Source organism: Petromyzon marinus, chromosome 17 (assembly GCF_048934315.1).
Source record: "Petromyzon marinus isolate PM22_M1 ecotype Great Lakes invasive population chromosome 17, UKy_Petmar_22M1.pri1.0, whole genome shotgun sequence".
Lineage (NCBI taxonomy): Eukaryota > Metazoa > Chordata > Hyperoartia > Petromyzontiformes > Petromyzontidae > Petromyzon > Petromyzon marinus.
Window position 1 is genome coordinate 14,784,000 of NC_133683.1, and position 110,955 is coordinate 14,894,954.

Here is a 110,955-nt window from a genome sequence, read left to right on the forward strand (position 1 = left end):
CTCGCTTGGGTCGGAGATGAAGGTCGTGATGCCCTCTGGGGTGGCTGGAGGGAAGACATGAAGGGGACGCGGTGAACCAAGGAGGGGCAGCTCACCGGAGAAGAAAGAGGCTGGAATGGCTGTGGATTTTGAGGCGAGTTGGGTGGCAGGTTGCGCAATGGTAACACTTGTGCCTCGTAGCAAAAACAAAACCTCGGTTTGATTACCGACTCAGGCGCCTTTCTGTGTGGCGTCTAAACATCGGTATTTCCATGCTCTGCGTGACTTTTCATTGAGCTCTCCGGTTTTATGCCACAGCAGAAAAGCACGCAGCCTAACCGGTATTGGTCATAACATCCCAATGCTGAAATATTCCCTACAAATTATTCAATTTGAATCAGGCAGCAGCAGCAACATCACCCCTCTGCTGCGAAAACTATTGGCAGGATCGTCTTGAATAATACGTTTGAGACTCGCCGAGGTCTCCTGGGTAAACGAGCATAGTTGAGAAGAATTAATAATCATTAATAAAATGTTTTATAATTCAATTGGTCCCGCTTGCCAACTGACGGTGGAGTGGTGGGTGCAGCAGGTTCAAGCGTCGTTACGGGGTTTAACACGGAGACCCTGACCTGGTGTCCAAGTCCCTCGGCGTTTATTCGAGGTTTCGTGGATCCGCGTACGGGCACGGGTCTCGTCAAGTGGAAAAACGCGGCCACGCAGCCGCGGCTAGGCAGATCGGAGACCCGGTGTTTGATATTCACTTGAAAAAAATGTCGCTCCGACCTCGCACGGCTACGGGAAGAGCACTCCGTGTTGTTTCGCAATGCTGGACTGCGTCTGGAGCGACCGTCCACAGAGACTTTAAATTATTTCCACTTTTGTTCGGTCGCTGTTGTGTGCGCGATGCTGTTTCGGTAGGTGGCGCACAGCTGTCACCAAGCACTGAACAGCACTGCCCCGGATAGCAACAAATGTAGAGAATAGAGTGACATTTCGGGCAATGGCCCTTCTTCATGGCAACATACATCGAGTATGTCGAGGGAATGCCTTGCTGGCACGGGCGGGGCGCAACAGATGCGCGGTCCCTTCTTCTTCTTCTGTCTGTCTGTCTGAGCTGGAATCACCAAATCCTCCTCCTCCTCCTCCTCGCCTCCCTCCCTCCCTCTACCTCCAACCCCTGCGCGCCTTCCCCTCGCACCGCCGTCGACCTAAAGCCCCCGCCCACTTCAATCGGCTGAAAAGATCTGCCCGCGGTTGCTAGGCAGCTTCGTGGGAGCTGTATTAGTCAAAGAAAACAAAAGCCCGGGTAGCCGTGTGGGAGGAGCGGGAGGAGGAGGAGGGGGTGGCGAGGTGATGTCCGCGTGAGTGCCGCGCGTCGCTGCTGCTGCGGCGGCGGCGGACGGAGGAGAGTGGAAGGGAGGGTTTTTTTTTTGTTTCGGGGTCGGCTGCTCGCGAGAGAGGGTGGAGAGAGGAGGAGGAGGAGGCAGCGTCGAGTTTTTTGCGCGGGAAGACGGAAACGGCAGAAGCATCATCATCATCAACAGCAGCAGCGGCGGCATCAGCCGTGCTCCCGTTCTCGCGTCGCCGATCGCGCGTGCCTGTGTGCGCGCACGCACGCACGCGTTGGCACACACACAGCGCAGCACACCACACGTGTGTGTGCCCGGGCTGCCATCTGTCTACGTTAATCCGCTGCCGGGGCTGCGGCGAGCGAGAGGGCGGGCGGGAGGGGAGCGAGCGAGCGATGCTGTCGGGGATGGTGGTGGCGCGGCGCTCGGCATCGCCACATCCCGCCGCGAGCGGGGGGCCTCTCGCGGCGCCGTGGCCGAGCCGGACTCGCGGCGCTGCCCGCGGCGTCGCGGGACAAGGAGGCCGCTAGATGAGAGGCGCCGCCAGAGCGCGAGGAGGAGGAGGACGAGGAGGAGGAGAGCCGCATCCCGAGCACATCCGAGCAGGCATGGCCGCGCGTTCGCCGCGGGGACTGTCGGCGCTGGGGGTGGGAGAGATGTCGTGCGTGGCGGAGGAGGCCGAGCTGGAGATGCTGTACGAGGAGGAGGAGGAAGAAGAGGAATACGAGGATTTGCGTTGTTTTAGCCGATACTGCGAATCACCGGTAAGACGCCGCCGATCCGCACGCCGCTGCACAGATGCCTTTTTTTTTGCACGCAAACGCTGTGGCTGTCTGCGGTCCGAGAGAATCCACGATTCGTGCGTAAATAAATAAAGAAACAATTCTCATGGTAAGGCAGAGGTGACATTTGAATGAATCGGGCCGAGCGAGGCCGCGTGTGTGGGCGGCCGTGAGCAGCAGGGGGTGGAGTGGTGGGGGGGGTGCATTGGGTGGGGCGGTGCGTGGCGACGGGAGGGTGGTGATGGTGCTGCTCTCCCGGGCCCTGCTGCCAGCGAGACAGGGCACGCGATGCACCCCGGGCACTTTACCTGCACGGGAGGAGGAGGAGAGGTGCTGCACTGCAGAGGACGACAACAACAACAACCCTCCCCTCTCCCCCCGACTGACCACGCTGAACCACGGAGCGCGTGCTCGTGAGCAACGCCGCCAACGACTTTGGATTTGGAATACATCCGCTGCGTCATTCACTCGTCGTGAATAATAATAATAATACTCGTTTTGGCGAGAAACATTTCGGACGTTGCTGTCGTGCAAGGGGCTCTCGCTGCGTTATCGCGTTCCTCGCTCCTAGAATTCGTTTTGGGAATGCAAAATTAAAGGGAGAAAATCCGTTATGTAATGCAGTGTCCTACCCGATCAGCGTTAATGTCATGCTTGTTAATCATTGCAAATAGGGTGTTTAATGAGTGCTGAAGGCGACTGACTGTGAGTGGCTAAGCTATTGCTGCATTGCAAAGCGGGGCCCAGAGCCTACAGCACTGTGAAGTTATTGTCAGGGGGTTGGTTGGTCAGTACCAGCTGGGGTGAACATTTGTACCAGCAGTGTCCACCATCAGCAGTGTCCACCACGGGCTGTATCGTAATGTGCAGTCTGTTCTATCGAGACACTTTCTATGTATCCTCAGATTGCATCGATGTGTCATAGAAATTATCTTCCAAAACAAAATACTCAATCAAACATGCTACAGTCGTCCCCTCTGACTTTACAATATTTTTTCCATCACAAAAGCTACCACCGTGATCTTGCGCTCATATCTACGTGCGATCTAGAGATACAAGTTACAACAAGGTGTTCGCAATTGCCACCCAGGGTGCTAGCCATAAGAACATGTTTGGGCCAACGTCTCAAGCACCACAAATGGCAGTGAGAGAGCGTGGCACCGTAACCTCGCTGGGTCACCCTCGTCACTGCCAGTGTGAGCGGCAGTGCGCAGAGGAACGGCGTGAGCGCGGCTTTGCCTCTCTTGCCACCTCTGCGCCGGAGGAAAAAAAAAATCGATGGACGCTGCGGCGCGGTGCCACACGCCTCGTGGAGTTCGCATGTTGTGTGGTCTTCTTTTTTTTTATTACCGAATCAGTGGGGAGGCGGTGGCGGTGGAGTTCGGGGTTGGAGATTCGCGATTGATGGCGACGCCTTCACGGCGACGATTCGATTGACCGATTGCCAAGACGGTGGACCACACTCGTACCGCGCCCGTCGCCAGCGTGTTCTGCACAGCTCCCATGATGCATCGTGCTCCATCGATTCCTGCGCGCGAAACCGATCGGTCCCCGACGCGTATTGATCACGTATTGATCACGTATCGATCACGCCGGGCAGTTGCCGGAGTTGGGACAATGCGTGGCAGCGGCCGCTGCGCTCGCGACGCCCACTCAGATGGAGGGGCCGCCCCTCCCCCTCGCGATGCAAAACCGAGCGTCGGACGTCGACGACGTTTCGTCTCACGAAGCTCGCCGTGCTCGTCCAGCGGGAGCCCCTGCCTTGACCGGACCCCTCCCCGCGCCCTACACGACCCCCCCCCCCCATTCGTTCCCCTGGCGTCGCCGAGCCGAACGCACGACCGCCGTGTCCCGGCGGTCACTTCGCGAGCGAGCTGAGCCGCGTTGGTTGAACGCGGCGAGGTGACAAGCGTGGCACACGGGGGGGGGGGCGGTGGTGACGCGCGGGCGAGACGCGGGCCCCGTGGGGGGGGGGGCAAGGAGGGGGGCGGCAAGGAGGGGGGGCAAGGAGGGGGGGGGGGTCTCTCGGCCGCACGCCACCAGCAGCAGCTCCTTGCTGGTGCCCTGAATTAAAAAGTAAATTCAGATTTTAGTACCAAGGCCTCGAGGCGTGCTCAGTCTGGTGTGAGAAAAAAATCCAAGCGCAACCCCCCCCCCTCACCCCCCCCCCACACAAAAATTATCCTGTCTGTTAGTGCGAGAGTTGTGGCGTTGGTGCTGCATGGCTCTTCAATGTTGTTGTGTTGTGCTGCGGTCAGCAGCGTCTATGGGGGGGGGGGGGTGTGGGTGGCCCCGGGGCAAACCCCACTGTGGGCACACTCCGACGCCTTCAAACTAAACCGGAAGTATTTCATCTGATACCGTGACGCCAAAGCCCCCCCCCCCCAAAATAAAAACCCAAAACGCGGGGCACGGGGCGGTCGCACCGATTCGCCGTTACCCTAGCGACGGCTCTGGCTGCGGTGTGTCGTTCGCTCCGCGCATTGTTCCGAAGAGTTCCCGGAGAAGCTCCCCGGCGCGTGGAGAGAAGCAGTCGGGCGCAGTGCCGAGGGTCTCGTCGCTACGCGCCAGGGGAGGTGGGGGGGTCTGCGAGGAGCAGCTGCGCTCTCCCACAGCGGGAACTTGAGCGGCGTCGTTTTGAGTGCCGCCCCCATGCGGGTCCTCGGGTAGAGGCACGGCGCGGGAGAGTGTACGTCAACAGAATGCATTCAACAAAAATCGTTTTTGCGTGGGTTTTAAACGCCACGTTCCGCCGCGCACCGGCGCAGTAGCCCGTGAAGATGTCTCGCTGCTTCACAGGAACGTGCCTTGAGGTCGCGGTCAAGCGCAACGGCGTTCGGGGGCATTCTCGTGACGTCCGCGCGCGCGCGTTTGAATCCAAGTCGCGCGCTGCTGCTGCTGCTCTGAGCGTCATTCTCTCTATCTCTCTCTCACATTAATGACGCTCCCAGCTGGTGGAGGGACAGAGCGAGGACTCGCAGCCTCTGCGCTCAGCTGCACGGCGAGAGCTCTTTTACATGGCAATAAGCAATCCTGATTTGAAGCTTTCGTGACTGCACGAACCCACACCCTCTGGTTCTTTCGGTAAAGTCACGTAGTAGGTAGAAGATGTAATAGATCACGTGACGTTTCCATCGCAACTGCAAGCAATCGTCATCAGGTGAGACAAACACAGCAGGAGAACTGCTGAGGCAGGAGAAAGAGCTGCTGCACCAAGAGGTTTAATCGGCTTGAGGTGGGCTCAACCCAAGGGTAATTGGGCGGAGCTAGAGATGAAATTTGCATGAAATAACCAACTCACCCGGAAAGCGCCCGATCTCGCCAGATCTCGCCAGATCTCAGAAGCTAAGCAGCAGCGTTGGGTGTGGATCCCGCTTGAATGGGTGACGGTGCTGGTTGTCATCGGGGGAATGCTTTGATGTTGACTGCCGGCCGGATTGGCCCTTGAAAAAAAGCTTCTTATCTCACTGGGATTTACTCGGAGATGAACTTTTGATTCTTCCGAAACTTCTGACTGCGGGGCAACGGGTTTGGTAGCTGAGGGGAGTGCAGTGTTATACGGTACTTCTAAGCTTCCGAGTCTACGCCTCGCACCTTCACCACCAACGCGCACTGCCCAGCGTTGGGTGAATCACGGCCAAACAACGTCGGTGACCCGCGCGGCACGGGGAGGCCCTCGTCCAGTAGCGGGTGGCACGCGTCCGTTCCTCTTAGCGTCGCCCGCTCGGCGCCGGCATCGACCCTCAGCCCGTCCCCCACGCGCTCCGTCGCATTTGGCACCGACGCCCGGGCGGCCCAAAATCAATACGCTCGTGGCGATGGAGGCGACGCGGTGGCGCGTATTGTCACACTCGCCCTACTGATCGATCCGGTGGTTCCCGAAATGTTGGACGCAAGCGGCTCGTCAGTGCCTCTGTCGAGCAGCGGAGCTTAATCGGGCAGTTCGAGCGCTCGTCAAAGGTAACGAGGCGGCCAGCGTGGGACCGCTTTGGTAGGCACCCGTACATTTACCTAACCTGGGAATATTCTGCAGGCGTCGCCCGGACATCAATTCCAGGCACCCCGCGATTGCGTGTACGTCTGTCGGGTGGTGGCGCACTGGTTAGCGCGCGAGCTTCATTGCTGGCCACGGCCAACATCAGTGGCGAGCGACATCTGACAAGGGCCTGGTTCCTCCGTTCACCGGCGCACACTGATCCTGGTCAGCGTGATGATGCATTGCCGATCAACCCCGCGTGACCACCACGGCAATGGGGAAGCATCCTTCCAGCAGCAGATTGACAAAGGGCTGCAATACACCGCAGCCACGATGATCCACCTCTCACCGATAATAAGTATCCCTCCGTGCAGCTCGCAAACTGCCCTCGGCCGTGGCCATGGCAGTGGGAGGGCGGGATTGGCCTCGTGGCAGCCGCCGCTGCCAGGCGAGGGCTGCGTCTCTTCACAGTCTCCGCCGCAAATTAAACCTCTCCCGATGGCAGGGGGCCAGTGGAGTCGTTGTGTGGGGGGGGGAGCACCTTAACAGTGATACCCCACGAAGGAGAGTGAACTTGGGGGGGGGGGGCACATGGACATCTGATGGTGCAGTCCACCCCGACCCACGCCCCCCGCCCCGCCCACAGGAAGCGACGCTGCCCAGATGTTGCCAAGTGCCCGTGTCAAGAGCGCTCATTACTGATAATTGAAAGAGCGATGGCACCAGACGTCAATTTTCATCTCACGCCGTGAGACGGCCGGGGGCGGGGAGGTGGTCCCGGAACGCAGCCGCCCAGCAGAGTGAGGAGCGCAATCAGAATATTTATTTAGACTGGAGGAATCTGATGAGCTATAAAGCTCTTTTTCACAGATGTCCAGTAGGGGTGCGTGAGAACGTTACAGCAACAATCCGAAAACACGATAGGAGTGCAAAGTACAGGAAAGGTGAACAAATCACTTAAAAAATGTATATAAATAAAACTAAACCATTTAAAATATATATAGATAGAGTCCGCCAAGGTGTTTACGTGATTGTTCAGAAGCGACCTGGCCACGTGGCAGAGTTGGACCTCGCTGTGCTTCATCGTCGATGCAGCAGCAAGGCAACTTCGCCTTGCCGTGGCTACGGGAGAGACGCAGCAGCCCCAGCAGCAGCCCCAGCCAAGCCGCCGGTTGGCCAGGCGAGCCGAGCCACTGGGCCGGGTCGATAACATTCGCGACGGGGCTTTCGGGGGGTTCATTGAAATTCACGTCTGGGATTGTCAACGGGCCAGGCGGTGAATATTGGCGAGGCGCTGTCACGAGTCGACGTCCTCCTCGAGAGGTTCCGGTTGTACAACAAAGAGGCTTTCGCAAACGCCACGTCACGTAGCCCAGTTCACCCGTGTGTCTTGGCCGTTCATTTCAACGATAACGCATCAAGTGTGGTGGCTTCAAAATACCTTCTTCGTGGCATTTGTGTGCTTCGAGTCTCCGCGTGCGTGTTTGTTATGCAGTTTTAAGCTGATTGACATGCGGAAGTCACTCTGAATAACAGAGGCAATGTTTTTAGAATGTAAAACATCTTCGTGCGCAGTGTTGACAAGCTCCAGTTGTCATTAAACAAAGGCGGAGCCAGGATTTTCAGGTAGGGGGAGCAACCCCTCCAGCAATGGAAAATGATTGAGTTGTTAGTAAGTAAGGACTTGTCCCTTGCTTTTCATTCGACGCGTGTGCGGCGATGGTGCAGCCATCGATCGAGGGTCGAATTCGAACCGCGTTGTGTGATCGGCATCGCGCTCGCTGAAGGTGAATGCCTTCAGGGAAGTCGTGTACTGTATACGCAACTGCACACAATTCTGCAAGTCACTTATAACTGCATTGCCGTTACTTATTGCCAATTATGGACTCAGACTATTGTCCTATCATCCCACATAGAGTCCCTGGCACGTAATAATATGCTACACAGTGGCAGTGGGGGTAGCAAAATGCCGATGTATTACTAATAAACCCCAATGATCCGATCGGAATTATGGATTTAGATCGGATCATTGGGGGGGGGGGGGGGGGGAGGGGCACGTGCAATAGTTTGTTACGCCGGAGAATCCCTTGAGATGGAACGGTCGTAGGGATAGAAGTCCACGGCGTCAAGTGATGCGTTCGTGGTAACGGTGCTGGTCCCAGTCCGGCTAAACTCGCAGCGGCCCCAAACCTTTTTGGCACCGGGGACCGGTTTCGTGGAAGACAATTTGTTTCACGGACCGGGGCGGCGGGGGGGTCATCATTGGGTCTTTCCCCCTTTTTCAAAGAAGTTCTCCAGCCACGTTTGTTTTTTTACTCATTTTGGTTGAGGTTAGTTTGTGGGCTTTATACCAAAACTGTGACAGAGACAAGTGCGGAAAAGAGGCGCGGACGGAAGTGGTAAATAATAAAATAATGGGGGCGGGCCACGCGCGGACTCACCGCTCTCACCTTCTGCTGCTGTGCGGCCCGGTTCCTAACAGGCCACGGGCCGGTGGCCCGGGGGTTGGGGACCCCTGGGCTGAAGTGCGAGTTGCGGGCAGCCGGGATTTGACTGCCAACCCACACGGCGGCTCCCCCCCACTGCACGATGAGCTTGGTGGTTGGGCGAGGGTTAGGGGGTGGGGGGCGAGCCAGGGCCTTACTCACTCACTGCGGTCACTCGCTCGTTGGCGTCCAGCCACCTCCGTATCCCTCTTCTATCGCTACTGCTGTTGCTGCTGCCATGGTCACTGCTGGCAGAGCGGCCTCGCTCTGCGGTCCCTGGCGTCTGCGACACCGCAGCTCCTCGGGTTTATTGGCCACGCTGGAGAGAGGGGGGGGGGTCTCCGCGTAGCTGCGCTCGCTGGGAGCACCGCGTGAGGATGAAGATCCACAACCACCCCACCCACCCGAGCCCTCCCCAGGTCCCTCGCTTGTTGGGTCCCAGACGACAGAGACACGTTGGGAACTTGCCTTCCCGACGAACACTCTCTCACGCTCTCTCACACCCGCACTCTCTCCAGGAATGAATCGCACTGTTTAACGAGCCCAGTGTGGATATAGAGAGGATTGCGTATTCACGATTAATGATACAGTGCATAAGTGGGATAATGTTATTCATTAGCCCACGTCAAGTATAAAAAAAATGTGAATACATTCATTTGTAATAGGTATTCTTTGGGTCTTTCGGTAAAGCCACGTAGATAGAAAAAATAATTTAAAAAAATATCACGACGTTTCGATCGCAACACAAGCAATCGTCATCGGGTGAATATCCAGTTTAAATGTGGCTGGTTGTTGCTGTGAGGTCATGGCCACTGTTTAATGAAACTGGGTCAGGTGACACACACTGACTCTTGACATTCTGGATCTTTTCTCGATGATGCTTCATGCAGTTTCAAACAAAGCGTCACGGTATTCGCTCCTTTTGTTCGTGAGGATTATTCTTTAGCTTGCCGGTGGGGATCTGAAACAATGATCACTAAAGGCTTGTACAGTACACCGGGTGGCTATTCATTTGTTTGGCTGTGTAGGGTGGGTGGAAGGTTGACGACACAGATTTGTCAATGATGGATCAGTCATCTGTGGCTGTGAGATATCCGCCTGGGGTCCTTATGGAAGATAGTGCTAATGCTGATAGCCGTGGTGATTCAGTAAAAAAAATACCTTTATATATACCTTTAAAAATAACTTTATATGTTTTACAAAAAAATACGAGACATTTTTTTGTCATAACATGAATTTAAAAACAAGTTTGTGCCTGTTTCAAAGCTTTAGGCGGTGTGGTCACCCGCGGCTGAACGCGATGCCCCGTTGCGGAGCGATGCTCGTGAACAACGACCGCACAACAACAAACACGGCTTTGGCAGCAATTTGGTAAAAACCCAGCCCTCGCCCCTGAGCCGTCGTGTGGCTCGGGTCACGTGGAGCATGAGATGAGCAGCCCTGACACGCACCGTCGGGGCACATCGGCTTGCGTGGCCGCCTTCGCCGACCCGCTCTGACCGGCGCGGCGAAGCACGGTCGGGTAACGCGTGCCAACGGAGAGCGTCTCACGAGCGATAGTGAACGGCCGCGGGTGATAATAATGAAAGCGTCGGTCGCTGTGCCTGCCAGGTGGATCAGTACCACCGGCACTCGCTCTCGCCCGTGCCGGAGGAGTCCGGCGAGGAGGAGGAGGAGCCGTGCGGCGTCTCCGCGGGGTCCGCCAGCTCGCGCTCGTCCTCGTGCGAGGGCCTCTCGCCGGGGGCCCTTCCCAGGGACGGCTCTCCCAAGCGGGTGAGATGGCGGCGCGTACTTCGGGAGGGGAAGTGGGGGAAGACGGCGGGGGGGGGGGAGTGGTGAAACAAAACCACAAAAATCCCCACCGTCGGCGCTGATTGGGAGCGTTCACGCCGGTGGGCAGATGGAAACGCACGCCGTGCCGGTCATCGTAGACACGTGGCAGATCTCGTAAAATCGTGATTATAATCCCCCGTGAGCCCTGGGGGCCCGCCACACCTACGGTGAACCACAGAGAGGGGGTGGGAGCAGGACGCTGGGCACGCGTCCGCACTGCGGGGTTGGCGCGGCTCGGTTCGCCTCCACCCCCCACCCCGACGTCGTGACGGATCAAAGGAGTGGCACCGCGCTGTCACTAACTAGGGCAACGCCACGCTCCCCGTGCCGGCCGGCTCGGCTCGGCACCGAGCGGCCCCGTGTACGGAGAGACGCTGCGCCATCGGCACAACCGGCAACCATCCACGCCGCCGCCCTGTCGGAGAGAGATTCGCACGCGGGGTGTCTCTTAGTCGCTCGATGTGAACGTGCCGGTGGGTGTCCAGAGATGGGCACCCAGGGCACGTGGTGGTGTCTGAGAGCGTTGACGTGAGCCGACGTGCGCTCACCCCCCCCTGCCCCCCCCCCCCCGTGCCCCTGCGCTCGTGCAAGGCGGCGACGGCGGCTGCTGCGGCTGCTGTGGTGACTGCGGTGGCGCAGTCCGCGTGCGAGCAGGAGCTGCTCCGGGCCGCGGCGGTCAAACTGCGCACGCTCGCCACGCCGCGGCTGCCCGGCACGCGGAGGCGCGAGGAGGAGGGCGAGGGAGAGGAGGGTCCCGAGGACGCCGAGGAGGTCGAGGAGGTGCAAGACGAGAAGAGGCCACTCAGCTCCTGGGAGACGCTCGAGTACCTTGTACGTGCTCAGGTGATGGGCGGCGGTGGGCGGATAAAACACAGCGGGTTGGCACGGTAGGGGGCACGGTGTGGTGCGTCAGTCAACCCATGGCACCTGGGTCTGTCCCGTGACAAGACACTTCACGTGGCCTCAAAGCGCACCTAGTCCGGCACAAGCACCGTGGTGACGTCACCATAGGCGGTTGTTGTTGGGGGTGGTGGCCACAGCGCCGGCCTTCATAGAGGTGTTGCTCGCTAACAGCACTTGCCCCAACAGTCTGTTGAGGCTTCACGGGGGTCTTTGTCTTTGGGGGGGGGGGTGGTGGGAAGGTGCTGGTGTGGAAGGGGCGGGTGCGGCACACGCCTCCCCAGGGCTCCCGCAGCTCCGCCAGGGCCAGCGCCGCCACACAGCGCGCTTGCTTGCGAACACATCCAGCTCGCAAGTTGAGCAGCGGCCGAGCCTGGCTAGCGCCTGGATGAGTAACCACCGCGGGCGTCACGTCAGCACAGGCGGCTACGAGCCCACGCGGTGGGCAACAGAGGGCAGCACGGCAAATTTCCGTTTGTTTTACCAACCCGCACCGATCAGCGTGGGGCAGCACTCATCCAGCAGTGGAGCGACTGGCGGGCTGTACACATGCAGGTGGTCATGTTTATGATGATATGTTCCGATGCACCCGCAACTCACCGATTTAAGTCTGAATTGAAGGCATAATTTTCAAGAGCGTTTTGAATGTAACTGATGACGTGAACGAGAGAGAGAGAGAGAGATGGCTCACGCACAGTTTAGAGTTTCTCTTGCGTTTATTCTCAATCGTCCGTGTGCATTGTCTACGATGCATGGAGCGCCGTCATTGGTGTGCTGGCACTTTCCCAACCGAGTGGACATCTCAGATGCCCCTTGGCTCTGATGCATCGAGACGTTCCACACCGCAGGCTTAGCGGTGCGAGCGATCACTTCGGCACGCGCCGCGTGCGCGTGGAGCCGGTGGCACGGTGACCAGCACCGTGCGATTCTCGGCGACAGGACCGACCGCTCCAGGACCGGGCCGGCGTTGCGTGGCAACAACGGAGGAGGAGCAGTGACGACGAGGAATACAAGGAGGACGAGGAGGAGGACGAGGACGAGGAGGAGGGCCTCGCGCGGTCACAGCCGAGCCGGGAGGACGGCGTGGCCTCGACGCTCGGCTCCGACGAGCCGTGGAGGCGCAAGCGGAGCCGGCGGGACGAGAGCGAGCACCGGGCGGGCACGAGTGGCCGCGAGCGCGAGGAGGACACGGTGCGGGAGGCAACCGCCTCCGCCCGGCACCGCGCGTCCAACGGGCAGCAGCCCCGGCAGCGGCGCCGGCGGCTGAGGAACGGCTCGGCCCCGGAGGCGCCGGCAGCGAGCGGAGAGCCGGACGATCGCTACGAGGAGGAGGAGGAGGAGGAGGCGGCGGCGACGACGGCGTGGTCGCGCGCGGCAGAAGGCGGCGGCGGCGCCGCGCAGGAGGGCGGCTGGGCGCTGCGGGTGGCGCTGACCGAGGCGGAGCGAGTGCAGAGCTGGCTCATGCAGGCGCACGCCTCCCTGGGGCGCTGCGGCGCCGCGCGGTGGGGCCGCACGCGCGACGTGGCCAGCCAGCTCGTCGACTGCCAGGTGAACGGAATGCTCGGAGGGTGTAACGGATGATACTGGACGCCTGTGAAAAAGTGCTTTAGAGCTCATCGGATTCCTTCAGCAGACAGTAGAATAATACATCTTGACTTAAAGCTTTCGTGACTGCAGGAATTCATGTTCTTGGGTCTTTCGGTAAAGTCACGTGGATAGGTTCAAAGAAAATAACAAAAATAACAAAAACTACGACATTTCGATCGCAACACAAGCGGTCGTCTCTTTTTTTCTTCCTGAGGACGCCCGCTTGTGTTGCGATCGAAACGTCGTAGTTTCTTGTTCGTTATTTTTTGTTATTTTATTTGAACCTATCTGCGAGACTTTACCAAAAGACCCAAGAATATAGTAGAATAATATTCTGATGCTGGGAGGGTGCAAGGCATGCTGAGAGATACGACGGGCTCTGATCTAGGTGCTGTTGTGCCCCTCTCTGGAGTCGCCGTTTGATGTCGTCAAGTAGCAGGAGAGGAGTTTATCTTCGCGGCGGGCCTCTGTCTAGAGAGGCCATGTTATGCATTGAAATTCTACGCAGAGAAGCGCAAATTAGTGGCGCTGTAGGAGGAGACCCATAAAAATGGAGCATGGTGTCTCTGAGGAGAGGGGAAATTGCCTTTCTGTAGAAAGTCCCGTCAATAATTATTCCTCCGATGAAGTGTGGCATGCTCACCGGGTTGCTGGAGGCCGGTGTGTATATTGCGCTCCTCCTGCTCCCGGAGTTTGCGAGTCGCACGCGAACACCATCTGTGTCGTAATCAAGCCAGGCGTATTCAAGAGTCGTGTTGCTTGAGTTGTCAGGGTGAGGCGGGCACGTCCCGCTGATCTCTGTCCCCATGAAGAGCGATTCACAGACAAAGCAAGCGGTGCGACGCGGAGACAGATAATTATGTGTAGAGGTCTGATTTGTGAGCGTCTATAGACAATGACAATTGTAACTGCACTCGCTGTGGGCGGGTAATTGGGCCGGGCGCATACGTGACGGTTGGATATGTCACTTTGGACCAGCAACTAATGTACTAATAATAATCATCATAATGATTTAAAAGACGATTTATGTGGAGTCCAGACGCTGCTAGTTTATCTCGTTCCACCTCCCGCCACGACAGCTCCGCTCCCGGCCATGGGCAGACTCCCGAGGACAACGATAGCAGCCCAGCTTCCTCCAACCATTATCTCGTCGACATTGCTGGCAGAGATCCTCTTGTTGTACTGGAGCGGCTGTCCCATTGTCAGTGGGCTCTGCTCCTCACCGTCACCGCTCGGCCGCCGCTTTCCCCCCGCTCCCGTCCGCGTACGGTGGCCCTGCTCTCATTGGCCCCGGCACCGGCGTCCTCATCGGCCATGATCTACCCGCTGCTGGACGGAGGCCGTTGCCATCTCTCACGGGGTCACCGCGATACAACGTTCCGTCTCTGCTCCTCCCGCCCACAAGCTGATTTCGCCGCTCCGTCTCCGCGGCGGGTCGCGTTCTCTCCACCGGCTGCCCGCGTTCTCTCCGCCGGCTGCCGCTGGTCTCGACCGCCGGCCATCGTCCCTTCCGCGGTCAACACGACGTCCGCAGCTTGCGTTGTGTTCGCTCGCCAACCTCCTGCCGTTTCTCAGTGTAATTCCAAGCGTGCGCATCTCCGTGCGCCTCTCCGTGCGCCGTTCATATTTTTTGCTCCGTCCCCCTTATCGGTGTCTCCGTACCACCGATCCGTGCACCACAGCGGGTAGGCGACACGCCCCCTCCCCCCGCAGGCACCGAGAGGTGACTCAGCGGTGGCGAAGCGAGCCGCGCGATCGTCGCTTCGACGCTTCCTTCTGACCGCAGACCTTGCGCGTCCACATTGCACTCACTACGACGCTGCCACCAAGCGCTCGGGCCGCCTGGCCCAGATTGCTGCGTCTCTCTCGATCGTTTTTCCGTCTCCGCGGAGTCGCGTCGCGAGCGCCAGACATTGCCGCTTTGCTGGCGGAGCCCTCGAGTTGGCTTGTAAAGGGCGAGCTTCGAGCGTCTCTCTCTCCGATTCCCGTCACACAACGCCCTCGGATTGCGGAGACGATGGTGGAGATTGCGTCTGCGTCTCCAAGGGCCCCCGCTATCGTCAACAAGCGCGTGCGCGCACGTGCTCAGCCGCGTCGTCCACATTCCTCCCGCTGCCTCCGAGTCCGAGTATACAGTGCGCAATGTGAGCATCGCATACTGTACCTTTATACAGCTCGTATATGTTGTAATGTAGTCATTTACACGTGGCTGGAAGAGAAACCAATGGAATCCTGTTTTTAACCGTAAGAAGAGACAACGGTGGCGTGCTCTTTTGGACCATATTTCTCTTTTAAAAAATTAAACGTCAAAGGGCCCCTGTCTTGGTAGTGAGAACGTGGCTGTTCATCCAATTTTTATGAAAAATATTTCAATTACCAACACCAGGGAAACTCACCCATGCGTTGTGTTTCTGCCTCCCTCTCATCTCACTCTACTCCCCTCCACTCTCCTACCTCTCCCCTCTTACTTGGCTCATCTACACTCAACTCTCCTCCTTCTCACCTCTCATCTCACTGTCCACCCCTCCTCAACGCTCCCTCTTATCTCTCCCCTCTCACATCTTCACCCCCATGCTACACAAGTTAGAAATGAGTCCACGCCACGACCAAATACACCCAGGGCACCCTTCCCTCATCACTCCGGATCATCTACAGACTTACTCTGCCTTTACTCGAATCATTGATTTGAATCAAAACGTGAATTGCAAATGTGGAAATTGTGCCATCTGGGCACTCACGACCATGCACAGCCCTTGTATCAATCCACTGCTGGATGAGGGCTTCCCCGCACCGTGCGGGTCCTGGGGGTTATTGGACCATACTTCGTCACGCTGGGTGGTGCGGGTTGGTGAAGGCGTCGAGCACAGACGTGGGAGCGTAGAAGTGCAGGACAGCAATGGACTTTGCTGCACTGCCCTTAGTGTTGCCATCATGCCCGGGTGTCTGTGTGTCGGGTGGCAGCAGCAATTGGTGAGTATCGTGATCTTGTGCCGGCGTTGTGTTGGACTTGAGTACAGGAGGCGCCTCGGTTGACTGAGAAATACGTCCGGGTTTGATCTATGGTGGAAAAAATGGCAAGCCGAACCTTCTCCAATGCAGCCACGCAGTAACATATAGCACCTGTTTTGCGCATTGTGGTCACTCAACCAGGGCTGAGCCCTGTTTAACCCGGTTACCCTTGCACACGGGGGGGTAGGTTCCATCTCAAGGGATTATCTCAGAAAACGATGTTTTTCTAAATGAAATAAATAAAAATAGCTTCCGAGGTGTGACGAGCCCGGGCTCGTCCCGGGGTGATTCGGTCGACGGTTCCGCTCGTGCGGCACTCCCCTTGAGCGCGCCGCCGCCGTTGGCCGTGCCACTGGCCGTGTCGCGCGCAGAGCCTGCTGACGGAGATCGAGCGCAAGGTGTCGGTGCTCGGCGCCCTCATCACGCGGAGCGACGCGCTGCTGGAGGAGGTGCGGGCCCGGGCGGGTTCGCGGACCCCTATCCTCGCCGGCGCCGCGGGCGGGGACGGGAACTCGGCGTGCCTCGACTCCACGGCGGCGACGGAGGCGGGAGAATGGGCCGCCCCCAACGACGGCCAACCGATGGACACTGGGTGCGGCCGCGAGCCGGACGGCGACGACGGCGACGACGCCGCCGGGAAGGAGCTCGCGTCCGACGGGCCGGAGAGCGACGTCCGCCCCGCCGAGTCGCCGGGCCGCTGCTGCGAGAGCGAACAGGCTACCGTGCAGCACGCGGCGGCGCAGCACGTGGACGCGCAGCGCCTGCGGAGGAGGGCGCACGCCGAGGAGATCTCCGCTCGGCTGCGCACGCTCAAGGGCAGCTTGCTGGGGCTGCAGAAGGTGCTGCTCGACCGGCAGACCATCCTGCAGGTGAGCCCGGAGCGCAGTCGTTCATCGGCCACCTCCATCCAGTTGGCTGAACGGCGTCGTTATTGGGTGACGAACTGCGCGAGTCAATTCTGAGAGTCCACGCGGGCGCTTTTGTATTTATTTTTGGGGGTTTTTCGCGTAAAGATTTTCTTCGCCTGGGTGCACTCGCGGTTAGAGAATAATTTCAGAATCGGGGAACCACCGCGCAATATGCGCCCTAAGACGTCCTGTACGTTACGGGCTCATTACAAATGCAATTTTTTTTTTTTGGTCGCGAGTTAAAATTCTGGTCGGGGCTCAACTTAGCCCCTTCATCACTGCGGAGTGGATAAAATCGGCACTACCACGGAACGGGAAGTCGTCGGCGGTTGTTACGGACCGACCCGCTCCCGCCATGGCGATGTGGACTCACCACCACAGGCTCGTGGGCTGTAAATCGCCGATGAGTACCTGGGCTCTGACTCGACGTTGTTCGGTGAGGACGTGCGTGGCGTTGCGTCTCGCAGGGACGGTTAACGCGGCAGGAGGCGGAGGGAGAGGAGAGGGCGTCTCACGTAAACACACCGCGCGCTCTTTTTGTGCTCTCGAACGCGGCCTTCGCGGCAGTGCCGCGCTGCCGCTTGCCTTGCTCGCATCGCTCTCTCTCGCCGCGCGTTTGTTGCTAACCCCTAATTACCGCACAAACAAATCTCCGGGTCACAATAAACAACGCTGTTCAAATTGCGCGGTTACTGAAAGCGCCTTGAGCACATTGCGAGAGAATAAAAAGAGATAATCGCTAACCCCCCCCCCCCCCCCCGGTCGGTGGGTTGTCGCTGCTCTGCGGATCGTGGCGGTGACATGGGCAGAGCGGTAACGCGTTCACTGCTTGACTCGAGCCCACGGGCGCCCCCGGCTTATTTACCGCGGGTGTGTTCGCCGTGTAAAAAAAACCACGACGTGCCGTCTGGTTCACGGTGAACTTCAAGGATTCCGTGACGCCGATCGAAGAAGAGGAGAGGCCACGTGTGCCCAGGTCATGGTTCAAATTTTCCGAATGTGAATAATTACTCGCACGGTGCTCGACTGGGAAAAACGAAGCGATCATCGCCCCTGTCTGCAAATTCTTGACTCTTTCCTGGTAAAAAAAAAAAATGTAAACAACAACAATCAATAACAATAATAGCATTAATCAATAATAACATAAAACAATAACGGCGGCTGACGTCCACCCGGGGTTAGATTTGTTGGGGGTGAAAAGTCGCGCTGCCTTCACCATTCGGCGGGTACCCGGAGCGTTCGCTCGCCAGCTGCCGGGGACGGTGCCACGCTCCGACCTGAGCACCTACGCAGAAGGACCCTTGGAACTCCCCCTCCCCCCCCGCCCGCCCGCCCGCCCGCTGGAGAAACGTCAATCCCGCTCCGCTTAGCCGAGCGGGATTTGGTTCCGGCGCTTTGGCGTCGGCGCGCCACCGAGATGCGGCTCGCGTACGGCACGAGCCGGCACGTCGCCATCGATGTCTCACGGACGTGACGCTGACTGTGCAGATGCGAGCGACGGACCGTCTTGCCGCGAACATTCAGCACGAGAGACGCTTCACGAACATCCCCTTTCGGCGCTGTCTTAATTCAGCCTCACTATCATCAGCCATGGCCAATGCACTGCCGGATGAAAGCCTCCCTAAGCCATCGCTCGCGGTTCTGCGATGTAACGTCGTACATTCAGAAACACATTTTTGTACACTGTCATTTATAAATATCCAGATTGTATGGTGGACAGCGGTGGTCTAGCGCTGAAAGCACTTTACTATGAACCCGACCTCCCTAAGTTCGATTCCCGGCCAGGGCTAACGTCTTGGCACTCCCCCCTCCTTCACCAACCCGCGCCGCACGGCATGCTGAATAGTGTGGTCATCCAGCCCCCTGGATTGCCCGGGAACTTGTTGCTGTCTTGCTAAACGACAGACAGTAGAGACTAAAAACAAACGCCGGTCGGGTTACACATCCTGTTGGCCTCCCTGGCGCGTCGTGATCGCCGCACCTGCGCACCCCACCCTGCCCGTGTGTCGCCGCCGCTATTGTTCGCCCGCGGCGTACGAGCCGCAATGCTTTCCTGCTGCCGCTGTTGTGGCGTTACCACCACCACCACCACTCGCTTGCACTGCCCTTCCTACTCCACCGCCCCCCCCCCCACCACCACCACCAACCACCACGGCGTGTGCCGGTGTGGTCACAGACGGTGCCAAAAAGCTCGCCCAGTACAGTGTCACCGCGTGAAACGTGGTGACCCTCTTCCAAGTTGGCGTCGTGGTGGCGAGATGTTGACTACCTCGCCTGGTACGCAGGAGGTCCTGGTTTAGATCCCGACCCTGACGCCTGCTGTATATTGGGAGTTTCCATGTCTCTATCCCCGTGGTTGCATGGATTTTTTTTTATCCGGGTATTCCGGGTTTTTCCTCCACATTTAGAATCAACGTGCGTTTAGATTATTTGGCTGCTATAAATTTCCACACGATAAGCCACTTCGTTGAGCCATCCTTTGTGGCCAGATCACTTCTGGAAAAGAGTTACATAGCTCATTGGGCCTTACCTAGTAAAATAAAAAAGAATAGTTTCAAATAGTTTCATAAAACGAATAGTTTCAAAAAGTTCCATAGTTTAAAGTTTGTTCTGCCGGCTCCGTGTCACCGACACAGGAGCATGTTAGGATTCAGTCCCCGAGAACTTTCTCTTACAGCTTGGGCGATCGCGCAATTTCTATCCGAAATCACGGGCGAAATGAAAAGAGCGCCCTATTGATGCGCGCGGGCGCACGTTATTACGGTGATTGACTCCAGTTTTAGACACGGCGAGCTGTTTGTGAGACGGAGTCGATGGTTTGGCAGACGCACGCGGAACTTAAATTCACCATCCCAGCATGGATGAAAAAGTCACAGATGAGTGCGTCGCACAACGTGGTGGTTGGCAAGCGAGCGTGCCTCCCGTACCGGGGAAGGTGGACGATCGATTGATGTACTTTGTCAAAGTAAAATGCCGCTAGGATACAATAATAAAGGGTTATTATGGATAGGCGAAGTGGTTGTGCCTTAAGCTGACAACACACATTATTTCATGTTTGTAATTTATCTAAATGGGATGCACATTGCTGCTTTTGCACAGGGTGTTGGATAACGGCGCGAACCAAACTGTTGAGGCAACCCAGAACCGAACGGAATAAAAACGCGGGCGAAACGGTAAACACGAGACGAGTATTGATTTTGAATCAAATTGTGGCCCAGAATTGCGATAATCGATCGGCTCTCTGGGGCAGTGAATCGATGGAACCGCTCCGCCCGGAGACCGCCGCACGGCACACAGAGGGCTCCTCGCCCACCGAGCGAACGCCGCTAACGATCTCACTCGCTGTCAGAAGCTACCGATTCATCGTTAGGACGTGTTAAATGGTTTTAGGTTTGATGCGTTGGGTTTGTTTTAATGACCCTTACTCACACATTAACTGTTTTTGTAAGTGCTTGGAGTGTATTTTCCAGCGCATGTTGCTGCGGTCGTATCTTCACGTTCGAAGAATCAATGTTTTTGCGGGTTCACGACCGGTGCATTGACCCCATGAATCTAACGGTCTGAGTTAGATACCCAGCCAAAGCTAACTTCAGTGGTGAGTGACGTCTGAGCTATTCAACCAACCCGCAACGTCCGGCAGGGTGCAGTATGGCACAAATACGCCTTGACTGGCCAGTGAGGGTGGTGCACTCCAAGATTGCTGTGCGCCGCCGTGTGCCCCGCTGGTACCGTGCACACGAGACTCTGCCCAGACGCAGTGGGCACGGCTTTGTCTTCTCGGGAGAAAGAGGCAGAGGAGCACTATTGGGGCCGGGCTTCAACGGGTGGCAGGGAGTCGACAGCACGGATGTCTGGGGGAAGGGTAGTTCAAAACCAGGGGTTGGCAGCAAAAATAATAAGAGGAGCCATTTTTTTCAAATTCGGTAAAAAAAAAAAAAAGCTCGTTGATTCAAGAGCCGCAAAGAATGTGAATATGAGGTGGTGGTGGTCCTTAATAAATAACATCACGAAGCGGTCCTTAAAGAGCCGCATGCGGCTCCGGAACTGCAGGTTGCCGACCCCTGTTCTAGACTAACGGCGCAGCACAGCAGAATGATCGTGTGCGCCCCCCCCATCCAATCTTGACCTGGTCCCAGGAGGACCTCGTGCTGGAGGAGTACAGCGAGCGCGTGGAGAGGCTGCCCACGGGCTCGCTGCTGTCCGGCGGGGTTTCCCTCGCGGCCGCCGCCGCCCCTGGTGCCGCCGCCGCCTCCGCCACCGTCGACCACAACTGCAACCGCCAGCCGCAGGTGCCCACTCGCGCCTTCGCCCGTCGGGAACCGGTGAACGCGCCGTGCAGTGCAGTTCAGACTCAAAAGTGTCTGCAGCGAGAGTGACCCTGCTCAACGAGTTGGCGAAGGAACCGGTCTTCCCATCCCGGCGCGATTCACCCACAGCCGAATTGCTCTCGCCGTGTATCTCTGCGACGCGTTTTCGGGTCGTGCCGTCCGGTGCGATGTCCGACGTTTCGCGCCCACGTGCCCGGAGCATCTTTGCTGACAAAGCTCCCGGCACGTGCGCCTCCACAGACGCTCCGTGGCCTCCTGGAGGAGCTGAAGCTTCTCCTGGACGAGGCGGTCTCCGAGCACGAGGCCCTGTCAGCCAGGCTCCGTCAGGCGAGCGGCACGGCCCGGTCGGAGGGCCTGGGGGAGGGCCACCGACAGCCCCCGTGGGGCCTCCTGGAGCAGGAGCAGCAGAGCAAGATGAGGGTGCTGGCCGACCTCCTGCACTGCCGCGACATCTCGGGCTCGGTGAGGGGCGGCTCGTTGGCTTGACTTCCCGGGTTGTCTATTTCAGTGGAAAACACCGGTGTACGTGAGGACATTTGCGTTATTATTTTTGTTATCAAGGACTTGAAATACCAAAGCAAGCCTGTGTTGTGCTTTATTAGGCCCTGTGGTTTTCATTTTTAATCGGGGACTTGAGGTGATAATTCCAGTCCCAGTGAGACTCAAGCGAGTTTGTTTGCATCGTGTACAATAGTTCGTATGGAACACCTGGTGTGATTGAGTAAATATCAACAGTGGGAAGACAAAGGTGGCCGGGTCTGGTTACACCACTACCTCGGGGCATCACGCGCACGATTCGCCGCACGTTGCCGTTACGTGTCGGGTGTACAAGTCATCGCTTGTAGCAGCTGACGTTTGCCAGTGGGCTGATGTTTCAGGCAATTACCCTACTTTAAGCGGCCTCCATGAGTGACACGGCATGGGGAAGTTTTGATCCAGCGGTGGAATGACAATGGGCTGTACACTGTTATTGTTGTTGTTATTATTCTATTATTGCACATGATGGCAGCAGCAAAATGTGCAGGAGCTAAATTCCAGTGTCGAGGTCTGCTCGCCACGATGAGCAGCCTTCAGGAGAGAGTTAATTCCTCTATGGAAGCAGCGCAGACTGCTCCTTCACCAGAGGTGTACCGTACTACGGTACCGTATGGTAAACCCACTGTGGTCTCTTCTTCTTCAACGGATGTGTACCGTACTATGGTACCGTATGGTAAACCCACTGTGGTCTTTGCTTCTTCAAGGGAGGTGTACCGTTCTACCGTACCGTATGGTAAACCCACTGTGGTCTTTGCTTCTTCAAGGGAGGTGTCCCGTACTACGGTACCGTATGGTAAACCCACTGTGGTCTCTGCTCCTTCAAGGGAGGTGTACCGTACTATGGTACCGTATGGTAAACCCACTGTGGTCTTTGCTTCTTCAAGGGAGGTGTCCCGTACTACGGTACCGTATGGTAAACCCACTGTGGTCTCTTCTCCTTCAACGGAGGTGTACCGTACTACCGTACCGTATGGTGAATCCACTGTGGTCTCTGCTCCTTCAAGGGAGGTGTACCGTACTATGGTACCGTATGGTAAACCCACTGTGGTCTGCGCTCTTTCACCAGAGGAGCAGGAGCCCGTATTGCTGGGAGCGTGTGCCTTGGCTGGCGAGAGCAGGCCATATTGATCCGATGTCACCGCTGTGTGGCGGCCTACGTGAGCAGCACCGTAACGACGCCCTCCCTCCCGCCAGCCGACATCGCTGAGCGGCGCGGCACGTAATTATTCGAGTAAAATATATATAAGTGGTCCTTGGCGCCGTGTAATTTGACATTAAAGGCCGCGGGTGAGATTACATAACGGAGTTGGGGGGGGGGGTGCGGATGGCGATTAATTTGGCGCTGATAGGACTGGCGAAGGTGCGTGTGGTGGTAATGCGTGTGCCGAATAGGGAGTTGGTTGGAGCTGACAGGAGAGTGATTAGGATGCTAATTGGATCAAGCAGCAGGACATGTCAGTGGGATAGACTCGCTAATGACGAGATTAGTCGGCCGTTGTGTGCAGGGGTTTAGTGCCTGCCCTTTAACGAACCCCACCGCCAGTCACCGACTGACGGACCGCCACGCGCTACGCTTCTGGAGTTTGCATTTCTAACATTTTTAAGTAACGTGAATCTCCGTTCCACGTGGGAGACTTCACTTGAAACAACGGTCACGCCTTCTTCTGCTGAAACCTCATCACGCCACGCCGAAAGTGACGGGAATGTGCACCTTAGGAATGAGAGAATTTCCACCCCTGTCACCCAACTTAGACGATAACAACCGAAGTCCAGCAGAGTGGCTGGACACGCGCACACATCTTGTCCGAGCACAGTTCTGATCTAGGCAATGCGGGCTTACGTTTCACTGGTGGCGGCAGGCCAAAGGTAACCATGGAGACGAGCATGCCGTGCTGGTGCAGCTGGCCGTGCTCCCCGAGGGCCGTGCTCGTTGCACAGCTGCTGCTGCTGCTGCTCTTGCTCGTCGGAGGAAGGAGACTGACATTTCTCTAACCGACTGTGCGGAGAGGGACGCGCGTGCTGGGAATTCCACTGAGGGTTGAGGGATGAGGAGCGCACGGTCGCTCGTGCTGGAACGGATGATGGCTGATGGGCAGGACTGGCGATTGAATGGCAGCCAAGGGAGAGAATCCACTTTGGAGGATGACCACAATGGAGATGAGAAACGTCTGTGTGCGTGTGTGGAGCAGCGGTGCGATGCTTAGTGCACCGGGGTACGGGGCCAGCAATTTGAGTTCAGTCGTCAGCAGTGGCTCGCGTCGGTGCCATTAGTGGCGATCGCTATCTGAATCCCAGGCCTTCCCTGAGCTGAATGAAATAGCTGGCTCGGTGTGCAAGCATCAGCACTGGGGAGACAAGAGAGGCTGGACTTGGCATTGGTCGCGCCGCTCACTCGTGCAACCGCGCTGGCCTTAATAGGCGCTCGCGAACAGCACCTGCCCCGACAGTCCATACGGCCACGTCGCGATTGTGGCATCGGCGGGGCCGCGAGCGAGGGGCGGCGAGGCCTTCGTCCAGCAGCGCACGACGGCCGTGACGGCCGATGAAGACGAGTACCGATTTTACACCCCCCCCCCCCCCGCAGGTGCCGCTCGCCTCGATGTCGCCGCTGGAGGAGGCGTGGGGGCCGGGTCGGCCTCCGCCGGCTCACCGCGCGGCGGCGGTGGCGCCGCGGGCGGCAGCGAGGCTCGGACGCTCGGCCGGGGGGGGCGCCGGCGACGGAGAGGTGAAGCGTGGCGGCCCCTCGCGATCGCGCCCTCACCCGCTATTCACCCCTCCCACTCATCCTTGATCGGCACGCAACCATTTGCCTTCTCTCACTCCCCCACTAAAAGTTCGATGAATTGTCACCATTGGCTTCCAGCAGCCCCGTTGGGTGGAAGGGGTGACGGGGGGGGGGGACTGGAAGGGGCTGACCCCCCCCCCACCCCCCCCGCTGAATTCCTGTCATAAATTCCCGCACCTCCGATTAGCACGGTTGGCTACGTACTGTGCGGAATAAGTTCAACGTGCACACAGACGTCCAACAACATTAGCTGCTGCTGCTGCTGATTCTCATCCCAGGTGCAGAACGGTGTTGAGCACCATGGGGAGGGGACGGTGGAGGAAGAGGTGGAGGAAGACGGTGACGAGGAGCGGGGGGAGGAGGAGGAGGAGGAGGGGGGGGAGAGGCCACGTGACCCCGAGTGGAAGCGCTTCTCCGTGCTGCGGGCAGCGTCGCGCCGACTCGACGCCGTGGAGGAGGCACTCCTCCTGCCCTGGGCGGACGGCGACGAGGAGCGGGAGGCGCGGCTGGAGGAAGAGGAGGTGACGATTCCGCGAGGGGCACAGTTGTTGTACGGTTTACGCACCGGAGTGAAATTGGACAACGACGATGATGATGATGATGATCCTCATGATGACAGCACTAATTATGATGATGATGATGATGACAGTAATGATGATGATTATAATGATGATGTAGAGGTTGGTTATATTTATTGTAGTGATTATGACAAGGTTGATGATGATGATGATCATAAAACAATGTTGTTGGTAACATTGAAGATACGATTTTTGATGATGATGATAATGATGATGAAAAGATTGACGGTGATTCGAAGGTTCACGTTGCTGATGCACGGTTGATGATTGCGGCGATGATGATGATCATGCAGACGACGAAACAGAGAACGGCCGTAGTAATAATAACGATAGCAACGTTGCTCGCGACGAGCGGCCTAACAACGGCAAGCGTGCTACCGAGCCGCACGGCGGCGGTCCTCGCCTCACCCCGACCTCCGCCCCCGTGTGCGCCGGCCCTCGGCCACGGCAGGAGCTGTGCGTCCACCTGGCGGAGTTGGACCGCGAGTTGCGCCACCGCTCGTGGGAGGACGATGCGGCGAGCGAGCCGGGCCCGGGCGACGCTACCGCCACCGCCGCCGCTGCCACGCGGAGGGGCGTGCAGCTGCGGCTGGGCGCCCTGGAGGCCGCCTTGCGGGCCAGCTGCTCGGCCCTCAGGGACGGGATATCCAGAGTCGCCGAGCACCAGGTGCCAAGGCCACTTCGTCATCATTACCGTGATCATCATCATCACCATCGTCGTCATCATTTCATCACCGTCATCATCATCATTGCCATCATCATCACCGTCGTCATCATCATCATCACAGTCATCACCATCATCATTCCAATTTTTTAACAGCAGCTACTGATTAGCACGGTTGGCTACATGTACATACAGTGGGAAAGAAGGTCAACATACATACAGCAGCAGCAGCTGATCGACGTGACCCCGAGATCTCACGCGGGTCACGACGCGCACTCTGACGTGGCTGGGATGACGACTCCAACCTCGCAATTGGCGAGGAGCACCTCGCGGACTCCTCCAGTGAAACCGGCGCGAGCCTCCTTCTCGACACGTCAACAGGCGCACTCGCCGTGCACGGACAAAGGGGAAGCCACTGGGATGGAAGTGACTCACTCGGAGCCCAGCAGAGACCGGGGTTCCTCTCTGGATGAAGGCATTTGTTCGCAATGGACAGATAGCCCCTGTGATGTTGCTTGCGATCAACGACTCGCCTTTGCTGGCATGACAAACACACCGGTAGATGGCAGGTTTTCACAGCAGGTTTCACTATTATATTTTTTGAAGGGCTGATGATGATGATGATGATACGGTGACAGTGCGGAGCGTGTCTCCGTGCGGTGACGGTGTGGTGCGTTTATCCGTGTCTGCGCTGCAGAGGGAGGTGGCGGCGCTGCAGAACGCCGTGTCGAGCGAGCGGCGCTCCTTTCAGCGCAAGCTCCAGCACTGCGCTGACCACAGCCCCACTCAGCAACTGGAGGCATGCGGCTGCACCACAGCGGCGCACGCTGAAGGCGGCGATGCGCGAGGGCGCTCCCTTTCCTTCTCTCTCCATATTTATCCCGAGTGTGCGTTTGGCGTCACGTCGCTATAGAGAAGCCATTCAAAACGTTCACAGGAGTGCCGTGAGGCCACGTGATGCGTGCAAGGTGCACTGACAGGCGATCATGGGACCCAGGTGTTACGGGCTAACTGACCGACATGACTGGCAGATGCGCCATCTGTGTTCCCCGCTGCACCTACTTGCTGTATTTTAGCCGACCGATGCTCCGCTCGTTGTTGTGAGCATTGCTCCTCCGCCCTCCATTGTTGCTGGAGGGCGACTGCCTCCGACTGCCCAGTGGCGTCCTTCACAAGCCTCTTCCAAAGACAAAGATCCCCCACGTAGCCTTTTGGGGGCAAGTGCTGCGGAGCCTCCTGTACACGCGCGCCGTGTGCCAGACGGCGCAACCACCGTGTGGCACTGACACGGTCCCACGTGCCTCTCCGCCAGGTGCTCAGAGAGGTGGCGCGGTCCCTGGACAGCCTGAGAAGCCAAGCGGCGCCGCTCCGGCAGCGCCAGCTCGAAGCTAAGCCCACGTCTCCCGCGGGCACCGACCTGGCGCGCATCGAGGTTGGTGCTCGGGAGGCCCCCAGTCCTGGTTTCCCCACCATCGTCCTCTTGTCATCCTATTGAGGGAGGTAGCTGCCCTGGGGAGTCTCTAAATCTTCCCACTGTGTCTCCCTTTTTCTCCATCTCCCTTTCTCACAGCGCACACTGCCTTATAGCCTCATGGGACACTGTGTTTCCCTGTCTCCCCGTCACTCCTTCTCACAGTCCTATGGGACACCGTGTCTCCTTGTGTCTCCGTCTCACGGTCCCATGGGACACCGTCTTTCCTTGTCTCTCCGTCTCACAGTCCCATGGGACACCGTGTCTCCTTGTCTCTCCGTCTCACAGTCCCATGGGACACCGTCTCTCCTTGTCTCTCCGTCTCACAGTTCCATGGGACACCGTGTCTCCTTGTGTCTCCGTCTCACAGTCCCATGGGACACCGTGTCTCCTTGTCTCTCCGTATCACAGTCCCATGGGACACCGCGTCTCCTTGTCTCTCCGTCTCACAGTTCCATGGGACACCGCGTCTCCTTGTCTCTCCTTCTCACAGTCCCATGGGATACCGTGTCTCCTTGTCTCTCCATCTCACAGTCCCATGGGACACCGTGTCTCCTTGTCTCTCCGTCTCACAGTCCCATGGGACACCGTGTCTCCTTGTCTCTCTGTCTCACAGTCCCATGGGACACCGCGTCTCCTTGTCTCTCCGTCTCACAGTCCCATGGGACACCGTGTCTCCTTGTCTCTCCGTTTCACAGTCCCATGGGACACCGCGTCTCCTTGTCTCTCCATCTCATAGTCCCATGGGACACCGTGTCTCCTTGTCCCGCAGCACATGCTCGAGACGCTGGAGGAGGACGTTCACGGGCGGCGGCACGCCCTGACGCGCGCTTGCGCCGCCGACCGGCGCTACGAGCAGGAGCTGCGGGCGCTGCTGATGCTCGCGCGTCTCGCGGACGAGCGGCTCCTCTCCGCTCCCCGGCTGCTGCTCGCCGCCGCAGACCTCGAGCAAGCGGAGCAGCAGTGTCTGGCCCTGCAGGTGCGTTGCCTTTGTTTGGAGCCAACGCATTTCTGGGAGGCTCAACGAGGACGCGTGATGAGATGGGCATGAGACTCGGAAAATGTAAATCGGAATAAGATTATTATTTTCGCAAATGCTGTGGGACGCTGGGTAAAGCTTTACTGGAACCCGGGCTGCCCCAGCCAAACCATGACGTCTGGTATCGGTAGATATATATACTGTATATATACAGTGCATATATACTGTATATACGTGTAGTGTTGACGTGAAGTGGCGTGGTGAGCGCACGTGACGCAGCTGCTCCTCCGTGAGGGTCGGTAACGTGGCGTCGCCACCTCCGCGCAGGAGTTCTTCCGCCGGCTGGAGGAGCGGCGCTTCGCGGTGGAGGAGTGGGCGCGCCGGGCGTCGGGGCGCCGCGATGCCGCGTGGACGCGGCTGCAGGCGCGCCTCGACGAGCAGCAGGAGAGCCTCCGGGCCGGGGTCGCCGATCAGCGCTGGATCATCCAGGTGCGGGAACCTCTCGTTACGACCGCATTTGTATTTCCCTCGATCCAGCACAACGGCTCACCATTCGCCCTGTGTCCCCGCTGCCCCGCTGGCCCTCGTCAGGCGTGGCAGCAGCTGGAGCGGGAGCACGAGGATCTGAGCCGGCAGCTGGAGCACGCCGAGGGCTCCATGGTGGCCCGCGGGGTGGTGGAGGAGTCGGAGGAGTGGCTGTCAGACCGCATCGCCGCTCTCCTGGTGAGCATTGGAAAGATGCGGCAACGACGGTACTCAAAAGCCACTTGCTGTCCTGCCATCTTACGCTCACTTTTGCGCAGCCCGGCGAGTTTGTGGGTCTCACGGATCGCTGTGCGGTCCGTGAGACCACCACGCCCGGCTCGTTCCCTTCCCAGCGTAAATTCCCTCGCGCATCTCTCCTCCTCCTCGCTCGGTCATCGCCCCCCGCGCAGAGACTGCGGTCGCACCTGGACGAGCACCTACCCCGGGTCTCCCAGCTGCTGGCGGACGGCAAGCGGCTGCACGGCCTCCTGATGGCGCGGCTCAGCTCGGCCGACGAGGCCGCGCGGGCCGGGCGCGACGACGGCGAGGGCCCGCGGGTGACGACGAGCGGCGCGGGCGGGGATCCTGCCGAGCCGACCCTCCGGATTTCCGGCGAAGGCGAAAGGTCGCCGGCCGCCCCTGTGTCGGACGGCGGCGCCGAGGGGCGCTCGGCGCCACAAGGCGAGCTGGGAGACGGGGCCCCGCGCCCGACGGCTCTCGCGCTGGGCCTCGCTGCCGGGCCGGGCCTGACATGCCACCTCGAGGGCTTCGGCCAGCGCTGGGCGGACTGCGGCGGCCGCCTGGGCGCGGAGCTGCGTCGGCTCCAGGCCCTGCTGGCGCACCTGGCGCGGTACGACGATCGCGAGTCCGCGCCGCGCTCGCCGTAAGGCCGCGGCGGCATCTGGGAGGGGACGACCGACACGACGCCGTTGTTAACGCGCCGCTTCCGCTCGTTTGTCCTCACCCGCCGACCTCCGTTCGCCCCGAAGGTTCCGCCGCGAGTGCACGGAGCTGCTGCTGTGGCTCGCCGAGTCGCGGGGCCGGCTGGACTACTGGAGCAACCAGGCGGACACGGTGGCTCACGAGCCGTCCACGGCCCAGGAGCTCTTCCATCGGTTCATGGTGAGGACGCGGGTCAGGTGACCCCGCGAGGGTTCGGGCTGTTGGAGTCCAGTTTGTGTGATCGGGTGAGAACTCGAGAGACCAGGATGGAGGAGTCTCATTTGCAAGATTGACGTGGGTCACTCAAGATTGCTGAAAAGCCAGCTCGCTGAGCAGAGTGAAGGGAATGAGACCCAAAGTGTTTTGGCCAAGGCAAGAGGTAATTCGGCTTGGCAACAGGCGCTGAACCACAGGCCCACAGGCCAACAACGCAAAAACAGCCAGCGATCGAGGGCTCTCATGTCGCCCCATGGCAGATAAGCTGCCATTAGGGGGTCTCCAAGGCTATTAAAAAAATACTTCTGAGACGTTTATTACATTGCGATCTTGTTTGTCCGTCCAAGGATGGATGTACAGTAAAACCTTGGATTGCGAGTAACTTGGTCTTCGAGTGTTTTGCAAGACGAGCAGAATTTTTAAATTAATAATAATTTGATAAACGAGCGAGGTCTTGCAATACAAGTAGCGTACGTGTATAGGCTTTGTCTGCCGAGCGTCACGTGATCACAACTGATATACGAGTGCTTTGATGTACGAGTGCTTTGGATTACAATCACGTTTCCGGAACGAATTATGCTCGCAATCCAAGGTTTTACTATATATTGCAGTAAATATGAAATATGAAATAGAAAAATTGTTCAGCTCATGAATATTAATGAGGGAGGGGTTGCCCCATGTCGAGTGACGTCACGTGCGGGACACACACACATTCTTGGCTTATTATAGTAGTAATGAGTGCAATATAAATGCTGTTGTTGGAATTGTTGTTGTGAATGGAGCAAGGTTACAGGGATTTGGGTGACGAGGGTTTGTTTACCGAGAGGTGGGAGGGAGGGGCTGCTGCCTCGCCACCACGTGTCCCGGTTGAGCCTCCCTGAAATTCGGTCGCTGTACCCGTGCGCGTGCGTGTGTGTGCGCGTGCGTGTGTGTGCGTGTGTGTGCGTGCGTGCGTGCGTGCGAGTGTGTGTGTGTGCGTGCGTGTGCGTGCGTGCATGTCGTGCGGCGCTACTGCCCGTCCCGCCAGGCGTTTGTGCACGAGGCCAACGTGAAGGTGTCCCTCAAGGCGGCGGTGGTGGCGGGCGGCACCCGACTGCTGCAGCTGCAGCAGGGCGAGGCGACGGCGCCGAGGACGCAGTTGGCGCAGCTGGAGACGGCGTGGGCCGAGCTGACGGCGCGCGTGCCGCTCGTGCAGGAGCGCCTGCACCAGGTGGCCGGCGCCCGCGTCCCCCCGCACGCGGCAGTCGCGCCCCCTCACCGCGTCGTTACCGGCGGTGCCGCCGCCGCCGTCATTGTTGTGCCCAGTGACGGCAGCGGCAGTGGTAGCCACGTCTGAGTCATCGTCGTCGTTGTCTTCGGCAACAGCATCTTAAGTTTCACGAAGAATCCGTTGCCGTGCTGCTGTCTTCAGGCCACCTCGCAGCCAGCCCCCAACCCTATGGCACACGCCCGCATTGGCAAGCGGCCCTCCACGCAAGCACCGACCACGCTGGCAGTGTCAAGTCCGCATCTTGTATCGGGGTGGGATAACTGGATTCCTCCACCCAGGAACTAACGAAGCCAAGGAAATCCCCCCCCCCCATGAAATCGCGCCGTAACAGCAACGGTAGCAGTGGCTGCACCATCGTCCATATAGAAGGGAGACCGAGCCTCCAGCAGGGAAGGGGGAAGGGGGAGGCTCGGCCCCCCTTGACGCTCCGGGGCTGACGCGAGCCGTGCGTGTCTCCGCAGGCGTTGGTGGCGTGCCGCCCGTCGTGCCAAGCCATGGCGGAGCTCCTGGACTGGGTGGACGAGGTGGAGCGGAGGCTCGCGAGCGACGGAGACAAACTCTCCGGCCTGGTCGGCGCGGCGCCGCTCAGGGTTCTGCTCGACGAGTACAAGGTACCGACCGCCGTCGAGCCGCGCGTCGTCCGGCACGGAGTCCCGGCCGTTCCGCACCGCGTGCCCGGCAGCCTGGGTCCCCGCGTGCGGAGCGTGCTGGGAGCTCGTAGTTCACCTGAACGAATTGCCGTCCTCGCAGACACGTGTGTCGGCAATCTCGTTCCGCCGTCGCTCATCCGACAAGCGCAGGGCGTTGCGAAGTTCTCTTCTGCATGAAGTGACAACGAGAGTAGGACGCGAGCACACGCCGGAGAGCAGAGCACGAAGAAGTCCTAACGCGAGCCCGCACGAGGCCGTCCGTGACGGGTGCCTGTGAACGCACGCGTGCATACCAGACGGTGCCTGATGGGTCCACTTCCTCATCTAATTACTTTTATTTCTTGCTGTGATTGCCAGCGTGAAAAAGGCCTCCAGCCTACCCACCTGACAACCCCCTCCAGATGCCTCCATCATCCCCTCCGTGAGCCCACGTCAGCGCGGACCTTGAAGTTAATCCGGCGGCACAAATCCCAGGCACAGACCGCTTCGTCAGATGAAGCCCTCTCACTCGGCCGTCGCGGTTCTGCATATTTTTCATCAGCGTCGCTTCAAATCCCATTACGCCTCTGAGACGAGAAGCGAGTGCACGTGTGCGTGAGCGAGCGAGCGTACAGCAGCCGTTGAGCACTGATAGCCGAGCGCTCGCGCTGCCAGCGGCAGAGCTGTGCCTGCGCGATCGCTGCTTCTGGCAGCGCCGCTGGTATGGTTCGATACAATAGTTTCATCCTCGTCATCAGACATGGTCAGTCCACTGCTGGATGGAAGTCTCCCTAAGTAGACGCCACATCCCAAGCCGACGCCACATCTCAATAATCCGCCCAGCGCAAGCTGCACACGGAGAGCTGATTTCATCGCTGAATGATCATCCTCGCAGCCACATTCGCCACCAACAATCCCATTCTGTTCTTCCTCGTCTTGTCAATCACACGGCCGGTTTTCAATAGAGATATAAACAAAATTGTAAAGATAAAATGCCCTTTTTTTTCTTACGTGTTCTCTGCAATTCCCTTGTTTGAGCCATTCTGAGAAACCTGTCGCCTCTGCTACGTGAGGGTTATGAATGGATCTGCAGCACATGACACGACCAGGATTACAGTTGGGGTAGAGGCCGACGTTTTGTGGAACCCACCAGACAACGAATCCGGGAGTCTGTTGCGCACGATTAAAGCGAGCTCTCTCTAGGAGAGAATGAGTTCATAATAAAGGTTCTTGGGTTGCGTCGTAACCTTGCACCACCTGACACAGCCAGTAAGGTTCAGTGATGACGTCGTCATCCTGCTATATTTAAGACCGGAAGCAGGTGGATTGCTTCACTATTCTGGCAAATCGCCCGACGATGCTGGATGTAATTACCAGCGAAATGTCACGGTACTGAAATTGTAAATGTTGTGGATTTACTTTCCAACACACCGGTGGGCTGAAGTAATTACTAATTGGTGTGTTGATTACTTATGCAACATAACCCAAAAACCTTTATTATGAATAATATTTGTCGTGAAAGCATACATGTTAAACTGAGAATGAGTTGATGATGGTCTCAACCCAGGCACCAATTATTGTGCGAAACATTCATCACACTAAATGTGGTTATTACCTCATTTGGCAACGTTCCAGCTCTGAGAATGAAATAAGACTTCACGTCAACGCGTGGTGAACATCGCTGTCGCAGGACGCATGCAGAAGTGCAGTGCCTCTTGAAGGGATCTCGGAAGTAGTTCTGCAATATACACTTCAGAAGGCCGTTCTCTCACATGGCTTGATGAGTGGCTCCACAAGAAATTGATACTTCTACTATGGGGGGAAAAAAAAACACAAAAATAAAGAATACGGAATCACTTGTGACAGGATCAAGCACTGCAAGGATTTCTCTGCGGACCTCCTGTTCCCACCCACGGCCACTTGTGGCCTGTGAGAGCCCGAGGGAGGCTCAATCGGCCACGTCTCGTGGCGTGACTCCTGGACCATCTGCTCAGTGCTAGCCGCTGTGCGTGACCAAGCGCAGGTGTTTGGGGAGTGGGAGTGCAGTGGTTAGTGCATCGCGCTACGAACCAAGCGAACCGAGTTTAATCCCCGCTCAATAACAGTGGCGATATTTCTGGGCCTCCCCTAGGGTGACTCAGCCTTGAATGAGTACCTCGTCCAGTGTGTAAACATCAGCACTGGGGAGACAAAGGTGACCGGGCGTGCCGTTGGCCGCCCACCCCCTTGTGCGCCGTGCCGACTTTAATAGGTGCTCGCTAACAGCACTCGCCCCAACGGTCTGCTCGTGCACCTTGTGCGTGACGACGCAGGGCTTGACGCTGGACACGCAGGCGCGCCAGCCGCTTGTGGACAGCGTGAGCCAGGCGCTGCTGCAGCAGCAGCAGGACGCAGCGCACGTGCAGGCGCGGCGGCGTGAGAAGCTGCAGCTGGCCGAGAGCGTGGGCGTGCTGGACCGGCGCTGGCAGGCGCTGCTCGGCCGCCTGGCCGCCACGGTGGGTGACGCCGACAGGGCGCGTGCGTTGACGGCGGCGGTGGTGGTGGTGGTGGTATTGGGTCAGTGGCCCAGAAGTCCCATTGACGAACGGGCCTCGGGTGTCAGTTTACGCGCACGTGGTCACACGCGTTCAAATGGTTTTGTGTACGGCGGGAAGTCGACCGGCAGCGTTCCTCTGCTCGTGTGGAGGTCGCTGAGCGAGCCGGTGGACGACTTCAGGAGGAGTGGCCCGAGCGAACATCTGAAACGCTGCCAGGGAATGATCGATGGTCCGTAGTTTTGAGATGTGCATGTTTGTATGTATGCACGTTGACCTTCTTTTTGCACCGTATGTGGACTCAAATGGACATGTATAGGCTTCCATAGACACCCATCGACTCGCACAGAGACTCGCAGGCGAACGATCGACGGGGGCGGCGTCGTGACGACGGTTCGTCGCTCGGAGCGCGTCGAGGGTCGTGCGTGACCGTCTGCGCCGTGTGCCGGCGCAGGCGGAGAAGCTGGAGACGCGGCTGGAGGCCTGGACGGAGTGGGAGGCGCTGGCGCGCTCCGTGCGCGACTGGCTGGAGGCGCAGGCCGTGGGGCGACTGGCGGCGCTGCGGCAGTGCCGGGGTGGCGGAGCCACGGCGGCTCTCGCGCTCGCCGCGTGCTCGGTGAGGCCGCCGCGTGCCGCTCGAGCCGCCGTCTTGGTCGACCATGGCCCCGTTGGAGAACACAACGAGGCTCCGTTAGCTTAACGGATAACAGGGACAGCTGGTCGTAGTTAATAATAACGGCAGTTAAAAACTATTGGCGGCTATGAGAGGACAGTCGCGAAACAAAAAATCAGTTGTGAACGAGGTTTGTTTTGAATGTGCATCATTGGACATGATTGTTTAATATTAAATTGTAATATTATGAGAATAGGTTTTCCCCTTTTTTCTGGCAATAAAACAGGTGTTAAGATGGCAAAGGAGGTCCCAGGTTGTAATATTATGTTATTCACTCATTACAGCTCATCACATCGAAGTTTAAACTGACAGTGAAATTTTGATTTAAAGCTTTCGTGACTGCAGTAATTCATATTCTTAGTTTTTTCGGTAAAGTCACGTTGAAGAGAAACAACAAAATAACAAAATATATATAAAACAATAAAACATTCTCACGACGTTTCGACCATAACTCAAACGGTCATCATCAGGTGTGTCGGTTTGCATAAATTTATGCTGAAAACGGCATATTTATTTATTTATATATATAAAAATAACGTTTGCGTCACGCGCAACGATTGGCTGTTTGCCAGGACTAGTCCATCTATTTTTTGAAAAGAGGAGGGGGGAGACGAAATTTGTTTTTATGTATGCTGTCTGAAAGGCACTGTAAGCGTGAACAATCAATCAAGAACTGAAATGATTTATCAAATCTTTCCAATGATTGCTAAGATAGAATCCATCTTCTCGGTTGAAATTGTCTCTGTGTTTGTATATGTGGATAGCCTCATGAACGAATCTCTCATGGAAGCCAGATGGCTTACAAAGAACCTCCGTCTTGGAAAAGTCAATGGCATGTGAGCCTACTGAATTAGAACAATGATCTGCTACGGCCGAGGTGTTGGTCCTACCGTGTTTAAGGTCTGCTTTATGTTCACGAATGCGGTCCGAGATATGGCGTTTGGTTTCTCCAATGTAACTACTACCACAGAGGCAACTTAGTTTGTAGACACCAGGGTATTGTATGTCCGGAATCACATCTTTTACAGACGGAACCAGATCACGGATTTTATGTAATGTGTTGAAACGGACCTGGATCTTGTGTTTATTCAAGATTTTGGAGATCTTTTTTGTGATCCCAGCAATGTAGGGTAAAGTGATGGTTTTGAAAGGCTCCTCAAGAGGGTTCTTCTTCATGGTTTGAGTGATAGCTTTGCGGATTGTATAGTCGGAGTAACCATTAGCCCTAAGAGCTTGGTGTACGTGCTTGAGTTCACTGCTTATGTGTTCCTGGTCGGATATGCATTGGGCTCTATGATACAGAGTCTTGATGAGAGAATTCTTCTGTGATGGATGGTGGTGGGAATCCGGTTTCAGATAAGCATCCGTATGGGTAGCTTTCCTGTAGACAGAGTGGCTCATTGAACCATCAGGTCTCTTTTTAATTAGGACATCCAAAAAAGGTATCTTGCCATCTATTTCGACTTCCATGGTAAATCTGATGGCTGGGTGTATGGAATTGATGTGGTCGAAGAATTGGTCTAGAGCAGGCCGGCCATGTGGCCAGATGACAAAAGTGTCATCCACGTACCTCTTCCATAAGGTTGGGCGCAGAGTGGCAGTCTGGATGGCGTCAGTCTCAAATTTCTCCATGAAAATGTTAGCTATAACTGGAGAAAGGGGGGAGCCCATTGGGGTGCCCTCAGTTTGTTTGTAGAAAGTTCCATTCCAAGTGAAGTATGTATTGGTTAAACAGTGTCTCACCAGGGGGGGTACCTCAGTGTTTAGTCCTTGATGAACCAAGTCTTCAATGATTGCAATGGTGTCAGGTACAGGAACCTTGGTGAATAAGGAAACTACATCAAAACTGACAAGCAGGTCGTCTGGGGACAGGGAAATACCCTTGATTGTTGATACCAGGTGAGTAGAATTTTGTACCGCAGAGGTGGTATTTCCAGTGAAAGGACGCAGGATTTCAGACAAAAAACGAGCTAGTTTGTAGGTGGGGGAGCTGATAGTAGAGACTATGGGACGAAGAGGTGTATCAACTTTATGTATTTTTGGTAAGCCGTATAATCTTGGTGGCCTGGCAGCAGAAGGTTTCAACGAAAACTGTTTAGATTGATCAATTAATGCGGTTGAATCAGAAATTATTTTGTTGATATAATTGCCCAAGTAGACGTTGCTCTCAGGGGCCTGGGTCACATCGCTGCAGACGTAGCAAGATCTGAAATCGCTGCAACCCTCAAAAACGCTAAGATGCCAGCTAGCAACCTCAGCAAAGATGAGCGTTTTGAATTATATAAATTAAAAAAGAGGAATGATATTGTAGTTCTCTCAGCTGACAAAGGCAATGCTACTGTTATCATGGATAAAATAGAATACAACAACAAAATTAAAGAATTACTCGACGATGGTAGTTATACAAAAATAAAAAGAGATCCCACCAACAGCCTCGTCACACAAACCAACAAAATAATTTCTGATTCAACCGCATTAATTGATCAATCTAAACAGTTTTCGTTGAAACCTTCTGCTGCCAGGCCACCAAGATTATACGGCTTACCAAAAATACATAAAGTTGATACACCTCTTCGTCCCATAGTCTCTACTATCAGCTCCCCCACCTACAAACTAGCTCGTTTTTTGTCTGAAATCCTGCGTCCTTTCACTGGAAAGACCACCTCTGCGGTACAAAATTCTACTCACCTGGTATCAACAATCAAGGGTATTTCCCTGTCCCCAGACGACCTGCTTGTCAGTTTTGATGTAGTTTCCTTATTCACCAAGGTTCCTGTACCTGACACCATTGCAATCATTGAAGACTTGGTTCATCAAGGACTAAACACTGAGGTACCCCCCCTGGTGAGACACTGTTTAACCAATACATACTTCACTTGGAATGGAACTTTCTACAAACAAACTGAGGGCACCCCAATGGGCTCCCCCCTTTCTCCAGTTATAGCTAACATTTTCATGGAGAAATTTGAGACTGACGCCATCCAGACTGCCACTCTGCGCCCAACCTTATGGAAGAGGTACGTGGATGACACTTTTGTCATCTGGCCACATGGCCGGCCTGCTCTAGACCAATTCTTCGACCACATCAATTCCATACACCCAGCCATCAGATTTACCATGGAAGTCGAAATAGATGGCAAGATACCTTTTTTGGATGTCCTAATTAAAAAGAGACCTGATGGTTCAATGAGCCACTCTGTCTACAGGAAAGCTACCCATACGGATGCTTATCTGAAACCGGATTCCCACCACCATCCATCACAGAAGAATTCTCTCATCAAGACTCTGTATCATAGAGCCCAATGCATATCCGACCAGGAACACATAAGCAGTGAACTCAAGCACGTACACCAAGCTCTTAGGGCTAATGGTTACTCCGACTATACAATCCGCAAAGCTATCACTCAAACCATGAAGAAGAACCCTCTTGAGGAGCCTTTCAAAACCATCACTTTACCCTACATTGCTGGGATCACAAAAAAGATCTCCAAAATCTTGAATAAACACAAGATCCAGGTCCGTTTCAACACATTACATAAAATCCGTGATCTGGTTCCGTCTGTAAAAGATGTGATTCCGGACATACAATACCCTGGTGTCTACAAACTAAGTTGCCTCTGTGGTAGTAGTTACATTGGAGAAACCAAACGCCATATCTCGGACCGCATTCGTGAACATAAAGCAGACCTTAAACACGGTAGGACCAACACCTCGGCCGTAGCAGATCATTGTTCTAATTTAGTAGGCTCACATGCCATTGACTTTTCCAAGACGGAGGTTCTTTGTAAGCCATCTGGCTTCCATGAGAGATTCGTTCATGAGGCTATCCACATATACAAACACAGAGACAATTTCAACCGAGAAGATGGATTCTATCTTAGCAATCATTGGAAAGATTTGATAAATCATTTCAGTTCTTGATTGATTGTTCACGCTTACAGTGGCTTTCAGACAGCATACATAAAAACAAATTTCGTCTCCCCCCTCCTCTTTTCAAAAAATAGATGGACTAGTCCTGGCAAACAGCCAATCGTTGCGCGTGACGCAAACGTTATTTTTATATAAATAAATAAATAAATATGCCGTTTTCAAAATAAATTTATGCAAACCGACACACCTGATGATGACCGTTTGAGTTATGGTCGAAACGTCGTGAGAATTTTTTATTGTTTTATATATATTTTGTTATTTTGTTGTTTCTCTTCAACGTGACTTTACCGAAAAAACTAAGAATATGACACTGAAATGTCTGGGGAAAGCACCACAGCCGGTTGTTAAATGAGTAACACTGTAATCACACAGCCACGTGCAGATGCAATAACACTCCCAGAAGGCCATTTAACTCATGGGATGAGTAAAATATACTTTTTACTTTTGCTGCCAATATCAGCGCAGATCCGCCCACGGTGAGCGGTAAGACGTGTCGTGCTGCGCTCGTCAGGAATTGCAGGACAAGCTGAAGGCGCAAGTGGAAGAGGTCGACAAGCTGGAGGTGTGTGGCGGCTCCGTGGTGCCGGCCGACGGGACGTCCCCCGGGGGTCTCGTCTCAGAGACTCTGCGCGAGCTGCGGGCGTCGTGCAGCCACGTGCAGCAGGAGGTGCGTTGCCACCACCGCCAGCTGCTGCTGCTGCTGCGCTAACACGCACCACAAGAATAGCCAGCGCTAACAGTCACCGAGGGCAGTTGCCGTAGAGGCAGCTCGACGGCGTTCATGATGATGCAAGAGAGGACCGAGACCATCGCTACCAGCAGCAGCAGCGGCGGCAGCAGCCATGATCAATTCACTGCTGGAGGGAAGCCTCTCCAAGCTGTCGACTGTCATGGTCTCGTAGCGTAACGATCCTCCTAGCTTCCGCACACCGGGTGCTTGCGTGACTCCACCTGCCACGCCATCGTGAGTCTCGACTGCTGTTGTCCCCTTCGACAACGAGGCCTTTCCGTGCCAACTCGCGCTTCTTAACACTCAACACACAACAGATTATTTCAAAGCCTCTGCATGTCTCCCATCAATCGCAGAGCACTTAGTACGCCATTTAACACTCCCCTGACACACGTTGCCCAACGTGGCCTGTCTTGATTCACAACGCCCGATCGCACCTGTCCGAGTAAATAAATAATGGGGTCAGTGGAAACCAGTGGGGTATCTATAAGCGGATCGCCCTGTGTTTGTCCACCAGCTGTCGCGGGTCGTGGAGCAGCAGCGGGAGCTCGTGGAGGCGTGGGGGAGCCGGGACGCGGCACACGAGGCCGTGAACCGGGCCTTGTGGGAGGCCTGGCATGGCCTCAGCAGGGCCAGTGTCCTCACGGGGTCTGCTCAGGCTGCCCAACGGCAGACGAGCATCCTACAGGTGCGTGTGCGGCACGACGGCTTGTATGTATGTTTGTTCAACTTCTTTAACACCGTACGTAGCCAACCGTGCTAATCGGAGGTGCGGGGGAAGGACAACAAACTAAAGTTTGGCTTCCGGCCACCAAATGAAAGGCTGTCCGGGCGAGTTGTCGGAATGTAACCATTCACCCACCTCTCCATCCACTCCCCCCCCCCCACCACCGTCTTCCGTTCTGTCCCATGATTTGTTGAATCGTCACGATTCAGGGTTTACAGCTGTATTGATAAATAATTGTCCATGCTGTCTCATTTGTACAGTCTGCCTTGGGCACATTCCGCATGATGTGGTCGTGATTCATAAATAAACTCGACTTCGGTGACCCCGTGACCCCCATGACCTGCGCTTGAGCTCAGCGAGGCCTCTTCGCTCGTCCTTGGCAGCGTTTGCAGGGAGAGGGCGAGCGCAGGGCGGAGCTGCTGCTGGAGCTGGTGGGGGCGACGGGGCGGCTCTGCTCCGCGTGTCACCCGGTGCTGCACGCGCGCCTCTCACGGGGCCTGGACGATGCGAGGAGGAGGTAAGCGGCGTTCGCTCACGCTTGCGCTCGCGCGTTTAAAAGCGCCGTTCTTGAGTAGCCGCTCGTAGATCGGTCAGCGGGCCGCAGCCACGCAGAGCTCCGAGGACTTAACGGCGAACCGCACGGTGGTATGACGGCCAATCGGTGAGTGAGCACCTGTGGTGGTGGTGGTGTGGTTGGTGAGACGAGGTGCAATCTGGGTAAATCGGTCATAGTACAACGGAATAATCCTACTGCAGCTATTGGGGCGGAAGGGTGGTGCAGGTGGTGGCACCCGTACCTCACAGCCTAAGACTGTTTTTTTTTATTCCCAACTTGAGCGCCTGTCTCTGCAGAGTTTGTAAGTTCTCCCCCTGTTCTGCATGGGTTTCCTCTGGGTTCTCCAGTTTCCTCCCATAGCTAAAAACAACGCACACACAATGTAGCCAGTATTGGCCAAAAAAACATATCCCGATGCTGAAACATAACCTGCACATCACTCACTTGGGATCCAACACGGCAGCCACATCACCCCCTGTGGCAAAACACTTGTTAGGACCCTTCTGACACTGAGGCTTTGTTAGGTAAAAACCACGAGTATAGTTGTTGTTGTGGGAAGATATTAACTACCTCGTCTGGTATGGAGGAGGTTGTGGGTTTGATCCCGACCCTGACGCCTGTTGTATATTTGGAGGTTTTTTTTCCCTCCACATTTAGAAACATGCGTTTCGTATATATGTGCAATAATTGGCTCCGACACGGTACGTAACTTCAAGGTAATTTTTAAATCTTCGGCACAGCCACCTCTCTCTCCGCGGATGTCGACCCACTCTCGTGGCTGCGCTGCCCCGCGCCACGTGGCGCTGACCCCGCTCGCTAACGCACCGCTGGCTGGCGGCGCGCTATGGCGCGACTGGAGGTGGAGCTGCCACGTGGCAGGTGGAGATGGCGGGGAGCTCCTCTTCGATCTTCATACACCGACCCCTAACGTTGTTGTACCCCCTGCTTATATTCACTCCTCGGAGGCTAAGCCCCGCCTCTGGCCACGCCCCTCCTGGAACCCTCGAGAACGTTCCAGAGGCTTCCCTGCGAGATCCGCCTATTCACCTTTCCCCCAGACAGAATCCCGACTATAGATAATACGTGGACTGTATCAATCTGTAAATGTAACCCCCACAATAATGCAGCAGATGGCGCTCTCTTATTACATACGAGCTTTACTACCCTGCTTCGCCCGGGACTTGGATTCACCACGCCCGGCCGCCTTTGTCTATCCCGCGGTGGCGATGTTCACACACCACACCAGTTACTCGTTTGAGGCTGAGTCGACCCAGGGGAGGCCCAGGACCGGTTCAATTAATCGTCACCGGTGGTGGTCGTGAGCGGGAATCGAATTGGGTCGCCGGGTTCGTAGCGCAGCGCGCTAACCGCTACACTACCGCTCCCCCCACACACACACACGCGCGCGTCCATAAGTACACATACACGCGCTTGCCGCAGACACACACAACTTTCAGGGTGCGCACGGCAGTAAACCACTGAAATAATAAAGCAATGCTGCGCGAAAAACATCTTAGACCAGCAAAACATTTGTATTTCACTTTACCCATGATCAATAGGCACACTCCGTTACGCTTCCGCATACGGGTGACATGACAGATGTGACGTCACAGCTCACTTGCCGTGCAAAATATATGCATTCTTGCGCCCCCCCCCCCCCCCAAAAAAAAAGTATATAACAAAAGTCTATTTTTATAATTTTTGCATGGTGTACAGTCTGGAAAGTACCCACATGGCAAATTTAAAGTTTGTTGCATGTCGGGAAGTACGCTAAACATTTTGAACAGACACACATATTCACAACTTTGCCTTTTATATATATAGATGTATTTTTAACTTATATCACACCATACGTAGCCAATCGTTTTAATCGGAGGTGCAGTTCTTTAGGATTTGGCTGTTATACATTTCCACATGATGAGCCACTTCCTTGAGCTACCATTTGTGATAGCCAGGTCGCTTCTGAAAAAGAGCTACGTAGCTCATTGGGCCTCACCTGGTAATGTAAAAATAGTTTCGTTTTAAAACTCCGCTGTCTCTCCACGCGGTGCGCAGCCTGGAAGAGCTGGAACAGGCCCTCACAGAGGGCCGCGCCCGGGCCGCCGAGCTGCGGGAGCTTTGGGCGGTGCTGGGAGTGTCAAGAGCGGCGGCCCTCGGCTCGCTGTCACGCCTGGAGGAGGAGGCCGCCACGTTGGGGGTGACCGTCTCCCCCTGGGACCTGCCGCTGGAGGAGGCCCACAGCTGGCTCTCCAAGTGCCAGGTGACACCGACAACGCAAACGCTCCACCGACTGCAACCACCAACAACAACAAAACACACGGAGCACGGCGCTGGACAGAGCACCACAACCTCCGGGACAACCCCCCACAAGCAATCCGCACATTCGACTCAACCATCACCGCATTAAAAACTCAACAACTCATCTCTTGCACTTGCACAAATCGACAATTAACTCACAGCAACAATTTGCTTTATTTTTATTCCATTTCTACTATAGATAGATTGTAAATAAATTTCAGTTTTTCTCATGGTTTAGAATATTTCTAATTTCATGTTGAGTTTGAGTGTTAATGCGATGATGGCGCTTTTAGTGGCAGATTTGTACAAGAAGGGCACCACTTGTGTAAACAAAACTAGACATGACTTGACTCGACTGGCAACAAAGTGCTTCGTTTCCGCCGGAACGGTCGGGAACGGTCCGAAACGCGGTTTCGGGAAAGCCAGGTTGGCTGGCGAACCTCCAACGGGTGGTGTACATTTCTGTCTCCGTTGCTGGGCCCCGCTAGGAGATGGAGGCCGGCGCCGACGCTGCAGAGAGCTCGCTGGCGGCCCTCTCGGCCCGTGCGGACGAGCTGAGCCAGCGCGCGGGCCCCACGGCCGCGGCCCACGCCCGGCTGGAGGGGGGGGCCCTCGCCCACCGGCTGGGCCGTGTGCGGCGCTCGCTGCGCTCCAGCCGGCTCGCACTGCAGGTACCGGCGTGGCTTCATTATCATCGAAATCGATACTCTGTTTCAGGAGGGTCCTGCTGAGTTTTCGCAGTAGGGGGTGATGTTGCCGCTGCTGTGTGTGATCCAAATTGAGTAATTTGCAGGTGATTTTTTAGCATTGGGATGTTTTGGTCAATACTACCGATGGGAGGAAACCAGAGAACCCAGAGGAAACCCATACAGAAGAAGCGGGGGAGAAAGTTCAAGCTCCGCACGGAGTTAGGAATCTAACCCAGGGGCTTCCTGCTGCGAGGTACAGTGTCACCACCGCGCCACACTGCTGCCCTTACACAGCGCCTAAAGGCGATCGTAGGCAGAGAAGAAAGACGAGCTTCGAGCCCGCCCGTTAGGCCACTGGTGCCGCCGGCGTGGCGACGCTGGTCTGTCCCACGTGGGGGTTCGGCCCCAAACCTTGTGTCTCTCCTGCAGCATGGCAGCAGCGTCCACCGGGGCCTTGTGGATGGCCTGCGGGCGCTGGGGGCCGTGGTGGAGGAGGCCGAGGCGGTGCTGGGGAGCGAGCGACACGACGCCCATCCTCCCGGGGAGCCTGGAGGAGCGCATGGCCGCGCAGCGGAGATTAAGGTGCCAACGCAGGGTCCGGCATCCACGTGTTCCACACGTGTTCGCAAATCGCTCGCGAGCCACGCACGCGTATGCAAATATAGGCCAAATGCGTATACACAAGCGAGCTCCCGACATCTACCCACCGGTGGACTGCCGTAGGGTTCGGATCTCTCGCGTGTTGTGGATGCATGCTCAAGATCTCCTGGAATGCGCCCGATCTCGGCAGATCTCGAAAGCTGAGCAGGGTTGAGCCTAGATAGTGCGTGGATGAGCGGCAACCACCATGCATAAAAAGGTACGATAGGCTGTTGCGTTTGCCACGTTGCGGTCAGCAGAGGGCACTGCGGCAAAAATCTATCTACATCCACACGCGCTAACCAAATAACTCCCACGACCTCGCACGGTGCGGGGAGGCCCTCATCCGGCGGGCCGTACGTGGACTCTCTCACAGGCAGTATTGTGCTGTCACATTAAACGGTTCCAAGTGGCTCCCTGAGGTTCGGTAGCGGCAATAACCGCGACAGCCGTGACCTTGACCGCTCGGTGCCGCCCCCTGCACCCCCCGATGATTCCGCTTCAGCTGCAGCTGCTGAGTCTGGCGGCGGCGGTGCCGGCGCTGGAGGCGGCGCGAGCCGACGGGCGCCAGCTCCTGCTGGACGGCAGCGATGCGCAGCACCTGCGAGCGCTGTCCGCGCGCTGGCACCGCGCAGTCTCGCAAGCTGCACTCACATCAAGGTTTGTTTGTTTGTGTGTGTGTGTATGTCTGGTTGGCTGTGTGGGGAGCGGTAGTGTAGCAGTTAGCGCGCCGCCCTACGAACCCGGGGACCCGAGTTCGATTCCAACACCAGTGACGATTTCCTGAATCGGCCCTGGGTCTCCCCTAGGGCGACTCGGTCTCAAATGAGTACCTGGTGCGTTGTGTTAACATCGGGGAGGCAAAGGCGGCCGGGCGTGGTGCTGGCCACACACCCCCTCGTGTGCACTGCTGACCTAATTAGGTGCTCGCTAACAGCACTTGCCCCAACAGTCTGTTAAAGCTATAGGTGGGATCTTTGTCTTCGGTGGTTATCGCACTGCGCTGTGAAAGGGAAGATCTGAAATGAATTCCCAGCCATAATTACTAGCAGCGCTTCGTGTCTCGGTGAGTCGTTCAGTATCTACAGTATGAGTAGTTTTCCCCAATGTCGAACACAGAGACATCAGCGCTTGTCCATCACAAAAGAAACAAACGAGGATCATTTCACGACGTTCGGTTCCGGGATGCGTCTTCGGGGTCGCGTCACCGCACGCTGTTCGGCGTGACGCGCGAAGTTTTTCACGCGTTGCTTTGCCCCGATGGCATCCGCCTGCATCATCATCATCATCACCATCTCTGCGCCCCCCCCCCCCCCCCCGATTCTGCAGCCAGCAACAGGGTCAGTGGCTGCAGCGACGGAGCTTCGTGAAGAAGTGCCGGTGCTGGAAGAGGCTCCTCCTGGAGATGGAGCAGAGCCTGGACGTGGAGGAGGCTCCCGGCCTGGAGGACGGCCGCCACGCCAAGGAGAACGGGCAGGCCGCTCGCGTGGACCTCGCCACGACCGGCGAGCGCTCGTCCCCGCTCGACCGCCACGGGGAGCGTCCCGACGCCGGCGGCGCGACGGCGCTCGGGGAGCGCTACGACAATCTGCTGGAGCGGCGGAGGACCGTGGAGGTGCGAGGATGCGTAGATTTTCTTTTGACGTGAAAGCCTTTGGCAGGAGGTTTGCGGCGGTGGTGGCGGTGGCGGTGGTGGTGACCGTGGCTGAGACTTCATCAGGATGCGATTGTGTCCTGAGGGCGGATTCTGAAATCATTCATCCAGCAGTGGATTCTATTCTATTCTTGCGCGTGATGGCAAGATGTTCAGGAGCGAAACGCCAATGTCGAGGTCTGTTAGCCACAAGGGGTTTCAGCGAGAGGTATTTTAATTTTGGTCTTTCTCCGTTGAAGGAGCACAGACTACAGTGGTTCACAATGTGGCCCAAAGTTCGGGTTGCTTGGCCACAATCACACGGTGGCTTGTGTTGAATGTATCTATATGGGTTTGTGTGTATCTCTGTGTGTTTCTACGTCTCTGGGGGATTTCTATGGGTTTACTGTATGGCCCATACTTTGGGTTGCATAGCCACAATTGCACTGCTGCGGCCTGTGTCTTAAATGTTCAATTCATGAAGGAGATGTGTATACCAGAACATCCACAGGCTTCATGAAGGCCTGTTGATGTTCTGATGCGGTTGATGGTTCCACCAGTGTCTTCGAGGCATTTCGAAGCCAGGAGGTGCGTTAAATGTCTGGCTTTGGAATGAGGCGTTTATTCTGGACATCCCCGTTGATCCACTCTGTTGGCTAGCAGCATCCTTCCGGATCTGGGTGAGATTCCAGGATGGTATCAACAGCAGCAGCAGAAGCAATCCTAAGAAGGGGGGATCGGGCTTTGAGTTGGCGGCGCGGTCGTTAATTCTAACAGTCGATTGATACTGGGCGACGGTGGTGGTGGTGATGGTTGTTCTTCAGTGTCTCCTGGTGAAGGTGCTGAGCCAGCAGGCGCTTGTGCAGGAGGTCATGCGGGAGGGCCGGGAGCTGCTCGAGAGTGGGCGAGCAGCGGACCGGTACGCTGGGCAAGGAGAACACGCAGGGACGACCCGACACTCGTGCACACGTGGCAACTCTGCGCATCTACGATAAAAATCGAGTACATTTAGTGCTTTGCACAAATCATCTTAATGTGCTTGGCAATACAGTATAAAAAAATATGTTAACTTATTATTATTAAAACCATTGAGACTACAGCCAATGGCAGCGTAGGGGGCAGCACTTTCCAACCCTCCCTGCCGCGTGAGAGAAATGTTCGTCACGTGACAGCCAAACCGATATTTTATTTCTCAGACAAATGGAGCGCAGCACCGCCGTTAATGCTCACACGTGTGCCGCATCTCACCACGTAGCTCGGCGCTCGGGCCCAAGCTGGCGCTGCTGGCTGTGGTGTGGCGCGGCGCGGTGCGGCGCACGCGGCACGCGAGGGAGGAGCTGGCGCGCCGCGCCGCGTCGTGGCGCCGCTACCTTGAGGCGGGCGCTGCCGCGCGTGACGCTCTGCACCGGCTGGAGGCCGAGGTGACGGAGCTGGAGCGGGGCAGCGCCGGCCTCTCCCATCCGCGGGTGGCCCTGCTCCTGGAGGACACGGAGGTACGGCCCGCCCAGAGCTGCGAGGTGGAACGGGAGGCGGCCCGCAGCCGCCGCTTAACCGCACTTGTTCCTGTGGCCCGTGCCTGTGCACGTACGTACGTGTACACGTCGGTACGTGTACACGTGCAGCCTTTTCAGTAGGCACGTGGCGGGTGGCCGCAGTCATCGGAAGAGGTATACATACCAGATGTGGTGTGCCGGATACGTAAATACAACCCTCCCTAGAGCTACACGTGGAACACACACAGGCCTCTTGTCAGCCCCTTGCTGGTCGAGAGGCTGGGATGTTATTTGAACATACTTCACCACACTGATCACTGTGGGTTGTTGAAATCAGGGGGGAATGCACCAAATCTCATCAGATCTCGGAAGCTTAAGCAGGTGTGAGCCTAGAAAGTGCTAGCGTGGGCGACCACTGGGCATAGCACAGGCGTCGTTGGCTGTCGCGGGCAACATAGAGAAACGCACCAAGATAGATTATTGTACAATACTATGCTGCCACGTCCATGTTCCCCACCTTCAAAAATGCGCACTCACCAACGTGGTGAAATAAGGATAAATAAACTCCCATAATCCACAGGCCCTCATCCAGAAATGGATTGACAAAACATTGACTCTATGACCAGCAGCTTAATTTCAGCCGTGCCCGACCTGGCCTACCAGCGACCCGGGAAATATATCCGCACGCGGCATGCCGCGTCCAGTATACCTCTCGCGACGGCTGTGGCTACTCGGGTCACGTGCCACCTATTTCAGCCTTTCCAGCAGCGATCCGCAGAGATATTCGGTGATAAATCAAACCCCGGGGTCTTGGCACTGGAGGTGAAATCCCCGACCCATGAACGATTCCCTCTGCACCCCGCCCCATCCACCACCGTACCGCGTGCCGTGCGTGCCGCAGGCCGTGACGCGCGCCACGCAGCGCACGCTGGGCGGCCGAGCGACGGCACTGGAGGCCGCTGCCGCGGCCGCGGCGCTACAGCTGGAGCCGGCGGCGCGAGGCCGCCTGCACCACGAGGTTGTTGCCGCACACGAACGGTGGAAGCAGGCCGGGCTTCGTCTGCACATCCTTCATCAGCGGCTCACGTGCAGCTTGCAGGTGCCGTGTGTGACGGGGGGGGGGGGAGAGGCCAGGGAGCGCAGAGCAATGAGAGGTGTCTGCAGCGATCCTATCGAGTTCGGAGACACCGCGTGGATTATGTAACGCTTTCCATCGTGCAGTCAGGAAATACCACGTTTATGTTTTTTTGCAAATACTTTCCCCAGTTAGGTCTGCCAAGTATTTGGGCGACCCTTTGATAAATCCCACTTGCTCTGGTGGTGCTGATATCTCCTGGCCACATCACAGCTCAATTGAGATTTTTTTTGCAGGTAATTTTTTTAATGTCGACCATAACACGGGCACACAGTGGCCTACTCTGGCGATTTACATCGCAGGATCTGTGAAAGGTTGATACAGCCGCAGTGTTAGCCAGGGTGGCCTGCCGGACTCGAACCACGAACTTTCCCAAGAAGCAGCGAAAGCACCACCACGTGACCATGTTACGCAACCCTAACCCCACAAAAAAATATATCGTGATTGAATCACAGGAAATGTCCGGTAAAACCCCGCACTTGTTTTAAACGGGAGCATTTTAAGTGGGATTACTTTTGACACGATCTGAAATTTACGTTAAAGGGAGTTTCATCATTTTCATTCCCAATTATGATTATCACACATTCAACAAAATCGTACTCAACTGTGTGTTCCTATATCAATGGCAATGCCAGACCTTTGACTGTCCAGGAGAGCGTCACTCTACAGGCTCTGCAGGGTATTCCTGCAACCGCACGTCTGTTGTTGTGGTCGTGGCGTCCGTCCACGTACTTCCCCCGTGGTAAACGGAGGGCCTCTGAAGATGCGCGAGGACGCGTGGCCAATTCTAAAAAAACCTCGCTTTCATGCCAAGCTGGCTGAATGAATAATTCAGCCGGATTGCTCGTCTTGTACATTTAATTAAAATCGCGGCTCGCTTTGAACGCAAACGAGCGGCAAAACGCGTGTGCCTGTTTACTCTCGCCAGAGCGCTCATCGCACGCAGTGGCCTCCCCGCAGAATCAATTAATCGCGCGTAATTGCTGCGATGCGTCTGCTGGGCGGCGGTCCGGGTGCTCCGTTAATTGAATCGTCGGCTTCTTAATGTGGCCAAGAGTTTTTTGCCTCGCACGTATTGCCGCGGCGGCGGCGGGGCTCCTCTGCAACTCGGCGTTGGCTGCTGTGGTTGCGGATGCTGCCACAATGCGATGGCGCGACGCCGTGGCTCGGCACGCTGAGCTCGCGATCCAAGCGGTCGCCGGTTCCATCTCCCGGCGCGGCAGTTTAAACAATGGTGCAAGTTTCTTGAAGGCCCACCCCCTCCCCCCCCCCCCCCTGCCTCTATCGTGCATGTGCGCGCGCGTTTGTTTGCGTGCGTGCACGTACGTGTGCGTTCGCTAAAGGTTACTTGCTCGGACGGTCTATTAAGGCTATACGGGGGATCTTTGTGTGCGTGTGTATGAATGCGTGGCCGAGCAGGAGAGGGAGGGCTGGGAGTGCGTGCTGGAGGGCTCTTTGGAGAAGCAGGCCCTGCTGCAGGAGAGGCTCTTCCTGCTGCTGCTGCCATCACAGGAACCGCAGCTGCAGGAGCAGCAGCTGCAGTGCAGGGTGCGCGTGGAGACGAGACGAACACCGCCACCACACCAATCATAACATGATGATTGCCGACTCGGCACAATGAATGCCGACTCAGCACGATGAATGCCAAGTCGACATTCATCGTAATGGCGAGACTGGCGGATCGCCAGTGAACGAACGGTGTTCATTATCTTAAAAAAAAAAAATTACTTGGTAGTAGGGTTTTAATTTGCTTGGTAGTAGCTGTATATGGGATTTGGTCTTTATATATTATTAATGTACAGCATTATGGGATGCTATTAGCATGAATGACGCTATATTTAAATGAAGTTATTATTATCTTTCAATGTTTGTGCCCGTGTCATCACGTGCTTGCGATGTATTAATCAACAGCAGAGTGAAATATTTCAGTTTAACACGTCGGCTTTCGCGACCAACACTATCCGTAATAAATATTTTTTTGGGTTAGATCTCGTAAATATAAATGCGTCGTTAAACCCGCCACACACCCGACACGGCCAATTAGCAAGGTTGAAAATTACTCTCTTGAAACATTTCAAGAGAGTAAAAGATTTTCCTGCACCGCGAGCGCCTTTTGCCGGCCTGCCGTTGAATGTGTCGCGCGGTGGCCAACGGAGACGTGACGCTGCGCCGTGTGCCCAGGAGCTGGAGCAGCTGGTGGGCGAGTGCACCGAGGAGCTGGAGGGGTTGGAGGGGCCGGAGGGGCCGTGCTCTTCCCTGGAGCTGCCGGCGTCGGACGAGGACCGCGCGCTGACGGAGGCCCGCGTGGCCGGCGTGCGCTGGCAGTGGGCCGACCTGCAGGACCAGGTGAGGGGCCACACCCCCGCGGCAGGCGGCAGGAAAGAGCGTTCCGGCGTTCTGAATCCGTCGGGTTTTCGGGGTCGCGCCGCATGACGTTTGGCGTCGTGTCCAACGTTGTGTTCCACATCCTGGGAGCTTCCTATTCGGTTGAAGAGGAAGTTCCTGGCCGGCCAAGCAAATGCCTAGTGCTCCAAGCAGCTCAAGGAAGTGCATTAGCTCAAATTCGAATTATACTATAAACATAATCAGCCAATCTAAACTTCTAATTAGTCCCTTTCATCCCTATCATATCTGCATTTATTTTCTCTCATCTCACTAAATCTTTGTCTACAATTCTCTTGTAACACTACACCTCTATCTCTCGTCTACATCTGTTCTGTCATCTTGCGCAGAGTTTTTTGCCGATGGCATCCAGCCAGGTGGCTCAAAGGTAGAGCACGGAAATCCTATTTAGGGGTTGACTCGCCCCATCATCCCGCGTCAACGTCAGTATGTCGAACTTATTTCGCACCGTACATGACCAACCGTGCTAATCGGAGGTGCGGGGGAAGAACAACAAAGATTTAACGAGTACCACTTTGTGGGAAATTCATCATCGGTTTTCTTACAAATAGACTCGCCCCTGCCGCAGGGACGGGACATTTCCACCACTGGGTCATCTTTGTAAATAGGAAATGAATCCTCGTTTGAGAAAAAAATTACTTCGAGTGCCCCCGAGGGGTGACCACCAGTGCCACGCACGCGCTCGTGACAACTCTGCGCGCGTGTATGCCCGCGGGGGCGTGCAGGTGAGCCGGCTGTCGCGCTGCGCGTCGGAGCGGCACGAGGAGTGGGAGACGTTCGTGAGGCGCGACTCGCGGCTCTGCGAGTGGCTCGTGCGCCTGGAGCAGGCGGTGTCGCGTGGAGGCGAGGGCAGCCTGGAGGAGATGCTGGGCTGGCTCGAGAAGGTGAGGCCCCCGGACGTGGGCCTCCCTACGCCCTGCGGGTCTGGCCAGGAGGGCTCATTTTGACCACACTTCACCACGCTGGTCAGCGTGAGTTTGTGCCGGCGGGGATATAGATTAACGGTGCAACGATGGATGTTGCTGCTGTGCACAGCATACGGCCCCACAGCCTGTAACACCCGTTGTACATGGTGGTCGTCCGTAGAAACACTCTCCAGGCTCAACGCAGCCTAGCTTTAGATATTTGATGAGATCGGTCCCATTCCCGGTCGTTTGCTCATCGGCTTCACCCTCCAGGGGAACCTGTCCCCTCCTGAGGGCCCTATCCACTTATCTCGAGCAGGAAACACATCAGCATTCAGCCAGGTCACTTGCGTCACTGCAAGGGCCTATTGCAGACATTGTATTTGTCTTGGGAAGTATTGAATTAGCAGTGCTGAAGCCGACACGTAGCTATCAGGGGACAAATGCATTTGCGCTTTTCGAAAAGTCGTTTTTGATCCCGCTAATAGCCACACAATGCAATACTTAAGTCTCGTTCGTATCGAATCGTCTTTATGAGGGTTATCGTGCCCCCTCCCTCTTGTTACAGGCAGAGAGCTAATACCTTCAACCTGAGATGGAAATCATCAATAATGGAAAAAAACAATATCAAGCAATATCCTTGGGGATGTTTGGACAATTTTAATTACATTTAAAAGTTATAGAGTGGAACACAGACAGACAGACGGACAGATTTAATGCGTCGGCACTTTCACCCTTAACATGGAAGCGTTAAACGTGACAATCTGCAGAATCTGCAGAGCCGTGATCTGCTGGTGCTGATGCTGCTGCTGCTGCCGCCGTGCGTTTTGCCGTGCGCTCCGCGCCAGGAGTGCAAGGACGAGGTGGAGGCGGCGGGCGACTGCTGGGCCCGGCTGCAGGCGTTCGGCAACCAGCTGGTGGCGGCGTGCGGAGCGACGCGCGCCGCCGAGATCAGCGACAGGCTCGGACGCACGGAGGACCGCTGGAACCACCTGCACTACTTCTGGGCCACCAGGTGAGACGGGCAAGCGAGCGCGCGCGACAGTTGCCACCTGCCCTGGCTTTTCCCAGGACAGGTGGCAACTGTCGTGGGGGAATATTTCGTGAGTCTTCCCGGATCGTTCACATCCGTCACAGCCGGTCCTGGCTCTTGTCGGGACTCGGCGATGCCCTCCTGTGGTCGGGGCCGGTATTTCACGCTTTGTGGGCAGGATGTTTGGTCTCTGGGGCGTCTCTGCTACCATCTTGTGGCAGCTTCTGAAAAAGGGAAAACAGACAAAGAGCGGCGTTATGCCCCCTCCCGTTCATTCGGAAATTGTTTTTTTACGTGAATCACAGCAGCAGCACTTCACCAACCTGCATTGAGCATCGTGGTAAACTATGGTCAAACACCTCCCATGAAGGACACGGCGTGGAGAGGCACGCCATCATCCAGCAGTGGGTTGACAAAGGGATAACAATTCTAGATTTGAAGCTTTCGTGACTGCAAGGATCCATACTCTTTGGTTCTATTCGTCTTCTGGACAGTCCAGTCCCTTCACCTGATGAAGGCCACTTGTGTTGTGGCCGAAACGTCGTGATTTTTTTTTTTTTTTTTTTTTTTTCCAAAGGGATAACAACCGTGATTGTTAATGCGTAGCACGCTGTCAGTGACCCACCCGGTCGAGTAACCGGTGAACAAAGTCACGTGGCCTGCAGTGCAAACCCAGCGTGCGGCGTCGGTGAGGACCGCACAGCCACGTGGTTTAGCAGCACCGCAGCAGCAGTCGCTCGTGCGAACAACTCTTCTTGCACGCGCGTGCAGCTCCGTGGCGACAGCGATGGCGGTGGTGGCGAGCGGTCGTCCCCGCGAGCCGCCGGGCCCTCTCTCGGCGCGTCGACTCGCCCTCCATCCCCGGCGTTGACGCCGATTGTTCGGTAGCGGCGAGCGGAAAACGAGGCCGTGCCGGCTGCGTTGCTCGAGCCGACGACGGCGGCGCGTGAGACGGCGCGACGCATCGGCCCTCGTTTAAGCCGCGTGCGGTGACGTGCGGGAGGCCCGCGCTGATCAGGCTCAGCCGTGGCGTGGGCGAGCGGCAGCGGGCGGAGGGGGGAAACGGTCGTCAGATTAGCGTTGGCATTGTGAGGGGAAGGGCATCGCATTACCTTCGTCTGTTTGTTTTCCTTGATTGTGAGCCGTGGATCCATGCTCGCGTCATGTTTCCAATCAAGGTTACGAAGAGCACACAGAGATGACACGTCGACACCTTTAGTCAATGAGGTGTTAGCAAGGCACGTGTTGCATGTGTATCAGTGTGTTCTGCGTTAGCAAGGCACGTGTTGCATGTGTATCAGTGTGTTGTGTGTTAGAGGGGGAGCGCTAGTGTAGCGTTTAGCGCGCTGCGCTATAAACCTGGCGCACCGGGTTCGATTCCCGCTCACGGCCAATACCAGTGACGATTATCTGAATCGGTCCCGGGCCTCCCCTAGGTCGACTCAGCCTCAAATGAGTACCTGGTGCAGTGTGTAAACATTGCCACTAGGGAGACAAAGGCGGTCGGGCGTGGTGCTGGGCACCCACCCCCTCGTGTACCGTTCCGGCCTTCATAGGTGCTCGCTAACAGCACTTGCCCCTACAGTCTATTAAGGCTACACGGGGGATCTTTGTCTTTGTGTGTTAGCAAGGCACGTGTTGCATGTGTATCAGTGTGTTCTGTGTTAGCAAGGCACGTGTTGCATGTGTATCAGTGTGTTCTGCATTAGCAAGGCACGTATTGCATGTGTATCAGTGTGTTCTGTGTTAGCAAGGCACGTGTTGCATGTGTATCAGTGTGTTCTGTGTTAGCAAGGCACGTGTTGCATGTGTATCAGTGTGTTCTGCGTTAGCAAGGCACGTATTGCATGTGTATCAGTGTGTTCTGTGTTAGCAAGGCACGTGTTGCATGTGTATCAGTGTGTTCTGTGTTAGCAAGGCACGTGTTGCATGTGTATCCGTGTGTTCAAGGCACGTGTTGCATGTGTGTCTGTTCTGCGTTAGTAAGGCACGTGTTGCATGTGTATCAGTGTGTTCTGCGTTAGCAAGGCACGTGTTGCATGTGTATCAGTGTGTTCAAGGCACGAGTTGCATGTGTATCTGTGTTAGCAAGGCACGTGTTACATGTGTATCAGTGTGTTCTGCGTTAGCAAGGCACGTGTTGCATGTGTATCAGTGTGTTCTGTGTTAGCAAGGCACGTGTTACATGTGTATCAGTGTGTTCTGCGTTAGCAAGGCACGTGTTGCATGTGTATCAGTGTGTTCTGCGTTAGCAAGACACGTGTTGCATGTGTATCAGTGTGTTCTGTGTTAGCAAGGCACGTGTTGCATGTGTATCAGTGTGTTCTGCGTTAGCAAGACACGTGTTGCATGTGTATCAGTGTGTTCTGTGTTAGCAAGGCACGTGTTACATGTGTATCAGTGTGTTCTTCGTTAGCAAGGCACGTGTTGCATGTGTATCAGTGTGTTCTGCGTTAGCAAGACACGTGTTGCATGTGTATCAGTGTGTTCAAGGCACGTGTTGCATGTGTATCAGTGTGTTCTTCGTTAGCAAGGCACGTGTTGCATGTGTATCAGTGTGTTCTTCGTTAGCAAGGCACGTGTTTTATATTGCGTGTTGGTGAGTTGTTATGCCGCAACAAGGCTCTGGAGTCCCTCGCCCAAATTTAAAATGTATCCTGCATGGTATCCATGCTGCAGCCTGCACCCTTCTGTAAGATGCAGTGGTTGAGAACCATTTATTGTGCCTTGCATTTCTTGTAACATATCACCCATAGAAGGTACATTTCCCGTCTTGCATGAAAAATGTTGTTTTTAACAGTCTCTGACAATAGCACTTTCTCATCTCTTGTCAGCGTTGGCATTGCCTACAAGTGTTTGTGTTGCTGTTCCAAATGGCGCAGCAGCCCCTTGAAGGCGTGCATCCTTGTTTACCCTCGGCACAGAGCTCCGTAGCAGAATGTCCTTTCCGTTCAAACGTCCGTGACTGGTCTAATGGGAAGAGCTGGAGAAAATCAGAGCACTTTCAACGTGAATCGGGCATTTAGTGAACTTTTCAGCTCCGGCGCTGAAAAAAAAAGCCGCTCGGATTGAGCAGAGTAAGTGGAGCAAGGTTCTTTTTTTAAACTGATTGGTTTTTACAGCTCAGCTCATTACCGCACTAAATTTAGCCGAGCCAGTGTGAACGGCGCTCAGCTCAAGGCACCAGTCGGGTCAAGGGGGACTGGCGCCCGTCGGAATAAAAGTCCTTCTCACGCCAGCTCTATCAGCAGTGTCCGCTGCCCCCCCATCGACTCGCCGTTGCTATGCAGAGGCACGAAATGCCTCGTACGTAAAGCAGTCAGCCTCCACAAGTGCTCTTCACCGTCAACATCTGCTCAAGGGTTTACCCACAGGCCCTTGAACGGAGTAGAAAACTGAAAAAGGCCACCCATGAGTAATGAACTACTGACCAGAATGTTTCACCAAACGTTGAAATAAAAAAAAAATAACTAAAAAGCAAAACGCGGTGCAGCCCTGTGATGGCTTGTTCACACAACTGCTGGGGGTTTGGCCTATTCTTCCACACTTTCCAGACATCTTGGAAGATGTGAGAGCACCCACACTTTATCCCACCACATACAATCTTGGAGGGGGGGGAGGGTGGAATTAAGACATTTGAACAATTTGCCAGGAGACGAAATTGAACGGGCGACCTCTTGACTGCAAGTCCAGCGTGCTGACCCTTGCACCGTGTTAGCAACCCACACAGGGATGGCATTAGTAGAGAAATAATTATTGTAGCAAGGAGGGTGGACGTAGAGCAGAAAAGAGGATGGCAAAAACTGAGAGTGGCTGATAACATCGGGACACCGGCACAACTTAAGACGGGAGCTTCAAGGGCAGCATAAGATCAGACGATCGCTGTTGACCTCTCACAGAGCGTTACTCGCGGGTCCCAGAGGGACGGCGAGAGGAGTTAACCCCCAACCGGGTTCTTAGCTCACATCCCCCTGACTTGAGGTTTTCGTCTCAAACTGCTGTGCCGCTCAAGATGAGCATCGGTACCGTTGTGAGGTCGGTTGCATCGGTCTGGTTGGCGGTTGTTTTGTCGGTGTGGTTGGTGGTTGATTTGTGGGTGTGGTTGGTTTATGGGTGTGGTTGGTGGTTGGCTTGTCAGTGTGGTTGTTTTGTGGGTGTGGTTTTGTGGGTGTGGTTGGTGGTTGGTTTGTGGGTGTGGTTGTTTTGTGGGTGTGGTTGGTTTGTGGGTGTGGTTGGTGGTTGGCTTGTCAGTGTGGTTGTTTTGTCGGTGTGGTTGGTGGTTGGTTTGTGGGTGTGGTTGGTTTGTGGGTGTGGTTGGTTTATGGGAGTGGTTGGTGGTTGGTTTGTGGGTGTGGTTTTTTTGTGGGTGTGGTTGGTTTGTGGGTGTGGTTGGTTTATGGGTGTGGTTGGTGGTTGGTTTGTGGGTGTGGTTTTTTTGTGGGTGTGGTTGGTTTGTGGGTGTGGTTGTTTTGTTGGTGTGGTTGGTTTATGAGTGTGGTTGGTGGTTGGCTTGTCAGTGTGGTTGTTTTGTGGGTGTGGTTGGTGGTTGGTTTGTGGGTGTGGTTGTTTTGTGAGTGTGTTTGGTGGTCTGTTTGTGAGTGTGGTTGGTTTGTGGGTGTGGTTGGTAGTTGGTTTGTGGGTGTGGTTGGTGGTTGGTGTGTTAGTGTGGTTGGTTTGTGGTTGTTGGTGGTTGGTGTGTAGGTGTGGTCGGTTTGTGGGTGTGGTTGGTTTGTGGGTGTTGTTAGTGGTTGGTGTTTAGGTGTGGTTGGTTTGTGGGTGTTGTTCGTGGTTGGTGTGTCGGTGTGGTTGGTGTGTAGGTGTGGTTGGTTAGTGGGTGTTGTTGGTTTGTGGGTGTGGTTGGTTTGTGGGTGTTGTTAGTGGTTGGTGTGTAGGTGTGGTTGGTTTGTGGGTGTTGTTGGTGGTTGGTGTGTCGGTGTGGTTGGTGTGTAGGTGTGGTTGGTTAGTGGGTGTTGTTGGTTTGTCGGTGTGGTTGGTTTGTGGGTGTGGTTGGTAGTTGGTTTGTGGGTGTGGTCGGTTTGTGGGTGTGGTTGGTTTGTGGGTGTGGTTGGTGTGTAGGTGTGGTTGGCTTGTGGGTGTTGTTGGTGGTGTGTCGGTGTGGTTGGTGTGTAGGTGTGGTTGATTAGTGGGTGTGGTTGGTTTGTGGGTATTGTTGGTGGTTGGTGTGTAGGTGTGGTTGGTGTGTGGTTGTTGTTGGTGGTTGGTGTGTAGGTGTTGTTGGTTTGTCGGTGCAGTTGGCTTGGCTGCCCTCTCTTGGATGCTACTCCGCAATGGTGGCGAAGGCTCTGCCACACAGCCAGCAGCGTGAGCTCTTCCCCATGGCCCCCGGGGAGCATTGCCGCGCCGGAGCTCTTGACGCCTCTCGTCGATCGGCACCTGCCACCCGGCTGTCAATCGGCATGGACTCGCGAAACTGCGCTCGCCGCGTTCCACGCACGCGGGCGCCTCTCGCGTTCGTGGGGCCCCGGAGGGAACGTGCGAGGGGCCTTCAGCTGCAATGCAGGCACGAGGACAGAGCCAACAACATAAGTCCCCTGATTACCCTGAGTCGTACGACGCTGTAGCCGGTGGGGTGGAGTTTTGGGAAGTTTGACGATATCCTCCGTGTTGGTGGAGGGAGCTCTTTCACGACATTCGATGTGGGTTATCAGTGAGCTACTTTCTGTTTTTGGGCTCGCAGGCACCTCGCCGCCCTGCAAAGACAAAGGTAGTCTGTGTAGCCTGTTGATAGCCTGTTGGGGTTTAACCTTGCCTAATTAAAATGTGTTCACGCTTACCTATTACAAATGTGATGGTGCTGTTTGTTACTGGCCGCTTGATGTTTTGGGCCTTTGCGACTCTGCTCCGCAGCTGTAATGGGCAGCTGTTAAGGTCAGCATGGTACAGGATAGCGTGGCCAGCACCAGGCCCGGCAGACCTCCTCTCCCCAGTTCTGTTGTTTACACGCCGCACAAGCTGCTCATTTAAGGCTGAGTCGACATGGCGGAGCCACTTGACAGGTTAAGATCCTACTGGCCACTGATTTTTGCCATGTTCGGTGATTGAACCTAGATCACCAGGCTTGAAGCGCAGTACGCTAAACATTACACCACCGCTGGCCTTCAAGTTGGTTTTTCGCACACGTGATCTCTTCATCACCCACCAACCCCATTCCTCAGCGGTTGGATCACAGCCAGGCACCACCAATGCATACGAAATCCTAGCCACATAACGCGTGTTCCTATCTACAAAATGCACACGCTTGCTTCGTGTTCTCTCTTTACTTCGCTGACTTTGCTGGCAGCTTCATCTCGCTGCGCTATGAACCCAGTCGCCTGGATTTGATCCTCGACCGTGGTTATCATCAGTGACGAGAGTAATATCTGAACCGGTACCGCCTGTGCTCGCTCCTCTTCACCAGCCCGCACTGACCAGCGTGGTGAAATATGGTCAAACAACCCACACGACCTAAAAAGCTTTGGGAATAACTCCCGTGTATAACGAGAAGATCTGGATCGACAACGAACGACCCTTGGCCTCATCCTCCTGTCCGCTTCACGCGACCAGACTCTTCCTCCTGTCCCGCCCCGTGGTTGTGTCTGTGGCTCCGAGTAGGGTGAGTCTGCTGTACCGTGTGTTTAGTTTGTTGTCCTTCCACCGCACCTCCGATTAGCACGGTTGGCTACGTACGGTGCGAAAGAAGTTCAACATAAATTTTGATTTAAAGCTTTCGTGACTGCAGTAATTCATATTCTTAGTTTTTTCGGTAAAGTCACGTTGAAGAGAAACAACAAAATAACAAAATATATGCAAACCGACACACCTGATGATGACCGTTTGAGTTATGGTCGAAACGTCGTGAGAATTTTTTATTGTTTTATATATATTTTGTTATTTTGTTGTTTCTCTTCAACGTGACTTTACCGAAAAAACTAAGAATAAGTTCAACATACATAAGAGAACGGATAATTACGAGAGAGACAATCCAAGCGCCAATTTTTTTTTAACAGGTCCCTGCAGGGTGGGCTGGTAGGAACATTGGAATTTTTCACTTCGTTAAAGTATTGAAAGGGGACGGACACATTAATCTATTGCAGGCTGGTACACTCAGTTTACAACTTCGTTCCTACCAGTAAAATTTTAGATTCTAATTGTGGACCCTGTTTTTTTTGGACGATTCCTCAATCGGCTGGAGGGTGGAATTGCTGCACCCTTCATAATTACTGTACGCAACAGTGGCAGTTTCGCCGCTCATTAATTTGGAAAGACGTTCCTCGGCCAACTACTGAACCCCCCCCCCCCCCACGTTATTCTGAGCGACCTCTTTGTTAACCCAACACAAAAAAAACAACCCAGCAAAGCAGCAAGCACAAGCCACTCCGCTGTGCGCGTCGCGATGCTGCGTCACGTCCTATTAATTTTACCGCATGCCAGATTTCTTTGATATGTCGTCGTCGTCGTTACTGCGGGTGGGGTTTTTTGTTTTGTTTTCGCTGTCCCGCCGTGAATGTCACAGCCACGCGGTTTCCAAAGCCGGGGACCCATCGCTGAGCGAACCCTGAGAATCTCGAGAGACCTACTTTACGTCTCACTAGCCCAACCGTCGAGTCTCGCACGTTCATCCTTTTACGTTTTCATCCTTTTACGTTTTCATCGGCCGTGCCACTGGATGAAAACCAAAGGTGGAGAGACGTATACAGCGAAACCTTGGATTGCGAGCATAATTCGTTCCAGGAAACGTGCTCGTTATCCAAAGCACTCGTATATCAAAAGCGAATTTCCCCATGAGAAATAATGGAAACTCAAGATGATTCGTTCCACAACCCAAAAATACTGTATTCATATAAAAATGATTAATACAAAATATATGTTTTTATAGTTTTACTATTTAAAATTTCTATAAAGTAATCCAATGTATTAATTACATTTAATCGTGGCTGGTGTGAGGCAGACGAGAGAGAGGAGGGGGTTATTGTGTAGGACGACTTTCACTTGCAGTACAGTTACTAAAGAACAGTCACTACACTTGGACACAATAAAAAATGCTTTACGCACACACGTGGTCACAACACTACAGTACTGTAGTAAACAGTATACACGTGGTCACAACACTATAGTACTGTAGTAAACAGTATACACGTGGTCACAACACTATAGTACTGTAGTAAACAGTATACACGTGGTCACAACACTATAGTACTGTAGTAAACAGTATACACGTGGTCACAACACTATAGTACTGTAGTAAACAGTATACACGTGGTCACAACACTATAGTACTGTAGTAAACAGTATACACGTGGTCACAACACTATAGTACTGTAGTAAACAGTATACACGTGGTCACAACACTATAGTACTATAGTAAACAGTACACACGTGGTCACAACACTATAGTACTGTAGTAAACTATACACGTGGTCACAACACTATAGTACTGTAGTAAACAGTATACACGTGGTTACAACACTGGTACTGTAGTAAACAGTATACACGTGGTCACAACGCTGGTACTGTAGTAAACAGTATACACGTGGTCACAACACTATAGTACTGTAGTAAACAGTATACACGTGGTCACAACACTACAGTACCATAGTAAACAGTATACACGTGGTCACAACACTATAGTACTGTAGTAAACAGTATACACGTGGTCACAACACTATAGTACTGTAGTAAACAGTATACACGTGGTCACAACACTATAGTACTGTAGTAAACAGTATACACGTGGTCACAACACTATAGTACTGTAGTAAACAGTATACACGTGGTCACAACACTATAGCACTGTAGTAAACAGTATACACGTGGTCACAACACAATAGTACTGTAGTAAACAGTATACACGTGGTCACAACACTATAGTACTGTAGTAAACAGTATACACGTGGTCACAACACTATAGTACTGTAGTAAACAGTATACACGTGGTCACAACACTACAGTACTATAGTAAACAGTATACACGTGGTCACAACACTATAGTACTGTAGTAAACAGTATACACGTGGTCACAACACTATAGTACTATAGTAAACAGTATACACGTGGTCACAACACTATAGTACTGTAGTCAACAGTATACACGTGGTCACAACACTATAGTACTTTAGTAAACAGTATACACGTGGTCACAACAATATGGTACTGTAGTAAACAGTATACACGTGGTCACAACACTACAGTACTATAGTAAACAGTATACACGTGGTCACAACACTATAGTACTGTAGTAAACAGTATACACGTGGTCACAACACTATAGTACTGTAGTAAACAGTATACACGTGGTCACAACACTATAGTACTGTAGTAAACAGTATGCACGTGGTCACAACACAGCACGCCGACTGAGACCGAGCATGGGAGATGATTACCCAGAATCCCGCAGAGAGAGAGAGAAGAACCATTGTCTCAGTTGTGACCACGTGACGCTCGGCAGACAAAGCGTTATGCTGTTCACGTCATGCTCGTATTGCAAGACATCGCTCGTTTATCAAATTACTATTTAAAACATTTTGCTCGTCTTGCAAAACACTCGCAGACCAAGTTACTCGCAATCCGAGGTTTCACTGTATACGTCAATACACACGTGCACATTTCGTTTTTGTCTTGTCCACGTAGCAAATTCAAACTGGGCAAGGCTGTCAAATGCTGATGTGAAGTGAATAAAGCTTCCAAATCAATAACTCAGCCGAGCTCTTCCGCGCGTGGGAACGATTTACATTTTCAATATCGTTGGCCTGTGTGGAGCTGCTCAAGGGTATCCACGAAGCCTACTGAGGGTGCCTTAACCCCCTCGTAAATAAACTTATGAAGTGTGTGTGTGGGGGGAGGGGGGGGGGGCGTCATACGCCTTCCCCTCGCCTTTCCACACTAATCCCACACTCACACTCGGGGCTTAATTTCTCACTCGATTCTCCGGAACGCTGCCAAGCTTGGCTGGCTTGGACTAAGGGATGATCGGCGTAAGGCACTACGACGAGAGTGCAATCCTAAATGCAACAATCCTACGTCCATCTAATCGCACGAACGCGTTAGAACACAATAAGTCAAGAGGGTTTGTGTAGAGCCGAAAAGTAAGTCTTGGAACACCCCCGACATAGGTCGCAGCTTACAGTTCAGTTCCATTCATTTTGGTATAGCCCTGTGAGCCATTGGACTCTTGAATCGGATGCAACCGCAACAAACAAAAACAACAAAAACATGAACAAGAAAACATCTTTTAATAGCGCAGGGGTGGGCAAATTGTTTTGACTCGCGGGCCACAATGGGTTCTAAAATTTGACAAAGGGGCCGGGCCAGGAACAGAGATGGATGGAGTGTTTGTGCGAACTAATATAAATTACATGTAAAAATCATTACATGAAAGGATTTGGCCTTTAACAGGTAGCGAAATCATTTATTTGCAGGGCAATTTAACAAATTGCACGAACATGAACAATACAAAAACATGTCGTAACTCCCGGTCAAAGTGCGCCATCTAATGGGGAAATGGGGGGGGGGGGGGGCATTACAGGAGAAGGGGAAATTTTAATTTAATAATAATAATGATATTTGGACAAGTTCGGCGGGCCGGATTAAAAAGCCCAACGGGCCGCACTTTGCCCACGTCTGGTATAGCGGCTCGTGTCGGCACAGCACCACCACCACCCCCCACGGCACAGCACCACCACCACCACCCCCCACGGCACACCACCACCCCCCACGGCACAGCACCACCACCCCCCACGGCACACCACCACCACCCCCCACGGCACAGCACCACCACCACCACCCCCCACGGCACAGCAACACCACCACCATCCCCCACGGCACACCACCACCACCCCCCACGGCACACCACCACCACCACCACCCCACGGCACAGCACCACCACCACCACCCCCCACGGCACAGCACCACCACCACCCCCCACGGCACAGCACCACCACCACCCCACGGCACAGCACCACCACCACCACCACCCCCCACGGCACAGCACCACCACCACCACCCCCCACGGCACAGCACCACCACCACCACCCCCCACGGCACAGCACCACCACCACCACCCCCCACGGCACAGCACCACCACCCCCCACGGCACAGCACCACCACCACCACCCCCCACGGCACAGCACCACCACCACCACCCCCCACGGCACAGCACCACCACCACCACCCCCCACGGCACAGCACCACCACCACCCCCCACGGCACAGCACCACCACCACCACCCCCCACGGCACAGCACCACCACCATCACCCCCCACGGCACAGCACCACCACCCCCCACGGCACAGCACCACCACCACCACCCCCCACGCAGGAGAGGGGCCCTGGGACTCCGGGTTCGGCGGCTGAGCGGCGCTGCCAGGTATCCGGCCAGCTCACTTGGTAACAAACAACCCCCGCCAGATTTAACTCGCCAGCGTAGATCGCCAAGCCGCTTAATGGCTTTGTGACGTGCTAATGTCTCAAAGCCATTGTGTGCTAGACGAGGGTTAGAGAGACCGTGAGTGTGTGGGGGAGGTAGAGGAGGAGGCGTGCGTGGGAAGAACACGTCTGTCCGAGTTCAAAATCCGCTTGGCGAAGTCGGGCAGCCGTGCGTGAAGCGTTATATATTGTTATATATTGTCAACGTAACCTCCTCCTCCTCGTCGTTCGTTGTTTTTAATTGGTACATTTGTGTGTGTGTGAGAGTGAAGTTGCGATTTAATTGGCGATTAGATTCCAGTGGTTTGCTGCTGCTGCTGTTGTTGTTGTCGTAGTTCGTGGTCGTTATTTTGGCGTTGAGAGCGACAGTGGCGGCCGCTCGCGATCGGCGCGGCGTCCCCACCGCCACCACCGCCCGCGTCTCGCTCGCAGAGTGTAGGTGGGTATGGGTGACGGGGTGTGTGTGTGGGTGACGGGGTGTGTGTGGATGACGGGGTGTGTGTGTGGGTGACGGGGTGTGTGTGGGTGACGGGGTGTGTGTGGGTGACGGGGGTGGGTATGGGTGACGAGGTGTGGGTGACGGGGTGTGTGTGTGGGTGACGGGGTGTGTGTGGGTGACGGGGTGTGTGTGTGGGTGACGGGGGTGGGTATGGGTGACGGGGTGTGTGTGTGGGTGACGGGGTGTGGGTATGGGTGACGGGGTGTGTGTGTGGGGGACGGGGTGTGTGTGGGTGACGGGGTGTGTGTGTGGGTGACGGTGTGGGTGACGGGGTGTGTGTGGGTGACGGGGTGGGTATGGGTGACGGGGTGTGTGTGGGTGACGGGGTGTGTGTGTGGGTGACGGGGTGTGTGTGTGGGTGACGGGGTGGGTATGGGTGACGGGGTGTGTGTGGGTGACGGGGTGTGTGTGTGGGTGACGGGGTGTGTGTGTGTGACGGGGTGTGTGTGTGTGTGTGACGGGGTGTGTGTGTGTGACGGGGTGTGTGTGTGACGGGGTGTGTGTGGGAGACGGGGTGTGTGTGTGTGTGTGACGGGGTGTGTGTGGGTGACGGGGTGTGTGTGTGGTTGACGGGGTGTGTGTGTGGGTGACGGGGTGTGGGTATGGGTGACGGGGTGTGGGTATGGGTGACGGGGTGTGTGTGGGTGACGAGGTGTGTGTGGGTGACGGGGTGTGTGTGTGGGTGACGGGGTGTGTGTGTGGGTGACGGGGTGTGTGTGTGGGTGACGGGGTGTGTGTGGGTGACGGGGGTGGGTGTGGGTGACGGGGTGTGTGTGTGGGTGACGGGGTGTGTGTGTGTGTGACGGGGCGTGTGTGGGTGACGGGGTGTGTGTGTGGGTGACGGGGTGTGTGTGTGTGACGGGGTGTGTGTGGGTGACGGGGTGTGTGTGTGGGTGACGGGGTGTGGGTGTGGGTGACGGGGTGTGTGTGGGTGACGGGGTGTGTGTGTGGGTGACGGGGTGTGTGTGTGGGTGACGGTGTGGGTGACGGGGTGTGTGTGGGTGACGGGGTGGGTATGGGTGACGGGGTGTGTGTGGGTGACGGGGTGTGTGTGTGTGTGACGGGGTGTGTGTGTGGGTGACGGGGTGTGTGTGGGTGACGGGGTGTGTGTGGGTGACGGGGTGTGTGTGGGTGACGGGGTGTGTGTGTGTGTGACGGGGTGTGTGTGGGTGACGGGGTGTGGGTGACGGGGTGTGTGTGGGTGACGGGGTGTGTGTGTGGGTGACGGGGGTGTGTGTGGGTGACGGGGGGTGTGTGGGTGACGGGGTGTGTGTGGGTGACGGGGGTGTGTGTGGGTGACGGGGGGGTGTGGGTGACGGGGTGTGTGTGGGTGACGGGGTGTGTGGGTGACGGGGTGTGTGTGGGTGACGGGGTGTGTGTGGGTGACGGGGGTGTGTGTGTGTGACGGGGTGTGTGTGGGTGACGGGGTGTGTGTGTGGGTGACGGGGTGTGTGTGTGTGACGGGGTGTGTTTGGGTGACGGGGTGTGTGTGTGGGTGACGGGGTGTGGGTGACGGGGTGTGTGTGGGTGACGGGGTGTGTGTGTGGGTGACGGGGTGTGTGTGGGTGACGGGGTGTGTGTGTGGGTGACGGGGTGTGTGTGGGTGACGGGGTGGGTATGGGTGACGGGGTGTGTGTGGGTGACGGGGTGTGTGTGTGTGTGACGGGGTGTGTGTGTGGGTGACGGGGTGTGTGTGGGTGACGGGGTGTGTGTGGGTGACGGGGTGTGTGTGTGACGGGGTGTGTGTGTGTGTGACGGGGTGTGTGTGTGGGTGACGGGGTGTGTGTGGGTGACGGGGTGTGTGTGGGTGACGGGGTGTGTGTGTGTGTGTGACGGGGTGTGTGTGGGTGACGGGGTGTGTGTGGGTGACAGGGTGTGGGTGACGGGGTGTGTGTGGGTGACGGGGTGTGTGTGGGTGACGGGGGTGTGTGTGGGTGACGGGGGGTGTGTGGGTGACGGGGTGTGTGTGGGTGACGGGGGTGTGTGTGGGTGACGGGGTGTGTGTGGGTGACGGGGTGTGTGGGTGACGGGGTGTGTGTGGGTGACGGGGTGTGTGTGGGTGACGGGGGTGTGTGTGTGTGACGGGTGTGTGTGTGGGTGACGGGGGTGTGTGGGTGACGGGGTGTGTGTGGGTGACGGGGTGTGTGGGTGACGGGGTGTGTGTGGGTGACGGGGGTGTGTGTGGGTGACGGGGTGTGTGTGGGTGACGGGGTGTGTGGGTGACGGGGTGTGTGTGGGTGACGGGGTGTGTGTGGGTGACGGGGTGTGTGGGTGACGGGGGTGTGTGTGGGTGACGGGTGCGTGTGTGGGTGACGGGGTGTGTGTGGGTGACGGGGTGTGTGTGGGTGACGGGGTGTGTGGGTGACGGGGGTGTGTGTGGGTGACGGGTGCGTGTGTGGGTGACGGGGTGTGTGTGTGGGTGGGGAGCGGTAGTGTAGCGGTTAGCGCGCTGCGCTATGAACCTGGCCACCCGGGTTTGATTTCCACGGTCAATTATCTGAACCGGTCCCGGGCCTCCCCTAGGTCGACTCAGCCTCAAATGAGTACCTGGTGCGGTGTGTAAACATCGCCACTAGGGAGACAAAGGCGGTCGGGCGTGGTGCTGGCCACCCACCTCCTCGTGTACCGTTCCGGCCTTCATAGGTGCTCGCTAACAGCACTTGCCCCTACAGTCTGTTAAGGCTATATGGGGGATCTTTGTGTCTGTGTGTAGGTGTGTGTGTAGGTGTGTGTGTAGCGGGGTGTGTGTTGTTGTTGTGTAGGTGTGTAGCAGGGTGTGTATGTGTGTGTAGCGGGGTGTGTGTGTTGTTGTGTATGTGTGTGTGTAGTGTGTGTGTAGCGGGGTGTGTGTTGTTGTTGTGTAGGTGTGTAGCAGGGTGTGTATGTGTGTGTATCGGGGTGTGTGTGTTGTTGTGTAGGGGTGTATGTGTGTGTAGCGGGGTGTGTGTTGTTGTTGTGTAGGTGTGTATGTGTGTGTAGCGGGGTGTGTGTGTTGTTGTGTAGGTGTGTATGTGTGTGTAGCGGGGTGTGTGTTGTTGTGTATGTGTGTATGTGTGTGTAGCGGGGTGTGTGTATGTGTGTATGTGTGTGTTGTTGTGTAGGTGTGTATGTGTGTGTGATGGGTGCGGCGTTCCGGCCCCGGCTCCGGCGCGGCTGGCGAGTCGGCGGCGACGGCCATGGGTAGCAGGAGGTGCCCCCCCCCCTCGTCGCACTGTACGCTTGCTTGCAGCACCGGCGACCAACCTCGTCCCTCCTCACCCACCTCGTCCGCCTCCCTCCTCGTCGCCAACGTCTCCGCTCCCATCGTGCGAAGCGCTGCCCCTTAACCGGACCGATCGGCGTGCATCGGCAGAATCCTTCACCGTGTTATCATCTCGATCCGCAATCCGTTTACGCCTCACCCCGCCCGCCTTTGTATTTCTTCATCATGTCACCGTTGTTGTTGTAGTTGTTCTCGTCATTGCTTGAACACGGATCGCGCCGTCATTGAGTTGTTAGACGCTGGGTGTCGCTGCCATCCCCTCCCTCCCCTGTTGGATTCGCCCGAGGAGGAGGCCCGTGGGATGATGATGCTGCTGATGATGCTGCTGATGCTGCTGCGGCGGTGATGATGATGTTAGAGAGGCAGCTGCTGCTCCGATCCCACCACCACCATCATTATCACCACCACCACGAGCACGCCGCCACACAGCAGCCTGCGTGTTGCTGCTGTCTCAGGCGGGATGGATGCTCCGTCGTCAGCCCGTGTGTCTCTTGCGTGCGTAAAGAACGAGTGGGGTGGGAGGGGGGAGACAACGGAGACAGTGCTGCGTTAAACCTCGCACCGATTATGGAATGCTCAAGTCGCGTCTCCCTCTTCTTCTTGCAATCATAATTTGTCGTTCTGGGTGGAGGAGGGAGGTGTGATCGCAGTGTACCCTGGTGTCGGTTCAAAGACGCGGCCTGCTGGTGTGTTATTAGTAGAGTTGCAGTGTTTATGGAGGCCTTAGTGGAGTCGTGGAGCAGCGCACAGCGAGTGGCGGTGTCTTGGTGGTGCAGTGAAAGGGGCCTCTCTCAAGGCGCTGCCTGCGTCTTAATTACTCTGTGAAGCTGGGGGGGGGGGGAGATGCTGGTAGTGGGAGAGTTGCTGCTACATCACTTATTCTCAAAAGCGACCTCCTGCTCCTCTGTTACCCCCCCCCCCCAAAAAAAATATAGAAACTGCTCGGACGGAACCGCGGATCAAATGAGTCGACTTGGTTTGTTGCGGGGGTGCGGGGAGAGTTTATGTGGATGGAGGGAAGGGAGTTTGTGGGTGAGTGGGTGGGTGGCTTTTAGGGAGGGATGTGGCTGCCCCGGCGGGTTGAGCCCACGGAGTTGGTTGGTGGGTGGGTGGGCGGGCAGATGGGTTGGTTGGTGGGTGGGTGGGCGGGTTGGTGGGTGGGTGGGCGGGCAGATGGGTTGGTTGGTGGGTGGGTGGGCGGGCAGATGGGTTGGGTGGTGGGCTGGCGGGTGGGTTGGGTGGTGGACTGGTGGGTGGGTGGGCGGGCAGATGGGTTGGTGGGTGGGCGGGTGAGTGGGTTTATGTGGGGGGCTGCGTCGGGGGGTTGGGTCGTGTTTGGTTTGCTCGGGGGGGGGGAGGGCTCTGAAGAACGGACTCGTCCGGGGAGGGAGTGGGTGTTTTTGCGTGTGTGTGTAAAACAAAAGGCACACATGGAGGAGGGAAAGGCCGTGTGACACACACACACATACACACGAGAGGTAGACGAAAGAGATGGACGAGGATGGCGTGGGGCTGATGTGGCACGGCACGGACATGGAGTTCGCTAACTTTGAGCTGGGACGTTTCTCGACCGCCTTTCGCTCTCCCACCACGAGTCCGTGAGTTCATCCTCCCGAGCCGCTACTCCCACCCCGTGTGTGTGTGTGATGAAAATCTAGCAGCAGAAGCAGCAGCCTCTGTAGAAGTGGAATGTTTGTTGGGCAAGTGAGGGAGGCATGGCTTTTCCCCACTGCCTTTTGTTCGGAATGTTGTGACGGTCCCCGGGCCTAAATGTATTTATAGCAAAGCTTGAAGCGGGCTTTGGTTGTTGTTTTTACCTACAAGCCTTAATCGGTTTTGATTTGCGTTCCCTCCTCCCAAGCTGTTGAGTGCTGCACGATGATGCCTTGCACAGGGCGGATGTTGTTTGAGTGGCTTTTACAATAAACCTGCACACTTGCGTGCAGAAATCCCCCGTGTGCATAGTGCAGCAGCACCTCGACTCGAAGAGCGGCGACACAATACGCAGCACGCGTTGTGCGGTTGCTGCTTTACTGCTTTTTGCTGCACGCCGTCCGTCGTCTTTAACAACCAAGGGTCATTTCAGGTGGTGTCTCATTCATACTGCAGCCGTGAATCCCGTGCTGTACTTTAGTCACTTGTACGCCTGCTTTTATATTTTTGTAACTGTTAATTATCGCTGCTGTGTACTTGCATTTTGCACTGCATAACATTGGGGTTCTTCTCAACGCTTGTGTTCATATCCGTGGTTAAATGATACTGTATTGACACCAACAGCATTGTTAGCAGAAATTACATTGCGAATGACACAATTATACGAGAAGGAAAAAAAACGCCACTTTTTTCAACATTTTCTTGCTGTGGTTTTCACACCTGATGACGATTGCTTGCGTTGCAATCGAAAAGTCGTGAGAGCTTTATTATTTTATTTTTTATTACTTCCCTTCTACGTAACTATTGCCGAAATAATCAAGAATATATGAATCTCTGCAGTCACGAAAGCTTTAAATCGAAACAATTATGCAGGTATTATTGAGCCGGGGTTGTTTGTGAGGCGCTGTATGAATGGCAGGCCAGGGCTAAAGAGGGAAAGCTCTCCCCGGTCCGCAATTAGGTTTTAGTGTCACGTAAAGAGAACGTGGCCAATTCGTTTCTAGTGCAGCACACCGGTGTGTTGGAGAGCATATCCACAACATTTACAATCTGCACTAAGATTGTAAATGTCCTAGAGAAAATCCCCAACATGTACAACCTGTACGTGACAACCCTTACTAATTGGCTGCGTCGAGGGGTGACGGTTTTAACGACACATTGATATTTACGCGATCTAACTAAAAACAAAACTCAATTATGCCTCCACAAACTCGGCCCAACCAACACAGCCGAGCCGGTTTCTTGACAAAAGCCGATGGCGTGGACCTTTTGAGAGTTTTCTGTTTTGAACTCGCTCCTAATCTGCTAAGTGATCAGTAAATAAAAGGCTTATTTCGCAGCGGTGTTTATTTTAACTGAACAAACGAGGAGATGCCGGGGCGCTCGTCTGCCGATGGCTTGGGGCATCAATTGTAACCTATGAAGGCTCAGAGCAAAGGTACTTTTACTACACCCAATAGTAACTATGTCACACGATTTTTGTTCCTGGGTAGTAAGTGTTATTTTCTAATTGCTTATGCCTCAAAAATATAGAAAATGGATGTTATTCCCCAACAACTTTGCTTTTGTGACCAGGACTTTATGTGAATGAATGACACAAATGCACACCACGTTTTCTCATTGAAAAATAGGTACATATTCTTAGTTTTTTTGGTAAAGTCACGTTGAAGAGAAACAACAAAATAACAAAATATATATAAAACGTGACTTTACCGAAAAAACTAAGAATATGAATTACTGCAGTCACGAAAGCTTTAAATCAAAATAGGTACATTTCAAAATACCACTGTCCTGGTCGCAAAAGCAAAGTTAGTGGGGAATAACAGACGTTTTCTGTACTTTTGAGGCATAAGCAATTAGGAAATAACACTTACTACCCAGGAACACAATAAATAAATGTGTTACACAATGTTATTAATGGAGTGAATTATTAACGTTGCTTTTGTGTCCTGGTCACAAAAGCAAAGTTTGTGGGGAATAATAGCCACTTTCTGCACTTTTGAGGCTTAAGCAATTGGAAATAACACTTACTACCCAGGAACAAAACAAAAAATTGTTACACAGTATAACCATCATTCATTGGGCTCTTGCGGCATGCGAATTAACTTGAGCTCTCTCTCTGTCTATTCTTGTTTGTGCCGATATGTGCGTCGATGCGTTTGCAACTGGGCTTTGATGTGTCGCTCTGCTATTCCATATCCTCCACGTTGCTCCAGGGATTGGCGCACTTGCTCCGACCATGCTTAACGCTGTAGCAACACCGTCCCCTGGTTGCTATACATTGAAAACTCGTGCCTTCATCACTGCTGTTTGTGTTCAGTGTTGTTGTTGTACCCCCGCACGTGCATACAGGCCAATAATGATGAGTGTACAGTGCAGTACTGCACATGACATTTTTCACATAAATGTACACATCTATCGATATTTTTTTATAAAAGTGTACCAGTATTTCGTATTGCCTTGCTCTGTTGAAGTGACTTGACCTTTTGAAAAGTAAACCTCACAGACTTTCCACTTGTTTCACTGTAGAAACATCGCTGTTCAAATGTTGTTCGGAGTTGTGTTGGATGATGGGTTGTTAATTGATGGTGGCCTTAACACAGACGTCGTAAATGTAACCGTCATAAACCGGATGTAATGTTTCCCAAACTTGAAATCATAGTTATTTCCTGATATTTAAATAGACATTAAATCAATGCTAAATTTAATGTTTCACAAATGTAACAAAAATATGGGCGGAGTAACTAACTCACACTTGCTCCATTATAATAATTCAAATGTATAATGTGCATTCCATCCTAGGATCCACAATGTGCAATTCATGGGAAGCAGGAAACAAAAACAGAACTAGGGCCAACCGACCAAGCGAGAGAGGGAAGAGGGAATGCCACTTTAAAGAGATGGGTTTTCAAAGCAGACTTAAATATATCTACCGACTCCGATTGCCTGATTTCAAGTGGCAAGGCGTTCCAACATAACTTGGGTGCCACGCTAACAAAAGCCCGATCACCAAAAGAGCGCAACCTAGACCCTGGGAGTGCTGAGCAGTTGGAGATCCGAAGATCTTAAGGACCTTGATGGAATATATAAATGTATTAGTCCCTGGGTGAGCCCTTTTAAAGCCTGTTAGGTTAATAGCAGTATTTTAAAATCCACTCGGAATTTGACCGGTAGCCAATGAAGGGATAAGAGGACTGGTGTAATGTGCTCACGTAGTGGTGTACGTGGTGTAAGTACTCTAGCAAGCTGCATTCTGAACAAGCTGGAGTGTGCCCATTACTTTGCTCAGTATCCCAACCAGTGAGGCGTTGCGGATAGTTGAGTCGGGATAACACAAAAGCATAGACCACTTTCTCCAAGTCAGCAGGTGACAGGAAATGATGCATTATGGCAATATTTTATCGGTGCAAAAATTACATTTTAACCACCTTCGATATATGTGCCTCAAAGGATAATGACTGGTGAAACCGAACCCTGAGGTTTCTGACCTGTGTATGAGATGACGTTATCTCCATTCTCTGACTACCTCTTCCGTGGGATGTTGAATAGTTGCACCACTCCGTGACTCTGAACGGACAATGCAGAAACTTTCGAGATGTGGGTTTCTCATGAGTTTTGATTGGATTACACATTGGGCATAGTATATGCCATTCAGGGTGTGGCGCATTTCTTGATAAAGGAGAAATACTTGCAAAATGCTATCGTGGTGACAACTGCCTTTACATGCACACTGGGATGTGAGGGCGTATTTGGTTTTATGTACACGTGTCAAGTGATTGACACGCTCCATAAATAAGCCCCACATTGTATTCCAAAGTGGCACGTAACATTATTGGGCTACGTCAGCAAAGGGCAGTACAGCAACATCTATTGTACTGTGCTGTGTTCTCCGCCGTAACCAAACCCATTCTAACCAGTGTGGTGAAGTATGATAATCTAATCTTGACAACTCGCACCATATGGGAAGACCCTCGTTCTAGCAGTGGATTTACAAAAGGGCTGTACAGTTACACATGTATTATTAGGGTGATTTAAAGATTTTCACACAAGTTGCTTAAGTTCCGGAACGGCCCAGCGGGGGGGATCTATGCGAGTTAGGCTTTGACAACAGCTGGCGTGACTGGGGGGACGGTGGACACTGAAGGCATTCCCAGTAGAGCAATCGTTAAAGACGCCACCAAGGTGCCGGCCGTAAATCTTCGTGATGGCTGTGCGCTATTAAATGGGCCACACGCGTGAATGTTGTTGTGCTGCCAACGCCTTTAAAGTGGAAATCGTCAAACGCACTTTAAAAAAGGTCACGAGATGGACCGTCTCAGTCAAAAAAATCGCCGCACAATTTAACTAGTATTAAACATAAACTGATAGTAAAAGGTACAGTCTAGCAATTCCTCACTCCACTCCACTGCTGGTGGAAGTGCCGTGGCTAGAGTGCTAGAAATACCTCCCTGGAGAGGGCATTTTTGGTCTACTCTTACACAGTTACCAGACATCTTGGAAGAACATTAGCTGATACCGGAGCCTAAAAACATGCCTGGGATGCCTCCTAAATCTACGTAATGCCCTAGCCCCTGAAGTAACGAGATTTGCCAAATAATGTTTGCTCGGGAAACCCAGAAAGTCGCTGCTAAGCCGCTGAGTTGGCTAGCTCGAATGTTGGCAGGTTTATCGGTCTGCAAGCTATTTTAGTTGCTGGATACTATAGTTGTCCTCTTGTTCATGCATTCTTTTGGAGTAAAAAAAATTCTGGGTGGACATGAGAATGTATCGTATGTATACGTTTTCCTGTGCTATGCATTGTTGCACGTCGTCCAGTGACATGCCCTGGAGCCTTTGTGTGGGTGACAAACCCGTAGCGTGGACAGTAACTTAATATCGCCTGCTCAGCGTGACTTGTATTTGTGCGTCTTTACGATGTAGCACAGTTGTCGCGGCCTCTGATTTAGTGAGACCACTGCACGGTTGCATGTGTGAAGCTCTGTCCCTGAAATGGTTGCTGGGTTCAGAAGAAAAAAATAACAACTTAAATAAACCTTTGTTAATTACTGTGTTTGTCATTGCAAGGGTGTGTGAAGTTGAATGTTCACAGTTTACGTGTACAGACCTTTTCTATTCTATTCATATAGGATTTATATTTATATAGCGTCCTTTTGTCAGCCCACTGCTGGAAGAGGGCCTTGCAGGTCATGGTGGATTTTACCGTGCTTCACCGCACTTGTCAGTGTGCTTTGTTGAAAGTGGGGAGTATATACGTACGGTGCAACAATGCATTATGGTGCACTGCCCTCTGCTGCCCACCATCCAGACACTGTCCAGGCTGATCCCAACTCGGCTTACGAAATCTGGATAATTGAATCCGTGGGTAGACCGTTTATTTATGGATTTACCAACCCACACTGTCCAGTACACTTAGGCATTGCTTAATAACACACCCACAAGCCACACGGCATGGGAGAGCCTTCATCCTATAAATATACAGTATTAGGTGGGGGAGCGGTGCTGTCACAGTGGTTAGTGCACTCTGGAATTAAGTAACAAGTTCAGAATTGCATGGTGCCAGAAGATAACGTGTGAAAACAAAAACCAAAACGGCTGGGGGTTGACACCGGCCGGTTCAGCACAGCGAGCATCAGTGACCTACAACGGGGCGCGCTAGCGTCACAACGGGGCGTGCTAGCGTCACAACGGGGCGCACTAGCGTCACAACGGGGCGCGCTAGCGTCACAACGTGGCGCGCTAGCGTCACAACGTGGCGCGCTAGCGTCACAATGTGGCGCGCTAGCGTCACAACGTGGCGCGCTAGCGTCACAACGGGGCGCGCTAGCGTCGGTCCGCGTGTTGAGCGACGCGTGCCGCGCGCGGCGTGCAGGGTGCGCTGGCTCCAGGATGTGAGCGGCAACAAGCAGCATTTGGACAGCGCCATGGGCAGCCTGCGCTCGTGGCTCGCCTGCATGGAGGCCACGCTGGCGCAGCCCATCATCTACCACGACTTCGAGGCGACCGAGATCCAGCTGAAGCTGGCGCAGCAGCAGGTACGTGCTCGGGCACGGGAGCCGGCGGCGATGGCACGGCTGACCTCTCGGCGCCGCACGTTCGTTCTCCTGCTCGGAGGTCGCTAGTTCTTGCCGGTTCGCAGTGAGCACCGGCTATTACACACAGTACAGCCACGCAGATTCTCATAATTGAAAATACGAGTTGGCAGCCCGTCATTTGGACGGGGTGACGTGACGCTCGCGTGACCCTCGCTTGACTCTCGCTTGACCCTCGGGCATTAACTCGCCTAGCACCACTCACTAGCAACTCACCTGACCCTCACAATTCAGCTCGTCTAATACTCACCTGACCCTTGCCCCTCATCAACTCACCTGACACCAGTCATCAACCATGTGTCCCTTCACCGCTCTCCGTTGTGTGATTTTGAAATGGGGTTGCGGGGCTCACGTCAGACGCCTGGCTATAATTTCAAATGGTTGAGCCTATTGGCAGCCCTGGAATCGTGAAGCCAACTTATCAAGTCAGCGGTCAATGTCTTAAAACAAATTGACTTGTATTATGAGCTTTCATTCCTCATTCAATCATAATGGTTGCGTGGTCTTGGACTTCTGTGGAAAATTGGGAAAGTATGACTCGCGTACTCCAGGGTAAATCAGCAGGCATCAATGGTTGGGTGCTGAGCCAGTGGTGGAATTTTGGCAGACAACCCCTCCGTACAGATGCCCGTTGTTGACTTTCCAGAAAGTGGTGATTATTATCATTGACCCCACAGGGATTACGATAATAATCGGGAGGCTGATGGTGGTCACTGCATTTATTATAAGGGTGGCGATGATAATGACGATGATAATTATCATGATGGTGGTAAGGGGGATGATGATGAGTAAGGTTGATTAATGGTCATGACAGTGATGATCCATTATAGCGATGGTGATAATGGTAAGAACGGTGTGATGATGATGATGATCATTATAATGACGATGGTGGTGGCCTGATTCGACCCCCCGACCATGCGGTGAACTTGCTTTCCGCTGATCGTGAGACACAATGCACCCTGCCCACAGTGCCATATGATCGGATTTCATACAAAATTGACTCGCATTGAGCTAGCCCACTGGGCACCACCCTGAACTAACAGTGGAAAATGAAGCCGGCTGTAAATAAGTGACATCATCTACCAAACACAACACCACCACCAGCACCTGTACGCCCATATGCACTTCGTGCCCTGCGTATGCCGGCCAGGCAAACATGAAGTATCCAAAGGGCACACAGGTGTGCAACTGCTGATTGTGCCATTTTATGGTCCCCGTTTGCTACCTCTTGTGAGGAAAAATATTCGGGCGGTGGTGGCTATGCACGTGGCAATGTGGAAGCGGCAAGGGTTGGAGATTTGCGCAAAAGTTACGGAGCTCCCTTCCCGTGGGCGTCGAGGAGGTGCCCGTACCCTGACTCGCCAGGAGAAGGCGTGTGGCCTAGTTGCCATCCATTTCCGTTTGTACGGGGATAGTGTTCCCCCCATTGCACGTGTGGGTTGCCTCCGGCTGTTCCGGTTTCTTCCCACTCGTGTAAACACTCAGGAATTAATTGTCTGAAAACATCTTAAAGTAAAAAAAACAATGCAACAGCAGCAGGAGGATCACTCCTGAAAACGAGTCCTAAAAACTAGCGTGGCTCTGCTGGGTCATTAAGTAAATGAATCATTCAATAGAACATTGCCTACGGATCATCATTATCATCAGCAGCTTCAGCCATGGTCAGTCCACTGCTAGGTGAAAATCTGCCACCAACTCTCACAATCCTGCAATGTAACAATCCACCTAACACCACCACATGAACTGATTTAATCGCTCAATCTCCTCTATGGACGTCATCTCTGGGACATTCCGTTGCTAGGCTGCCACTGTTATTATTCGAGTGTAGCTCATGACCGTCAGACACAGTGGTTGCAAACATGTCTATGAACAAATATTTGGTGGTCTAACTTTATTCAGTACTCAAAATAACTCTCAACCAACAAATCTACAAATCGCACCAAGACAAAAAAAATGCCACACTCGGCACTGGTAGACTTCAGATGCGTTTTTAAGACCTCAATCACTGAATTGAGGTCTCTAACCTAACATTCACTGGCATTGAAAACCCACCCCAGTGAAGCTGAGGAACACAGTAGGTGTTGTTTCTCTGCTCTGTTGCAAAAATAAGCCAAGCAAATCAGGACCCTTGAAGATGGTCCATTGTATTCTTTCTTGAGAGGGATTGAAGACGCACCCATTCGACATGCTTGCATTCCTGCAGGAGGCCTTACCTTCAGTCATATCATGGCCAAGTTTCCCAAATCACACTGACCAGCATCCAAACCGCCTCTCAAAGCGGCAGCCTTGCCAATACAACCCCAAAACACCAGTCCAAACCACCCCACCATGAAATAAAGCCACCATTGCGGCCTCTTGGATGTGGCCATGCTGATATATTTTATAAACTTTCACGGGGTGGGGCATTTTATAATAGGCAGATTACGATTTTTAAGAGCATCGAAAGGCTGTGAAAATTGCGTAGATTAGTATTTTTAAAGGAAAGGTGTAAAACGATGGAAGGAAAACAAACAGGTTGTGTCGGGGAGTAGGTGGGGGGCTGAGAGAGGGTGGGAGACAACGAGCCCAGCGTGGCACAAGCTCGCTCACCCGTTGGCTCATTCGATTGCGCTGGGGCGTAGTCGAATGCCACGGCGCGGATGGAGGGAGGAAGTAAGGGGTTGGCGACGCAGAGGGGGTTGGGCGTGGGAGCCAACCTGCACCTGTATCCACGTGAACAGTATCCCTAGCAGCCGGCTTGGCTCGCTATTCCAACCGCCCGAGGAGGGAGAGTGGGAGAGCGAGCGAGAGAAAGAGAGGGGGGCGCACAGACGTGGCCGAGTGTGACAAGACTGGCGATTCTGCGTTGGGATGAAATTAGTTGTGGATACGGCCATGCGACGACATGGTGCCTGGAGCGTACTTTGACTTGAGTGCATCGTAGCTTCGGGGCAAGTTGGGATTCGCCTGCAGGTACGGTAGTGAGATGTTGCCTCTGTTTGCTTATGTTGTACGGTAATTGTTGCGCGTGTGTTTTAATGCGGGCTGCATGTATGCGTGTGGTGGCAGGTAATGGTTGCCCCTTTGTACTGAATGCTTGGTAAATTGGTCGCAGTAATAATAATAACTATGATGTCATGGAAAAAGGGCCATTGAGATGCTTGCTCTGTGTAATAGCTAACATTTACAAGACATTAACAGTATCCTGTGAAAGTCATTATACGTGTTGAAAAATATAATAACTTAAACGTACAATCAGAAATCAATCGGCAGAGTGGCTCACAATTGGAAGGTTTCCAGTTAAAAGCCCGGTTGGGGGTCAACTCAGTCCATCATCTCTCCGGGGCCAAAATGAATAGCACTTTGCGAGCAAGTTAAAAGTGGTTGTCCTATGGATAGGTTCACCCCCGCCATCATAATGTGGAATTTCCACCACTGGCCTAGGGCTGCATCGAGTAGATGAGCACTACCTCAATGCTCATTTGGAATCACTTCTAACCTTTTTTTTCTGGCAAGCAGAAAAGCAATCAAAATGAAGTGTCGAATTCTGACTACCGTAACGTTTGCATATATAGCAAAGTTAATGCTTCCTTACGGCCTCTCAAAGTCCCTTATGACGGCTGCACGTTGGATAGTAAACAGTTTGAAGTGGGGTTTTTTTCTCTCCCCGAATCGCCCTGCCTGTGCGTGACGCTGGTCACGTCCGTCACGCGAGCGTGGGCTTGGTGCCTTGACACTCGTTCGGTCAGCGAGGAGTGAGCTTTTAGCATTGGGGCGTGAGTGAACTTGGCCTGTGGTGTGCACACGGCCTTGTTAAGGGAGTGTACTGTCCCGGCACGATTTACAAGGGAGACGTTAGAAAAACGTTTGAAACGCAGCATTACAAAACCCCGCAAATTCCCATCAACTGAAATGCATAAACATGGGTCTTTTAAATGCATATTTAAAATCTATAAATCATTCATGCGTCGTTTTTTGAAAGGCGAGTCTCGATCGATCAAAGGTGTGTTTGTGCGTAATTATATTCGGCACCTTTTAAATAATGGAAGACTTGTGAAGCGCGTCGAGATTTGTTTGTCTTGCCGAGGGATGGGGTTGCATGAAGGCGAATCGCATTGCTAGTCAGTGACCACGTAATAGCGGGACCCCCCCCCCCCCTTCTTACAATGAGACACCCAAGCTCTTTAAGCCGGCAAGAAGGAAAATCGGACCTTTCTCTATTGAGCTGCCGAAACAGGTGCACCATTGCCTCCAGAGCGTGTTTGTGCAATCACGCACAGGGATTCTTTTGTGAGGTGGTATTTGATTTGGTCCCACTGCAATGTGATCTTATTACTCTTGTGGCCTGCACACGCTTACATAAGGGCCACTGTCGCATCGCAAATCTGTGCAGTCCTCTTTCAAACTGTACCCCGTTTCGAACTGTCCCCAGTGAATTCAAGAGCATAAACAACGGGTAGCAAGTCATGTGCTCTCGTGTGAAATACAGCCGAGGTTCCTTCTCAAGGGACTTTGTCTTCCCCGAACTAAAATCCACACGGACTGAGGTTTTGCTATTAGGCTATTAAGCCTTGTCTAGGGGTACCATAGTTCTTTTTTCGCAAGTGTTTTTCTTCGTCTCTGTGTTCCCACATGACGGTGAACAGTTTTCATCGTTCAGAATGCCAGTGTTAGTTTTTGTTTGCCATTCCCTCCTAATTAATTGATCTTGTGATACAATGCCGATATTGAGATTGGAATGTTGATAGAAAAAAGGAAAACAAATGCAGATTCACATTTGGGATCTCAGCGGTACTGGCTCAGGGATTTGACACTGTTAGACTTCTGCTTCTCTTAACTAAATATTATTTTGTTGTCGTAAACATCTGGTGCTGACTGGAAGTTGGTGCCCAGGAGGAGGGATGAGGCTGCGCAGCTCGCCTCGCTGGTCCGATCTCTCTCCGCCTGCCTCCCGCAGGAGCTGCAGAGAGACATTGAGGAGCACAGCGCCAGCGTGTCGTCGGTTCTGGGCGCGTGTGGGGCCCTGCTGCAAGACTGCGACGCGTGCGCCGGCAAGGCGGAGAGCGAAGGTCTGTCGCAGGCGACGCGCGGACTCGAGCGGCGCTGGAGGAACATCTGCGCCACAGCCATGGAGCGTCGGCTCAGGTGGGGCTTCCGTTCGTCCCGCGCCAACCCCTGAGCTTGGGAAGAGCAGTCACAAAGTATGAAGTGCAGTGGACTGGAGGATTTTTTTGGGTAATAGGTCGGAGGGACTGCACAGATAAAACTAAAATGTAGATAATGCCAAAGCTATTTAAATCTAGATGTACTTTTTTTGTTGTTGCAAAACTAGCACTCCCCGTGCATTTGCGTGGGATACACATTGGGGGTGGGGGTATGGGGGGGGGGCGTGACGTCAGTGTGATGCAGGAACCCGGCTCGACGCTGTAGGATGCAGTGACGTCATCGTGCAGATGTGGGTGGTGACATCACCACCGTGCACTTGCCTACCCATGCGCCGGCCAGACAGCCAGCTAGCCAGCAAAACTTTTTTTAGTTTAATATAGTATGACATTTCACCTGGACAATCACTTGAGATGGAACATCTTATTTGCACACCATCAATCGATACTTAACATATTTTATTTTGTGCCCATGTAAAATAAGAGTGACCGACGCAGAATACATCATCTGTTTTTATTGTATTTTTTAAGTTACCTATTTACTTGCCGACGTGTTTGCAGTCATTTAGGCTCTGAGTCACATCGACTGTGAATCGTCTAATAACAATTAAACCAGCATGCGTAAAGATTTCGTTTTCAAAAGGTCCACGTGGACGGACTTGTAAACCCGCTTCTTATACTGCCATCTTGGCAACTCGGTTTTTACAAATCTGTGACCCACTAACCTTTGCCTGCAAAGTGCTGCTTCTCTTGAGAACCTTCCCAAATTTCAAAGCCCATTAATTCTGAGCACTTTGAATTGTGGCACTTTTTTCTGGTGAAGTGCGGCACAATTTGGAAAGTTTTTACAGGCAAATAAAAGTTAAATGTTGGCAACTGCACCGCCATTGAGCCTCGCTGTAGCAGCATCGTGTTGTGCGAACCGTGTCCAGACCGTTTTAATTAATGCCGTGTTCACGACTGCACACACTGCTGTTTTGGCCACAGAGAGGTAACGGAGCTGCTGGGCACAGCGTGTACCTGGCCGTGTTGTTAATCGGGGCCGCGATGGAGTGTGGTCACAGATCACAAAGAGGAACGAAAGCTGAGCTCTCTCGCCATTCAGGTTTACCTTGGAGGCACGAGCAATGCTTCAAGGGATCATTGCTGCTCTGTTACATCCAGTTGTGTAACAACCGGTTGCCACTCATGCCAATAGGATGTCAGTCCACTGCTGGATGAAGCCCCCTTCCACATGGCGTGTCGGTGGTGGGGGTTGTTTGACAATACTACCCAAAGGCTGGTCCCTGTGAGTTGAGAAGGAGGAGTCGTGGGGGGTGGTGGGTGTCCAGGACGGTTCAGATATTGCCCGCCACTGATGTTGGCCGAGACCAGGAATTCGAACTCTGTTCACCAGGTTCTTAGCGCAGCGCATTAACCGATGTTTCACCACTCCACTCTTAATGTTTTATTGCTCGTGGTATTTTAATGGCTGGAGCGTACGCTATCTATCGCGTTTAACAAAAACATTGAGAACTGAGGGTGGTTCAAAAGACATCGTAAATAAAATATATTATTTCCGTATTTGCAAAAATTCGAGAATCAATTTCGTAATATATGTTTAACGTGATGGGCAGCAGAGGGCAGTGCAACAAAAGCTACTTTTGCGCTGCATATGCAACCAGTGCTGTTCATATTCCCCAACCATATCGACCAGCAGGGTGATCTATGGTCAAATAGCATGACCACACGGCATAGGGAGGCCCTCCTTCAGCATTGGATTGACAAATGGGCTGTATGTGTACATGGCTGTTTAAATTGTGCATTTGAATTGACGCCAACATATTATGACCCTACTCCTGCGAATGACGGTCAGTTTCTTTAACATCCGTTTTACTCCAGTCCGTGCCTTTTTAGTGGAAATGCCATCTTTGCACAGCAGGGGTAATTGAACCCGTCAATTCGAATGCAAATGGTCCTGTTGGTGAGATAGCAGAGTACTTTACTGGACAAAGAGGTGGCCTCTGCCAGCTGCCACAGCACATGATAGGGGGGCCGTGGGGGGCAGGGTCCAGCAAGTCGCACTCTAGCGCAGCCACTTGCGCCTGCGCAATGCGGAGCGCGCCTCTCTTCGTCGAGTGCCCTCTCCTCGAGGGCTCTAGCCTACCGGCTCGCTCACTCACTCGTTCACTCGCTGCAACTGTAGCGAGGAGGCGGCGGCGCCGATCGTGAAGCGCGCGGACCCATACCGGGGACAAAAATAGAAATGATATGCCGAAAATCTAGGTGATTTTAATCACAATGCTTTTACAATACAATTTGTATGAGTATAGCGTCTAAATACAGCTGCACCTCAAGATGGTGTACAAAACAGTGTTACATGCGCTTGTAGATGGTAATATATACATATATATTCTAGAGAATATATCGTCAGTAGCTCTAGCTGCTTTACATGGACATTTCTATAAATTTTTGGTGACTGTTGCCAAGTCACCTTTTATTTAGTTTTTGGAGTCTTTGATCACCCCCTTGGATGGAGGTGCTGTGGGTATGGTACGTGCTGCCCCCTGGTGCTCACCCGTGTGCCATATCGGGTGCGTGCCCCGTTACCCGCGCCCGCTGGCAGGATCGAGGACACGTGGCGGCTATGGCAGAAGTTCCGGGAGGACCACACGCGGTTGGAGGAATGGCTGGTGGAGCTGGAGCGCACGGCCGCGTCGCCGAGCTCCTCCTTGGTGCTGTACACGCAGGCCAAGGAGGAGCTCAAACGCTTTGAGGTGCCCCCCCCCCCCCCCGCTCTTTAACCGTGGGTGCTCGTGAGCACTCGTCACTCTACAAGCACGGATTTTAAACCGCACACGGTCATCAATAATCGACGCACGACAGCCGCACCCATTCTACTGGTTGTATTTCAACCTTTCAACAGTGGTGGTCATAGGAAGAGGAGGGGCATTATAAGTATTATCTAAGTCAAATGTTTCCTGAGTGCATAGGGCGGCGCTTGTTGCTCTTGGTAAAGAGGGAAGCAGTCGCGATGGCACCATTGATGAGTTTATCAGCGACGCCGCCAGCGTCAGCATTGCCGGCGATCGCGATAGAGCCGGTGCTGATGCCCGATGTCCCCTGCCTGCGATCACCACCACCCTCGCTACCCCTCTCCTCATCCAGGGCATCCAGCGGCAGGTGCACGAGAGCCTGACGCAGCTGGAGCTTGTCAACAAGCAGTACCGACGGCTGGCGCGCGAGAACCGCACGGACGCGACGTGCTGTCTGCGTCGCATGGTGCTCAGCTGCAACCAACGCTGGGACGATCTCCAGCGCCGTGTCGCCGCCATCCTGCGCCGCCTCAAAGTGAGGGCACGCCAAGACGCGGACCGCGCGGTCGCGTCGCTCGCTTCTGGTCCCGGGCTGAGATACGGCCCTTGGGCAAGGCCAGCGCTGAGCACACAACCACGGCGACTGCTCGTGGGTTGTTGTTTTTTTTGCATCTTGTTGGAATCGGTATACGCTTTCTTTTTGTAAAAAGTGTGAGAGAATAGGGGAGGGATGAAGGCGTTTCACTCAGAATGACACTCACGGGCCTTGTGGTCTGCTACCCGTGCTTTTTCCCCGAGTTCTCTGAGATGCGCTTGCCCAAAACCTTCTTCCTGTCTCCCTGCCTCGACACCACACCCGGACAGCACTTTGTGAGCCAGCGCGATGAGTTTGAGACGACGCGCGAGAGCCTGGTGGTGTGGCTCACCCAGATGGACCTGCAGCTCACCAACCTCGAGCACTTCTCCGAGTTCGACCGCGAGGTCAAGCTGCGCCAGCTGCGGGTGAGACGCCCGCACCGTCCCATCATCTGATCACGTTTCCTTGAATCAGCCGTGCGGTAGGATCGTCTTGATTTCCGCCTTTTGGCATCTGTCTTTTTTTCTGCTTCAAAGCGAAGGTTGAAAGTGCTTATGCGCTATCCCTGCCCATCTATCTGTCATAAGCAGGGTTCGCGATAAAACTTAACTGATATAAAATGTATCAAAGGGTTTACCATCACAGTACAAAAATCCATCACAAATAGATTAGCCTTTTCTGCCAAGGCGATGGCATCACGCTCGATGCGCCTGCCTCATTTCTCCATGACTTCATTGGGTGTGACGTCATGTTCGCGACGTCACGTACCACGCGCCGTGTGACAACATCTCGTCGTGCGGCTTGGAAGGTAACGTAATCGCGAAAAGAAAGTCCGCACTTTGGAAAGCGTTGCACGGTCCGTGCGCGTGCACGACGTTCCATCCTCGTTTGCGATTGTCACGGCCCGCAGGCCTACCAGCAGGAAATCGAGCTGAACACAGCACGCATCGAGGAGCTCATCACTCACGCCGAGGAGCTGATCCAGAAGAGCGAGCCGCTGGATGCCGCCGTCATCGAGGAGGAGCTGGAGCAGCTGCGGCGAGATTGGCAGGACGTGTTCGCGCGCGTTGAGCGATATCTCACTCGCATCCACGGCCTCCTGGTGAGCGGTGCTCTCTCTCGTCGGCACGGGCGGGCGGGCGGCCGGGCCAGACTTGTGCCCCACAGTCGCGGTCTGGGGTTATTCAGGAGAGCAGTGTGAGGTCCACCGCTGTCCGTACATCAGACAACACTGGATATACAGATCAGCCACAGCACCCTGGGGCTACTTTGTGGGCAGCAGAGGGCAAGCAGAAAATGTATGGTTGTATACTATGGTCCTACATTTGTGCTCAGTGCATTCACTAACCAGGAATAGTAAAACACGAACTCTCGCATGGATGGCCTTTCGTGGCTAGCAGACCTCAACATTACTCATTGGTTTTTTCGGTAAAGTGACGTATGTAGAAATACAATAAAATTATATTAAAACAAAAAACAATCACGACGTTTCGATCACAATGCAAGCGATCTTCATCAGGTGTCAAGAACAAATCACGGAGGTAAATACAACAAAAAGATGAGAGACAAGAATCAACAAACCTGAAAAAACATTATGTGAAGCACATCCAGTCAGGCCAACAACACATAATGTTTTTTCAGGTTTGTTGAATTCTTGTCTCTCATCTTTTTGTTGTATTTACCTCCGTGATTTGTTCTTGATACCTGATGAAGATCGCTTGCGTTGTGATCGAAACGTCGTGATTGTTTTTTTGTTTTAATATAATTTTATTGTATTTCTACATACGTGACTTTGCCGAAAAAACCAATGAGTAATTTTATGCAGTCACGAAAGCTTTAATACTTTAAGACCTCAACATTGGCGTTTAGCTCCTGAACACATTTTACATATGCAAGGGTTAGTATAGAACCAACCTACCCTGAGCAGCATGGTGAAGTATTGTCAAATAATCCCCATGACCTTCACGGTGTGGATAGGCCCTCATCCAGCGGTGGATTACCAAAAGGGCTGTACATGTACAAAACCACCGCTTGATAGATAGACCATCCATGCACCATCAAACACTCGATATGTACAAACATCATACATGTACACCAGCCACAAGCCACCCACATATATAAGCTGTCCAGTACCAGCCACATGATCAGTCATGTCAAAGTGTCTCCCTGTTAATTGCTCTTGTTAATCCTGATCTAGTGGTGGAAATTCCACATTCCTATAATGGGGACCTTTTTCTTTTACCACAATACATGTGCATGGACATCCCTGTTTGTATAGTCACATGCATGCTTGAGGTTAAATTGCATGCTGTGATGGTGTCATTGTCACCTAAAAAACACTGTCGATGAAGGCAAGGCCGAGACCAGCTGAACTCTCCTTCCCTTCCCTCGTTATATCTCAACGACTCGCGCATGGAGAACGATGGTGAGGGATGAAGACCTTGAAGTGGGATTGGATTCGATCCAATGGGAGTTTTAGCTATGCACGTTTTCTTGGGCAATGAACTTGTTAATACAAAGTTAAGCAAAAGGGGACGACTGCTGAGATGCGTGCGCGTTAAACTGAACACTGCGCCGCCGCCGCCGCATGGGGCCTCTGAATTGTGTGCAGGTGGTGGTGACGGACGATGACGACGATCAGTCGGACGCCGAGACGGAGCCGGAGGAGCTGGACGGGGTTCCGCCGAGCGTCGAAGGCATGAGCGTCGGCGTTGCGAACGCCCCGATCGTGGGCTCGGTGGGCGATCCGTGCCTCCTGCGGCCCTCTGCCACGCGCAGCGCAGCGCTCGCCCATCCTTCGGGGCGGGACACGCCAGCCAGCCTCGAGTGGGACTACCAGTTTGACATCACCCGCATGGAGGGGGCACCGGAGAGAGGGGAGGACGAGGATGATGACGGGGGATACGATGACGCCGATGGCACTCTTACTGGTACGTGTGGGTCAAAGGTCGGTCAGGTACCAGGAGTCAATAGCGATAGAACACCCTCTGTTTCTTCACAATACTTCCTTAACCACCAAATTGTTGAATGTTGAAACCCGGGTCTCTGTTAAAATACATTGATCTCATTGAATATATGATTACAAGTATGTAAATGTATGCGCATGTCAATATTGTTCTACTCGTTTTGGGTATGAACATGAAAACTCTTAATTGTTTAAAGAAGCACTTCACCAAAGTCTAATGATTAATTATGATGTGATTTATCTAACAAGCAAGCCTTATTGAATCTCAGCACTCTTTCTCAGAAAAACCTTGCATTTAAATTATTTGATTCATTCCTTTTTAAGGAGTGATTTCCACGTAGGAGGATCCAAAGCACTCAGAGGAAACCCATGCATACGAGGTGGTAGCACTAAAAAATACAAGCAGATGGATTTATGAACCAACTTTACTCCAAAGCACCTGATTACAGGCATGCACCACTACGCCCTGCTCCTGTGACATCACTGCTTCAAATACAATTTCTCTCGGTTACAGAAAATACATTCATAATAATGATCTGCTTAATGTTCACATGGAACGAGCTGAGCCACACGTTTCAGCTCTGCGTGCACTGCAACATCGTAACGTTGGAAAGTGCAAACCGTTGACATTTTATACATTATCCCTGGGAACGTCATTCATCACAGACAAACCCGTTGAAGTGAAATCGCATGCCATTTTATCACCGTTTAACAAATACACACCACCCCAAGGCTGTCGACCCCTGGACAAGCGTTCAGGCTGGTACCAGTCGCGCAGCCTCGTCCCCCAGACTCACACGCAGCCTTGCGCTGGGCAGGGCTGCAGGCTGTGTTGACAGCCCAGGACATGAAATTGTGCGGGTTTTGTCCTTTCAGATATAGCTGTCACTGAGACTCATGAGGCCTTCATCGCTCAGACAGAAAGTGTCCTCAGGACATCAAGGGGTATGATGCAAGGCACAGCGGGCGTTGCGCTCTGCATGCTCATTGCCACCCACCGCTACTCGCCCCCACGCCCCCCCGGCACCAGGAAAGCACTTTCCATCCAGCCTCGTGCTTGGCTAGGCAGGTCGGATGGAAATATGCCTGGCAACCTGGCTTCCTAATTCCCATGCTGTGTGGTATCTCATTTCAGAATAACCCCTTGCAGTTTGATAATACAACTTTACGCACGGCCTGTTTACCAGTCACTAATTTCTGCGTCCGTGGGGTTACTGCAGCTGTATGTCAACCACGGTCATCGCTGCTTTTGACGTTGGTTGTCGGTAATCATCGCTGTTCATTAACATCCACTGCCGACGTTACCCTTCGCTCATGCTTAACTGCATCATCGTCTTCGTGATCCATACTGTGAGCTCCAAAGTGGGATAAACTGAATGTGCGATATCAAACGTCTGCGCTCACGACTGGCAACGTAATGTCAAGGTAATCCTGAGAATGGCAATGTCGGAATACTGCATTTTATAGATTTGATGATAATGTAAAATGACAAACGTATTATCTATACTGAAAGCAGCTATCAATTTATATCAGAATTTTTATAGTTTTGGGATCCATAAAATGAGTGTTTAAAATGCATGCGTTGTGGTGTTCTTAATTTTCGTTTGTTCTGGGGAGCTATATTAATCTGCCCACAATTTATGATAAATGCTGACATGGCCAACAGCAAGCATGAGAACATTCCATAACATTTTCAATTTCTTACACATGTATATGTTTTTACCGCATGTTTCTTTTTCAAGACAGCATCTCAGCATTATTAACATTGACCATAGGGAGACCTTCATTTGTTCAGTTGCACGAGTTCAGCCAAATTACGAAACGTGAACGGACTTCCATTTAACCATGTCGACGTCTACTGTGCTGTGTGGGGGGGGGCCTGCGCACGACTCGCCGATGCTGCTGCTGACGGTGACGATGTCGGTGATGGTGACGATGCTTCTGAATTAATGGCAGATGGAAACGGCAACGTCCTTGAGCTCCAGCTGCAGCAGCTGAACATGGCATTGGAGGCCACGCGCTACCACCTGCAGCAGACGGAGCACTTCCTGAGCCGACGCACCCCAACGGGACCGGACCTGGATGGAACCTACGCGCAATACGTGAGTCCGGGGACCCGAGGACTCACCTGAGTCACCACCTCTCGATAGAAACACCGCGGTCATCACATTAGGGGGGTATCGACAATAATACAGTTGAGATTTACATACCAAACTAAATGTGACGGCATCTCAAGATGCTCTGCAAAAACAAAGTGAGCATGGTTGTTATTTTTTTAAGGCAGTCGGTAATGGTTACATTTACAACTTGCTTCTCGTTTCTTCCCTTGTGCCACATGCATAATGTATTCGTGCTACACAACAAGTCCTAAACATGTGTGAATAGTAAATGATCAGTTATTATAAGCATGATTCAATGCATGTATTTTGGTTCCAAATATTATTTTGGTTTAATCAGCATAATTGTTTAAATTGTAGAATTATAACTACCCACCGAGTAAAATCTCACAAAGTAACTGTGACACAACACATTTTAAAAAAATAGAAAAATTTCATCGAATTTTGCCATGATGCTCGGTCAGTTTTTGATGAACAGTCGGATTCATTGCTTGGACAGCTCGAATGCACTGCGAACGCTCTCGACTTACCGCATCGTAGCCTAATCCTCTCTTCATGCCGGCCCCAGGGGAATGATGGGCCGAGTCAATCCCCAAGCATTATTTGAACTCGCAGTCTTCTATGTGCGAGCCGCTCCACCTGCCACTGGCCTACCTGGCCGGTGCACTCTTGAGTTTATCGTCGCGAAGATTTTACTCGGCACACTCGTATAACGACTGCTTGAATTCTAAAACCCTGGACCGTGGTGCTACGTGAGGACTGATAAACAGGAATTCTTCGTGTGGCAATTGTGTAGTGCATGGGAACAGTGTGGTGCATGAGAATTGTGTGAACGTGCGGCGTGCCTACCTGTCGCGTGGCCTCGCAGATGCAGCTTCTGACCGAGTGCCAGAGCAGCGTTGAGCGCGTGCGCTGCATGGGCGAGGCCTTGATGGAAGGCCAAGAAGACGGCAGCCACTCCACGGGCCTGCAGCAGCAGCTGTCCGGTACGCAATGTCGTAGCTGTTGAATGTGAGCAGGTGTTCATCTGCACCAGGACCCCATGGGTTGGACTACGAAGAAGGAGAGGAATTGGACAGCTCCTTCCGCCTCCTCTCTCAACTTGGTTAGATGCGGCAAATCCAGCCACCCAACCAAGTCATGCATTTTTTATTCTCTTATTTCTTTGCATATATGTATTTGTGTGCACGTGTTTGTTTGTGTGTGTGAACCCAGTGACCTGATTTCCATTCTCGCCCATTCCCAATATCAGTGGCCAGTGATATCTGAACCAGTCCCAGGCTTCCCCTAGGTCACCTCAGCCTTAAATGAATACCCGGTGCATTATGTAAACATCGGTGCTGGGTAGATAAACGGGGCCAGGTGTGGTGCTGGCTAAAGCACCCACACGGACACTGGGGGGGGGGAGGGGGGGATGCTGCTAAAAACAATAGCCCCATCATTCTGTAAAGTCTTACGGTGATCTTTGTTTTCTGACTTGCATGCGTGTGCCTGTGTGGCGCGTACCGGAGCGCAGGCGTGTTCGAGCGTTGGGAAGAGCTGCGCGAGCAGGCGCAAGCCAAGGAGCAGCGCATGGTCACGCGGCTGCAGCAGTGGCGGCAGCTGGACGCGCAGGCGCACGAGCTGGCGCTGTGGTTGGACGGAGCGCAGGCCACACTCGGCCAATGCCGTGCCTCCACAGCTGCTCACTCTCCACAGCTGTCCGCCTTGCAGCTGTCGCTGTCCCAACTGCGGGTAAGCACGCCGTGCCTTTCACGTCGCTTCGTGTTCACTGTACATGGAGACTCGACCAAAACAACAACAACAGGTGTTATCTTGCTCTTATAAGCCTCGTCGTTATCAGCAGCAGCTGTGATCTATCTACTGCTGGATGAGGCTTCCCCAAGACATGTCAATCTCTCGTGGTCTTGTGAAGCAGCGATTTATCTATCTGCTGCACACGAGCCGATCTCAGCTCCCATTCTATTGCCAATAGGCATGCATTGATTAAAGTCAATTATTACACTTATGATACATGCATTGAGATCATGCATATACAAGTCACTTAAACATCACAAATGAGACTAACAATGAAGACAAATCGTCTATATTCAAGGTGTTGTTGCATTGTCCAAAATGCGATTGTCTTCGGAAGTATTAATTAGAGATATTACCGTTATCTTCCGAGCCGTATGAGAGAACCTCACACGGTACATGGCGTGATGTCCTCTCGCACAGATCTAATGCGTTAACGCTTTCAACCACACTTAAAAATTATTGTGAAGAAAACGAGATGCAAAAGAAGTTGCATGGAATCATCGTCCTCTCAAAACATGACAATTCAACGGTCCGTCGAGTCACTTGATTGGGAGGTGTTTTTTTTTGTTGTTGCGCGCGTGGTGTGCAGGAACTCCAGGAGGACGCGGAGTCGCGCCGTCCCCTCGTGCTGTCGCTCGCGCTGGGTGCGCGGGAGCTGGAGAGCTCGTGCGGCGACGGGGAGGAGGAGGAGGAGGACGACGACTCGTGGTCGAGCACCGACAGCGAGGCAGAGAGCACGGCGGCGGCGGCGGCGGCCAGGGTCTGCGTGCCGGGCGTCCGCCCGACGGCTGGGCAAACCCTTCTCCAGCTCCTGCCCGACGTCCTGTGCAGGTGGAAGAGGGTGAATGGTAGCCTTGAGGAGCTGGAGCGCACGCTGTTTGACAACATCAGCAACATCCAAGCAAGTCGTGAGGTGCGTTTGGGGCCGGCATTTGCAAAGATAAGAAAATGTCACCGTTGTGAGACGATGTTAACGATGATTCTGGGAAGGGCCATTTAAATTGTTTCCTTGGCTTAAGGAAGCCATTGGGCTGCGTTTATGTACGTTGGTCGTCTGATGTGCCATCATCAGCCATGGCCTATCCATAGCTGCATAATACTTCCCACACTCTCATCTACCCTTCTTGGGCCCCCGATGCTACAATTCGTAATCCATCGTGCTCCTGCGAGATGAATCTCACCGCTACATCAACTTGGTGGTTTTCCTCTTGGATATGTTCCATTCTTTGGTTGCCTTCCATCACACGCCTTGTCCATTGGCCATTTTCCCTTCTAGTGATGTGTTGTGCCTGAGATGACGTCGGATGTGGAGATGGAGCGATGAACACTCATGTGCTTGTGTTTGAATTTTTGTATCACACAACTGTAAGAAATGTAACGGCTTTTCAGGACTTGTATTAACTATTCCAATAATTATTATAATATGTATTACTTTATCCAGCAGTGGATTATGGTTGACGATTTTCAAAGAAAAAATTTGGCATCGTGCCACGATTTGAGGTTGATTTATTTATCTGAAATTTTTATAGTCCTGATAATTTTGCTCCAGCAACTGCTTATTTCATGATGTTCACAGTAATTGCATCTTATCACAGAGCTCTCTCCCTGGCAGTATTCACTTGTGACGCCTGGAACCACCATCCCGTCATCTGAAAAGTGATTTGATTCCTGTAATACACGAGTAGCTATAGAGATCCGCTTAAAATCCCTCTACTAGTTTTTAGATGGTATTCTTCACGTGTTATGGTTCCATCCCGCTCACTGCCAGCTGCCATTTGTGAATTACCTTTCATCAGTCTATGTTTTACTGCTTCGATGCTCCTACTTTTGCCTGAGCCACTGGTGGCACTGTTTTATTTCCATGGCGGTAGCCATTGTGTCTTTTGGACAACCACTGTTGACTTTATGTGCTCATTTTATCCAACCTAGAATAAATGTAGCAGTCTGTGGAATAACTTTAATAAAAAAAAACACAATGGAAATAATTGTATTGGTTGTTTTCTTAACAGATGAAAAGAGACAGGGACAGCCATCCACCAGTGAATATCGATCATCCAGTTCACAGGTATTATTCACTCTCGCCGCTACTATGCAATAAAAAATTAAACCATTAAATGTAACGTAGTCATGCTATTGCTCTTTTTAAATTAGATGTCCTGTGCTAATGTTACAATTACAAAATTTCTTCATATTATTGATACAAAATATTAACTGAATAACATTGAGAGATGAAAAAATTCGATCATTATGTATCCTCAAGATCGCATTCCCCTAATTTTATTATCATGGCATGTAACGATGCATCCGTGCATTGATTTTAATAATTTCTTACAGTCAATGTGAAGCATGTACTGATACATTCCGTATCGCGACCTACGTAACTGTGGTTGTAACTAAGATTTGTATCTTAAAACATCTATACTATGGCAGGACGCCAAAAAATAGGCCCTAACAGTTCATTGGCTCTTCCTGCTGAAAGAAATATAATCTAAATCCATGATACCTGTACTGAATTGTGTACGATAATTGTTTAGTGCTTATGCAACCGTACACAAATAACATGTCAAATGTCACATTTCGGCTAAAGGAGCACAAAAAAACTTTACAGGCGATACAGAAAATTGCAAAAAATGTAAATGAGATAAAGATCAAATCATGACGGTTCACCGATCGTTCCATACCTATTTTCTTGCAGTGAATGCCTCTGCGTGTTGCGAGATGCGCTAAATGGCGATTTGTGTCTGGACGTGTCAATGCCTCCGGTTCTCGGCAGTCTCCCCAGCGGAAGCAACGCTGCGGAACGGGGGGCGGCAGCGGCGCAGAGCTTGGCCCCGGCTCGGAGCGCAGCGAAGGAGACGCCGGGGTCATTTGCGCGGCGCGTCGTGTTCGCGTCGCTGCCCTTCCAGCTGATGCTGCTCTTCACGTTGCTCCTGCTCGTGTGCCTGATGCCCTCCACGGAGGAGCAACCGATCTGCGCCCACGTGAACAACTTCGCCAGGTCCTTCCACCCGATGCTCATTTATACGAACGGGCCACCTCCAACGTGACACGGCCCCTTTGCGCAGATGGAAACGCGCACACGCACAGGCGTCATCGTTCAAGCATTGTCTCAAGCAGCGTCGGCACCTGTTATGCAGTGATCGGTCAGGCTGGGATCTGGGAGTGGTGGCACTGGGGGGTACAAACTAAATAAAATATTTTAGTTTCTGTTTAGATAGTAACAAATCTGACAGTTTTCAGTCCAATTCAAACGGTGCATCCCTGAACATCACACAGGAAAACGGAAGCATCACATACTGTGCATCAACTTAAAGCATGACTGTTTCACTATATATGCAATAAACCTGCCTAGTAATTTTTGTTCCAATATGCAAGCACTGGTCGCATGTTGTCTTAATCTACAAACTCACGAATGAGCAACATTTCCTAACTATTAGGCCTGCAATGTCTGTAAGAGGAGATTGGCATCAAGGCTTCATTGCATTTTCAGATACATTATTCAACAATAAAAAATATTTTGTGCGACTTGTTGGCCACTCGGTAAACTTGCGCGTTCTTCAGTGCACTCTACAATGTACGTCGAGCTCATGCGAAGCCACACTCAACAATCGCAGGTGAAGTGCCAATCCACACCAGGCGTAAGTACAAAGGTGAGCACACCACCCTCATCGGATTGCTTCGTGACACACTGAGGAGACTTACACTCGGCAAGGCCTCAATTATTTCGCAATTTAATTTATAAAGAACCGTGTGGAGTGGAGCCAGTGGTTTCTTGTTTTCATTTTCAGTTCGAATCCTTGTCCATAGATGAAAGCAAAAATGTTTTAACACACGCACAAACTCCATTTGGTTCATTTTCTTTTAATGCAACACTAAAAACTGTCACCAGCAATTCTGACTGCAGACGGCCAATTTATAACATCACCAAATGCAGCAGCGGCTTTGTGGTGTCCACGCAGCCTCGCAACTGCAGCCGCCTTCTCTTACGACCAACAGTCGACACCAGGAACGGCAGTAATTTAGAATGGCATCTACCATTGCCGTATTCTAAATCTGTAATTTAAAACTACGCCACATGCCTTTATCTTGTGAGGGACCTGCAGAAATTACGGGCAGCAGTCACGAAGAGTTGGAATGAGGTTGAAAACTGCGTTTTAGTCACGAACGTTAAGCCCAGTTTATATTGGTGGCCACTGACTGCTCCTCCAGGAATTTGATCTCTTATCAGAATGTGTATTTATCCTGGAGGAATCCAATGACCTGGAAGCTCTTCTTCACGGCGGGTCAGCAGGAATCTAAAAAAAATCCACACAGGCTCCCCCCAGGGCATCATTGAAATACACAATACCCCATCACGTGATCTCTGAGCAATTTTATCAAGGAGAACTCTGAGCCCAAGTACTATACAGCTCGGCCCAATTCGGGAGCCCAATTCAAACACTTTGGGTCTCAGGCCAACAATCTAAAACACTGATAAAATGACAGCTCCTAGGTCACATGACAGGGCTGGCTAAATTGTGATGATGCCCTTGGGGAGGCTGTTATTAATTATTTATACGTGGCGTGGGTTAGAGTTGACAAGTCTGGAGGAGGAGCGTCTTGGCAGGCAGTGTAAAACTCTCACAAAGCAAAGCCCATGTTCTCATTAAATCAGCCAAGGTCTACTGTTTTAACTTGAGATCCATCTTATTTAAATATTCTTTGGGGGTTACATTAACATTTTTAATTACTCATGAGATGACTTTGTTTTAAAAATATGTTCGTATTGTGTGATTTGATTGAGTGGGTTTTTTTCTTCTACATAGCCAGTCATTAAGCCAAGTAAATCAATTGTTAGGTGAACACACCGCTACAACTCAGAATGGGCTCAAACGTGCAACGCATGACGTTACAATTGATGCATCTGCCACCCTCGCTCTAATCCCCTCCTCCTGGTTTGCGAAATGTGCCACGGCTGCGTTGACCCCCAACATGGTGCTCGTACAAAAGGCAGTCTGTACGCTTGCAGTTGTGCCTCCTCTTAAAGCACAACAGCCTTTGCATGTGTAAAACACTCACGGTTTTAATAACGCTGACATTGTACACTGTTAAAACGCGCCTGTGTATGTATTTGTATAGATATTTATAAAACCATACCGTAGCCTGTATATAACTGATGACCAATACTTGTGTTTTTTCATTTCAGTATTATCAGCATTATACAAATTGAAGATATACGCAAATTGTTGTAGTTATGGGATAATTAGTTTTGTAACTTTAATACAACAATTCCAATCAACACTGGATCGTAACAATTCTGAAAACCAATTTCTGTAAACGTTTGCTTCCCTGATTGAGGGTACTAAACAATGAATCGGAATGTTTCAAGATGTTTGTCTTTGTTCACCAGGCTCTTTTGAGCTGTTAGGGCATCAGAATTTTGGAGCATGGCCCTTGTGTGGCGTTTTGCATCACTAGCTCATCTCATACACTGGCTGTCCTCTGCAAGTCACATTTATTTGTGCTGTAAATGTGTTGATATTTTTTTTAAATAAATGCTGTGTACATAATGCACATGAAGGAGTACGCGTACGCCATCATGAATAACATTATTTTTTGGGTGAGCGCTTTTGGATAATGAGGATTGCAGAAGGACTTGTTCTCATGAATGAACATGGTGTCTGCCTGGTGATGAGCATTAGCGTCTGTGGACAGCAGGTGAATACCATGTGTTGTGCAAGAAACAAGTTAAGTTCTTGACATGAGGGCAGATCTCAACTCCATTCCTCAGCTGCCATCGACACAATGCAGCATTTCTCTTCGTCCAGCCTTCTGCATTTATCCTGTACTATATATACCGTATGGTGTACTGTAGATTATCATCCGTGTTTTTTAAATTAAATGTTAATTTCCAATGCCTGTTGATTGGCACGTGAGAAAAGCCACAGTGTGGTGGATCCCAAAGGCTTGGATTTGGTGTTGAGAAGTGCTCACCTCCATCATTGTGAAGACGCAGTGGAAAGCTGTGACAACTGGAGGTCTAAGTGATGACACATGGGAGATCACCACGTGGGAGTGAGGAGCATGCTCTTCACCATGAACAATAGATTTTGTTTTGATGTATTTGTGTGTCAATGGTAGCTCAAGTCTAATGGATAACTTTTTCTACGTGTGCACATTTGTGAAAATCGCACTTGTCTTTGGGCTGTAAAATTAATTGCTGCAATAAGGTACTGTTTAAGTGTGCGTACTTCATGGCTGTTGGTAAGCCGCTTGTAGTGATTTGGTAAATGAATAACATACAACTTTAATATCCATTGGATAGACCTTAACTGGGTCTAATATAAATCCCGTAGACATTTTTGAAATGACTGCAAATTTATTCAAAGCTATTTAATGAGTTGAAGGACTGTAATGAGAATCGTTTCTCAGACATATACTATACCTTTGTAAAAACACTTTGCTATGTTTATTAGTGATTAGCTGATTGTGGTTGGCCCAGGCTGAAGAATGTTGAACACTAAACACATGGCTCAGAATAAGCAGATAATAGAATGTGTTTATAAGGTTCATAATATCAGTGTTATAAATTATGAGCTTTCGCCCTGGTGAGAGATACCAACCTTAAATTTATTTTCCATGTATTGAAAGCTGTGGAAATCAATCAGAAATAAACCGATTAGCGACTTTAATTGAATTCATATTACTTCCAAGTGTAATGACATACAGTTCCAGTTTTGTTGGAAATAGTTACATGAACCAAGTACCGTAACCAGGGTGATGTTTGCTTCACAGTAAAGTTGGGAATGTGAACCTTGAAGCTTTCTTTTAATTGCAAAGTGTTTGACATGACATTTATTGAAAGCCAAAGGTTGAATTACATCTGTGGTTCATGGGTTTTCACTTTTCCCATGGAAGTTCTAGCATTAAGCCTTTTTGTTGCTGCCAGTCCTTGAGTTGAACATTCTTTTTTGTTCGTGAAGTCACGTGAAGGTATTTTATGGCAAGAGGTCGAGTGGCACCTCATAAATGGGACCCCCATTACGTGACACGCGAGAATGTGAAAATGTTTTGATGAGCAAATCACTCTGTGAAAATCCTTGTTCTGTGAAAGTACTGTCATGTTAATTGTGATGGAAGCAAAGAAAGCACATGAAAAACATGCATTGGTTCTGATGAGTTTAATTTGTTCATAGGTAAAAAGAACGGTTCTGATTTATTGCGTTTCAGTTCCTCTGCAATGGTCACGTTAGTATGAAGCACAACAGCTGTACATAGGCCCACACCAGCCCACTCGGAGCCAGGTCTTGACGTGCACTACCAGCCCTGTGCCTTTTAGAATGATGGCCACTCATTAGGTGAGCTGCACAAATTCCAGTCGAGCCATGGACTCATTACAGTACAGTACTCTAGTTTGGTTTTCTATAATCCCATGTGCACTGCTGGCTCATGGCCCAGCTCTCCATTGTGCCCATCATGGCCAAGCTTCAAAGTCCACCTCCCCACTGAAAAGTCAAATTAAAACAATATGATCCTAAATAAGCAAAGGCATTGCAGGCAGGAGTGAGCAAACGATTTTGCCTACATGTACTGTATGAGTCTATGCATCCCAATATGTCCTAGCTTTAGGCCCAATGTTGACCTGAATTCAGGCACATTTACAATAATTATTTGTAGAAGTGGTGTACCATAGCTTTTTCCTAAATTTACGATACAAGACCTGGTGCTATTTTCCACCAAAATTAGAAAAAAATGTATTTAGTTTTCTGCTTATTCTGACCTGAATATAAAAGTGTTATGAAAAATGAGATTTATACAGGTTGTAGAACACGGTACAATTAGCCAAACAAGTGTTTTTAGACACTGTAATTCTACTGACGTGTAATGTTTTTTTAGGGAAATGTTTCCGATGTATTTTTTTGTAAATGGTTCCAAAGAGATTGCAATGTACTGTATGAGATGTCTGCACTTTGTGATAAAAAATTAATTAGCAGCAACTTCCTGTTGTGCGTCTTATCTATTGGTTGTGCCTATATAACACATAGTAAAATCAAATAAATCCATCACATCTTTAACATCTGCTTTCGTGTAGCGGATGCTGTTGGTGGACCGTTTGCGCTCATCTGCTCGTAAAATTCAAGATATCTACAGTTTCCTGTGCATAATGGAATGAAAGTGGCCACCGCGGCCAGGTGAGCCGTCTTTTACTTGAACGTATGCGGAGAATAGCGTGAATTTAGCACTTGCGTGAGGCCACGACTTGTGCGGGTGACTTCGCTGATCCGCGTATATACACGGATAATGCGAATGTGTAGATAACAAGCGTGGGTCAATTGAGGACATGGATAATACTGTATGCTACTAGCAGATAATATGGCTGTGTCGCTTTTGGGAAATATCAACGTTTTTCTTTCATCTTACAATGTAAAAAATATTGTACCAGAATTGTGTAGCCTTCTAAGGCATTGATTGAAGACAAACACTTTTTTTGAGATGGGACTTGTGAATTGCTGCTGGCTGCTTAACAGTTTGGCCTTGTGCTCAGCAACTGCAATAATAATGTATCACTAGAATAAAAGTATACACGATAATTATTCTAATTCTGCACAATTTTAGAGAACATTTCCCCAATTCAAGAAACATTAGAATTTCCTATTCTTAGCTCTTTCGGTAAAGTCACGTTGAAGGGAAACAATAAAATAATAAAATATATATAAAACAATAAAAATTATCACGACGTTTCGACCATAACACAAACGGTCGTCATCAGGTGTGTCGGTTGATGACGACCATTTGTGTTATGGTCGAAACGTCGTGAGAATTTTTATTGTTTTATATATTTTATTATTTTATTGTTTCCCTTCAACGTGACTTTACCGAAAGAGCTAAGAATATGAATTACTGCAGTCACGAAAGCTTTAAATCGAGATGGTCATGTATTCTAGATTTGAAGCTTTCGTGACTGCAAGGATCCATACTCTTTGGTTCTATTCGGTAAAGTCACGTAGGTGAGTTGTTTAAATTTTTTACCTACGTGACTTTACCGAATAGAACGAAAGAAGATGGTCATGGACCAGATTGCGTTTTCAAATGCGCGGCGAGTGAAGGTGAAGCTTAGTCGTGACGTCACACAACTGTTGAATATTTTCATGTACCAGATTGCGTTTTCAAACGAGTGGCGAGTGGTGAAACTTAGTCGTGACGTCACGCAACTGGTGAATGATGTCATGCGCCAGATTGATTTCAAATGCCCGTCGAGTGATGGTGAAGCTTTGTAGTGACGTCACGTAATTGGTCCACTGCTGGATGAAGACCTATTCTTTGGTTCTTTCGGTAAAGTCACGTAGATAGAAAAATAATTATAAAAATAAAGTGAATGCAAATAAAAACGATACAAATAAAACAATACAATTCTTCACCTGAATAATTTTTATTGTTTTATATATATTTTATTATTTGATTGTTTCCCTTCAACGTGACTTTACCGAAAGAGCTAAGAATAAGGCTACTTGTGTTGTGGCCGAAACGTCGTGAGAATTTTATTGTTTTATTTTATAATTTTATTTTCTTCTTTGGTTCGTTCGGTAAAGTCACGTAGAATGAGAATAAAATAATAAATTAATAAAATAACACAATAAAATTCTCACGACGTTTCGGCCACAACACAAGTGGCCTTCATCAGGTGAAGGGACGAGACTGTCTGGAAAGAACCAAAGAAGATGAATCCTTGCAGTCACGAAAGCTTTAAGTCGAAATTTATTTTATTCTCATTCTACGTGACTTTACCGAAAGAACCAAAGAAGATGAATCCTTGCAGTCACGAAAGCTTTAAATCGAAAGATACAAATAAATGTATAATAAAAAACTAAAACACATTAACGTAGACTGTAGCCTGCTTCTTAATCGGAGTGAATGTACTGGCAGTCTATGATGTAGACTGTAGCCTGATGATTAAGTTTGGTGAGTGTACTGGCAGTCTATAGTGTAGACTGTAGTAATGGTTAAGCTGGGTGAGTGTACTGGCAGTCTATAATGTAGACTGTAGCCTGATGATTAAGTTTGGTGAGTGTACTGGCAGTCTATAATGTAGACTGTAGCCTGTTTTTAAGCTTCAATGAATTGGTGAGCGTATTGGCAGTCTATAATCTGGTACATGACTTATTCTTGGTTCTTTCAGTAATAAAAACATAAAATAAAAAGTAATACAAAATGTAGATAAAAATAACTCGCTTCATTTTTATTAAATTATTTTCATATCTACGTGACTTTACCGAAGGAAACAAATAATATGAATTCCTGCAGGCACGAAAGTTAAGTCAAAATTTGGATGAAGACCTATCCACAAATCGAGTTGTTTGACCATACTTCACCACAATGGTCTATGCGGGTTGGCAAATGGGGCGGATAAGTGAAGATAGCAGAAGATAAGTACATAATATAAGAGACGTTAGCTATCACTTGCCGCTCATTCTAGGTCTTCATCCAGCAGTGAAAAACCAAGGCTGGTAATATTGAACTTGGTTAAGTTGCGCCAGACATTTTCCAGCTTGGCTGTTCAGAGTATATAGCGAAAACACTGATATCTTTCTATTGAAAATAATCTGCTTTAGTGAGGTAATTTCTTAAGAGGTTTAGTATTTATTTACAGTACTAAAATAAAGATCGCGGTGTAGCCCGTACAACAGAATCCATCGTTGTTACCGCATTTCTATGGCCGCCGCGTCAAAACACGCAGTGTATTTTGCCCGTCATCGATGACCAATCGGAAGTCTCTGATGTCGGCCCTTCACAGGGCGCATTTTGATTGGCCGTTTTTGAATTTCCCGCCGATGGCCGAACCAATCAGCGCGCTGAGCTCGCTACGCACGTGGCCTGCAATTGTTTAGGACACTTGATGTGAAATGGAAATTGTAATTTTTATTTTTTGATTTAAAGCTTTCGTGACTGCAGTAATTCATATTCTTAGCTCTTTCGGTAAAGTCACGTTGAAGGGAAACAATAAAAACATAAAAAATATATAAAACAATAAAAATTATCACGACGTTTCGACCATAACACAAACGGTCGTCATCAGGTGTGTCGGTCCGCATTAATTTATTTATTTTTTAACGGTGTATTTATTAATAATAAAAAAAACGTCAGCGCCATGCGCAGCGATTTGGCAGTTTATTTAGAAGGACGAGTCCATCTATGTTCTGAAAAGAGGAGGGGGGAGACAAAAAATTAATGTATGCTGTCTGAAAGCCACTGTAAGCGTGAACAATCAATTAAGACCTGAAATGGTTAATCAAATCTTTCCAATGATTGCTAAGCCAGAATCCATCTTCTCGGTTGAAATTGTCTCTGTGCTTGTATATGTGGATAGCCTCATGAACTAATCTCTCATGGTAGCCAGATGGCTTACAAAGAACCTCTGTCTTGGAAAAGTCAATGTCATGTGAGCCTACAGAATTATAACAATGACCTGCCACGGCCGAGGTGTTGGTCCTACCGTGTTTAAGGTCTGCTTTTGTGTTCACGAATGCGGTCCGAGACATGGCGTTTGGTTTCTCCACTGGAAAAAACACCTCTGCGGTACAAAATTCTACTCACCTGGTATCGACAATCAAGGGTATTTCCCTGTCCCCAGACGACCTGCTTGTCAGTTTTGATGTAGTTTCCTTATTCACCAAGGTTCCTGTACCTGACACCATCGCAATCATTGAAGACTTGGTTCATCAAGGACTAAACACTGAGGTACCTCCCCTGGTGAGACAGTTTAACCAATACATACTTCACTTGGAATGGAACTTTCTACAAACAAACTGAGGGCACCCAATGGGTTCCCCCCTATCTCCGGTTATAGCTAACATTTTCATGGAGAAATTTGAGACTGACGCCATCCAGACTGCCACTCTGGGCCCAACCTTATGGAAGAGGTACGTGGATGACACTTTTGTCATCTGGCCACCTGGCCGGCCTGCTCTAGACCAATTCTTCGACCACATCAATTCCATACACCCAGCCATCAGATTTACCATGGAAGTCGAAAAAGATGGCAAGCTACCTTTTTTGGATGTCCTAATAAAAAAAGACCTGATGGTTCAATGAGCCACTGTCTACAGGAAAGCTACCCATACGGATGCTTATCTGAAACCGGATTCCCACCACCATCCATCACAGAAGAATTCTCTCATCAAGACTCTGTACCATAGAGCCCAATGCATATCCGACCAGGAACACATAGGCAGTGAACTCAAGCACGTACACCAAGCTCTTAAGGCTAATGGTTACTCCGACTATACAATCCGCAAAGCTATCACTCAAACCATGAAGAAGGACCCTCTTGAGGAGCCTTTCAAAACCATCACTTTACCCTACATTGCGGGGATCACAAAAAAGATCTCCAAAATCTTGAATAAACACAAGCTCCAGGTCCGTTTCAACACATTACATAAAATCCGTGATCTGGTTCCGTCTGTAAAAGATGTGATTCCGTACATATGTAGGGGTGCTATGGGGAATAAACACATGACACGGGAAGGTGTGGTTCACCCACACCTTGGTGGCTACAACAACGTCCGCTAAGGCTCCAGTGGGTATAAAGTGCGGGGAGCCAGGGAGCTCGGGGCGGAGTGTGGGGCCCGAGGCTGAAGCAACCAGTGAAGAAAGAAGGCCAGCTAGGTGAGACCCTGGAACTCCTGTGACCGCTGCCCTTTTCAGGGCCGGCACAGCAAGCCAGTGGTGCGGCCCCAGAGCCCCAGAGTCAGAGTCCTTCTAAGGGCCGGTCTGGTCGGCGGGGTGCCGAGATCTGTGCCTAACCAGGGCCGGATCTGATAGCCTCCCTTAGAGCCCTACCAGGAGGAACTGGGAGCCTAGAGCTTAGGCTAGAGAGCCTGGGGTGTGTTCCTGAGTTATACGGGTGGAGGGGCCGCTACCCCTTCTAGTGTAACCCTTGTTAAGGTTTAAATAAATAGTGCTGCTTCTATTCTGCCGTCTCCGTGTCCTGGAACCCACTACAACTGGTGTCAGGAGTGGTCTTAAAATGGACACAAGGAGTACAAACCGATCACAGGAACCCCAGGAGGAGGACGGCTCGCCTGGGATTGCGCCAGAGGCCGCGGCCGACGATCCTGGGATGTCCCAGACGCCCCAACAGCAGCCGCCGCTGGAGGAGTGGCCGCCGATGGAGGACGGGTTGCAGGCGGCTCACTCTCGACTGGCTGAGCTGCTGTATGCCGCGGCTTCCACGCTGGAGGAAATCAACCGCGCGGGGCTGCGGGCGCAAAGGCGGCAGAGAGACGAACGCCGTTCAACGGCCATTCCCGCCGAAACACAGCCACCAGATTTCGGATTTGCCGCCATGACAGTGTCCGCCACGGCGATTGGAGGGTCGCAGCGCCACGTGGACGCTGTGGGCCAATCAGCGGTGGTGACGTCATCACCAACGGACGCCCGCTGTCAGGACCAATCGGCGGGCGCATCGTCATCACCTGCGCGACCGCCGATGGGTGTCCCCAGCCCCTCAGACACCGGTGGAGAGGCCGGAAATGGCGCGCGGCACCTCTCAGAGACGAAGCCATCGTTTCAACAACGCCTGCCGGTGTTGAAGGAGTTCGTTTCAGACGGCGGCGACTGGGGGGCCTTTCAACGCCGCTTTCTCGCTCATCAAGAGATGGCCGGCTGGACGGACAACGAGGCGTTGAGTGCGCTACCGGCCATGCTGGACGATGACGCCCTTGCTACGCTCATCACAGCTCCCAGATCAACGCGATCTACGCTACAGTCGGCGCTCCAGGTCCTCACCATAGTCTACGGGCCATCGTCGGACTGCCGCAAACTCTTCCACGAGCGGTGCAGGGGCCAGAAGGAGCCACCGCTGGCGTATCGCACGGCTCTCCTGGCCCTCGCAAAAGCGGCTTTCCCGCGGATGGACGGCGAAGGGGTGGACGCGATGGTGACGGAGAAGCTCCTGGCGTTGGCCCAGGAGCTACAGATCGTCATCGTCGCAGAGGACGACGCGGACATGTGCTCCTTGCGGGCAGCAAGACACATCCACGCGCACCTGATAGCGCAGCGTCGATCACCTCTCGTCCCCAAGGGCGCAGCTGCGGTGTGCGCTGGGACGCCGACCATCCCCCCCTCCGAGGAGGTCTTCGCGGCGGGTCGCCCGGTGGAGTGGAGATCCGGAGGGAGGCCGGCTCGGACCACACCGGATCGCCAGGAGCACCCCAAGGCGCTCATCACGTGCTACAACTGTGGCCGCAAGGGCCACGTGGCTGCGGAATGCCGGGCGCCTCGTCAACGACAGCCGGGACGGTCGGACGGCGCTCCAGCCTACAGGCCTCCGCATCGCAACCCGGCAAGTCGCGGCACCCCACATGCTCGGCCTGTGCACACACCTGTCCCCACCTCGCGCGTTTCGGTGTACGGGCCTCGGGGTACGCCCATTGGTTTGTTGGGTGGCGGCGGGGTCGAGAGGGTGCTCGGGCCGGGGCAGTGGACGGAATTGGCCCACCGCATTGTTGCTGCGTCGGCAGGCTCGTCCGTGGTCGCGGGTCGCATTGACGGGGTCGAGGTGCGTATCCTCGTCGATACGGGAGCTTCGGCGACCATTGTGTCAGACTTGATTTATAATATTCTTCCCGTTCAAAGCCGCCCCTTGCTCCCAGTCACCGTTCCGTGTTACGCAGCGAACGGGGGTTCGCTGGGTATCATAGGCCAAATTCGAGCACAAATTTGCATTGGCGATATCAAACTCTCCGGGCCGATATTAGTCTCGTCCTCGCTGGCGGTTCCGTGCTTGTTGGGGACGGACTTTTTGGGCAAAATGCCGATTAAAATTCTAATTGATCAGGGTTGCATCGAGCTTCCCTCGGGCCGACGGGTAACATTCCTGCCTTCCCCTGTCACCTCAAGGGCAGCGTGCGCGTCGATACATGCGTTCGTCACTCGGACGGTGCGTGTACCTCCCGGGGCGCAAATGCTCGTGCCCCTTCGCTTGCGTCGGCCTTTCGTGCCCGGTGTTCTGGACCAGGGAATTCTGTTAGGGCCCTCGAGGGCTGGGGAAAACGGGCTGGATCTGGTGGCCGCTCAAACGCTCGTTAAGGGGAGCGATGACCCGTTTATCCTCGTCCTTAACGTTGGCGTACAGACGGCCGTCGTTCCTCAGGGAACTGTGCTCGCGCACGCGACACCGGTCCCCGTGGTAGACACGGTTATGGGTAATGTGGGGACCGATCCTCTGGCTCAACCGCATTCTGAGGGGGACGATAGTTGGATGGACACACTATGTTCGGGCACGAGTGATCTGTCCGACTCCCAGCGTGCCGGCCTACGCACCCTTCTGACGGAATTTTCCGATGTTTTTAGTAAACACAAATATGACATTGGGTGCACGAAATTGTTGCGTCACCACATTGACACGGGTGACAATGCCCCGGTACTCCAGAATCCTTTTCGGTTAAGTCCGGCCGAAAAAGATCATGTCAAATTGGCAGTGGATGACATGCTGGCTGCAGACATTATAGCCCCTTCCACCAGTCCATGGGGAGCACCCATAGTGCTTGTCAAAAAGCACGATGAGTCCTTGCGATTCTGTGTGGATTTTCGCCGCCTTAATAAGATCTCCGTGGCCGACGCGTATCCACTTCCCCGGATGGACGAATCTCTGGATGCTCTGGCTGGCGCACGTTTTTTTTCTACGTTGGACTTGTTATCCGGATTTTGGCAACTCCCATTGGATGATGAGTCCAAGCCAAAGACTGCGTTTCGCACACCACACGGCCTATTCCAATTTAACCGGTTACCTATGGGATTACACTCCGCTCCGGCGACATTTCAGCGCCTTATGGAACTGGTTTTGGCTGGCTTACAGTGGAACGTCTGTTTGATCTATCTGGATGACGTCATCGTGTTCAGCAAGACATTTGACGAACACCTTTTGCGCTTGCGCGCCGTGTTCCTCAAAATGCGTGCTGCGAATTTGAAATTTAAGCCGCAAAAGTGCCACCTGCTACGGGAATCCGTACGCTATTTGGGGCACATCGTCAGCCGCTCGGGCATATCCACCGATCCCGCAAAGACGCAGTGTGTCAACTCCTGGCCAACCCCCACCTCGGTGGCTGAGGTCAGGAGTTTCATTGGATTTGCGTCTTATTACCGGCGGTTCGTCGCGGATTTCGCGACCATTGCTAAGCCCTTACACGCTCTGACGGCGAAGGGAGTGAAATTTCACTGGGGCCAGGAGGAGGAGGTCGCTTTTTGTTCCCTTCGCGACGCTCTCGTGCGGGCCCCTCCATTGAGCTACCCCGATTTTTCGGAACCCTTCCTGCTCGATACAGACGCCAGCAATACGGGCATTGGGGGTGTGCTCTCACAGGTGATCTGTGGTGTGGAACGCGTCGTGGCTTATGGCAGTAGGGTTTTGTCTCCGGCGGAACAGAGATACTGCGTCATGCGTCGGGAACTCTTGGCTATTGTATTTTTTATGCAACAGTATCGCCCATACCTGTACGGTCGGCATTTCACTGTCCGTACGGACCATGCGGCATTACAATATGCCTTGCGGGTGACACAGCCTTCGGGGCAATTGTCCCGATGGCTCGAAATCCTTCAGGATTATGATTTCACGACCACATATCGGAAGGGTGCTCGGCACACTAATGCGGATGCGCTGTCTCGCCTGCCGCCCGCCTCAGATTGCGCTTGTCTCAGGGGATCGGGGCGTTGTAAGCCGCCAGAGGATAGCCCCCCCTTAGATATCCCGGTTCTCGCTGCTGCCACTGAGGACCCCTTGCCTGAGGGTCCTGTCGGGGAGGGAGGTGCGGACTCCTTGCTGGGGTTGTCCGTTGCGGAATGGGGGCGCCTCCAGATGGAGGACGCATCCCTCCTCGCGTTGCGTCGTCGCGCAGGGGGTTCCGTGCGGGGGGTCGCGGGGATTGATTCGTACGGGCTGCTCCAGGGGCTCCTAATGCATTGGGATGGGAGGGCCTGCCGTCACAGGCTTGTGGTGCCATCCGCTTTGCGGGGTAAGGCCGTTTGGGCCGCACACGAGCGACTTTTGCACCTGGGGACCCACAAGACCCTTGCCGTGCTCCAGCTGGATTTCTTCTGGCCGGGTATGGCAAGGGATGTGGATGACCTCCTGGGTGCATGCACTCAGTGCGCCCAACGAAAACCACCAGCGAAAGGCGCCTGCCCACCGCTACAATCTATCACGGTCTCTCGGGTTAACGAACTCGTCGCACTCGATATATTGGGGCCCTTCCCTGCGACCCCTAGGGGTAACAAGTACCTGCTGGTTGGCGTGGAATATTTCACCCGATGGCCTATGGCATGGCCTCTTGCTAACCAGTCAGCAGCAGCCGTTGCCGAGGCCTTTGTCCAGGGCTATGTCCTCGACAAGGGTGCTCCCGAACGGCTGCTGACTGACCAAGGGAAGAACTTCTCTGGCGTCCTTCTGCACGAGGTGTGTGCGCTTCTTGGTACGAAAAAGATTCGCACTTCCCCCTATCACCCACAAACCGATGGCATGGTGGAGCGGCTGCATAGGACGCTCACATCTATGTTGTGTCACCAGGTGTGTGACTCCCAGACCGATTGGGACCTTCACATTCCGGGGGTTTTGGCCGCCTATAGAATGGCTCCTCACGCGGCAACCGGCTTCTCGCCGTTCTTTTTGATGTACGGTCGCGACGTTGACCCACCAATTGCGAATCAGCTCCGCGTCTCGGAAACCAGCAGAAAATCGAAATTGGCCGACCACGTTAAATTTAATATCCTGAGGTTGACCGAGGCGCGGGAGGCAGCGGCCCAAAACTCTTCCTCTCGGCAGAAGGCCAACGAGAGGTTGCGATCGCGCCAATCACGCACACATGCGTGGAAGCCAGGCGATCAAGCCTGGCTGCACTGCCCTCAGGTGCCGTTGGCGACCTCGGCGAAATTGTTGCGGCCTTGGAGGGGCCCTGTGGTTATTGTGAAGGTTATGCGGCCGCAGTGCGTTCGTATCCAGTGGGGGAAACGCCGCTGGTACGTACACCCCTCGCGTCTGAAGCCGTTTGTGGCGCCGCGCGTCCCTCCACCACATTACACAGGCCGAGCATGTGATGTCTCCGCTGACTCCCGGACGGCGTCTTCGTCACCTGCCCTTGATGCTTCGCTAACTGTTCCACCTTCAGGCGCCTCAAGAATGACGGCTTCCAGCGCGCCTGCGCCACCCGGTGGGGACGGAGTTTGCCCTTCCGGGGTGACGGAAGACGGTGCACCTGCACAGCCGGTGCCCACTGCCGGGCCGACCGGACCCTCCCCCTACGATGGACCCGCAAATCGGACTCGCGCCAAAATGCGCCGCTTGTTGTAAAAATGGTTCTTGTTACTCTTGTTGTTCACTGTTAAGTTTTCTTGCTGCGTTGATGGGGGGGGCGGGTACAATGTATATGTGTATATAGTGTAATTTTGTATAGGTGGGTTGGGTTATTTATTGGGGTGTTCGTTCTTATGAGGCACGCACGGGTGGGGGTTTGTTGTGTTTATTGTTCGAGTATTGTTGCAGCCGGGACGGCTGCGGGTTACACGGGAGGGGGTGATGTAGGGGTGCTATGGGGAATAAACACATGACACGGGAAGGTGTGGTTCACCCACACCTTGGTGGCTACAACAACGTCCGCTAAGGCTCCAGTGGGTATAAAGTGCGGGGAGCCAGGGAGCTCGGGGCGGAGTGTGGGGCCCGAGGCTGAAGCAACCAGTGAAGAAAGAAGGCCAGCTAGGTGAGACCCTGGAACTCCTGTGACCGCTGCCCTTTTCAGGGCCGGCACAGCAAGCCAGTGGTGCGGCCCCAGAGCCCCAGAGTCAGAGTCCTTCTAAGGGCCGGTCTGGTCGGCGGGGTGCCGAGATCTGTGCCTAACCAGGGCCGGATCTGATAGCCTCCCTTAGAGCCCTACCAGGAGGAACTGGGAGCCTAGAGCTTAGGCTAGAGAGCCTGGGGTGTGTTCCTGAGTTATACGGGTGGAGGGGCCGCTACCCCTTCTAGTGTAACCCTTGTTAAGGTTTAAATAAATAGTGCTGCTTCTATTCTGCCGTCTCCGTGTCCTGGAACCCACTACACATACAGTAACCCTGGTGTCTACAAACTAAGTTGCCTCTGTGGTAGTAGTTACATTGGAGAAGCCAAACGCCATGTCTCGGACCGCTTTCGTGAACACAAAGCAGACCTTAAACACGGTAGGACCAACACCTCGGCCGTGGCAGATCACTGTTATAATTCAGTAGGCTCACATGACATTGACTTCTCCAAGACAGAGATTCTTTGTAAGCCATCTGGCTACCATGAGAGATTCGTTCATGAGGCTATCCACATATACAAGCACAGAGACAAGTTCAACCGAGAAGATGGATTCTGGCTTAGCAATCATTGGAAAGATTTGATAAACCATTTCAGGTCTTAATTGATTGTTCACGCTTACGGTGGCTTTCAGACAGCATGCATTAATTTTTCGTCTCCCCCCTCCTCTTTTCAGAACATAGATGGACTAGTCCTTCTAAACAAACTGCCAAATCGCTGCGCGTG

At 52.8% G+C, this 110,955-nt stretch overlaps 1 protein-coding gene across 3 annotated transcripts; it reads left to right on the top strand.

Annotated features, from left to right (window-relative positions):
• The first annotated feature begins 1,861 nt into the window (after nucleotides 1-1,861).
• LOC116943297 (nesprin-1-like) lies at nucleotides 1,862-99,406 on the top strand. 3 transcript variants are annotated; one of them, XM_032956034.2, is made up of 50 exons: nucleotides 1,862-2,095; nucleotides 10,187-10,348; nucleotides 11,000-11,251; nucleotides 12,248-12,856; nucleotides 16,276-16,773; nucleotides 20,949-21,101; nucleotides 21,381-21,602; nucleotides 24,262-24,402; nucleotides 24,741-24,983; nucleotides 25,492-25,707; nucleotides 26,402-26,503; nucleotides 27,017-27,136; nucleotides 27,948-28,154; nucleotides 28,482-28,643; nucleotides 28,746-28,877; nucleotides 29,090-29,529; nucleotides 29,669-29,801; nucleotides 30,865-31,047; nucleotides 31,569-31,718; nucleotides 34,049-34,231; nucleotides 34,725-34,886; nucleotides 39,385-39,540; nucleotides 40,121-40,291; nucleotides 40,714-40,847; nucleotides 42,942-43,146; nucleotides 43,673-43,855; nucleotides 44,303-44,455; nucleotides 45,018-45,172; nucleotides 45,842-46,127; nucleotides 46,970-47,064; nucleotides 47,401-47,638; nucleotides 48,540-48,737; nucleotides 50,193-50,321; nucleotides 50,955-51,119; nucleotides 51,902-52,060; nucleotides 52,930-53,096; nucleotides 75,819-75,981; nucleotides 80,975-81,162; nucleotides 83,785-83,935; nucleotides 84,327-84,509; nucleotides 84,839-84,976; nucleotides 85,462-85,653; nucleotides 87,163-87,481; nucleotides 88,393-88,461; nucleotides 89,473-89,618; nucleotides 90,502-90,619; nucleotides 91,150-91,367; nucleotides 92,020-92,343; nucleotides 93,440-93,495; nucleotides 94,204-99,406. In XM_032956034.2, the coding sequence occupies exons 1-50, from the start codon at nucleotides 1,862-1,864 to the stop codon at nucleotides 94,475-94,477; spliced, it is 9,837 nt and encodes a 3,278-aa protein (XP_032811925.2). In that variant the 3' UTR covers nucleotides 94,478-99,406. The 3 variants fall into 3 exon arrangements, with proteins under 3 accessions (XP_032811925.2, XP_032811926.2, XP_032811927.2); XM_032956035.2 differs by having other exon boundaries at nucleotides 11,000-11,239; XM_032956036.2 differs by lacking the exon at nucleotides 88,393-88,461.
• The last annotated feature ends 11,549 nt before the right edge of the window (nucleotides 99,407-110,955 follow it).

Coding starts and splice junctions, on each gene's coding strand:
- LOC116943297 (XM_032956034.2), top strand. CDS start 1,862: ATGAGAGGCGCCGCCAGAGCGCGAGGAGGAGGAGGACGAGGAGGAGGA. Junction 21,603..24,261: donor GCCGCGACATCTCGGGCTCG/GTGAGGGGCGGC, acceptor CCCCCCCCGCAG/GTGCCGCTCGCCTCGATGTC. Junction 29,802..30,864: donor AGCTCTTCCATCGGTTCATG/GTGAGGACGCGG, acceptor CCGTCCCGCCAG/GCGTTTGTGCACGAGGCCAA.